The 143,149-nt window shown below is 42.0% G+C and overlaps 8 protein-coding genes across 8 annotated transcripts; 6 read left to right on the top strand and 2 right to left on the bottom strand.

Annotated features, from left to right (window-relative positions):
- Positions 1–2,127: 2,127 nt before the first annotated feature.
- On the bottom strand, positions 2,128–33,158 carry DHRS3 (dehydrogenase/reductase 3). Its single transcript, XM_058818749.1, has 7 exons — positions 32,930–33,158; positions 32,198–32,677; positions 10,195–10,338; positions 8,940–9,059; positions 7,338–7,576; positions 6,230–6,355; positions 2,128–4,982 (listed from the first exon to the last, which is right to left on the bottom strand). Exons 2-7 carry the CDS (start codon positions 32,468–32,470, stop codon positions 4,898–4,900), a joined length of 987 nt encoding a protein of 328 aa, XP_058674732.1. The 5' UTR covers positions 32,471–32,677; positions 32,930–33,158; the 3' UTR covers positions 2,128–4,897.
- An 8,026-nt stretch (positions 33,159–41,184) lies between these two features.
- On the top strand, positions 41,185–46,610 carry LOC131567312 (arylacetamide deacetylase-like 4). The gene is made up of 4 exons (XM_058818887.1): positions 41,185–41,352; positions 43,999–44,215; positions 44,936–44,999; positions 45,731–46,610. The coding sequence occupies exons 1-4, from the start codon at positions 41,185–41,187 to the stop codon at positions 46,500–46,502; spliced, it is 1,221 nt and encodes a 406-aa protein (XP_058674870.1). The 3' UTR covers positions 46,503–46,610.
- A 5,017-nt stretch (positions 46,611–51,627) lies between these two features.
- LOC131567294 (arylacetamide deacetylase-like 4) lies at positions 51,628–58,142 on the top strand. The gene is made up of 4 exons (XM_058818869.1): positions 51,628–51,837; positions 54,079–54,295; positions 55,205–55,268; positions 56,351–58,142. The coding sequence occupies exons 1-4, from the start codon at positions 51,682–51,684 to the stop codon at positions 57,126–57,128; spliced, it is 1,215 nt and encodes a 404-aa protein (XP_058674852.1). The 5' UTR covers positions 51,628–51,681; the 3' UTR covers positions 57,129–58,142.
- Positions 58,143–64,458: 6,316 nt separating this feature from the next.
- On the top strand, positions 64,459–70,046 carry LOC131567308 (arylacetamide deacetylase-like 4). Its single transcript, XM_058818882.1, has 4 exons — positions 64,459–64,667; positions 65,033–65,249; positions 68,163–68,226; positions 68,540–70,046. Exons 1-4 carry the CDS (start codon positions 64,485–64,487, stop codon positions 69,312–69,314), a joined length of 1,239 nt encoding a protein of 412 aa, XP_058674865.1. The 5' UTR covers positions 64,459–64,484; the 3' UTR covers positions 69,315–70,046.
- Positions 70,047–71,640: 1,594 nt separating this feature from the next.
- On the top strand, positions 71,641–76,207 carry LOC131567306 (arylacetamide deacetylase-like 3). Its single transcript, XM_058818879.1, has 4 exons — positions 71,641–71,817; positions 73,963–74,179; positions 74,557–74,620; positions 75,338–76,207. Exons 1-4 carry the CDS (start codon positions 71,641–71,643, stop codon positions 76,110–76,112), a joined length of 1,233 nt encoding a protein of 410 aa, XP_058674862.1. The 3' UTR covers positions 76,113–76,207.
- A 1,393-nt stretch (positions 76,208–77,600) lies between these two features.
- LOC131567077 (arylacetamide deacetylase-like 4) lies at positions 77,601–82,606 on the top strand. Its single transcript, XM_058818547.1, has 4 exons — positions 77,601–77,777; positions 78,826–79,042; positions 80,415–80,478; positions 81,832–82,606. Exons 1-4 carry the CDS (start codon positions 77,601–77,603, stop codon positions 82,604–82,606), a joined length of 1,233 nt encoding a protein of 410 aa, XP_058674530.1.
- Positions 82,607–84,375: 1,769 nt separating this feature from the next.
- Positions 84,376–88,249, top strand: LOC131567300 (arylacetamide deacetylase-like 4). Its single transcript, XM_058818873.1, has 4 exons — positions 84,376–84,537; positions 86,108–86,324; positions 86,499–86,562; positions 87,238–88,249. Exons 1-4 carry the CDS (start codon positions 84,376–84,378, stop codon positions 88,010–88,012), a joined length of 1,218 nt encoding a protein of 405 aa, XP_058674856.1. The 3' UTR covers positions 88,013–88,249.
- Positions 88,250–115,381: 27,132 nt separating this feature from the next.
- On the bottom strand, positions 115,382–128,742 carry LRRC38 (leucine rich repeat containing 38). The gene is given in 3 exon segments (XM_058818904.1): positions 115,382–115,635; positions 127,993–128,658; positions 128,661–128,742. Coding segments are annotated over 3 exon segments (1,002 nt in total).
- Positions 128,743–143,149: the final 14,407 nt, after the last annotated feature.

Here is a 143,149-nt window from a genome sequence, read left to right on the forward strand (position 1 = left end):
TATTTTGTATTCTCATATACTTTTCAGTCACTCTCCAATTACACTGCTTTCTTCCCTCATTTAAGGAGGTTATGCAGGAAAAAATCATTTTATGATGCATACAAAATCATCACACAATTTTTTTCTGTGCTAATATGTCACAATGCCCATAACAAAGATGAGCTATAAGGAACAACTAAGTCTGGACTCTTTGGGAAGGTGTGAAGATATAAATTGTCTCAGAGGTTTGTGCCTTCAGTGCAGGCAGGCTGGGTCAGTGTGAGTTTCTGCTCACAGGATCTGCTACAGGACAAAAGAGGGGGTGATGCTGAAAGCAAAATGACAGAATGGAGCAGAGGGACTCAATGCCTTGGATGGTCCAGGGGACAATCAGGTGCTGAGGTGACCTCAGGAGAACAGAGGTGATAAAGGGGCAGAAGGATCTGAATTTCCATCTTGCCCCAGGAATCACAGGATAGAAGAGAATGAGCTGCAGGGAGCAGGTGAAGTTCTGTTTCTCCTCCTGTCTCTGTCCAAGTCCCTGAATCTGTGGCTGCCACTACTCACAGCTCAGCATCTCCTTCAGAAAAGCATGAGGTCAAAGAGGATGCAGTTCCCTGGAGAATGAAAGTGCTGCTGGTGACTGACAGGTTTGCTCAGACTCCAAACACGCCAGGATCTGAGTGCTGGGGAGGTGAGAGCAGCAAACAGTGCAGAATATTCTCATTCCCAGGGCTGGTGGTTGGTAAAAATGCAAAATACTGCATTTGACATAATCCTGCTCTAGCCCAAACTTAGGAACCGGTACTGTCAAAAAAAGTGGCTGTCACCTAGATTAAATTGATTAAATCCAAGTGAAGAAATAAAAACAAAAGAGATGATCCAAGGCTCACCTTGCGTTCTTTTCTCAACAATTGCATTTCAGCTCGAGGAAGGCACTGGGCCACATTAATGTCTGCTACAAGCAGATGTGTTCTCTTGGAAATCCATGCACCCACTTTGCTGTGCCTGCATTAAGTCTGTTACTGGGTTTTTAGGAGCTTTGGCAAGTGCTATCTGTTAATATCTGAAGGTGGGAGTGTTCAGGGAGTTGTCGGAAAGGCTTGCAAGACTAGATCTGATCATACCCACCCACACTAATTAACACATTACATAAAAGTACAACAAGTTTCTCTTTGCAAACATCAGAATCACTTGCCCAGGCACTTTCTGTGCAGTTCTAGAAGAACTTGAGGGACAGACTCTATTGCTTTTTGACCTCAATGGAACAATGGGTGAGTGGGGAGGGTTCAGCTCCCACTTTCAGGGCACACTCCTTTTTGTCATGCTGCTAAAACCTGCCATGGGCAGGGACATGGCTGGAACAACATTTTTAAAGTTCACCAAGGGTGCATGAGGGTGCACTTTTTTCTCATCAAAAACCACAAAAAGAAATATTCAACATGAGGGATCAGATTCCTATACAAAGGACTCCTCCTCTCCCTGCCCTGCCTTGTTAATTCTGAAAATCACTTATAAACAGTAGCACTTGAAACTACCTTGAGCTGAAAAATCCTCCCATTTAAATTTGACCCTTTTTTTGGTGAAGGGAACATGTCCCAAACCAGCTCATGTTTCTCTATCATTCAAATTTTAAACCAGCAATAATCTCCTGTATAAGAGCCATAGTGACTCTTCTACTTCTTCAGAGTTTGCCATAAGTAAAACTAATTTCCTATGAAACTCCTGTGCTCCTGCAGCTTCACCTGGATTCCTCCAGCAAGATAAGAGCCATAGTGAGGACTCTTTTTACTTTTTCAGAGTTTGCAGCAAGTAAAATTAATTTCCTATGAAACTCCTGTGAGCTGCTCCTGCAGCTTCACCTGGATTCCTCCAGCAGGATAATAAATGAATGCCCCAATCTCCATTTACTCCAGACTCTAGGATGACATCTGGCTTCAAGATGGTGGCACAGAAAAGTGCAGTGATGACACAGGAAAACAGAAGGCAAAAAATAATTGTGCAGTGGAGAGCAGGAGGCAGCAGAGAGAGCAGGCAAAGTCAAAATTAAAGTAAATCAAAGGGCGGAAATTCCTCGGAGAAGGCCTTAGGCTTCAACAAAGCTTGTCCACATTTGCAGCACTTCAAGATTACCCAACCCTACCCTTATGTGGGAAGGTCCCAGCAGACCCCAGCAGGCATTCCAGAGGAGCCTTTCTATTAAAAAAAAACTTTTCAGAGTCTCCATGCACGTTTGCAGATCGATGGAGCCCATCCTGTCTGCAACACTCACCAGGGAAGGATCTCTCTTACCCAACTCCTCCCTGCTATCTGAAAAGCAAAGTTAATGTTTTCCTCATCATTTTCTGCTTGCTGCAAGCCTCTCCCCCACTGTGACTGCTATTTGACCTGCTGTCTGCTCTGGGACCCCGAGGGAAGGCACAGGGAGCTCTGTGTGTGTGTGTGAGAGCAGAGAGGGTGAGCCTCAGCTCCTCCTGGCTTGTTTGTATTCATCAGAAAGAAAGAAATCATCAGCAAACATCACAAAGAAATCAACAGTGTGTAAGGCAACCCTGGAGATAGGCAACATCTTTTTGTGCTGCAGGGAAAGAGCAGAAGGGACAGGATTTGAGGTGGATATGGATTCCAGTGTGTTTTTAGCTCATTTCTGCATTAGGAAGTTATCAATGAACAGAATTCTCAGCACAAAGGTTTAAGGGGACCTTAAACCTTTCAAGGGGACGCTGCTCTTTCAGCACAGGTGACTGCACTTGCAGCTACAAGCCTGGCACTCCCAGCTGGGATTAATGAGAAACTGGAAAGGATCGGAGAGCACAAGGGGAAGTTGGTATCACCATATCAACCTCTCCTGATAAACCTGGTACCTTCAGTATTCCAGGCAGATCCTGGAAGGAACCCTGAAGGGTTCTCCCCTCATGGCACTTGACTTTTCACTGAGATGGGCTTCTCAAAAAAACTGACAAAAAATAAAGCTGGAAGCCTCTATTAGGGTGGATCTCAAAATCCCAGAGACTGAAGCTCCTTTTCATCCTCTCCAGATATCCAGGAATTTCAGATATCCAGAGGCATCACAGTGCTCCAGGTTACAGCTCTGCACTGACTCAGGCAGGAGAGCCCCTCCAAACACTCGCCCAGGCAGAGGGACCCCAACACTTCTGGCAGCACCTTCCTCTGGGAGAGCTCCAGAAAGGAGAAATCCACTGGTCTGCAGCAAGGTCACACCTGATTTTAACCCTCGCACCTTTGCATCTCAGTTGCAGGTCTCCATTCCATGTGGCAGAACCAAAGGAGTGTTTTAAGCACAGCTCACAGCTTTTCTGCTGTACCTCAGAAGTCTTTTAGATTATAAGTTTTAGTATATGGGTTTTTTCCTCATCCAAATTTTTGTATAGAAGCTCCTGGTCTATGAACAAATACTGCTTTGACTTTCTATGAAATGTTGCATTTGAATTTGCTGAGTTTTGACAGGCATTTAGGTAGTCAGACTTGCAATTTTGAGGTAGGGAAACACCAGAAATATCTGCTTTGCAGGTCCGGGTGCTCCTTCAGATGATCCATTTTGCCCCAGGCCATACAGGACATCTACAGAAAAGCTTGAAATTCGAGTCAGGAGCCCTAAATGCACTCCTTTAATCACACATCCACCCTTGAGACACTTCATTCAGGTGTTTCCAGCTGGACTTGCTACTTCCTGTATTGCAATTATTTTAATTTCTCTGTTAGCACTGCTCCAATGTGCTGCTTACTGCATTTTGCACAGGAATGCAGTGCTGCCATTCCTAGGCTGTCAAAGAGAATATTTCACTACAAAAATAAATAATGTCTAGCTGCTTCTGGCACCTCAGTCCAAGCATATTTATCATTTTGGCTGATCAGTGCCTGACTCAATGTTCCTAAAGCACAATGGGTTTATTCCCAGATGAATTCAAAATGCATTTAATCAGGTCTTTGCTAAATGTGCTCCCAAATTTCACATCTCATGAGCACAACAGGACTGTGTCTTAGAGCATTATTCCACTTCACTGTGCGGACTGATATAATGGATTTTCCTCTGCATGGATTGTGTCAGTGAATGTATGTTTGTACAAGCAGGCTCTAGTTTTAGTTTCTAGATTTAGTTCATCCCCAATGTGCTGCTGCCTACATGTGTGGCAGTCTGGGATTAAGACTAAAAATATATTTATATTTTATCAGAAATGAACAACAAAAAAAAATCAGAAGGACAATTTCACATATGAATTCAGTGACAGAAAGAATCTCCCACTATTTAAACTCTCAGCTCTGCTGCCTGAGCCTTCCTGTCCAGCCTCCAGAGGGGAAGCACAACAGCTTTTTTGGGCCCAGAAAGAGAAGTCCTGGGTGGCCTTTAGCAGAGAAAACATTGCCTCATGGTTTGCTCCTTCCCCAGCGTGTGCTGGGAACAGCTTCATCATGGGATGGGAAGTGAAGAAAGAGAAGGAAGCGCCCTTGAAACGTCCATATCTTTTAGTTCTTCCAAGTAATTCTGAAGTTCCCCATTCAAAAAGCTGAAATGAAACCAGTGGCAGCTCCTCTGGAGAGAGGGCACAGAGTGTGTTTGGGATGGATGTGCTGCCTCTCCCCTGAGACAGCCCACAGACACTTGAGAAACAAAAATCACATCTTAAAACTATGAGTAGATTTAACAATTGAACTCTAAAGAATTAAACACCATAGAAACATTTCACACTTTCTGTTTTTTCCTTTCCAAGGGTCCATAGTCCACTCACTCAATCCTGTGCAAAGGTCATGTTACTATGGATATGACCTGCAAGAAATGTGTTGCCTCAGAGCAGCACAAGTCACATGAACAGGCTGAAAGCCAAGAGCTGCTGATTCCCAGTCCTGGAGGATTTTCATGCTTGTGCTGGGCTCACTGCAGAGCAGTCCTGGTGCCAGCCTATGTTCGTCCTTTAAAAGTGTTCATGCAGGTGTAGCTCCCAGAAAACTTGTGGATTTCTTCAAGTGCTGCCTGGGGGAGAATGCTGGTGTGGAAGCAGAAAGAAAATCAGCAGATGAGACAAATCCCTTAATCTGTTCTAATGAGAGATGTGTAAATATGGATTTATGGATATAAATATACAAATGTTCAAAAAACAGCTAGTGAGAGACACAGACAAAACTGGCATCAGTTTCCTGCTGTGAGGAGGTTACAGGGAGAAAGTTCCATCCAGTCACTCTTTCTCTACAGAAATATTTATCCAAAAAAGTCTGTAAAAGCTGTGACTTGGAAGATACCATTATGTTTTATTCCTTCTAAATATAATATATGTACTATATTATCTAAATATATAGTATATAACATATATATATACACTATATATCTAAATATATCTGAATGTAATATATATATTATATAATATAGATTATATATTATAAACTCTGATATATACAGATTTAACCTGAATTCTCTGGTTAACCTGCCATCTGGTAGTGCAAGGCATGTGGCCTCCTTATCCTAAGGTATGGATAGATATCTGATTTCCTGACAGCTACTCTAATGGAAAATAACTTATTAATTCTTACAATAAAATGGAACAGCCCCTTTTTCTTGTTGACAGAAATTCTGGGAACTTTTACTCCAAATTTTACATTCAGAGCAAAGCATTTACTGTGAATTATTTTTTCTTGTTTGAAATGCAATACTGAAATTATTTTCCACAGAAGTCTTATGGCCTTGTTTCAGTTCCTGACTGCAGCTGCTTTTCCAAAGGTTTTAGTGCAAACTGTCATGGAAACACAAAGGTGAATGTTCTTTCTCTGTGGTTATTCCAGGATATGAAGTTATAATTTTTTTCCTTAGGAACCTTAAAATTTCAGTCCTGATCATACACAAAAACATTGATTTAATAGTTTCACTGATGCAACATAGGCAATTCTTTCTAAATGCAGATGGGATGTCAAGGCCTTAAGGTTCAGAAATCCTGCAAAATAAAAAGCCTGGAGTCCAACAAGTGACTTAATAAATCCCAATCAACTACCTGTGTTAGTCAATTATTATGAAATTCCCTGGACAAAAATCCAGTTTACACCTCAGGAATCCAAATTTTGGGAACGAAACAGGTTTCCTAAGGGGTTATACAAAGAGAAAACATCTCCAAAGGGAATTTCAAAGTGTCTTCCTTTTGCTTCCATGGCTGAGATGAGAGAGCAGTTCCAGCCAGCCTGAGCTCTGCCTCAGGGAACAGACACAGAGCCAACCTTCCCTGTGCTGGGCAAAGGAAATACTCACCTTTTTAGGATAACAAGGACATGCATTGTCCATGGCAGGAGCAGGAAGGCTTGGTTCATCTGAACAGCTTCTACTGTCCTCCTGGCCACTGTCTCTGGCTTGAGAGGAGGGAAGAGACTAGGGAACCTGAACAGAGAAAATAAAATAATTACAGGTGAACCAAGCTCCTTCTTTAAGGTGTCACTGTCCAAGTCCTGCTACTCTAAGTTATTGCTGGTAACTGGCCTTTAAACATCCTCAGGACAGGCTATGTCTCTAAAAGAGGCAGAAAATTCCAGTTCCAACCCAAAAGCCCCAAAGCAGAAAGCCCAGTTCCAACCAGTTCTACTGGGTTAGCTAAACAGTTAAGAATGTACATGTTGGTGCCCTCAGGGAGAAGTGGCAGAGAGTAATCAGAGCCCTGATTCAGGGTTTTTCCTAATTTGAATGCAAACCAATACCAAATGCTGCCTTTTCAGTGATGGCGTTTTTCCTTTTACTCTCTGTTCCTCTCTGCTTGATTCTAATCCTTGACAGGTGAAAGACAAATATTTTCCTCCATTGCTTTTAACACCAAACATAAAGCTTTTCCCAGCTCCTGCAATAGCTTGACACTGCAGATTTTCTTGACTAAGAGAGCACAATCTGTATTAGAGGTTATTTTACTCATTGTAAAAGATTCATTTGGACAGCCACTACTTGTTCTCTTGGACAGGGGTAAAAAGGAGGTACTGATATTCTCACTTCTGTAAGTGGCTGTCATTCCTTTCACTGGGAAATGTTTAAGTATTCCAGTGAATAAAGAAGGAACTTGTACTGTTAATTCTAAAGTAATTTGTAGACTGGTCCTTTTGCATAACCATTGCAGATGGCTTCCCCTCTGGTATGGCCTAAAAATGCAAGGAAAAGCAGCTTCCAGTTCTCTCAGCAGCAGCCAGGGTGGTGCAGGAATATCCCAGCACACTGAGTGAACCAGTCTGATGGCTCCCAGGTGGCCTAAAGTGACCCTCTGTTCCCAGGCAGCCAAATGAGACATCAAATTCTCTTAACTAAATGAAGCATTAATTAGGAGTGTATTCTGATGATTCATTTAAAATGAGCTGCTTTCTTCCAGCTCCCCTGGACTGACCTGATTCTCATGCCCTGGAACATCTCTGTGCTGGTGTGGAAGGGCAGGACTGTGGTGGCATTCACTCCAGGACAGTCCAGCAGCCCCAGGGTCAGGCTCTCCATGAAAGCAAAGGATGAGGCCTTGGAGGTGCAATAGTCAATGGCACCAGGGATGGCTGACAAGGCCAGGACAGAGTTCAGGCAAACAATGTGCCCATTCTGGAGCTCCAGCATCCTTGGCAGGAATGCTTTGGTGGTCTGAAGAATAAGAGAGTTAAAAGAAGAAAAGAAAAAAAAATTGCTTAGCAGTGATACAACAAAACCAGCACAGACTGAAAAAAATAAGGTGACACAGACACAACAAGCCCAAGTGTTCCTGTTCATTATGTAAGGGAAGGAGTGGCAGAGGACCTTGATTTGTCATTTTCTGAGGTTCTAAGTGAGCAAAGTTTGTGTAGAAACACAATAAAAGTGTTTCCTAACACATATATAAGCAGTACCCATAGATAAAGGCCATGAACAGTGCCTTCTATACTTAAGAACTTTTACAGGATAAAGTGTGATGAAATCACAAGAAGCTCTTTTTAATTTCTATTGTCTGATTCCAAATGGACTGAGTTTCACAGCTCCCTTCCCTGTAGTCCCACACTCCTCTGATGGTCCCTTCTCATCACCATAGAGGAAACTCCTCTGTGAGCTCAGGCTTTGACAAAGACATCAAATGTGTGACTGGAAATCACAGAATGGGAATAAAGAGCATTAAAAACTGAGTACTAAAAAAATTATGGTAATTTTTGACCTCTTTCCTCTGGCCTTTGCCCCTCACATTGTTTTTTCTCTCTTGTTTTCAACACAGACTGGTTTTACCAAGCATCCCTTAGAAAGACCTACTGGCTGTAATCTGTCACTCTCCTCCCCAACTATTTCCAGACTGCAAGGCAAGATGTATTCCATTACCATCTGTATGGCAGTTGTCTTTTGTCAAGTGGGCAGTTTTTCTTTATCTCTTCCACAATCACTCCTCTCTCTGGGGAGACATCTGCTGATAACAGCCATTGAATGTCACTGCATGGCTGATAAGAACTGCAGCATCCCATTGGGAGATGTGAGCCCAGAGGGAGGAGCCAAGCATTCCTACCTGGATATAATCTGGAGATTCTGGAACACCAGCACAGCTTCTCCACTGGATTTCCCAGAGGAACAGCAGCTGCCTCTGCCCCTGGATCTTCAGAGGCAGAGACTGCACCTTTCTCCAGGATCCCTGCTCCAGCAGAGCCAGCCCTGACACTGCAGGAGGGCTGAGCCACAATTCCAATGGGACTGCTGCCCACAGCCTGACCCACAGGGTGTCAGGTTGGGTTCTGACTCTGCCAGTGTTGTTTTGTTTTACTGCATTGTTTATTTTATCCGTTTATTTTCTTCCCTGTTAAAGAACTGTTACTCCCTGCTCCCATATTTTTTGCCTGAGAGCCCCTTAATTTAAAATTTATAGCAATTCAGAGGGGTGGGGAGGGTTTACATTCTCCACTTCAGGGGAGGCTCCTGCCTTCCTTAGCAGACTCCTGTCTTTCCAAACTGAGACATCAACTCTGGCTACATGGGACACAAGAGCTTCTCTCACCCAGAACTGTCCCAGGGTGTTTATGTGCTGGGATTTCAGCAGTGCATCGTCGTCGCTGTCCATCAGGCTCTTCCCATGAACCACAGCAGCATTGTTCACCAGGATGGTGATGTCACCCACCTGCAAAGAAAAGGCTTGTGATAAAAGGTATCTCTCCCCACAAATCAGAGAGCTGAATAGCCATTATTGCCCAAATACATAATTATTTTCACAGTTTTTGACACTCTTGCCTATGGGCTTTGTAATCCTTTGTATCACCTCATATAGCTAGCTGGACTTTGTACAATCTTATATGCATGGTCACCCTTCTTTTTTCCCAATATTTTTTTTTTCTCATCAAATACTGAATCACAGAATTGTTAAGTTGGAAAAGACCTTTGAGATGATCAAGTCCAGCCATCAACCCAGCTCCACCTCTGTGTTCAGCACTAACCCACGTCTCCAAGGTGCCACATCCACATGCTTTTTGAACACTTCCAGGGATGGTGCCTCCACTATTGCCTTATATAATATAAAATATATAATAAAATTATATATTATATATTATATATTATATATTATATATTATATATTATATATTATATATTATATATTATATATGAGTCTTCTGTTCCTGAGTCTCCTTTTCTGTAGAGGGGGCTGTTCTTTAACACTGAAATGTGTGAAGTGATCCATGAAACCTCCAGAGTAAACTATGCCAAAGGGCAGAATTTATAATCTGTGGATTATACTCTACTATATATATATATATAAATAAAATATATAATTATACATATATATATAAAATAAATAATTATATAGATATATATAAATATGAGTTTCCTCCTCCTGAGCCTCTACAATACATATATATATTATATATAATGAGTCTCCTCCTCCTGAGTCTCCTTTTCTTCAGAGTGAAGCCCCCAGCTCCTTCAGCTCCCTCCTGTCACTATAAGACATGAAATAACACAATGTTATTGTGTTCTTTTATTATTACACGCTGCTCTTTTAAGGTAAAAAGAGAGCTTTTAATTTCTGACTCCAGCATTTATAGATTTTTAAAAGTGACAGTGGATTGGAGGATGACAGTGCCACCTCTCCAATGACACTGGACAAAAACCAACAGTCCATCAAATTTCTTCTCCTCTATAAAAGAATGCAAAAAAATAAGTTATTTGCATAAAGTGTGTAAGGAAGTTTGTTACAAGAATGTAAACATCAGATAACTTAAAAAATCAAGGTGACCCTCCCAGGCATATTTTTCCCAGACCTTTTCCCTCACGGCCTTGGCTTGCTGGTAGACCTCCTCACGGTTCCCCACGTCACAGACGAAGTAGTGGCACTCTGTCCCCATCATCCTGATCTCCTCTGTGGTCTCCTTCAGGCATTTCTCAGTCCGACCCCACAGGATGATCTGTAGCAAGAAATTTTTGTTGGAGTCCAACTGCTTCTGTTTCATATCTAAAATAATTAAAACATGCTTCTGACTTCAACGGTTTGATGGAAACCTTTGATGTGTTTTCACTGCCAGGGCTGTTGTTTTGCTTCATTTAAGAAAAGCAATGACTTTCTGTTACATGGGGAGTATCAAGTGGGACCTGTCTTCCACTGCTGTTTACAGATTCTTTACAAGCAACACAAGCTGAAACAAAAACTCAAATCTGAAGCCTAATGTGACTGGAATATGGAACGTTTGGAAATTTTTCTGCATCGTGTCATTTCAAATCTCTCCTTGTTTTTGCTGTACACATGTACAGAATGACAAATTTATCCTAAAACCACAGACCTTCCTGAATATCTGGTGTGTTGTCTACTTCTTGTTTTATGTATGGAGACAAAATCTGCTCTGTAGTAAAATGTATTTTTTCAGCCTAGTAATCACTCGCAATTCTGGTTGCAGGCTGGTGTCTCAGGTGCATTTCAAACAAGTGTTCATCCTACAACAGACTTCTAAAGTGAGAAATTTCAAGCATGAATTTATTTTGCAGCTCCTGTATACAGGATTTCACTTGCCACTGCCTTTTAACACAATAAAAATTAAACACTGCTTCTTGCACAAAGCAAATTCGGAATATTTATAGAACAAACATTCAAATAATGGAGCACAGATCTGATTTACAATGAGACATAACCAGACAACCCTATCTGCATTTCTACACCATCAGTGAGGTCAGAAATAGAAATAACCTGAAAAGTCACCAGGTTCATTAACTCTTATCATGGGGCTTTGTCCAGCACAATTCTTTTTAGTCCTTCAAACATTAATCCGCAGCTAAGCAGATGTAGTCACAATATTTTTTCTGGGTACACAACCTTATTTGCTATTTCTTTCAAGGCAACTGGAAGGAATATAATTTCATCTCTGTTGTTTAGGACATCTATGAATGAATTGATCTCTGGTTTTTGCTCTTCAAGTAAGCCTTCTCAGCACTTATCATGTTATAAATGGTGAGTCACTGCAAAAAATAAATCACTGAATGGAGCTTGTTACTGCAATCAGCTGACTGTTCTGTGAGCTCTAAGAGCAAGATCCAAAAGAGAGACAAGAGATGGTTGCTACATTGAAAATGCAAAATTATGGTGCTATCTCCAAGCACGTGTAATCCAGAATTACAGTTCCTTCTCACACTACTGTGTACTGAGTCTGTATGAATCTGACCAGTATATTGATTTTTTTAATGGTTAAAAATAAGCACACTTACACTTCAAAGATTAAAGAATGTTTGAGTTTTCCCACAGTTGAAAGAACAGAAAGGAAAAAGTCTGAATTGCATCACTGCTTATAGCTCAATCCCTGCAATTAACTTAATAACAGCAAAATCAACATAAAAAAAAATTATGTGTGCAGAATTCTTACCCCACAACAAATCTCTGGCAGAGAGCTTTAACATGATTATTTTTTAAGAACTAGCTAAGCTTATCTCATAACTGGTACTAAAACTAATCTCTGCAGGGTCAAAGAGCTCTTTAGTGTACCCCAGCAAGGCTAAAATGCAGAAGTACCCAAATCCTCAACCACTTCCTAAACAAGTTACATTTACAATTAATCCCATTTCCATGTCATTGGCACATCTGTGAACACAAACACGCCCAGACTGATAAGATTTATATCCTCAAATTCTCCAGAGCACTAACAAATCTGGTTAACCAGAAACTTCAGAGCGTGTATAAATATGCCAGAACCATTTCATGGGAAAACTTATCTCAGGGGAAGTAATTTTCAAGGAAAAAGCTGTGATCACACTTAAAAACTGTAAGAAAGCATATGGCTGAAATTGCAGCTTGTGCACTGGCCTGGCTTCTAAAGTCTCAGCGTATCACCCTTGGCCATCAGGGCTTGGCATCTCCTCAAAGCCTGTAAAACTGATGGCTATTTACTCACTTCTGATCCCAGGGCTAGACCAAGGAATATTTTTCATGTGTACACTGCAGCCTTGAAGGGAAATCAAGAACATGTGAGAAATTTCACAAGCTCTCAGGAAGTATTTACAAAATACTGCTCAGCTGCGAGCACATGCACACTTTGCTCTCCCTTTCACAACCCACATGGAAAGGGGGAGGAAAAACCTCTGTGGAAAGGGGAGATAAAAAAGCCACAAAATGTCAACTGCAAACATCAAGTTTGATGCCCACAGAGTTTTGCATCCGGGTGAACTTCACCCTCTTTGCAGGGTTGGATTAGTCAATGTACGCACTAAAAAATGAAGTGACTTGCTGAAGAGGGATGGAAGGTAGGACAGGAAGAGGAGAGAAACAGAAATAAGGTGTCAGACAAGGAGAGTGTAAGGCAGGAAACTCTGCTCACATATCTGATACTCCAGTGCTTCTGCTATTGCTAAATAAAAAGTAGATCCCTCACTCTTCACTTCAATCTGTCTCAAAGCCTCCTATTCCCAGGAGCTACCACTGGTGCATTGAATGTCAGGAAATATACATGGAAGAACAGTTAAGCAAAGGATGACCTGTCAAAGGAACATCTGTCTGTGATGCAACTCTTGGATATACTATTTTTTTATGCCCCAACAGTTTCATTGAGACCTTTAATATCCTATAGGCAAGTCTTGCAAGGTGACCCCGTTAAATCTGGAGAAGACAGAATCTGCTGCTTATCCTGCTGACAACATTAATTTCAACACTGACTTCTTTCCATGAGAAGTTTTCATGTCTTTGATACTGTCCACATTCAGGTGAAGGCTTCAGCCTGTGTAAGAGAAAGGCAGTAAATAAAAGACCATTCTTTTGTGAGAGGTCCCTGATGGCCCAGTGGGAAGTGAGGGCTCCTGCCGTCATTTCTGCTACTTTTTACAGATGGATAAAACTCAGAACTCAATACAACGTGCTTTTGGTCCAAATTCAAGCTTGACTGCTCCTATGAGATCATATGAGACTTTAAATTTCTCTCTTACATCTGGCCAGACTGAATTGGCACAGGTTTCCCCCCAGCCTCCCAGGACATCAGATCTTACAGCGAGACAAGTCTGGAGCTGCTGCATTTGTCTCACAGTTGAGGCTTCTGTTGCTGCTGAACATCTTTAGGAAAGGCTTGTTTTACAGTCTTGTTGCACAGGCAACACAGCAGTTTTCTGATGTTTCTGATGTTTTCTGGGTCCTTACTCTACTACTGCCTCCTGAGATTTGCTACAAACTCCTCAATTCTCTGTGATCCTACATTCACCCTCTTCTGCAAAATGTGAATTAGTGATGATCACCCAATGCTCCTGAACAAACCCTTCTGCTCTCCTACTGCCTCCTGAGATTCACTACAAATTCCTCAGGTCTCCGCCCTCTTGCAGTCACCCTCTTCTGCAAAATGTGTCATTACTGATGACCATCCAATGCTCCTGAACAAATCCTTCTACTCCCTGCTGAGCCACTGTGGGCCTGGGGCTGTTTGCTGCTGCCCCATGAGCTCCAGTTACCCAAATATTGGCTCTTCACTTCCCTTGGGATGCAACCCTTGGGATAAAGAAATATTATTCAATAAACATAAAAATGTAAACATCAAGAAAGGCACCACTTCATTTCACCCTGCCCCAGCTGGGATTCCAGGGCTCTGCACTCATGAGGAGCCCCAGACAGAGCTGTGGTTTCAGAAATGGTCCATTTTATTGGGAAGCACAGTTTTTCAAATGTAGACATGGGGCTCAGAGTCTGGGCTGTCTCCTCTTTGCTTTCTAACTGTAAGTCTAAATTGGCAATAAGTGTGTCCCAAATGGAAGCTGAGAATGACTCCAACAGACACAGAAGTTCCTGTCTGGACAGAGGAAAATGAGAAGGAATAAGGAGAGGCACTTTGTTCATAATTTCCCAGCCTGTCAGGATGCTGCACAGCCACCCATTCACCAGAACTTAGCGGTGGACAGAGGAATATTTAACTTGCATTTTGGATAAATTCTTGGACAGACAGTTTCCCATCCTGGAAAGAATCCAGCCCTTATTTCTCCCTCCTCTCCATCTCTCACCATCCTCCCCTGCCTGCCTGCTCCTGCTGCACCAGACACCCTCTCCTCTCACAGAGTTACTGACCAGAAAATTGGTGAGGGCAGGTGCCCAGGGAGGTGGATAATCCTGCTCCAGGGCTTCCTGCCTGTGCTTACCTCGGTGTGACCCTGGGCTGGCAGCAGCCAGGGAGGCAGGTAGGGTGGGAAAGCTATCCCTGACATCCAGGTGGGATGAGAAAGCCACCCCTGACACTGCAGGTAGGATGGGAAAGCCATCCCTGACACTGCAGGCAGAATCTCACCACTGGACACAGGGAAGAAGAGATTTATGATGATGAAGGAACTCCACGTGCCCTCCTCCCCTTGATGAGCTTCAAAGTAGGCAAGGGCTGTGACATCACGCTTGGTGCAGATTTTCCCAGGATTTATTAATGGATTTTTGCAAAACAAACCTTATCTGTTGATCTGGAGTCACAGAACTCCTTATCTGACCTTAGGAAAATCCCTTCAGCTGGAGGGGCAGGCACTGCATCCTCTGCTCCCAGAGGATTAACTCTGGATCGTTTAACTCTGGATTTAATCTGCTAATGAGGCCTGTCCTGAGGTCAGAGGGGAGTCAGAGGGAAGGGTTTTTTGCTGCTGTTGCACTAAGGCAAGGCTGTCTGCAGGGCCAAAGCCTGACTTTCACCATAGCACAAGAAGAGTTATGCTCCTGACCACCACAAAATCAGATAAAGCCACTGATTTATATAAACTGGTCTAGACTGAGGCTGCTATCAACCACAACATAAACATGTGATCAATGCCTCCAGAGACTGAGGGATATTACTAATGCAGGACACAAGGTTAGAGCTAACTTTACATCATTCACAAGGCTAGTTAAGTTGTTCAGTCTGATTTTACTGCTAGCACAATTCAAGAACTGCAGCAATGGAATGCTGCCCTTTTACATCATCAATTATTTTGGCACTGTATCATCAGCAAACCCGCTGTGCTAGAATTTCTGCCTCCAGTGAGCTGGAGCAGTACTGGAAAGTTGTCCTACCACTACTGGATTGTATTTGAGTAAAGAAGTGTTCACTCTTGGTCTATTACATCACAAGGTGGGCTGTGATTAGCAGATATAACTTCCATTCTCAAAGTTTCTCCATTTTATGACCCATGAAGCAATTCTCTGATACAATCAGAAGACACTGAAAGATTAAAGTGTTGCAGAGAGACACAAATGCCCTTCCTGCCTGATCTCATTATTGCTGCCTCCACAAATCAAGCACAGCTCCCAGCCCCAGATCAGCAGCGATAGGAAGTAGTTGGTAGGTCAACACATTTCATTCCCCCTTTCAACCTCCTTGCCAGTGCAGGGGAACAAAAGTTGCTCTGTGTGAGCTGGTATCTGTAATTGCACAGACCTTTGTTCAAACACAGAAAGCCTTTCTGCTGCCCAACACTCAAGAGTTCCTGCATACTTTTAGGAAGTACAAAGTGTAGATAATCCACTGAAGTATGCCAGCCTTATCCCCCTATATTCACAACTGCCTGGTACTACTAACACACAGTCTTGTCCTCGGGAAAAAAAAAATGCATTCCAGTGTGTCCCATAATCCTGGCAGAGTTTTGCACATCGTGAGAAAGGGAAGCTAAATCCCACAGCCTCAAAAGCTCCAGGTCTTTAGCCTGTCAATGGCTAAAGAAGAGTTTTCTCCTCCACCCCTTCCCCTCTCCTGGCCCCAGGCAAAGGCAGACAAGTTCTTTCAGGAGCTCTCCACGGGAGAGGCAGCTCAAGGCTGATTACTGGAAGAGGGAAAGGTGTGGCCCTGCAGTGTGAAAAGCCAATCTTTGCTTTAGAAAAGGAAAAAAAAAAAAAAAAAAAGAACCTTGTGATGCCTGAAGTAGGTCAAAATACTTAACCCAGCCCCTTAGTGACACTTCTGTAAAGGTAAGCAAACAAAGCAGGCCAGTGGAGAATTTCTCTGGGTTCCCACAGTGAATATCAAAGCTGCAAAGGACAGGTATGAGAAAAGTTGCATGTTAACGTGGAGAATCGAGAGAGCAAGCCTCTGTATCTATTTTACATGCAAGCTTTTCAAGATTACTATTTAGCAGTTGTAAAGCCTGTAAGAATTGAATTTAAATTTAATCCTGCCACCCTGGTAAACACAAACCACAGAGTTTATAATAAACTGGTTTAAGTCCAGGAGTAACATATAGTAATGAGATTAACAGGTAGGGCTAAAGAGACTTCAGAAGGCGACTGAAGGAGTGAATTCCAATCATTTTAGTCTGGAGTCTGAACTTTTATTAGTTTATATGTTGACTTAGCACTCAATGGGATTAACATTATTCACCTAAACAACAGTCAATTCCAGATGTACCCCTTTTTCCCTCTTAAAAAAATCACAGAGGAGTATGTCAACACCTGCCTGCTGTTCAACAGGGGCCTTCCCTGGAAAGAAAACGTGTGATTTTCTGTGTGCACACAGGCATTTAAGAGCAGAGCAGCTCCCTGTGAAGAAGGGAACAAATGCCCACTGTTCTCACAGTCAGGACTATGTAAGGACAGGTGGCCCCATGCTGACATTTTTTTATTTTTTTCTCCAATTGCTTTAGTCTGCAGCACTCCAGACTGCCTTGGGAGCAGCTCTTCGCAGCTCTGCTCTGAGCACAGGAGGAAGGGCAAGGGTGAGGGTTGTTTGCAAGGAGAGGTCAGGCAGGAGTCAGCCTTTACAATTCCATTAACGCTGGGACAGGGTCAAACCGAGTGCAACGCTCCAACAAAATGCACCAAGTGGCCACAAGCTGTCACCCTGGAAGGTCCCTGCAAGCATCTGTGGGGTAAAGAAAGGACAGGCTTGTAATGGGGAATGGTTTGCCACCCCATGAGTGAGAACAGGCTGCTGCTGCTGCAGGGAGCCAAAGCACACAAATGTTAAAAATAGGCTGGAAACTGTTGTAAAATGGTTGATAGATCCATAGTTAAGTGTGTACTGTTAGTTTGGTTGTTATATTGTAAAAGGGGTTAAAAGGGTAGCTGTAAGAAATAGGGTACTCAAAGTAGCATAGAGGACACAGACTCAAGCTATGTCAGGGAAGGTACAGGTTGGATATCAGGAGGAAATTTTTCACTGAAAGAATAATAAAGTAATGGAATGCTCTTCCCAGGGCCATTCTCACTGCTTTGCCATCTGTTGCAAAAGATGGCAAAGCAGGGCCATCCTTCCCAGAGAGGTGGCAGAATCACCATCCCTGGATGTGTTTAAATAAAGACTGGACATGGCACTTGGTGCTACAGTCTGGTTGAGGTGTTAGGGCATGGGTTGGACTCGATGATCTTAGAGGTCTCTTCCAACCTCATTATTCTCTGATTCTGTGAGAACACACCTCAGTAAAGTGCACCACGAGCCAGCCTGGACAGAACTGCAATGGCCAATCAAGCACCTTCAACCTTCATGCAAATGAAGGATCAAACAGAAACCAATCCAAAAGGACACAAAACAGGATAAAAAGGGGCATCTGACCCACTGAAATTGTGCTGTTCCCTGGGACATCACTGCTCCATCCTCAGCAGGAACACTGCCCAGCCCAGTCCCCCTTGCTTTAGGCCTTTCTTTTATCGTAATAAATGCTGAAATCACTTCAGTACCCGGAGCCTGCTCCTGTTTTTATCACAAAGAAATATCCTGCAGAAAGATTCTCTGGCTGCAGAGCAGGAAGAAGTGGAGGATCTGGGGGTGGGGAGAGGGGTTAGGAAAGTTCTGTGTTTGAGGTAAGGCTCTGGAGACACCCACCAATAGAAATATAATGCTCCACCCTGCAAAAATAACCAGTGTGCTGCTGCCGCCTCCGTCTGCTTGGCATGGCATCCCTGTAATCCAGATTCCTATAAAAATGTCAGGAAATTGTGGGGAGGGGAAATATGCAGGTGCAGAAAGCCCTTTTGTCCTGCAAGCACAGCAGACAAGATGAAGGGATAGAAAGTCAGTAAATAACATTTCAAAGGGGAAAAAGAAATTACTGTGATGGTCTGACAGGATATTTCAGCATCACTGAAGTTTAGCTGTGTGCACATTTTCCAAAATGCTGCATTATTATTTTTTACTTACTGCATAAAACTATCTGGGTAAAGAACCTGTGACAGGTTAAATATTCATGTTAGATATCTACTACAATACAAAGCTATGTCTGCATTGAACAGTAACTCTTCTTGGAAAGCTAAAAAATCCAAAAGTTAGATTACAAGGTAATGTTAGGAGAAAAGGACATGTGGAGTTAAAAAGTGGCTCCAACACAGTATTATTTCACCTGACTAGGCAAAACTGCCCATAAATTGAAAAACCTGACAATATAAATGTATGTAAAAGAAGAATTAAAGAGCTACAAACTGGGTGCCAGTCAAAGTGGATTCTTCTGTAGAGTTTGCCTTTCTATTTCTGAGATAAATTCTGGAGCAGAGCAGCCTAACCTTGAAATGCTGGGTGGTTTTAACTTCCAGTCCCCAGGGACAGCACTGACTCCTAGGCTGGACCCTGCATGGTTTAAAAATGGCTTAAAAATTATTTATGCTGCATTACCAGTTTAAAGACTTGTCAGCTTTAATTCAGAACACCTTCAGTTCTGTTCCAAGCTCAATCATGATGAGCAATTCACCAGCACTTCACTTATTTTGGGGAATATATTAAAAAATTCTCTATAAAAAAAAAAAATAGATTTATCAATTTGATGCTATCCTCAAAACATCACTGAGAAGAAAAACTAGGGAAGGGTTTAAATTTGTTAAGCTGGGAGAAGGCTTGCAACAAAAATAGCCAGAGAAACCTAAGGGTGAATAATGTTCCCAATGCTGTCATTATAAACTGCCCTCCAGAAAGGGCTAAAATATGCTCCAGATCATCCATGTGCATAATAGGATGCAGCTCTTGACTGAAAAAATAACTTCTCCCGTGAGGTTACTGGAGAAGTATTGGAGTTAAAATAGCCTGCCTGAAATTTGTGTATAAACACCAGACAAGCTCCCCTACAAGCCTTTCTCTGCCTCTAGAAAAAGAGAACTGCTACCATTTTCAAACCACATAAAAGCTGTCAAAAGGTGCCTTTCTTATAAGAATTTTAGTTGAAGAAATAAAGGGCACTGCTCAGAAGAAAGCTTCAATATTGAAATGCTTAACTGGTTGCCTATCTTTTCATGTGCTTTTCAAAATGTTATCTTTTAATGGTGGCTGTTGCTATGCAACAGAGCAGAATCTCTAAAATCTATTCATGAGTTGTACAAATGGCAGTTTTCAGGACATATTTAACTCTCTCAGTCTATTAAGTCAAAGAAGGAGGATGGGAATCAGAGGACTGGAAGGTCCCAGAGCACAACCCCCACCCAGGGGTACAGCATGGCTTAAAAAGGATCTTTCACTGATTATACAATTTTTTTTTCAATACACTGTTAAGATATAGAAGCTACTTTGCTTTCAAAAATGTGAGAAACAGCACAGTTCTGTTCAATAAAATGATATCTAAATGTAAAACCAAAAGTTATATACATGTTCATTACTTTTAGCCAGATCAAAGCAATTCAAATTCAGGCTCTGCCACAATGGTTATTTAAATAACCTATTTGCCAAATGTTATTTAAACAAGAGGTGCTGGTCAGGCAGTCACAAACCCAGCTTTAGCATACTCCTAACTTACAGCTGCCTGGAAGTTCCCATCTTCTGGATGTGACTGCTTTTCAGGCAATGCAAAATGAAGTTAATTCACTTCAATGTGAACACAAAATCAATTAAGTTATCACAGAATGAGACAAACCTCACTTTCCAATAAAATAAACTGTATAAAGTAACCTGGGCAGTAAGAGAGATTTAGCTGAGGGGCAGAAATGGAATATTGAGGCCCAACAATTCTCAGTGTGTTCAAAGGCAGCCACAAGCCCAGCTCTTTGCCTGAAGGGTTCCCTCCCTGCCAGCAGCCTCAGAGCATTGGGGATCTGGAAACTGCTCCAAGAAAGTGTGAGAAATTTAGCCCTAAAAAAACAGGCCTATTTTTGGTTGACTCACATTCACTTTTTGCTTCCACTGAAATACAAGTGACAAACCCAGCCAAAGTAATGGCCTGAAGGACAGCAACCCCCACGTGCAGCAGTGATGGATTGTCAGTGCTGGAACTGCACTTAGAAACCTGGAATCTGAAACAAATAACACTACTTGGCCTAAATCTGAGGCTCAAATACAAACCAAAAGTGTTCTAACTGTTTTTACTGATTCCAGTGGCTAAAGAAACCATTCTTACTTCATCCCAAATATATCAACTCCCTCTAAGATGGATCTTTCTTCAGTCTATAACCAGCATTCTGATTAGTTGGTGCATTTACAGTTTCAACAACCTGAAAAGAAAATGTGTAGTTTCTAATTTATTTTATAGGCATAATTTACTTTCAATGGTTAAGAATTTTTTATTTCTTACCGTCCCTTTCAAGTCAGTGAGGAAGAGAAACTAAAATCTCTTTATAAATGTAAGATGCTATACTCAAAACATCCTTATTGTCCTTTTCAAGCCAATGAGGAAGAGAAACTAAAATCCCTTTATAAATGTAAGATGCTCTTGTGCATTTCTGCTTTTGCACAAATGCTGGACTGAGATGGGGCAGTGTCAGTGGTCAAAGGCATCAGGAAAGCTCAGTGAGAGCTGTAAATAAGCTCTTTTTTCAGTCTATAACCAGCATTCTGATTATTTAGTGCATTTACAATTTCAACAACAACCTGAAAATGTGTCATCTACAATTTATTTTATAAACATAATTTACTTTCAGTGGTTAAGAATTGTCTATTTCTTATTATTCCTTTCAAGTCAGTGAGGAAGAGAAGCTAAAATCCCTTTATGAATGTAAGGTGCTCCTGTAAATGTCTGGTTTTGCAGAAATGCTGCCTGAGCTGGGGCAGTGTCAGCGGTCAAAGGCATCAGCAGAGCTCAGTGAGAGCTGTAAACAAGTGCAGTGATGTCAGGAGGAGCTGGCTGACCCAGGGCTGAACTCTGGCTCTGAGGGACACACAGAGTGCCAGATCCCTTTCCCACACGTGTGCACACACACTCCCCTCCCCTTCCATCAGAAAAGGTGTCACAGAACAATCTGCCACAGTTGCACATCACCATCCATGGAAATAAACCCTGGGACCCCTTTTGATGGCTGAGACACTGCTTTTGAAGAGACAAACCCTCTTCCATAAGCACATCAAATATAAACACAGTGGTCTCTGAGGGGCCTGGGTTCCAATCCAAGCAGAAAAAGCCACAGCATTGCACAACCAGCACATCCCAAACCCAAAATCAAACAGCTCAGCTCAGCCAGGCAGGAGTCCTGCATTTCCCAGGGGCCTTGGAAATATTCTGACATAATTCCTGACAGCTCCCTGTGGCCAGAGCCAGCCCTGAACTGCGAGCATTTGGGAAAGAAGCACTTTGTACCAGCTGGGTGCCTTTAATATCCCACTTGGAGCATGACCTCGTCTCCTTAAGGCTCTGTCCTCTCTGGGAAGGTTTTTTCAGGAGTTGGGTACAGGGAATTGGAGGTTGTAGTCAACATCAAACCAAGCTGCTGAAAGGGGATGTCAGGATTTTCCATTGCCTCTCCAGCAAGCTTTGCCCAGGGAAGTGCTGATCAGAGACAAGCTGTCTGTGTTTACTGCCAGCAAGGAGACAGAAGTGACAGATCGAAGACAAACGCTAATTTAATGTTCATGCAGAAAATATCTGACTGCCCACTGTTCTTGCTGATCCATTTTGCTCAGTGTTTGTCTTCCCCCAATTTAAGTTTGCTATATTTGAGATTTTTCTTGAGGTCCAGTAAAAAGATTACCCAAGAATTTCTGCTTTCAGGTAAAATGGTGCAAGTTTGTCATGTCAGCTCTTCAGACACAGAGAAAATCTTGGGTTTACCTGGTGATTCAAAGGGCAAATAAAACAAATCCCAATTATAAGTACATAAAGGATCATGGTTTTTTAAGTGGTGACTTCTGTCTTCTAGATGTAGGCCTGGCCATAAAGGAGACATTTGCTTCTCAGTGAAGATTCTAAGAAACACTGAAATAAGATCTTCAGTGCCTGAAAAATGACTTTCTGCTACTCACACGAGTTCAGACAGCAGAATTCTAGTCCAGGACTTACTGGGAAATAGGACCTACCAAAATGACAAAGAGTACCCATGGGTACACCTGTACTGCTGAAGAGAAGGGAATATGACTGAGTGAAAACTCAATTTGCACCTATTTTAAATGGCTTTTTCGCTGAGATAAGGGGAGAAATCTATTATTAGCCAAGTCACACCAACCGCTACCCCACCTTTATACAGACTCTTTCTAATTTGTAGCTAAAACTGTGGCATACTACAGGATAATCACTGACATGGTCTTTCCAGGCACAATTTATATTAAAAAAAATCATATATATATATATAAAACCTCAAAATATGTATAATTTTATGTTGGTGAAGTGCACTCAAAAGTACAGCTGTCACTGGTTACACACTGAGAGCCAGGTTTACCTCACAGGCACACACCTAAAGCACAACTGATTCAGCACGGCTGTATTTGTATTTTTAAACATGATTTTATTGCCATAAATGGAGCACTGACACGTTTGCTCAGGCAGTGTAAGACAACAGAAATCCCTATGTTAACCAAAACAAATAAGCTCTGCAGCACTGCAGTCAGTAAATTGTAATTAAGAAGGTGGCAACATAAGGGCAGCTGTCCACAAAATCCCATTGTAATTATGCATAGTTTATGGCTAAACTAATGGGATGAACAATTTAAATTAATTACAAACTCTGCCAAGGTAGCCATCTATTCCCAAGTCTATTAATTAGAATCAATTTAATCCCCACTGGGATAAAGGTCAAACAACATGTATTTGACCCTTTTCTCCTGGCGTCAGTGTTATCAGCCAATGGATCTGGCAGTGCCTGGGTCTGACTTGTTCAGCTCCTCAGGATGTTGACAGGATGCTTTGAAGAACAGAGTCTGGGCCCAGCTAAAAGAATCTTTAATAATTTCTGCTTTATATTCCTGATAAGCATGGGTTTTAAACGGCCAGAGCTTATTCTCAGCTCTGAAGCTGTTGTTCTGTGTCTTGAAGGGTTTTTCTTTTCAGTCTCCCTTTCCTGCAGAAAAGCTTGGAGCAGCAATTGTGTCAGATTTGTGTCTTCATTTGGGACAGGAATCCAAGTGAAAGTGAACACTTATTTGTTACTGGATTTTAAAACAAATACTCATACTCAATACTTAAACCCAAATAATCATTAGCTGACATTTTCAAACTGCCCAGAGGGAAAGATACCAAATTTCTAGACCCTTGTCCAATTTTATGGGTAGGTAATCAAGATAACTGTTATTTTTTTCTTCTCCCCATCACTCTTGCAGAATGAATTAACTGGCTTCTTCTGTGAACTTCATCATTATCATCCATTTGTCCTAATTCTTCCATTTTTTTGGGTTTTTTAATTTGCCTTTATACTTTGATTCCTCTCAGGTTACTGTCAGGCCAAGTTCCTGCCTTGCTCTGGCAGTTTGATGTAAAACCAGAGAGTTCTTGATGTGCCAACTTTGAATGTTGCTGATCTCTTTTAGAAATGGAATTCAGAGTGTATTTAGAGTTTCCTAAGTTCCTCCTTTGCAATTTTACTATCCACTGCACAGTATCACTCTAATAAAGCAGGTTGCCACAGCAATCTTAAGAATAATAAAATCTTTGATTCCTTTAAAAGGTTTTAGTCAAATGCTTAGGACTGTATACATGGATTATGGTCACTATTAAAGCAAATTGCTGTGCCTGGCTAATTAAATCAGACATTAGCTCAACAGCATGTTTGATTCTTTTATAATGCAGTAAAAACTACCTACAGATTCTACAAGTCTGAGACTTTTTCTGGCCTGTGCCAGAGCCATGACATAAATGCAACATAAATACTCAGCAACACTTTTACAAGTCACTGTAGGTGATGAAACTACACAAATAAAATAGGGATGAATCACTTGAGGCCAGTGGCCTGAAACATCATGGACCAAAACCTTCCTGTTAGCCCTGAAATGCAGAAAATCTGCCTTTTTCCTTCCTACAAATGAGACTGAGAATGATGGAATCAGACTATGGCTGAGGCTATGAGTGTTCTCTGGTCCAACCCCCTGCTCAAGATCAACCTCATCTGCTGCTCTGACCAGGTCAGCTCAATTTGAATTTCACTGCTTCCTCCTCCAGCTGAGTCTCTGTTTTCACTTTCAAGGTATTCACTTTCACTTTACCCATACTCCCTTCACCTTTAGTTAGCATTAGGTCTACTGCAGCCTTTACTTCCTAGCATTAATTTTTAAAACAATCTGTTTTCTACCACACTCCCGGCACCTCTCTAAACATTCTTCAAAACTCTTTACTGCTGCTTTTCAAACCCCACCTTAAAACTTCCATTGCTGTGATGCCTCTTCCAAAACTTTAAACTGGCTCAACAAGTGCTGCTGCAGTCTCTGGCTTTCATCAGCAGAGAGCTCTGTGTTGGTACTCATTGTCACCTTTTGGTTTTTATCTCCACTGTCACATTTATTTATTTTATCCCTGCCAACCCTGAGGTCAGCATCATCTTTTGCCGTTGCTCTTATAAAGCACATTTAGCATCTTTATGCTAAACAGTCTTTGGTGTGAAGTCAGTTTTTGAGGCACTGCAATGGCATTAATATAAAACCTCATCTTTAAAAGTTTAAGATTTTTTACAGCATTGGCACAGTCCTTGTATTTAGTGGGAAGCCTCATTTAACTGCCTTGGTGCCAGACCTTCAGCATGTTAAAAAGTGCTGGATCTTGGTGTGCCAACTCAGCATGGTCTCAATTGGGACAGCATTTTCTCATTACATCACTGCATCTTGATGAGAGATGACAAGACTGCAACTCTGCAAGCACCACTTCTTGTTAACATCATTTATTCTCCTTACAACGCACCCAGCAACAAAAGACAGGTATGTTCCAAATTATAACTTAAAACAGCTCCAGCCCAAGCTGCTTCACAGACACCAAAGATCTGAGAGCTGATAAATCCTGGTGGTGCCTGTCAGGCAGAGACACTTATTCAGCATGTTATCCCAAGTGCTGGCCTTGGCAGCAGCCCCCAGCACAGGCTCCATGCCACGGCAGCCTGGCACTCCAAAAAGGGCTCTTCTGCCCATCCTTAAATCCGACCAACAACGCTGGGAGCTGCCAACAGGAAGCCATTAAATAAAGCTGCTGTCAGGATGTAATCTTTGGAGAAATAAAGCCTTTCTGGAGACTATAAAGCCACCCAATCAGATATATGCTGTCATACTTTACCAAAAGTTTCAAATTAATGTATTATTTCACATGACATGGAAAAACATTCACTCCCCAGCTCTTCTCATGTACTTCTGGTTGCTGATAAGTTGTGACATGCTCTCCTAGTTCACTGTAAGATTAAGAGCCTAAACTTAAGGAAGATTAAAGTAACCATCATTTAACATATCCCTGAAGCTGCTGCATTCCTGTGGTGGTTTCTTTCCAACCACACACACAACAGGAGAGATTAATCACTTACAACCTCATATTTGCACTACAGGTAAATATTCTCATTACACTAAAATATCTACAGCATAGAAAATTTCCTTTTAGATTACATTAGTGCATTTTCCTCCTAGATTCCATTATCCTTTTCACACAATGTCAGATTGTCTTTTCCAAATGGTCACTTTTTTGAATTTTTGAAATGACTGCACAGAAATCCATTAGACCATTCAGAATAGGGACAGGTGCTCACCTGGCAACAGTTTCTTAGCACTGAAGAAAAGAAATCCAAATATATATATATATATATATATATATATATATATATATATATATATATATTTTACACTGTCTTTTAAAACCAGGCTACCTTAAATGTAGTGCAGCACACTGACATATTGCACTGGGTGGTGTACATCAGAACTGTGTCCATTTCTTTTATAAACCTAATTTTAAAGGCTTTCTAATTTCATTATGTTAAGTCATGATGCCTGTTAAAAACAAGTACATGTGATTAATCAGTTTCTGAGGAAAATCAGGTTCTCTCAGCTCTGAAAGTGTGTCATTTTAAAGCAGCTCTTTTCTTCTATCAGGACTAATATTCTCTGGGGTGGCCAGATCAGGTCTAGTCATGTTCTGAGCTGAGAAGGAATGAATGTGTAAGAAATCAGTTATTACTTGCAGAACAAAAGTGTCTCCTTGACAACTGGCCCAGCACATGGGATTTTAAAGCTGACAGAAGCAGAAGGGCTTCCTAGGGTTCCTGCAGGGATCTCCTCTGTTCCAAACCTGGAACCCTTTCTTTTGGGAAGTACAGGGCTCCTGCAGGGATCTCTCACGCCTTCCCCACTCCCCAGGACACATTCAGGAATTATAAACCTTTGTACATGACAAAAGAAAGGGTTCCAGGCTTAGAACAGGGTTCCTGCAGAGATCTCATCCCTTCCCCACTCCCCAACAGAGTCAGGAATTATAAACCTTTGTACATTACAAAAGGAAGGGTCCCAGGTTTGGATGAAGTCTGGGGCACATTCCCATCCCAGTGCACCAGGAATTTGATGCCAGGTAAGAGATACTATCCAATGAAATTTTGCAAAACTCTTCTACAGGCTCTGAAAGTGCAACCAGAGATGAATGTTTGAGAGTGACTGATATTTTAAGACATTTTGGATTAAGAACTCTTACTGAATCCATGGGAGACACTCATATCTTTTGTCCTGAGCCTCAAAAAATGTCACAGCTCTGAAACAGCAGCAGTGCCTTTTGCCCTCACATCAGGAGATTAGTATTAATTTAATATCCAGCTCTAGTCACACAGCATTGGTATGTGCCATAAAGAAGCTTTTAGAAAGTGTATATATATTAATTCATACAAATCAGGACAATAATATATGAGCCATTCACTTAAGAGTTGGACTCGTTAATCCTTGTGGGGACTCTTCCAACTCAAGAGTATTCTGTGAAATCTGTGAACTAATAAGTCAATGTGATTCATAAAGACCAAAATGAAATATTCATAGAGCTACAGATGCAATTTGTGTGGGAGGAGCATGCCATTGATAAACTCATCTCAAAACTTGCCAAATTTTCCATTACTGGGAATACAAGGCTAAATTCTAAGACCTGATAACATTTTTTTTTACATAACCTCTCACTAATACTCTCAGCCTAAACACAAAATAGCCTCAAATCTTACTCAGCTAAACCCCTCCAATTATACAAGGCTTTCAAACACTTTTAATTCCTGTGAGGTTTTCAGTTCTGTTGGGGAAAGTGGAACACTGAGGGAAACCCCAGGTTCCAGCAGCAGTGTGGGCTTGCACAGCTCCCATCCATCCCTTTCTTGGTGCTACTTCATCCCTCAACTTCTTCCCATCCCAGCTGACACTGAACTTAAAGAGGACAACAAGAAATCTTCCCAAATGCAGACACTGAGGTCTGACTTTGAAAAATGCTGTGAAAATACCAATGGAGAGAACAGCTGAGATCTCAGGGCTGTTGGGTTTTTCTGGAAAGGCCGAAGAAACTCTTCCAAGGTCACTGTCAGATAAACAAGAATACTAAATTACATACTGAAGCTGGGGAATCTGTTTCAGTCCTATTATTAACATCTTTTATTAGGTTTTGTTGACATTTAACAATGCAGAATGCCTAAGAACTGAGCATCCCTGTCCCATTCAATCACATCTCAAATTAGATAACCTGTGAACAAAGTAAATTAAAATTATGAGGAAAATTTTTAGAGATCAAAGTTTCCTAAAAGAAAACTTAACAAAGATAAAGACATAGGAATCAAACTTCTTCACTAGAGACTATCAAAATCAGGGCTGGCAAATTCCTGGCAAAGGCACTATAATGAAAGTTCTGTAGGAAAAGCAAATGGCTTTAAGGAAACCAGGCACAGTTTCCCACTCTGCTGAGCAGTGAATGAACCCATTCAGCCCCTACACCCCCTGACTGCTCACATCTGCAGAGGGCTGTTCTCCAACACAAGAAATACTGTTCAAAGGGGCCAGTCTTTCCAATATTAACTGGATTATACAGTACAGTCTTTGCAAAACACCATTAGGCTTTGGAAGTGGATTTTTATTTCATAGGCATTAAATCATAAACTCATAAAAGTCTCTCCTTCTCCCATTTCATTAACACAGACATTCTCTGCCATTTTGGCTCACCAGAGTATCAACAGCTACAAGCCTTGACAGAGCTACCAGTGTGAGGCAGAGGTGATACTACATTGACCAAATACTTTTAAGGTACAGTCAAATTCTCAAGAGTTAAAGCAAACAACAGTGAGGATTTTGAATTTTGCAAGCAGGCAAGAAGGGACTGAAAGCAGAAAGTTGATTTCTCCAGCAATTCAGCCACAGCAAAGCAGCTTCTCAGGCAGCACTTATGAATCTGGACACATCTCTGGGAAGTTGGATAACAACACTTGAACGTTTCCGGAGAAAAGTCAGTGCTGTTCATCCCTCATCATAACACTAACATGTCCTGGATCATCTGTAAGCACTTCATCCCTACACACAGCTCATTTACATGCTCTTGGCTTTTTCCAGAAGTGCTCCAGGAAGCATTTCAATACACAGCACCTCCCAGGACCAAGTAGTTCTTGAAAAGTACTTGAAATTACAAACGGAGTATGGATCCTTTGACCTCTCAGGGTACACTTGAACAGGAATTATCTGATGATTAAAGTCTCCCACTGCCTAAAAATTGCTGGCAGTCTTAATTGAAAAAAAACCAGAACATACACTTCTGAAACTGCAAATAGAACTGGCACTGCTTTGTGCCTTTATTGGTGATTTCTTTGGAAAGGCCAATGAACAACTCTGAGAAAAGAAATATCACTTGAGAAGGAAATGTCTCAGACATTTCTTCAAGTCACATTTGAGGCACAATGGCAGAGCAATGGGGGTAAAGAATGGGAATCAGGATGGATTTACAAGATCATGTCCAAGAGACTTCCATTCCATTAGACTGAGAATTTTACTCTCCATGCTCATCAATCAAGACATTGTATTTCCATTTGCATAAACCCTTCTGGGATTTATTTCTTGTCCTCTTCACAGCTTTAAATGCAAGATCAAATTTTACAGTAGAGGAGTTGCAGATGTGACAATTCATAATCTTGTGAAACACAACATTTGCCACCTTGCTTGAAAACTGCTCCGCTACATCTCACTTGTGAGCCCCTGAAACTGAGTGTAAGATGAAATCCCATCCAGTCTAATTACCAGAGAAGTTTCATGCCTCACAGTCCCAACTAACTTATCTTTCTGAAGATTCTAATCTCAAAAATATGGTTATATATCGCCGCCTACCTCCAAAAGCCCGCCACTATGTCTGTGTGCGCAGGCGCCGGGAGCGCTTGGTCAGGACACACTGCTCACCCTCCACCAGAACCTGAGCCCTGGCACTGCTGCCAAGCTCCTGCATGGCATGCTGGGCTGGGCCCAGAACTCCATGCCTCTGCTGGAAGCCTTTTTCTGAACTTGGAATGTGGTGACTGCGCCATCTGATAATCAGAATCTGCTCTAAGTTAGTAATTATGATCAATAATTCGAGCTTTGCATATTAGTGTAAGGCAGTTTTTGTAAAAAGAGAAAAACAGTCAGTTTTCATAAGCCTTATCAAAAGATGACTTGCTAGACACTCCAAGGCTTTTTCATTTCTTTTTGGTTGTCAAATGCAAAGTGTAAAATTGAAGAGGAGTGCCAAGCAGAAGGTTGCACATGGTACATGGCGACTGCACAAAATCCACAAATTTAGGGTTGAGCACAGAAGCAGGAAAGAAATGAAATCTCATAGCAAAGGGAATGGAAAGTACCACATGTAGGTAAAATTAGCATTAAAACTACTAAGGAGATGAAGCCAACTTTGGTGTTCTCACCACAGGCTGGCAGGCAGTGCCACTACCAGGGGGATCAGAACTTGCTGAGGGCCATATGACTGACTGCACACAATGATATAACTGAAAAGAAAATCTAATTCAAACTGAGTCAAAGACTTAAACACCTTGATGACGCACATGGAAACATCCCAAAAGGCAAAACACCCCAAAGTTCTAACCAGTAACTAGCAACACAGAGCATTTCAGAACATATGACTACAGAAGTTCCCAATAATTACTCTCATATATTCTGTATTCTTTCCTTGTACAATATGTAGAGATTCTGTAGATAGGATGCACAGCTAGAATACAGTCTGTGTCTGTTTACAGTAATTCCATCCTCAGCTCTCTCTCAAACAGCCCTGGCTCCTTTTGGCCCCTGTCCCTTGGCTCCTCAGGGCCATTGTTCAGCTCTCAGCTCAACTGCAGCAAAAAAGCTCTTAAATGCTCTGTAGAAATGGTTGCACTTTAATGCCAGCACTCAGCATAGCAACCAGCCGCTCTAAATAAATAAATAATGAAGCCTGGTATTCCAACAGATAATATAAATACACCTTCAGCAAATTTCTTGGGTCCAAAGGTCAATCAACTTGTTTGCTCTGACTCCCAGAATGTGTAAATCTCAACATGATGTTTAAACACAAACACAGACAAACATCAAAGTTCAATGCTGACATATTTTACACCTCAGAGTTACATGCCAGAATAGCTCTGTACCACACAGAGAAAACTGTAATGCATGTGTAAGGAAGTGATAAAACCCTATCCTGAACTAAATCCAAATGTTTTTCTTTAAATAGCCTCTCATTCTGTATTTTTCCTCTTCTTTCTTCTCTATTTATTCTCATTCATTCTCTCACACAGAGAAGTATTTATGCAGCTAATTTCACCAGTCCTCCCCTTAATTACCAATAAAAGGGGAGATGAAACTTTCCATCCTGAGACTCATTTCAGGATGTGTGTGTTTCTGCATCCCTGACTGATTCACACATAGGAACATATCTGTATTTACAGAACCACAACATTTCAAGGTAAACCACCAGTTCTGAGCAAGAGAATGGACCCACCAGCTACACTGGCACTTCTGGGCTGCTGTGCAGAGCAGCCACTCTCAGCCTCTCTCCTCAAGGAAATGTGCAAATAATCCCACAGCTTCCACTCAAGCTGTGCTCTTCTTGCCGGCTTCTCATTCATTTTCCCCTTGAACAGCTCTGGGCTGTCCAAAAATGAAACACAAGGGACTTCAGGAAGCACAAGGAATTAATTTCACGAATGGAAACCCAGCAGGGTGAAAGGGAACACTTCTCCCCAGTGTCCCAGAGCCACCTGCCCTTCTCCTCTGGGGTGATATGACCTGATAGAGGGGGGCTCATTGTGCATGATCCCCATGCCCCTCTCCTTTGGGGTGATATGATCCTGAGAGAGGAGGGCTCACTGTACATGATCCCTCTCCTTTGGGGTGATGTGATCCTGACAGAGGAGGGCTCACTGTACAGGATCCCCATGCTCCTCTCATTTGGGGTGATATCCTGACAGAGGAGGGCTCACTGTACATGATCCCCATGCCCAGCAGTGCCAGGAAGCAGCAATGGAAGTGAGCTCCGTGCCCAGAATCGCTCAGGTCTCCTTCCCCTGCCACAGCAAACCTGGGCTGAGGCAAAACCCTCTCCTTTGTCAGCACAGGGTGATTTTCTCACAACCGCGTTTTCACCGATGGGATGGGGAAAGGCAGGACGCGGTGAGGGAGGAGTGGGCAACTTCTGAAATGAAACCGATGTAATAACTCAGAGAGCTGCTCTCACCTTTCCAGGCGATCCCACCCGGAGGTGGGGCAGCAGGGCTCGCTGGCAGAGCAGCAGGTGGGCGCTTCCCATCCCATCCCCATCCCCATCCCCACTCACCTTCCTGGCTCCTCTCCGGGCGAACTCCCGGGCCAGGTGCCGGCCGATGCCGCGGCCCCCGCCGGTCACCAGCACGTTCTCCCGGGACAGGTCTCGCAGCTTGGGCGGCAGCAGCAGGCACACGGCGGCTTTCACCACCAAATACACCATCTGCACGGGGAACAGCAGCAGGGCGCCCAGCCACTTCCACATCATCCTCTTCTGCCAGGCAAAGTTCTCTTCCAAGCCTCCACAGAACCAAGGTGACAGAGAAAGAAAAGCGATAGCCTTCATGCACCCCCAGATGGGTGACAATTCTTCAGCCCCCGTTCCAAAACTTGGGGGCAAGAGGTTCTTGGACTGGAAAAATCCTTTCCTCCCCCGAAAAAATAAATGGGGGTAGGAGTAAAGTAGTGCAGAAGACCAAGTCACTCCCCTGTTTCTTGATCGGTGTCCTCTGGGATTGTCACACGCAGGTAAAGCAGCTTCCTTGCTTTTTAACTGGAAAGATTTTTTTCAAAATTAAAACAGAGGAAAAAAAAAAAAAAAAAAAGTAGAATTAAAAGTAACCATACATCCCTCCGCTGCAAAAACCCACATGAAAATTCAATATCCAAACGAAAGGTTTTTATATGTAGAAAAATAAAATAAAGCAGCCTATGTCTCCAAATTTCAGCCTGCAGTGCCTTCCAGGCAGCTCATTTCTATTCTTAGACTCAGGAAATTGCTTAAATAAGATAGAATTGCCAGGACCTTCTTTTTAAGAAAGCCTCAATTCAGGGTGAGGTTGTTGTTCTTGTTTTAGTATCTATAAATATCTATAGACGTTCTGTCCTGAGCCGGTTGCAAAGGCTGAGCCGGTCACTGCCTCTCTCTGCCCCCTCTCCCGGTTTTTTCACTTGGAGCGTGGATCACAGAGCAGGAATTACGCCGTGCACTACTTCAGCTCCGGCTCTTACTCATTTCTGCCTATTGCCGTCTCTGCCGCTCAGGGCCGCGGCGCTGGGGAGGTTTTATACCCCATTAATCCTGATTGACAGTTAAAGTGTCGGGCCGATTTCACTACTGTTCCTGGGAGTGGCTGCTGCTCTGCCCTCCCCCGCCGGCCGCCGCCGCGCCACCGGCTCGCTGCGCCTGGGCCGCCGCTGCCAGCGCGGCCGCCGGGGCCACCTGCGGGCACAAAGGGGCTATCTGCGGGGCAGCAGGGCCACCTGCGGGCACAAAGGGGCTATCTGCGGGGCAGCAGGGCCACCTGCGGGCACAAAGGGGCTATCTGCGGGGCAGCAGGGCCACCTGCGGGCACAAAGGGGCTATCTGCGGGGCAGCAGGGCCACCTGCGGGCACAAAGGGGCTATCTGCGGGGCAGCAGGGCCACCTGCGGGCACAAAGGGGCTATCTGCGGACACCAGGGGCGAGCTGCGGGCACCCTGGGCCGTCTGTGGGCCGGCAGGACCACCTGCGGGCACCGTGGGCCATCTGTGGGCTAGCAGGGCCACCTGCGGGCACTATGGGCCACCTGCGGGCACCCCCGGCTTGCTGCGGGCCAGCAGGGCCACCTGCGGGCACCATGGGCTATCTGCGGGCCGGCAGGGCCACCTGCGGGCACCATGGGCTATCTGCGGGCACTATGGGCTCTCTGTGGGCCGGCAGGGCCACCTGTGGGCACTCTGGGCTTGCTGTGGGCACCCTGAGCTTTCTGTGGGCCACCAGAGCCACCTGCGGGCACTATGGGCCATCTGTTGGCACCCCAGGCCACCTGCAGGCACCCTGGGCCAGCTAAGGGCCAGCAGGGTCAGCTGTGGGCACCCTGAGCTTTCAGTGCACCCTGGGCTTGCTGTGGGCCAGCAGGGCCACCTATGGGTACACTGGGATTGCTGAGGGCACCCTGGGCCAGCTGTGGGCACCCTGGGCCAGCTGTGGGCACCCCAGGCCAGCTGTGGGCACCCTGGGCTTGCTGTGGGCACCCTGGGCTTGCTGTGGCCACTCTGGGCCACCTGTGGGCACCATGGGCTTGCTGTGGGGTAGCAGGCTCAGCTGCGGGCACTGTGGGATTGCTGCGGCCAGCAGGGTCAGCTGTGGGCACCCTGGGCCAGCTGGAGGCACCCTGGGTTGCCTGTGGGACCCTAGGCATGCTGTGAGCACCCTGGCTTTGCTGCAGGCACGCTGGGCATCCTGCAGGTGCCAAAGTCAAACAGCTTTAAATACTACACCCTGGGCCAGCTGCGGGCATGGGGGGCAAACTGCTGGGCACACTGGGCTTGCTGTGGGCGTGCTGGGCTCATGCCATGCTGGGCTTGCTCCATGTTGCCCTGGGCTCTGTGCAGGAACCAAAGTGCTCTGTCACCAGGTCATGCAGCCCCTGCCTCCTCTGTCACAAAGGTGCCCAGGTCTGACCTGAGCCCAGGGAAAAGCAGGTCCAGGAAGAACCAGGGCTAAGGCTGAGTTCAAGGCAGCCGTCTCTGCCAGGGGGCTGCTTGCCCAAGATCAGCTGGTGTGTGCAGGGCAAAGCTCCTTGCAGCCCTAGATTTCCAGCTGAACCCAGCCTAGCTGATAACCATTAATATCTAGTACCACTGACCAGTGTTTTTCTGATGCCTCATGGATTTTCCATGCTGGAAGATGCTTGCATTGCTGAAAACTGGAGATTCAGCAGTGCAAAAGGCAGACTCTGAATGACAGGGAGACTCACCCTGCAAAAACAGGGTGATTTTTCCCAAGACTTTTTTGTCTGGTGATAAGGGCATAGCCAGAAGGTCTCCACAGCCCTTCAAACTCTGAAAAGAGGGAAAAGGGCAGAGTGTATTACAGCAGGGCCCTGGCTGTTTGCACTGTCAAGCATTAGACAGGTAAATTATGATTTTGGTTGTAAGATGAAGCTTTTCTGAGGAGGCTGTAACTGCACATTCATTTCAGAATTAATTAACTTGAAATGCAAAGCACTGAGAATATCAAAAGATCTCAAGGATATCAAACCTCACAGTGTTATCTTCACAGCTGGGCGGAAAGAAATTTGGGTTTTTATCTGCAGGTATCACTGGGATTCATCAAAATGAATGCAGTGCACAAGTTCACTCAGGTCTGGAGCCAGATGAACTATCCTGGGAAGCCATCTAGAGGTAAACACTGGAATTAAGGGAAAACTGCACCTCAAAACACTCTCGAACTTCTTCACATCTCTAGTTCCTAAAACACCACCTCAATGGACATTTGAATCTAAGCATCTGTGTGAGACAGAGGTGAGTTTGGACGCCAAATCCCTTAAAAAATGAACTCACTTTTCTTCTTTGGAATCAAACAGGTGTTTTAAAAGCAGGCATTCAAAGTGGCCGTGTGGGAAGAGAGTGTTCAGGGTTTTTTTGCTGGCAAAAGAAGGGCAGCCAAGTTTCTGGTGCCCCCCACATTCAACAGCTCTATCACACAGAGATTTTTTGATAAAAAATATGAAAAATACCTAAATCCTTGAATTTCACCTCTGTTAAAAGTTCCACAAAAGTTTTAAGGGGAGGAAAAAATGAAATGAAATTGAGAAGAGAAACTTGCACAATTTTTACCTTTAACTGGCAGGTTAGCTCATATGAAACAAGCCATATGACTGTCACTGCATAATCAGAGTGTCAGGAGAGGGTTTTGAGGAGAAGATGAAGCATCCTAAGTGGAAACTGTCTGCACATTCTGTCAGAACCAGTGAGTGTTCCTAACTCAGCTGCATCTGAACCAGCCAGAGAATTTCCATGGCCTGCTGGCAGCATTTAGCACCTTGGTGTGTTTTTACAGCAATACCTCCAGAAATGCAGCTCGGGGAGGCACCTGGCATTACAATTTTCCTCTCATTCCAACAGCTCTGGAGGGGAGAGAGAAATTACCCAGAGAAGCCAGTGTCTGGCTGAGACAGGAATGACTCAGTGTCTGGACTGGAAACAAATATAACAACTTTCTGCTCCGGAAATAAGGAGCAGCGTTGAAAATGAAAGGATATGAACTCTATTGAGGTATATTTGGGTTTTTTTGATTCCTGAGTTCAGTCTCTTCATGCTTAAAGCACCACAGACACATTTAAAACAGAAAACTCATCAATATTGCAGAGTTAACTTGTTTAGATTTAAAAGAAAATTCATTATTAATGTAAAACATTTGCAACTCCTTTGAAGCCAGAGGGAATGGAATAATCTTGAGAGCATTTATTTAATGTCTATTTCATATCTATTTCATGTTTATGTCATGTCTATTTCCAGCTTGAATAATAATTAAATATGTGTTTGAAGAGATTTTTTTATTCATTACAATTTTGACCTATGTACAAAGTTGCTACCAAATTTGGATTGGGAGTTAAAAAGTGGTTCTAGATATATAACATTTTCCTTACCTGTGCTTCAAATTTCATTGAAGTATTTTCCTTCCTTAGTTTTATCTTGAAGCAGTGAAAATTAGCAGATGCTACATTGTACAAACCTACAAAAACAAGAAGCAAAAGCAGATTTATAGTAAAACTGAAGTTTGTGCATCGTGCATGTAGTAAATAAAAACGATATGCAAGTTATTTTAAAATTTATGTAATTCAACCAAAAAGTCAAATAGCTTTAAAAACTATACATACTATAGAACTTCAGAGGTATTGTCTCTTTTAATTGCAGTTTTATTCTGAAAAGGGGAAAAAAAAGGAATATTCCAAAATTTCACCTGATTTTTGTACAGCAACCACTGCACTCTTTCTTGGCAAGAGGTCTTTTTCCAAACTGTCACCTTTACAAAACCAACATGAACTTTTATTCACAAAGTCCATCTCTGTTAGTGAGACTCTCTAAAACACACTTTCATATAGGGCTGATTGTCCAAGATGTTTTCAATAGTGCTGGTACAAACAGACACTCAGCACACACCTTGGTGAGGGTAACAAAGATCTGTCCCATCACAGCCATTCTCTCTAATTATCAGCCCCAAGTTGTCCCAAAGTGAATCCCATCTGTGTTTTCACTCAGAAGTCCTAAACCAGTGCCCTGAAATGTTCCATAAGTTATTTCTGTGCAATTGCATCATCTTCAGAATTCATTTTGCATTTCCAGCAGTTGTTTCCTACACAGATACTCACAACAAAGCATAAACTGAAAAAACAACCAACACAACAACCTTTTTAAAGCCATTTTCATGGCACTTTTAACTGTGTTTATTCCAGTTTACAAGAGCAAGAAGGTGGTCAGGCTCACAGTGGGATTCTTTGGGTGGTCCTGTGCAGGGCCAGGAGTTGAACTTTGATGATCCTTATGGATGTGTTCCAGCTTGAGATACTCTGTGATCCTATGTGATGTATTTCAGTGGTAACTCAAGCCAGTTTTGGCTTCCATTTGTTGGCTTAGATTTCTGGGTTTGTTCTAGTGTAGCTTTTGAACTGTACTTAGTGTAGATTTATTGAGATATTCTCAATAAGAGTCACAGAAACCAATTTTTTCTGACTTGTGGTGGCTTGAAGGAAAAACCAGCAGTGAAAAGCACATTTACCTCCAAAACAAGTAGATACACTCTCTATCACATCACAAAGCTCCATTTTTGCAGAATGATTTTCCCTGATCTGTGAAGAGGCTCAGGCAGTGTCTGAAAGTCACAGTTCATGTTACACCTGTATTTATGGGCACAACTGTGTTCATAGAGCCTTTGCAGCCTTGGAAGGCTGTTTGTACAAATGAGGTTGATAAATGGCAAGAACTTTAGAAAGGAAAATGAACTGGAAATTAAAACTATGCTTGAGGCACATCTGAAAGCCAATTGGGGTAAAAATTCTGTGTTTTCAACTTAAAAAGCCCCACTCAGATATATGCAGTACAAACCTGAGAGCACAGAGCAGCAGTTCCACACTGCAGTGTCAAGTAATTCCATTTTTTTTTTACATCAGTGCAGGGTTCTTAATCATACATAATCTATCATGATCACAGAATAAACCTTAAACCTCCTTTAAAAAAGGAAAACCTTTTGCCAAGCTGATCTGGTTTTTGTTAGATGAAGTACTGCTGTCAGATTTGGATAAATCAAGAGCTAAATTTTTGTGCTTCTTGGTTTCATTCTTCCCTCGTGTTCACATTTTCCATTTGAAATGTGTCCCAGTGGTTCTGTGATTTCACACTGTCCTTCTATATGCTATTAAGAGTCTGATACTGTTGCCTTCTGAGTTCTGCCATGGACTGAGCTCAGAGAAACTGGGTTTCTGGTTAACATCCAGCCTGACAGCAAAGACTGAATCAGGCCTTTTGCAAAAAGCTGCATTTTGATGTCTTAGGGCTTTCCCAGGGTCTTACAACAAAGCAGTGTCATGAGTAAAGATATAAAAATGTCTCATGAGTAAGTCTAAATTCTAGGTAGCATCTCTTTCTAGATTCAAGTGTAAAAATAATTGTCTTTATAAGCAGAAGTTTACACAGTGCTCTAGGGGCTCTCTAGAATTCAAAGGGATGCAGTCTCACCTATGTGGGGCTTGTTCCACCTGCTGAGTTGTTTTCATACATGTTAGAATTTGTCATTTGTTGTAACTTTGCTTGGTTTTCCTCACCTATCTGTGATGAGAAGCCAGATCTCTCAACATCTTAGGCTGCTTCAAGAGAGAACAATGCAAAAATACCTCATGTAAACAGGAATTTCCTTTCCTTGTTTGGAAAGGAAAGATCATGTTTGTTAACCTGACTGACTCATCTTACCTTCTCTTTGGTGCCTTTACTGACTTTTAGGCCAGTGAATATTTACCCATTCCTTCTGACTAACTCCTCAGTCCTGACAAAACTTCTAAGACATAAAAAGAACTGGAGAAACAGAAGAATTATGTCTTTAAGGCTCTTAAAATTAGAGAAAAGTCCTGAAATCCTACTAAACCAACATGACGTCAATTTTGACACAAACTGAACAGCAAGCTAATGCCTGTAACAAGTTTGCACTGGAAACTTGTGAACTAGCTTAAAAAGGAAATCTCAGGATAAAATATTCCCTGAATTCCTTCTAACAATGTCTTTTTAAAAGAATTCCTTACATGCAGCTGTAACTTATTTTCAGAGGGAGAGGTTCACTAATACATACTGAGGTGAAACAATTCAGGGCCTTTGACTGTCTGAAATTTCTTCAAACTTGACAGTTTTACAAAGGATATCAAAAAGAAGAGGAATGTTAGGAAGAGAATGGTGCTGTCAAAGGCAAACAGTTTTGACTGGGAGGCTAGGATAGGTCAGGTGTATGAAGTGATGTGGGGAAATAAGATCACACTAAAATCAATAAAGCCCAACCTAGATATTATCTCACAGAATATAAAAGTAGCCTTAATTTTGCTTTAATTTATGTTGTTTTGTTTTTTAAAAATTACTCAAGTTAGTGTACCCCCACAGGTCTGGACGGAGTAGACTTGGGAGAGGCTCAGCAATGGAAGAAGTCATTTATTCCCCAGCTCAGTCAGTTCATTTGCATCAGAAGTGGAAAGATGACTGTCATGACAAGGTGCAGGTCTGCCAAGTTAAGCTGAATTCTGTGTGATTACTTAAATGGATTTAATGATTTTCTTATCCTTAACTCTATCTATCTATCTATCTATCTATCTATCTATCTATCTATCTATCTATCTATCTTTCTTAATTTTAAACCACTTAATTCAATCATCTGTACTTGCTGAACTCCACTGAAGTTAAGGACTAGACCTTTTATCTTAAGAATCCTGTCTGGTCACTCATCATCCTGTATTTTATCTCTTATGACTCACTTGTTTACTCATTCCACACAGCTAAATATTTTTTTAACCCACTGACTAGTTCACATTGAAGTTTCTTGCTCTTTGCTGTAACACATATTTTGTATAAATGGGATTTTTCTAAATAGATATATTTTGCCAGTTTTTTTAAAGTGTGCAAGAAAACATAGAAAGGACTCACCTTTTTCAGTGAAGATGTCTCTGAGGGAATACACCACAGGTTGGTTAGCCAAATGCAGAATCCTGTGGCTCATAAAAAGGAGTACTTCTCTCTATGGCCATGATTACAAGCTTTTGTAAGGGTTTTTAAATGAAGTATTGGGGAGATTAGTGGGGATAAAGAAATATTTCAGTGTTCAGAGGATAAGCACAGGTTGTGTTGCTTATGTCACGCTGAGCTAATGCTTGTTTGCTTTTTAATGTTACCCAAACAAGTTTTGTCCAGACACATGGTAGACAGAAATACACAAGGTTACACTTGATGACTCATTCCTGCACTGCCATCACCTCCTTTGGTTGGATACCATATGCTCTGATCACACCTGAATTACAACCAGGGATAACAGAGTCATCTTGGAAAACACAGCAAAATATGGAGTTGTAAAGAGATCAAAACCTTTCCTTTAGAAAGAATCAGCACAGAGGCTTAGGGCCAAAATTCTCCAAGTCAAGGAGAAGTTTCCCTGTGCTAGCACAGCACCACTGGTGAGCCCAGAGCCCCTTGCTGCACACTCAGGCTGGCAAATAACTGAGAGATCCATGTGGATCTCCAAAAGCAAAATTCCTTGAGACTGAGTTCAGAATGCCTGTTCTGACTGTTCTGGCCAGCTGTCTGCCTCAGCAAGTGAGCAGGGGAAAAGAGCAGCACTAAGCAAAAAGCCTTGGGATCATCCTTCAGACCTATTCCAAGAGCAGAACCTCTGCAATTCCTGACCATGGAGACTGGAGCATGGCCACTCTTCCATAGGCTGTGAGACACTCACTGGTACACTTGAAAAACATCCCAGAGAGCTTTTCAGGCCCATAAAGAAGATAAAAAATAAACCCATTTATACAAAAGAAAGGTGCTTCCTGGAAGTGACTGTGCTTTGTATGAGCTTGAATCATGCCAAGTGCACTTGTCACAGCCGGATGTTTGCAGGCTTCCATTATCTGCCAGCCCTGCCTAAAGGAGCAGGGCAGGGGGAATTCTGTATGCAAATGACATGCAAATGACCTCTCTGTGGAATCAGTCTGGAGGATATAAATACTGACACAATCATTTCAACCAGTGTCTAATTATTCCCATCAAAGAACAATGGAATCCTATTATATTCTGGTTTTATTAGCAGGAATTTTAGTTGCTTTTGTATTGCTGGTTTTAATTGCAACTGATCATTTCTTCAAGGAGCAGATTCCTTCTGATGTAGACCAGCCAGCAAAGCTCCGCCTCTATCACTGTTTGTACACTCTGATGGAAATTCTGGTGAGTCTATCATGCTCTGGGATACTGGGATTTTCAGAAAAGAGCTGAGTATGAATCTAAATACTGCAACTACATGTCATGGGAAGCACACAGTAACACAGATTTAAAGGCCAAAGGTTGATTTGGTTTCTGTTACCATGTATAAAGCAGCCAGGGTGAGGTGAGGTCTTTCAATACTGATATATCCATTCTTATGCTGCAATTGTGTATTTCCATAATGAAATGACTGGTCCTGTGGATGACAGGAGGGCTGTTCATAACTTACATGAATAATAAGAACCCAAATTGCTATGTCTAAGTGCACTCTGATATCTGTAAGGCAATTTCCTACATTCTGAGCTATTTGCAGTAATTTTCTCACCCTTGTTTCTGTTCTTATTCTTCAGTGACTGAATTACGGAATTATAGTTAAATACCATATAATCAGGTAGGTTGGAAGACACCTCCAGAAGTCATCTAATTGAACCTCCTGCCAAAGCAGGTTTAGGCCTGTTATCACTTATTATCTAAGTACCTGTAAGCCAGACTCACTGTGCTGTGGGCTTTGCCATCACAGAAAGAAACAGCTTTCACCCAAAAAGCTTTCAAAGTAGGCAACAGCAATATGTAGGAGCAGCCTAAGCCCTGTCATGTCTGGCACGTAACATGTCAAAAGAAAGCCTGCAGGAAAATCAGAGTGGTTTCTTTGATGTTTGTATGAAGCTCACCTCAATTCTCTAATCCCCAGTTATACAGAAAGAACACAGGAACTTGGCCCCACATCCTGAGAGGTGATTTTACAGAAAGAACACAGGAACTTGGCCCCACATCCTGAGAGGTGATTTTACAGAAAGAACACAGGAACTTGGCCCCACATCCTGAGAGGTGGTTTGGGCCATTACAATCTATTAAAGACTCAAGGGGGTTGCTTGAACTTACACAGCAGCATTCACCAAATCCAGTGGTTGTCCCTGATTCTCCTGTGGTACTTTTCTGTCTTGTCTGCCATGAAAGAAGAGGCTGCTGTCCTCTCATCCTGCTCTTTGTGTTGTGTTATATATAAACTTAATATAATACTATGACAGTAATACTATAATAGGACAATGTTATTAAATTCTCTAATTAGTGAGTGAACAGATTCTTTCAGGTGATACTTGTAACCCATTTATACAGCTTTTAAGTGTCTGTTATGGAATAAGTGCATATGCTCTCTTCATGGATAACACATTCCCTAAATTTCAGCATCCTTTTTCTGAATAGGTTTTAAGATGCATTTCACCATCTGCTATGCACTGAATCAATCCACTCACCTATTTTTCTTTCAAAAGCCTTTAGGCATCTGCTGGTACTTTGGGTGCATTCCCGGTTTATGTTTTTGCTCAGAGGAGCAGCCCACACAGTGAGGACTTCACAGATTTCTGTTTAAGTGCATAATGCTTTGTGTATGACAGGGGTGCAATTAACTTATCCTGCTCATCCTAATGAATGCTGTCCTTCCTGTGCCATAGAGCTGTGCCACTGCTGTGCCTGTGCTGTATGCTCCTGTAAAATCCTCTTTTTCCACAATACAAGACAGGCTTCTCCTCTCTTCTTCCACCCTACTTGTAATTTCTCAGAAAAGCAGCAGATAAGTGTGTACCCTCAACCAGAAGGTACATAAATGATGCTCCTGCTGCCCCTGTCCACATCCCCTGCCATGAAGAGATCAATGACCTTGTAAAGTGGAAGAGATGAGAGGAAGCCTCCTGGCTTTTGTTTTAAACTCCTCAGACAGATCTATGTTCAGACTAACTGTGCATATTGCACTGGAATTTGAAGCTTTGATGATAATTACTGTGGGTTGAAAAGCACACTTCAGAGTGACTGACAGAACTTATCCTGCTCATCCTGATCAGTGCTGCTCTTCCTGTGCCATAGAGCTGTGCCACTGCTGTGCCTGTGCTGTATGCTCCTGTAAAATCCTCTTTTTCAACAACACAAGACAGGCCGTTCCTCTCTTCTTCCACCCTACTTGCAAAGAAAGCTGCAGCACCAGATAAGTGTGTACCCTCAACTAGAAGTTACATAAAAGATGCTCCTGCTGCATCTGTCCACATCCTCTGCCATGAAGAGATCAATGACCATGTAAAGTGGAAGAGATGAGAGGAAACCTCCTGGCCTTTTTTTTAAACTCACCTAACCTTAAATATTTTAACTGAGGCATCTGGAGTACAGTTTATCATGGAGATGAACAGACACTTTCAGAGCATTATTTAACACACCCAAAATTGGAACCATCCCCAAAAAATACCTCTTTCTATCCACTCATTAGGAAAGGAGCCTCAGGCCTCCCAGCTTCCACACCTGAGCAAATGCCTGTTCTTACTTGTGGTAAATCCAGATCCCAGGAACTAGAAGGTATTTATATGATACATTTAATGGAACAAGTATTACAACATTCTTCCCACAATAACAAAGATGTAAATTTTCATCTTCGTAACCAAAATCCCAAAGACAGTTATTTGTGGGAATCCTAAAACCTAGCAAATAACCAACCCAATTATGCTAAAGACAGTGTAGGAAAAAGTAGCTTGTGGCCTTTACAAAGTGGAAAGACTTGTATTCCCTTTAGTAAGGGAATACATTTTTCATGTTTTATCTATCATTTTTCCTGTTTTATCTATCTAGGCAAAGAATTTAAACCACTTGGGTATCATCAAGGAGCACACACTTATCAGGCTGATCACAGGGGGACTCCCAGCATGGCAGGATTCCCAGCTCTTCATTAAAGATCTGCATTTTGATGGGGTACCCATGAGGATTTACCTCCCAAGAGAACCATCTGCCAGCAAACGGAGAGGAGTTATCTTCATCCATGGAGGATGTGGCATTTTTGGAAGCATCAGTAAGGAACTGAAAGAGAAATTTGACTATTTAGCTTTTTAACTGCCTGTTTTTAAAAACTCCTGACCCTCAGAAGTGATTGAAGCTTAGTTTGAGAGACTGGAGATAGAAAGCACTTAGTGCTTATTTTTAATTTTTTAAACTCTCTAATCTGCACGTATGTAATATTAAATTATTTTTTAATGGGATACAGCACTCTTTATCATAGAACCATTGAGATCATAAAATGGTTTGGGTGGAACTGACCTTAAATACAATCTTCTTCCACCTCCTGCCATGGGCAGGGACATCTTTCTCTATCCCAGGTTGCTCCAAGCCCTGTCCAACCCAGCCTTGGACACTTTCAGGGGTGCGACAGCCACAGCTTCTCCAGGCAACCTGTGCCAGGGCCTCACCACCCTCATAATAAAAATGTGTTCCTTACATGGAAACAAATTCTATCCTCTCTCACTTTAAAACCACTGCCCATTTTCTAATAGTAAAAATCATAATAATTCCTTATTTTCCACACAAGTCAATGATCTGTCTAAATGTATGAATTCTACAGCAAGTCCTGATGACCAAAAGTCTAGATTATTTTTATCCCAAAGAAAATCTGGGTACTCACTAAATAGGCAAGGGGCTGACAAGATATTGTAGTAATATGTCATAAAAATATAAGGGACAATATTGACTGAAGTTTTCTAAGATGTTAATTACATCAACAACATTTGTGCTTCAGGGAGTTATGAAAGAATTTGCCGGTACATAGCCAGAAAATCTGATTCAGTGGTTGTGTCTCTTGGGTAAGTGAAATTCAACCAGTGCTAATCCCTGAATTAGAGAACTCTGCTGCTTTCCCCCTGCCTCTCACACACTCCTGAACTTACGTTTCTTTGAATATAAGATAAGAAACTGAGCTCTAGTGCTATCTTCCCCACACTGCTGTTATGTGGGAGCAAGCACGTGGCATGGAATGGCAATGGAAATACCTGAGCAAGGATTAGAGTTACAGGTTTGGTCATTGTACATGACCATCACCACAGAAATCATTACCTTTGTTTGATAATAAGAAATTATAACCCAAATATCAGATTTTAGTATTTTAATATATATTTAATATATTAAAATATAGCAGATATTTTAATATTTAATATTTGTATTTAAAATCACCTGGGATTTTATAGAGTAAATAATGAGTCTAAAATTTAGTATTTTTTAAAACCAGCATGGACCACTGTTTCCTACAAAGATGTTTTGATTATGGAAAATACATGATGGTATAAAGAAACCTTAATTTCCAACAAATTTTTCCATGAAAAACTTTACTATTAAGGGATTTTATTAAGTTGGGATGAATTGGTTTTGAGAAGGAAAGGAAGGAAAAGTTGTTCTGGTTTGCTTCAGCGTGTAAAAACTTTAACCTAGATATAATTAATGCTGTACTTAATATTGGTTTGGGGGAGTTCTTACATGGGATGTGTTTCAGATGAGACACTTAGAATGTGTAACACCAGCTGCTTTTTCTACCCCTCAGGTATCATTTAGCCCCCGAGTACAGGTATCCAGCCCAGACTCTGGAATGCCTCAGTGCCACCGTGCACTTCCTGAAGACTGCAGACACCTACGGGGTGGACCCCGCTCGGATTATTGTTTGTGGGGACAGTGTAGGGGGCACATTTGCTACCAGTGTTTGCCAAGAGCTTGTGCACAGGACAGATATCCCCAAGATTCGTGCCCAGGTGCTGATCTATCCATTTCTCCAAGCCCTGAACTTCAATCTGCCATCTGATCAGAAAAATGCTGCCGTTCCCTTCCTGTTCCGGGAGCGCGCAGTCCATTTTATTCTCAAATACCTGAATAAGGATTGCTCCCTGAAGGAACCAATTCTGGCTGGTTCTCATGTTCCTGGGAGTATAAATTTGAAATATAGCAAATGGATAAGTCCAGATCTTATTCCAGATGAGTTTAAACTGGGCTATAAACCACCACTGCCCACTGTGTTTTTGCCTCAAGTCCATGAAGAGGTGCAAGAGCTGTTTGAACCCCGGGTGTCCCCTCTGCTGGCAGAGGATGCTGTTGTTTGTGGTCTCCCTGACACCTGTATTGTCACCTGTGAGCATGATGTGCTCAGGGATGATGGGCTGTTGTACAAGAAACGCTTAGAGGACAACAATGTACACGTGACCTGGCACCACGTGGAAAATGGCTTTCATGCTGCAGTGGGATTTTTTGGATATGGTATTTTCTCTTTCCCATCATCAAATACTATAATTAATCATGCTGTAGACTTTATCAAAGGCTATTAAATAATTTTCTGGCATACAGTGCACTGGTATTTAGGAAGAGTGTGATTCAATTAAATTATTCAGTTAAATTATTCAATTAAATTATTCAATTAAGTATTTACTACCTATTTGCCCATTAGAATCAAGGCAAGAACTGATGACATTAGCATGGTCTGCTGAATTCTGATTTTTACTTGCTATTACTTAAGAACATGATGTTTAGAGGTTTTTTTGTAAGCTTGCTTTGATGCTCTCTTCTTGCATTGTAAGAATTTGTGTTCTCTTCATATGTCAAAGAATAAAAACTCACAACAAAAAACACTCTAAATGTGTAAGTTAAAAACCCATACAGTGTGTGAATAATTAGCTATGTGCACATGCATGCACACCCAAAATCAGTGTGGCAATACCTCTGGAGAGTGGAGATGTCTTCCCTACTTTAGGAATGAGTAGTAACCACCATCAGAGTGTCTGTACAGACAAACAATAGATTTGCATTTATGTTTAAAATCTGAAGGAAGGAATTGGGTGTACTTACAAACCTGATTTTAAAGGGAAAAGGGGACAGGCAGGTTGGTACAGTCCATATGGTGCATGAGATGGGTACCAGGAGGTACCTGAGACTGCAGCAGAGATGAAGTGAGGGAGAACTGCTCAAAAATAACTGAATGTGCTCTAAATTATATTCTATAAAGTTCCTTTCAGAGCAGCTGATTGTATTCAGCTTACCTGGCTTTTGGGGAGAAAGGATGTAATCAGCATGGAACCTGCCAAATAATTTCTGTGGATATCCAAAGGCAAAGAAAAACCTGAGGTCAATTGTTATCTTGCTGTAATTGTTGCATTGCTTATTAGGAGAGATCCACGCTTGCTAAACACAGATGCCAAAAATAATTGCCAATGCATAGCAAAATAGCTGGGCATACAATGCCTAGGAATTGTAAAATGTTGAATTGTTGTGCAACCACCTTGCCTTTATAAATCCATGCACACATGACTGTGGAAAGAGGTTAGTACATGTCTACTCCCTGCCAGGCAAACTGTGAGTAGGAAGAAGACTGTGGGCTTAATGTTCCATGTTGTCACCATGTTAAAGAATGCTGGTGACAGGTGAGCTGATTCACATCTCTGCAGCAACAAGTCACTACTCGAAGGTTCTCATTCTCCAGTCCCTCTCAGCAAAATGAATTTATATTTCTTCATGCTCTGTTGACACAACAGAGAGTTTATTTCTTTCATTTTTCCCGTTCCAGGCAATTTGCTCTTCAAGCAAAGAAATGCTTCCAAGGGTAAATAATGTGATAGTTCCAAATGTTCCACTCTTTCAGGATTTCAGGATCTGCTTTGGTTATGAAGACAAAGGTTGGGTCACCAGCTCACACATTAGTAGCTGAAGCTGGCCTAACAGATTGTATCTGCTGTAAAAGTGTTGCAAGAAGTTTAATGATATTGGCGAAGTTAGAGAAGGTTGGCAAGTGCCAGAACTAAGGAGGTCTGTACAGTTCCACCTTGTATTTTGTAAGTTATGAGATGGTCACAGATGATCTCATGCTATTTTACACACAGTTCAGGGCAGCATTACACTCCTTGCCAGTTCAGCTACTCAGTACTTTTCTCTCCTTTATCAGTCTCTGGAATTACGCCTCATTTATAGGTCAGTGTCCAAACTTGACACTGATCTACTCCTGAGATTCTTCCATGGTCCTTTATCCATTGGTCTTCAATTTACTACAAATAATAACAAATATAGCTTTGTAATATGTCAGCAGCATTATTAGTTCTCTTGATCATGCACTTCTCTTTAATGATGGGCTATAACCATTGAGTGCAGATGGGTACAGCAGATGCTGAAATAATGTATTCTTTCTTTCATCATGACTCCCAGATTTTCTAAACCTTAAGAAATCACATGATCTAACTGTCTCCATGGAACTTCCTGTACTTTATTTTAATTAGTTTAATTAATTACAGATCAGCTATGTGTCTTGTATTGCTAAGATAGAATGTTTGAAGACATAGTCCCCTGTCTTGGTTTGGAAAGACAGGTGTCTGCTAAGGAAGGCAGGAGCATCCCCTGAAATGGAAAATGTAAACCCCCTCTGAATTGCTATGAATTTTAAATTAAGAGGCTCTCAGGCAAAAATATGGGAGCAGGAATAACAGGTCTCTAATACGGAAGAAAATAAAAGGATAAAATGAACAATGCAGTAAACTAAACCAACACTGATAGAGTCAGAACCCAGCCTGACACCCTGTGGGTCAGGCTGTTGGCAGCAGTCCCATTGGAATTGTGGCTCAGCCCTCCTGCAGTGTCAGGGCTGGCTCTGCTGGAGCAGGGATCCTGCAGAAAGGTGCAGTCTCTTCCTCTGAAGATCCAGGGGCAGAGGCAGCTGCTGTTCCTCTGGGAAATCCAGTGGAGAAGCTGTGCTGGTGTTCCAGAATCTCCAGATTATATCCAGGAAGGAATGCTTGGCTCCTCCCTCTGGGCTCACATCTCCCAGTGGGATGCTGCAGTTCTTATCAGCCATGCAGGGACATTCAATGGCTGTTATCAGCAGATGTCTTATCAGTCATGCAGTGACATTCAATAGCTGTTATCAGCAGATGTCTGCCTGGAGGGAGGAGTGATTGTGGAAGAGATAAGGAAAACTGCCCACTGAACAGAAGACAACTGCCATACAGATGGCAAATTGAATACAATTTGCTTGTCAATCCAGGAGTTTTGGACACCAAAGTCATTCCTCAAAGAATTATGCAGCCAGAGACTGAGGACTGGCAAGCCCAGCTCCCTTTCAGGCTTCCAGCACCAGAGGGTTCTCATGCTCTGCAGAACCCAAAAGGAGCTTCTTGGGTCACAGAGCACTTTCTCTGGAATGTTTCCCAGTATCCCAGTGCAGACTTCCATTTACAGTGAGTTCCGTTGCCAGCTAATTAAGCACCATGATCCAGAGGCAGGGAATATTTTACATCTGCTACACCTGGCTCAGTGTTTCTCCTTGCATGTGCAGCCATATCACAGAAAAAGAACAGGGAATGATGAGATTTCAGGCCTGGACATTAGGCTTTTCACTGGAAATTAATAAGAAAGGGAGTCCCTGGTAGGAGAAAATAGAGCTTGGCCTGGTCTATCCCCTGCTTTATCTCACAGGAGCAGAGACAATGTCAAAAAATTATCAGAAGCTAGAGAGAGCATTTATTTGAAAGATTATGTAGGGAATGGTTTCCTCAAGCTTGTGAATTGCTGAGACTAAGGTTACACAGCATTAAGTACTACTCTGTACCAGGAATGCCCAAAGGGAAAAAGCACATTATTATTTCAAAAACCAGCTAGTTTGTTTCTTTGACAGCTTCCAGCACATCAGGTCTTTGTGTGGAGCCCCTGTGGGTGCTGTGAAGTCCAGACCTTGTTAAGGTGCCCTAATGATTCCAAGATCTACCAGCTGTGGGTGAATTGGCACCAAAAAAATTTAGAACACAGAAGAACCATGGGTGGCAAGAACTGCAGTACAAAGGATCTGTCACAGGTGTCAAGCGCATTCTTAGATCCCCAGAAGGGCCAAATCTGGTGGTATACTCAGACCACACCTCACCCACTGGGACAGCAGAGTTTAGCATAGGCCAATTAATGCCTAGCACTATCAAACGTTGAAGAAGGGAGCTGCAGTTGTGTTTTGCGCAACAACATTTCCCAATGCTCTTGCCTGAGTTGCAAGAAAGCTGAACGCTTTGTGCATTGCCATTTCCCAAGAGTGTCCCACTTGCCAGGCAATGTGCCTTTTACCTAAATCCCTTATCAACATGGACATCAAATGCCATTACCCAGAAGGATAAAAAAAAGGGATGTGATTTTACACTTACCATATGAATAACCTTCTGGCAAGGGAGGGAAAGGCACAGGGACATTGGGAAATGAAAATCCACAAAGATTTGTTGGATAAAATGAAGAAACAGTTTGGAAGAAACACAGAGAGCAGAACATGGAATCAGCTGCTTCTCAGAAAGTGTAACACCAGACTCAAAAATGAACTCCAACCTGCTTATTCTAAACAGTTTCTGAAGTCAGGGATCAAGTCTGAGCCATTTCCTTTGCAGGTCATGGACTATGTATGATAAAGCCCTGGGGTTCTCTGTCTTTAGTTTCATTTTAGTCTACAATTCAAGGTCAGCTCATCCCTTATATTATTTTATTAGTATTTAAGAAAAAAAAATTACAGACTTATTTTACCCACACTGTGATTTTTCAGAATGAGAATGTGCTGCCTTCACAGGCTAAGCAGGCTGCTAAAAACACTGTTCCCAAAGGTGACATCACATGAGCTGTCCTTTACAGATATTTTTTGCTTCAAGTTAAATCTTTTCACTAATTATTTGTGTATGGGAAAATATGTTAGCTCCAGAGGAAGATCCTAGAGCTCACCACAGAAAAGAATGAGCTGCTGATGTCTAGTCAGTGCTACTAGCCCTGACACCATGAAGTTCAAGTCTAGTTTTCAGCTGTTGGAATCATATTCCTACCTGGAATGACATCTGTGCATAGTATCTTCCTGGAAGACAGAGACTGCAGCACTGCCAAGAGGCAGAAAAAAACCCAAACAAAAATCTGCTGCTGCAGGAGAAGAGCCATTGAGGAGGATGAGGCAAGAACAGCTGTCAGACGAGGCTGCAGCTGCCTCTGGGTCCACTGGACTCAAAGATGCAATGTCAGCAGAATCCAAAATCTGCCACACAGGTGATGAAACATGTTTGTGACACTGAGCCTTGATTTCAATAAAAGTCTGAAAAAGTGAGGCATGGAGGCATGACGACGCAAGAATCTGGGCAGCTCAGAAGATGATTACCAAGAAATGCTGTGCAGGAACTCACAAATAATAAAGACTTGCCTGTAACCAAAAACCAGAGAGACAGAACAAGTTTTTATCTTCCCATAAACTGCCACTACACAGTTTTGCTGTGATGGGCACAGCCTTGTTCCTGCAAATGTGAAAACCCTTGTGCAAGCCTCTCCCACAACTAATTGTTACTGTCTAATTGTAGGTTGGTTACCACATGTTTTTATCTTCCTATTGGCATTTTTAAAACTGGATTATAACCATGATGAGAACAACTAATCCTATGCCTTTACCTGCAGAAGTCTTAAAGTCTGAAAAAGGGGGAGGAGGCCACAGCTGGTTCCTTCTCAGGCTCCTACCAACACAGCAAGATGGAACTTCTCTTGGCCATTTTTCTTGCTGTTTTGACTGGTATTGTGGCAATTGCTTTCTATTATGAACACCCCAAAGCAGAAATTCCTCATGGAATCAGTGAGCGCCGAAAGCTTTATGTTCTTCATTACTTAATGAACTTTGGGCTTGGTCTGGTAAGTAAACCTTAATTAAAGCTTGAGTTTTGAATTCTATTTCTGTTAGAGGGATAATGGTTTGGTGATGTTTTTTAAAATCAATGTTTAAATAAGTTGCAAATATGCAATTGGACTGATTAAGTGATGTAAGCAGATTCCTTCAGCTGTGCTGGGCATAACAGACTCCCCTCTTTGCTATACAGCACCAAAGGCAGTATTTGTGAAAGCTAAAATTGGGCAGACTGTGCAATTCCCAGTTTTTTCCTGAAGGTCTGTGTTTTAGCTTTTCATGCCTGCTGCCTCAAGGCACTGCTGGAAGGCTTAGAAGGTAACTTGCCCTGTGTATGTGGAATTTCTGCTCTGTATAACGCCGTGCCTGCTTACAGAGTGAGCAGCTAAATGATGTCTGTGATCTCAGCTCTTCTCTGCAACTCTGTCATTCTCCTCCTGAGGCATCTGAAGAGAGCTGCCACATTCATCATCATTTACCTTTCAATATGCCTGAACAACTTTCTTCTTTGAGACAGTACACATAATATCTAAAGTGGCTTTCTGTGTCATTGCTTTTGGCACATTTTTGATCCAAAGCTATTTCCTCGCTTTTCATCCTTGTTTCTTTTCAAAACTAAAACATGACATGCACTTGTCTTTCTGCTTCATCAATCATCCTGAATTAACTGTCGCCCCAGTCATTTAGAAAACCCTTCTGTGATACCTAGACTAAGCTTCTTTTAGTTGTTTAAACTATGAAAAAAACCTGTTCAGTCTTTTTGGCTCGTGCGTGACATTTCACTTCAATTCCATGTTCTAATGTTGTTAATTCTTCCGTTCTTTACCTGCCCCATTGCTTGGTAAGTTTTGTTTGAAGTCAGTGAGCTCGCAAGAAGGTGACTCACACCATGTCTCTGGCGCCACACCCAGGCCTCCACACTGCATTTAACTGTAATTTTTAACTTCTGATCTTACAATTTTGCATCCTTTCTGCTGGCCAGTGAGAGGCCAAGCACAAGCACTGTCAGACACTGCCTGAAAGGAGCAGAGAGATAAGGACATTAATGGAGGGTTAAAGCAAAGTTTAAATGCGAGTAGAGTTCAGGTCATGTAGCAACTCCTGCTATGGCTGTTGGGCAAATTACTTGTGCCAAATTCTTTCAAGGGCTGACAAGCCATGAAGTCAAAACTGCATGGAAAATTAAAGTGTACAAGTATATCCCGTGTTCAGCTGGGACAAAAGGCAACACCAAAACACTGTGGTTGATAAGGTCTCCCAGGACTCCTTTTTTTCAGTATTTTCAAGACAAAGATGATCTCTTTATATTCCATGCAGATATAGCTAATTGCAGGTTTAACCTTTACTGTTACAAAATTTTTAGTGTGAGGAAAGAAAGTACCAGAGGGAAATTGAAGAATAAATAAGTAAAGTTGTTTTCCCACAGATAAGGACCAGGAGTTCTACAGAAGGAATCTATATCAGACTATAACTTTGCCACAAGACAATCCTTCCTGTGTATGGGATCAGCTCTGCAGATGACCTAAAATAGGATACCTACACCAAATTTAACTGAGCCACATGAGGTCTGTGAAATATGAGGTGAAAACCACAAGGGCAGGTTTTTAGGATCTAAGCAGTGCAGACCTTTATATGTATAATTCTCATTTAAATGCATATGCATGAATAATGGCAGCACAACAAACCCATTAGAGATGTCTGCTGTGGAAGTAGTGCAAAATTGAATCCAGTATAGTGGAAATACAGTGATACTATCTCATATTTTTCATTTTGAGCAGGAATAGATTAGAGCAGGCTACAAGTGAAACAGCTTATAGCCATGCAGATGCAATGGAGTAGATGAGCCCACAGTGACATAAGAACCTGAGGCTGAGTGTTTAAGTAAGAATCAGTGAGCTGTGAGATGTTCAAGCCTGGGTTCAAAGCTGTTCTTGGTCAGAAGGACAGAGATGTGGTAGATTGTATGGATCTTTTTTCCCCTCCAAGTCTGGGAAACAAAAGTCTTGGCTATGTTTCTTCATCCAAAGGTAAAGTTTAAAATACTGTAACTACTGTCTCTGTATTTTGTTCAGGCACATGGTTACTGAAACGCCTGACAAGGTGAAGTATTTGACACCCTTTATCTACTATTGATAATTTGATGTTTTCCTACTGAATTGACCATGGAGTTTAAAATTTTTCATTATCAATCTCCAGGTTAGATAGAAACTTACACTAATTTGGTCTCTTGTGGTTTCTTTTATTACCAGGCAACATTTTTGGACAAAGTAGGTGTAATCTCAGAGGTCCATCTCCTCAGGGTTATAATGGAGACAATACCACCATTAAAGGATAGTCGTCTTCTTATCAAGGACTTAAGGTTTGAAAGGGTTAAAGTGAGAATTTACCAGCTAAAAACATCAAACAAAAACCTAAGAAGGGGAATTCTTTATTTTCATGGAGGAGTTGGCCGGTTTGGAAGTATCCGTAAGTAACATTAATATGAGCTATAACTGCGTGCATCATCCAGAGTGGGTCAGGAAAGGCACCACAGGCATCATCTGGTCCCACCTCTCTCCTCCAGCAGGGCCATCCCACAGCACAGGGCACAGGATTGTGTCCAGACAGCTCTGGAATATCCCCTGTGAGGGGCACTGCACAACCACACACCACAGAGTTCCTGATCTGATTTGCTATATCTTAAATTATAAGAGTTAGTAGGTTTAACATTGTAAATTTAAAAAAAAATCAGGACAGCAGAATCAATCTACTTACATGCAATAGGCATCATGTTAAATTGTCTTTATATAGATTGCATATCTAGAATGGTCTCTGATAGTTTTTAATATCTATTTTCTTCCTCTTTATGCTTAGGATAAAAGTTGAAAATCTCCTTAGAATTTTATTTCTTACCTAAAGCAGCCAGTTTTTGTTCACAAGTGTGTGCAAGCTTGTATATGTGTATTGTGCTGTATGTCTTTATAGTGGAAAAACAAGGAAAAAAACACATTTTGGAATGTGAATGGGAAAGAGATGAGATGGTGCCTCATGCACAAGAAATATTCTTGTACTGGATTTAGCAGACTTTTTGTTGTTTTTTTTTTTAAACTATTTTGCCCCTTCAAAATCACTTTAAAAGTGGCAGCGGTGGTGCTGTCTGTAACTTTTCAAAGAGGGAACCAAGACACTGCATTCGTTTAAATTCCAAGTTTCTTACTGGCCAGAAGATTCTCACAGCTGTAAGGAGAGGGTGAGCAATGCCCAGATCTGACCATGCCACATGCTACACATGCTCTGTAGCATTAGCCATGCAAGAGAGAGAATAATTTCAGAATATTTTCATTCCATTTATTTTTAAAGCAAGTAACAATTCCAGTGAACTTTTCTGTTTCACAGGGGCCTACGAAAGAAAGTGCCGCTATTTCTGCAGGAAGACCAATTCCGTGGTGGTGTCTGTTGGGTAAGGGGACCCAGCCCAGATTCCGACCCTAGGTTTGCAAGCCTTTGCTGCAGTCAAGCTCCTTCTGAAGTACAATCAGTACCTATCCTTAATGATCCCATGCCTTTCACCAGCACTAATTCCTTTCAGGAAGAATTAGTCAACTAATCCCCAACTGTTTATTTCCAAATGAAATCCATTACAGTGATTTTATAATTTGTAGCGAGCACTAAGTCATAAGGATGTTTTTGTTTTCTAGAGCCCTATTCAAACCACCTTAGGCTCTTTCTCTTGAAAGTACAGTTGACCAGAACACCAAATAATTCCTTTTAGAAGTTCTGAAAAATACAAGAACCTCATGAGTTTAACATAAGAGGTTACAAGCCAAGCTTGACATATCCACTCTCAAAAGGAATTTATACACTTGACTCCATTGTCTTAAATTTTTCAGTAAATTATACTCACAGGCATGATGCATTTGCATGAAGAAATGGAACAAGGAAATCCACATTTAACTTGTAGTCAACCTGAGATGACCATTAAAAATATTTCTCTGATTAGCTGTAATACTTTTTTAAAAGAAACAATGTCTAAAAGTCCAGGCAAAGAGTTGATTACAATTGCACTAATTGCTATTTGTATCCTAAAATACTTGAAGAACCAATAACTCATTGATTCTGTTTAAAGAATTCAGCTTCCAGAACACTGAAAACCTTTCAGATTTTCATTATCAATTTTCTATGCTCATATTTCCTATGCTCATATTCTCTAACAATTTGTTGTTAAATGTTAATTTTCTGACTGGAATTAATGATAACTGATTGACACACCTGCCTTGCCAGCTAATTCCAAAAGAACTCTCATGTGCCTTCAGTCACAAGATAGGTAAAGTATTTTGCAAAGGTAGAACAGTGTACTAACTCTCTCAAACATGAACAGTAGCAAATAATACATCAAAAGCATTAATTTGGGGGGAATTCTATTGCTGCAATTATAATCACAGAGTATTTTCCTATCTTTTGAGAGAAATAAATGAATGACAAGATTCCATTGGGCCCATTCACTAGAAATGGCTGTGCTAAAACATTTTCACTCTTATTTAGGTATCGTTTAGCTCCTGAGCACCCATTTCCAGCCCAGTTTGAGGACTGTCTCACTGCTGCCATCCACTTTCTGAGGACTGCACAAGACCATGGAGTTGACCCTTCCCGTGTTGTCATCTGTGGGGACAGCAGTGGAGGGACACTCACTGCTGCTGTTGCCCAAGCACTGGTGAACAGAAGAGACCTCCCAAAGCTGAGAGCACAAATCCTAATATATCCTTTCCTGCAGTGTGTGGACTTAAATTTGCCTTCTTATCAGCAGAACAAAGGAGTCCCCATTTTGCTAAAGGAACGAACCCTTGTTCTTGGATTGAAGTACGTTAATGTGGACTTGGGCATCATTGAAGAAGTATTTAAAGGCTGCCATGTTTCAGAAGATAGGAGACTGAAATATCAGAAGTGGGTGAGTCCTGACTACATCCCTCACGAGTTTAAAACAAGAGGTTACAAACCAAGTCCAATATATCTACCCTCAAAAGAAGTCTGTGAAGTCTCTGAGCCCATGTTTGACCCTGTTTTTTCACCACTGTTGGCTGAAGACAATGTGATTGCTCAGCTTCCCGAGACTTTCATTTTGACCTGTGAATTTGATGTGCTCAGAGATGATGGACTGCTGTACAAGAAAAGATTAGAGGACCATGGAATAAAAGTGACCTGGTGCCATCTGCAGGAGGGGTTCCATGGAACAGTGTTCTTAGCACTTTTTGGTAAGGTGGTAGGATTCCGCTCTGGAGCTAAAGGCCTGCAAAAGATTGTAAGTTTTCTAAGACTGTTGTAAAATTCCATTTCTTGCTTTCTTTTCCTGATTCCTTTCTCTTTTTGCTTACAAACTTATTTTTTTAAATCCTCAATTTTCCTTTCCTTAAATCATCACCTTAAATTTCTGCATTGCATCTGTGTTCTTTCTACCCACTAATCTGATTGCATGATGGCCTTTGCCTAATTTTCTCTCAGGAGAGGCAAAATCAGGTGAATTTACATTTCTTTCCTCTGCCAGCTCTTCAGTTCTCTCTTGTAGCCATTAAAGATCTCATCCTTATAGTTTGGGGTTTGCAATGTGGTCTGGTTCAGTGAAGTTCTGGTACTATCAGAACACAAACCACATTTGAAAACAAGCTGGGGCAGGTAATAGGGTGTGGATCTACAGGATCAGTATATAAAGAGTATGGTTGAAGACTTAAGAAAGCCTGTATCTGGTGACAGCTCCATTTGAGACAAGCTTAAAAAGAACTGAATGTAGCAGGATAAATGTAAACATAGACACAAATGAAAGAAGGGGAAGAGAAGGAGAGGAAGAGAGGGAAACAGCAGGCCTGGAACTACAGATGTTATAACAAGTATTGGTTAAATAAAACAACGTCTATTAAAAAAAATGCATATACATTTTATATATAGATAATAGATACATGGGAATGTAAAGTATTATCAGTTCCTTTACAAAGTGTAGGCCAGCACTGCCTGATGCAGGAAGGACTCTCCCTTTGAGAGACAGTGTCAAGTGCCATTGGGGAAAAAGGAGAATGATTGAGAAAATTAAAAAAAAAAAAAAATCAAAGTTCAGCAAAGTTCAGGTCAGTCTTAAAGTTTGTTTACAAGAGCAAGGAAACCAACACAAAATAAAATGGCATTACAAAACCGTAAAGCTATTTTCTCAGAAATGACCTCAAGTCTTGCCAGAAATGTCAGTAAATGTTTTACTTACACCATTCTGAGGTGAATGTATAATTGTAGAACAGTGTCATTGTTTCAGGTTTTGTTATAAACTTATGTCCTGAATTAAAATAACTTATGATGCCACTAGACTCGATTATCTCAAATTCTTCAGTAAAATCTACTTGGAGGCAGGATGCATTTCCATGAAGAATCAAAACCAGGGTGAGGATTCAGTTTTACTGACAGCCAAAATTTCTGACTGTCTTTGGTTAAATTAACACCTGGAACACTACCCCCACTGAAATTACCACCATTCTTGTCAGGGAAATTTCTAGCTCTATAATTTTCCAAGAATATTCTCTGTATCTGATATTACTCTGTGTGTTTTCTGCCCCCCACTGGATCATTTGAACTATAACCAAAAGCAAGGCTGCTGCAGACAGTTATGTAAGACACATGATCCAACAGAATACACCCTACAACCAAGGGAAGGGCTTTCCTGCAATGCTCTGCATGGCTATTTACACTCAGCATATGAGCAAAGAAAGCCTGCCAGAACAATATGAATTACATTTAGTTACACTCACACAGTAGTCAGGAAAAAGGGGAAATTTTATAGGGATATTCCCTATGGCATCTCTGAATGAATACAATGCAAGCAAGCATAAAGCTCAGAAAATCTCCAGTGTTTTCCTGATTTCCAGGCACACACTAACACTGTTGAATGCTGTTGTGCTGTTGAATGCCTGTTTTCCTGCTTTCCACATGAGCAACCCATGCCACGAATGCTCACATGACACCAGTGGCAGTTTGTCCATAAAGTGATAGAGCACTACATTCCTGACATTAAAATACTCAATGAGTCAGACTGACACAAAGGCTGACAGCTGTCAAACCTCTCATGGGTATTACACCCCAAAGACCATCTGATGAAGATATTACAGATTTATTTTTTTTAAAACCCAGAGAGCTCCTGAGTTATTGATGAGTTTTTGCCTATGAAGAACTTAGGAAAATACAACGTTGACAAGTAAGTTTCCTTAGCTAGGGCAGTTCCTTCCCATCTTGACAAAACCCACTAATTCATTCCTCAAGGGAGGAGGGTGAGGTGACTGAGGTGGTAATTCCCTCCTGAGTTTGCACCCTGAGTGAAGTGACAGCCCAAGCTGCCCTCCACACAGGAACAGGGTGGGGACAAGGCTGGTCCATCCAGAGCTATTAACCCCAGAGAAGGTGGGCATGAGCCACATTTCTTTAACTGGTCTCTAGAATTTGCCCATGAGCACTGTAACACAAATAAAAGGATCCAGGAGTAGATTGGAACACTGTCAAAACCTGAAAACCTGTGAGAAACCTGAAAACCAGTGAGAAACCTGAAAAGCAGTGAGATGCTGGGAAGCTCAGCGCAGCTGGGAGGGCCTGACACTTTGAGCTGCTCTGTGTGACAGGAAGATGTTGAAGGAAATGAAGGAAGGGAAAGCAAACTGCCCTGCATCATTCCATCACCAGATGTCAGCACCAGCTGAGTCTGTAATAACCTGGAAAACCTCTCTGTGCTCTGGCACACAATGTGAGTACCTGAAACACATTACCAAAGGTCAAACTGTGGTTTGATTTCAATATTTTACTGAACTTGTTCTTATGCCTTCATAGCCTAAAGCTTTCTGTTTAATAACAGAGCACATATTAAGACATAACAACTTTAGATTACCCATTCTAACCAATCAAGTTTGGAGTGGTGAATTACAGAAATTTACAACTTCAATTATCCTCTGCTTTGTTGTCTTCACATCACCTCTTTATACCCCACTAGTTACAACTCAGATACTGCAGCATTTTTAAAATAAACAGGAAATTAGAAAACATTCCAAGTTGATTAGCTCTATTATTTATAAATAATGTTATTTAACACTATTCTCTGCCTATGATACCCATTCTCTGCATTGCTCAGGCAGAATCCTGCAAACTCTGGCTGTTTTTATTGCTGTCTTCCTTGTCTCAGTTATTCCCTGTGTTTGCTGATTCCTGTGAGACTGCAGACACTGCTAACCTGAATATCTGGGATACTGAGACTCAGACAAACCTGGCCATGGGAAAAGAAGGGCAGTTGAAGTTGTTATATTTACCTTCAAGCAACTTCTGATTTAATAAGATTCATTTTGATGTGATGACCTGCCATGAAATCCCAAGTGGATGCTCCAGAGCAGCTTTTTGGAATCCATATGTATGGAGCAGAATTCATTCACTCTGAGGAACAGAACTGCACAGTAACAGAGACACCGACATCCAACAATCCATCCACATTTCCCAGTGCCGCTCCACAAAAACCCTCCAGTTAAATAAGCATTTCAAAACTGCATGTGCTCTGAACTGCACAACACAAGATCTGAATTTCCATCACTGAATGCCAATACATAACATTTGTTGTTTTTTTTTTTTTTTTTTTTAATACAGTACAGCTTTTTACTCCAGAATTTGTTTAGCAGCTGTTTAGCCTAGGAGGTATTTGGAAGGGACAGACTTCAAAGAAGAGAAGGCAGAAAGAAAAGGCTAAAATAAAGATTTATGCCAAGTGCAACGTGGCTTTCTGTTGTAAGAGCAAAGCATACAGGAACTAACTACTTATTTGGGTGGGGAGATGGAGATAACAAGAAGGGAGGACACTGAAAGGTAGGTAGGAGGCAGCCGAAGCAAATACACAGCACCTCTAAAAACCACTATGGTACAACATGTACTAAGCTGTAATTTCTTAATGCTTCTTATTGTCACTGTGAAGGGCATATTAAATCTATCTCACAGATCAGAAGACCCAGGCTTACAGGTATGAAAAGCTCTGAGTGCCTTCAGTCAGTTGTTTGCATAATGTGAAATGAAGAAATGTGAACTGAAGTATGGCAAGTTCCTCCCATGCTCGAAGTGATAAAAACAAAGTCAGTTAAAGTACTCTACAGATTCTAATTGCTCTGCTAAATTACCTAGAGGAAATAAGAATAATTTTTAAAAGCAAGGCAAATTATATATACCAGAATGTTTCACTTTGAAATGAACATTAAAAAAATAAAGAACTCTATTAGAAGCTATTATTTCTGGGTTTAAATTTTCTTTGTGATATGTTATTTTTTCCTGTTTTCTGCTTCCTGGTTATACCTGCTGGAATCAATACTCAGTCATCACAGCTGACTACTTTACAATGCTTCAGTTACTCATCATAGGATTTCCTGTGTTACACAGAGAAACTCTGCAATAGTCAAATGACTGCAGGTTAGCAGTGCTGGAAACAGCCTGCAACACAAGTGAAATATGTTGTAATGTTTTAGAAAGACTTCACAAGAAAATCAATAACTCAGGACAATCACAGAATTCACTGGCACAACTCCCCTGAGTATTCCTGCCTTGCAGGGTGTTGGGTTTGTCAGCTCCTGCCTCTTCCACTAATACTTAAGGGGAAGTTGATGAGTTTTACACATTCTCAGCCTACAAAGCTATGTGTGAAGCTTTAGAAAATCCACAAAGCTGAATCTTGGGAAAACCTGCAAAGACCACATTTCTTTGGGTAGGTATCATTATTGTACTTCCCCTTCCCATCATTATTATAACTATTAGAAATATGCTGAAAAATCAAGAAGAGAATGGATTTTAGAATGCATAAATGCAGGCTTGCTGATGAGAAAATGGGAAGCATTTACCCAACTATTCTCAATTCTGTACTCATCAAACTCCAGCAACACCAAGTTCAATGAATAAAGAATCATTTTATGAGCTCTGAGGAGCTGTTTTATAACAATAAAGAACCACATGAGGCTCATAACTCTCATTACAATGTCAAACTCCACACTGTGATCATTTTCTCTGGTTTAGTGGAATCTCATCAACCTTTAGTTAGGGCAAGTGTGTTCTCATCAATAGGTAAAGACTTTGTGGAAGTTGGGGTTTGGGGATGAGTTTGCTGAAAAACAAAAATATGGCTCTAGCAAAACACATCAAACATCCACCATTTAAAGAACAACCTCTCTACTGCCAGATAGAGAAGAAGCCTTTTTATTTGTGAAGATACAAGGCCCTCATTTAATGCAGTGGATTAAAATGAAATAAAATTCTTTCGATATTTACCACCTCAAAAACAACTGGGAAAAAAACCCACTGAAAACCTCACTGACTGTTTTGTAACAACTTGAGAATCTGACACTGACCATAGATTTCCTACCCATCCTGTGGGTACAGGAATGGCTGGCCAGACTGGAAATAGATGAAATATATGGAATATAAAGCACCAAGTGTGATCACACACTTGTCAACATAAACGTTCCCAGAAGGACCAAGCCGCTCTCAGACCATGGGATTTGCTTGATTCTGGAAAAAACTTGGACATTGAGTTAAAAGGACAAGGAGGTACAAACAGCACAGAGCTAGAACATGCTGTAAGTTCACATGCTGAGTATACTCTAATATTATAATATATTAAGAGATTAAAACATTAGGATATTATTTTGAAACATTGGTTCACCAACATTTCTTTAACAACAGAAAGGCTGTAATGCAGAACTGAAAGATTTTTGTTCAGATTGTCATAACTGTACAAGAGATTCTGTAAATAACTGCCAGGGCCTAACAACAAAAAGCAAATGAACAAAAAACTCCAAACTGTCCCTTTGTAAATTTATTTTTAAATAAAAAGACAGTAAAGCAATATTTCCTCCTACTCTATCAGGTCCATCAAGGTTTCGAAACAGAGGTGGCATGTGTGAGGTGTTTTGGTTTTGATTAAAGCTGATTAATTACTGACTCACTGAATAGGAGAAGAAATCTTGTGTCAAAACAGTGTCAGCAAGAGCTCATAGAGGTAACAGCAGACAGACATGTGCTCTTTGGTATAAGGCTTTCATAATCTGATCACTTAAATAGCAGGTGTTTAATTGCCTTTTGTCACCTTTACAAGTTTCATTTACTGCCACTGAAGTACTAAGTACCTTTAAGAATTCTTTTATTCTTGATTAAAGGTTCTTTAGAAAGCACAGAAATTGCTTCCTCTGAGGATTCAAATATAAGAAATCATCAAGCATGCTGAAATACAAGATTCAGAGGTGATATCCATGTGAGAATTTATTTCAGGATATTCTGACTGATGGCACAGACATCAGAAATAAGCACTTAGGTAAACTGTGCTGTTCTTACAGGAATATATGGCAAAACAAAGCCCAATCCCCAGAGGCTGTGCCATAATATCACACTACAGGGAAACATTTCTAGAACTAATGACCACAAACACCACTGGGCTGCCCCAGCTGTGCTGCAGAGCCCTGTGGAGAACATCTGATGAGCTCAGGACAAGCTAAGCACTGGCCATGGGCATCTGGCTTTGGCTTCAATACTCTGCAGTCTAACATTTTAACTACTTGTATCCTAAATTTGTGCTATGTAGAAGGAAAAGGCTCCAGATCAGCCAATCTCAGCGCAGAAAAGGCTCTAATGATCTCCCTATTTCACAAACCTTGGCACAAATTTATGATGTTGCTTCATCCCACACATCCTTACCTTCACAAGCCAATGTTGTGCAAATCAGCTGTCAGTGTTGCTTTGATTTAAATATTGTGCTAATGAAACTAAAGACTAATTCAGTTTTCAGACTGGAATTCCACTTTAAAAGCCAAGGCACAAAATGTTTGGCAGCTGTAAATTATAAATTGTGCAGAAAACATAATTCTAATAAGAAAAACACAAACCAGAAAAATTACTTCACCAAACAAGTGCCACCAACTGTTACCAATTCCTCACCAATACATATGTATTCATAGTGCCTCTACACTGAACTGCAAACAAGAATTACAGTGAATATGAAACTCTGAGGATTAATTGCTAAAAAGCTTTTACCAGCAGCAACAGTGGCTTCAATCCACAAACAAACTCTCAAGTGTCTGGAGAGACCTTTGTGTACATTCAGGCTTGCACTGATTTTAAACACAGAGCAAATATACTCTTATTTAAACAAAAATTAAACCATGAGTGTGTCATTCCCCTATGAAAAAGGTTTTTTTTAAACTTTTTGTATTTGTATTTGAGTATTTTTCTTCTCAGAGAAGTGTATATATGCTTTGATGACAAATCCAGGTAGCCCCACATCACTAAAATTTAACAATGTCCATCCAAAATGAATCCACTACAAACCAAAAAGACCATCTCCAAATCAAGGCCCCTCTGAATAATAATTTCTCCTTATTAGTGAAAAGCTCATCATATTAATCACTTCCATACAATTTGAATCCTACCTTTTGAAAAGGGTATAAAGAAAGTACCCAAGTGTTGTGAATAATATCATTAGCAAAAGAAGGGTGGAGAAAATTGCATTACATTGCATTGCAACATTAATAAACATTTAATTTCTGCATATGAAGTGAGCACTCAGTCTTCTGTGAAGACACCTTAGATGCATTTGAAAACAGGGCTTAACCCAGTTTTATAGCATTCACTCCTGTTCTGAGGTGAAATGGCATCTGTTTATACAACTTTGGCAATTATAGGAATGTTTTTTATTTCTCCTGTTTTAGTACCAGCACTGTTTTGGGGAGTTGTATTATATGATTTTTTCAACACAGAACTGCCACCTGGAATTGAGCAACCTCTAAAGCTTCGTGTTTTCCACTCCTTGATGATCACGACCATGGTCGCGGTAAGTTGAATTTCTTAACCTGGGGATTTCACTTTTGCTTAGGTAGGATATTTGGGAGCAGGAGGAAAATGCCTTACTTAAGGGTTAAAAAAAAAAACAAAAAACAACCAATTCATGCTCCTGAAGCCTGTAAGCATTGATATATGAATTCAAAACATGGTAAATTAACTCATAAAATTAATATGGCTAATCTTAAAAGCTTCTTTAGATTTTTCAGTCAAACTGCAGCCACTTTATGCTGTTTTATATGAAATTTTAAACAAATACCCAGATGTACCCTGTACATATTGAACCGCATGTACATAGAATAATGTACTGTTCAGAGCATGTTACTCCTCTTCTTCCAAATTCTTTCTTTTCAACAGGGAAAGATTTTGGAGAAGCTGGGGATCTGCAATGATTTAACCATACTGCGAGCAGCGGTCAATGGGATTCCTCCATGGAGAGATTCCAAACTGCTTATCAAAGATCTCACAGTAGATGAGGTACCCTTGAGGATTTATCAGCCCAAAAGCCCACCCACTGGCAAAAGAAGAGGAATTCTCTATTTTCATGGAGGCGCTGGCACATTTGGGAGCATTAGTAAGAAATGGGCAAGTTTTATTTTTCAAGTCAAATCCAAACCTTTACATTTTTGCCTTCAGGCATGTGTCAGTCAATGTCTGCCCTGTCCTCCTCAGTGTCATCAGTCTTTGCTCAGCACAAACTGGAAAGTATTTGTGGAATGAATAGTATTGTGTTAAAAAGCATCCCATCTCTGTTTCCTTTGGGGAAGAGATCCAGAAACCAGTGCTTAGCTGAGAGAAGAGTGTTATGAATGAACAGCATTAGTATTAAATTAGTTGGAGGTGGAAAATGGACAGAGGGCATTTGTGTGCTTTGAGTTTGTGGCACAATAAAACACCCATCTGAAGAGTTCCCTCCCTCACCCTGCTCTCAGCTCTCAGTGAGGGATGCTGCTCTACTAAGACTACCCTATCTTACATAAAATATGTAATATGGGTCCAAGGAAAGATTTAAATAAATTTTAAAAAATCTGTGAATAAACTTCCATTCATGCAAACAAGGAATCCAAATGAAGGAAAATATAAATAACGAAGGAGCAATTTGGGGAAGTTTGATTTTTGTGGTGACATGGCACAGGATACTTGATTTCTTTTCCAGAAAGGGAGACAGCCCTTGTCTCAGCAGCTGGGAGTTCAGCTCCCTGAACTCTGGATCTCCTTCTGAGCTGCTAAGGCTCCAAGTGCCTTCTCTGCAAGCCAATGCACCTAACATTGAAATTTGAACTTCATTCCAGGGGTCAGGCAGTGCAATTTGAGGGGTTTGAATCCCTTACTGTTTCAAAGGGTAGGTCTGCACCATACTGGGCAGACTTGAATTTCCTGGCATCCTTCAGCCCCGTGCAGGAATCACAACATAACTCCTGTGCCATGGGTTCCCCTTTGCACAGATAACCCACCCTGCTGTACTCAGGGCACAGGAGCCTGGGGGGAATGCCAGGCTCGTGTCTAGAGCTAGTCTGGGTGGCAGTGTGGACTGCAGGCTTGGCAGGCTCTCTGTGATCTCAGTGGCAGGTGAATTCCTCTCACTGGAAGGATAAAAAACACCACAAGTTGCACAGTGAGTCCCTGTTCACGTGACATGGCTTGATGTAACAGCCATAGCTGTACACAGAGAGTGGGACCTGACCTTTGGCTTCAATTCCTTTTGGTGTTTGATAACAGGAAAACAACAATGATGACAAGCTTTCAGAAGGCCTTTGGGAATCCCCAGCCGAGCAAGCCTGAAGTCTGCAACCAGCAAATTAGCAGATGCTACACTGAAAAGAATCAGTGGACAGATAACTACGGCTTATTCCTCAAATGCATGTCATACTTCTTAAATCCTAGAATTGCTGAAGTGTTTGGGTGGAAGGGACCTTAAGTATCATTCCAGGTCCCCACCATGGGCAGGGACACCTTCTGCTATCCCAGGCTGCTCCAAGCCCTGTCCTACCTGGCCTTGAACATTTCCAGGGATGGGGCAGCCACAGCTGCTCTGGGCATCCTGTGCCAGGGCCTCATCAGCCTCACAGCAAAGAATTTCTTCCTAATATCTAATCTAAACTCTTTAACAGTTTAATCAATTTAAATTTTTAAAGTCAGCAAATACATGAATAAAGGAGACTGAGTGGCTAAAACCCACTTTGATTTCTAGAAGATTCTCCTAAAGAGGCTACACACCCACGACACAAGAGGGAAGATCTTTCATTTGGATGACAGCTGATTGAAAGAGAGAAAAATGATGAGTTATGGGAAGTTCCTGTGAGATTCCCATAAGGAGATCTGTACTGGGAGCAGTGCTAATCAATTTATTCAATCAATTCATTCAAACAGGGTGATGTGGTATTAAACCCTCTGAGGGTCATAAATGGATGGCTGAAAAACTGCAGAATATTTTTATGACAGCAGAGGATCAGACAATGACAGGAGAAATGGCGTGTAGAGAAGTCAAACAGATGAACAGAGCATTCTGACCTTATAAATGAAGCAATGGGCTCCAAGCAGGAGCAGGAAGGAGCTCTTGGTAGTTATGGTAGGAAGTTACCTGAAATTGTTGACATATTGCACAGTAGCTGTCAAAAAGCAAACAAAATGCTAGAAATTATTAGTAGGAAAGGAAAGACAAAACAGGAAACTTTTTTATGCCACGGTAATAAATCCATGGTATATCTAAATACAGTATAGTGCTTATAGTTCTGTTTCCCACTCCTCAAAAATGATAAAGAAGTACTGGAAGGACTTGGAGAGGCTACCTAGGTGAGAAAAGTGCTTCTGGGCAGAGAATATGTGAATGAACTATGACTCTTCAGGCTGCAAAAGGTGCATAAAGACAGATACATGAAGTGACTACAAAATCATGAGAAGCAAGGGAAGTTAAACAGGGAAGGATTTATCCACCATTTCTTACAGTACAAGAATTCCACCATGTGGAAGCAGTGAGTGCCAGGTACAAAAGGAGCAACTAGAAATGGCTCCTCACATCTTTGTAAGCAAGTGAGAGAGCTCCTCCTTGCACAAAGCTGTCATGGTTAAGGTTAGAATCATGGGCTTAACAAGTGGTTTGGGTAATTCACAGAAGAAATACTTATCAAGGGTATTGGGTCTCAAAGGAGCACGCTCAGCCTCACATTCCCGTATGCTCCTTATTCCTGTTTGTCCTCAGCTTACACTCTCTCTCCTTTTGTTGACCACCAAGTGAGATGTGAGACCATACCAGACAGATTTCTGGATTTCCACAGTATCACCATCCTTACATGCTTGTGTGATGCCCTGAGAGCCACTGGCCAACAGAAAATGGATTAATGTGTAAAGACCACATTCCATAGCACGAGTTCCTTATCAGTCTCATCTTGCAGTGCCTTCCACGTAGCACATGTTCAGGGATCTGTATTTTCATTTCAAAAGGATATTTGATTTTCAAATCATAATTTCTGCTGAACTTTCTCTCTAGGAGCCTTTGAAAGAGTATGCCGATATATGGCCAAAAAATGCAACTCAGTGGTTGTGTCTGTTGGGTAAGTGCAATTTTGCCATAGAAGTATTTATGGGAATACAGCTCTCAGTTGAAACTCTTCTGAAAAATATGCTGAAAATATTTACTGTTTTAGATCATATCCCTATTTTTCACTTAAACCTTTCATTTAATTTAGAAATGTGCTTGTAGGCAAAGTATTCTAAAATAGCTGTAGCATCATTAGTTTGGCCTTCCAATCTATATTAGTTAAACCCAAATATAATCTTTAAAATTAAAAAAAAAGTCTGTATAACTACCACAGCAACTGCAAACAACAGAAATTGAATGTTTGTAACCCCACTTTGACATTTCAGGTACCGTCTGGCTCCTGAACATCCCTACCCAGGGCAATATTTTGACTGTCTCAATGCCACCTTATACTTCATGAGGAATTTGGAAGAGTACCACGTGGATCCTGGTCTCATCATCATTAGTGGTGACAGCTGTGGGGCTAATTTTGCCACAGTTATTTGCCAAATACTGCTGAATGACAGAGATCTGCCAAAAGTACGTGCTCAGGTGCTGCTTTACCCAGGACTCCAGGGGCTGGATTTCCACTTGCCCTCCTACCAGCAGAATGCTTTTGCCCCCATGTTGTCCCGGAAGATGATAATCTACTTCTGTTTTCGTTACCTTAACAAAAAACCCACATTTTGGAAAGAGGTTCTACAAAACAGCCATGTTCCTGATAGTATGAGACACCAGTATAAGAAATGGGTAAGTGCTGACCTTATTCCTGATGAATTTAAGGTTAGAGGCTATGTACCAACCAAACCTGCATCATATAAACCTGAAGTCCATGAAGCTATCAAAGAAATTTTAGCAATGACATTTTCCCCACTATTAGCTGAAGATTCCATTATTTGCCAGCTCCCTGAGTCCTTGATTGTGACCTGTGAGTTTGATGTCTTGAGGGATGATGGTCTGTTATACAAGAGGAGACTAGAGGAAAATGGTGTTCGAGTGACCTGGTATCATTGTGAGAATGGCTTCCATGGAATTTTAGCCTTTTTTGGCTATGGGATTTTTTCCTTTTTATCTGCAAATAAGATAATGGACAGTATTGTGAATTATGTAAACAGTTTATAGAAGTATTTTTTAGAAGAAAGATACAAGTCATGCAGTATGTCTATGAATTTATACTTGGCAAGGGATATAAACACCTTTCATTTATGGTTTGGATTTTGACTGCATTTTGTAGTTTCTGATTTCTGCTTCTGTAGTGACTCTCAAACAAATGTTAAGATTATTTGAATTTTCTAGTTCAAATAATAATAATAAACACTCTAGAAAATATTCTGTAAAAACATACCAATAAGACTGACATGAAAAAGGCAAGGCATCCTGTTTGACTAAAACTACAGCAATTCCAGTTTCACTAAAACTACAGCAATTCCAGTATCTTTGCATGGCTGGCACACACTGAAGGCAAGAGACAAGAATCTCCATGAAGATACTTCAACAGCCCAGAAATGCAGAAGATAACAACTGAGGTCTGCTTTGGCCCTTGTGACAGACAGAGGTGGTGATGGTATCAGATGGAGAACTCAGCTACTATGAAGTCTTACAGCAGACACTGAAATTGCAGCCAAGAATTTAATTTCCAGGTTTAGTTTCTACAAAAACTACACTGCTCCAGAAATAGGGAAGTCAAAAGGAAGGCTCTTGTCTGGAGCAGGAATCCTAAACTGCCACTAGCATGAGTCTGATTTTGTTTGGGATCTGAGAAATGATGTTTCATTTTGGAACTTCATTCTCAAACTGGAATCTCTGAACTTCAATGAGTGTGTGGATGTCAGAGAAGTGCAGAGATGAGACTTTTCCATAATCCTTTTTTTCTTTCAAGATTATCTTATGCTCAAGGCTACCTGTTCTGCTGTGTTGAAAAAAATTTGAAAATCATGTAAAGAAGGCAGAGAAGCACAATTTTATCTATATTATCACTGTAATGTTATGGTGATTCTGTGATGCTTTCAACAACAACAAAATAAAAAACCTGCACTGCAAATATTTCTGTAATAAGAGTGAGAGTTCCATTTGCTAAACACATGAGTGAGAGTTACATTTGTTTAACACATACTGACTGACGAACAAAACCGAGACCCCCCTCCTGTGGTGAAAGGAAAAACAACACAGACAGGCAGAGACCACAATGCTGCTGCTTTTACCTGGTCACATCTGTGCTGTGGTCAGTAATTAATCTACCAAACAACTGGACATAACCACACAACTGTGAAAACACAACACAAACTGAAATTCCTCAAACACCACTGGATGGACTATTTTTTTTTTCAAATTTGGGCTGTTATTGATGTTTGAAACAAGGTTTCCTTCTACTTCAGAATATTTTATTTATTTTATGATGACCATGTGCCCTATTAAAAACAATCAACTTCCCACTAGAGAAACAATATGAAATTAAAATTTTATAAAGTTTTGTGACTAAAATAACATGGTACTTTCCCCCATCACTTATAATTTGACTTTACAACAACAAATAAAAAAAAACACCCAAGTCTCCACATTGCTACCTAATAAGTTTAGATTTTTTACTTTTCTTTTCTTTTCCCATGAATTTGCAATTTAAATGTTCTGACAAACTAGTTGTTTGAAGAGCTGCAGGCTTAGATTCACGATTAATTTATTTGCATCATTTAAAATACACCTCCTCCACATTAGCACAATTCTACTCCTCAGCAAGAGCAAGATAAAGCAGTTTGATTCAGAACTCTTTAATCACTGGTTATCTTAAGTCGTTCTCAGCTGTATTTGTTGCATGTAGAGTTACTGAAAGTTACCTGCTACAGGGTCACCTAATTATGAAGCTAAAGTCAACCTCCTGTGGCTTTTTAAAAGAATATTCTTCTGTTAGAAGAAAGCACAAATACTAAAAATAACTGAGATTTGGGTAATGACAGAATTTTCTAATGCATCTTTCCAAAGAGCACTGGTGACAATCCCTTTGGCCCCTTTGAGGGACAATCATCACATGCAGGTTCCCACTCATGAGGAAACTCTCCAGATGGGTGTTTTATAGTGCCACAAACTCAAAACACACAAATGCCCTCTGTCCATTTTCCACCTTCAACTAATTTAATACTAATGCAGTTCATTCATAACTCTTCTCCCAGCTAAGCACTGGTTTCTTGCAAAAATTCCAAAATGCTGCTGGCATAGATCTACTGACAAATCAAGGACTTTGACCAACTTATCTTTTGTGAGATAACAGGAATGGGGGGGAAAGAAAGTGAGAGAGGGAAAGATACCTGCTAATGTATTTGTGAACGGGAGGAGAAAGGTTTTTACTGGAGCAAACAAAGAATCAGGAAGATTAACAAAGAATCAGGAAGTAACAAGACAAATATATATTGGAAAGTCAAATCAAAGACATCTCAGATCCCTGCAGTTCAGCATAATGGCAGCTGTACTCACAGTGCTGGTGTTATTCTTAGCTGGTTTTCTTGCTGCATTTATATTGTTGGTCATAGGGGCAATTAATTTTGATTTTTCCAACTCAGAAATTCCTCCTGGAGTGACTCAGCCTGCAAAGCTCCGGATCATTCATATAATTTTAATATGCACAGCTGTGGTGGTAAGTGAACCTGGGGTGATTTTTGGGGGAAGAACAGAGAACCTGTAGACTTTAAACTTACTTCTGTGCTAGAAGCCTGCATGGAATTATGTTCTGGAGAGCAGAGCAGGGCATTGCTGTCATGCTGCATGTTTTATTGAGCTGAGTGTTGCTGAAGAAACTTTTGCCAGACTTCTGACACTGCACTGCTCTAATCCAGTCCTGCCCAGCTCTATCTGAGGTGGTACCTAAATGCTGCCCTAACACAAGTGTGTGAAAGTCTCACTGTGCTTCTGCCCTGACTCCAGCTGACCTAGCAATCATTTGATTTACAATGTTTATCCATGTTGGATCATTTGTATTTCCGTTCTTGGCTCACACTATACCAGATGTCTCTGGACTGTGCTTTCAAGCTTTTCGTGGGCATGGGGATGAGAATTCTGTATTTATTTTGAATATGAAGTGAGAAGCTGAACATTTCAGAATTGGCCTTGGGAAGGAAAAGTTTCTGCCACACAAGTGACAAAATTAGGTAACGTTGCTCAAGAGGAGCTGAAGGAATTCTTCTGCCCAAAGCACATTTATATAACTCCTGCAGCAACTAAGCAGGATTATATGATGGGAATGAGGGGCTCTGACCAGCCCAGCTTCTCCAGGTGAAGCAGCTTGTAAAGTGTGTGGGAAGGTAATCAGTCTCCAAGAGCAGCACTCAACATCTGGTGAGCTCTGCTGACAGAGGAGCTCACTGAATCACAGGTATTTCTGTGTAATGATAGGTGATGCTCTGATGAGACATGGCATCAGACAGGAGGTAACAGAGGTTGTGCATATATTTACTAAATTAATGTAATGGAATATCTGCAAAGAGATACAAGCTATTTAAAATTTAAAAAGGAAAACAAAGAGGAAAAATTTCTCTGTCATAAATATTCTAGATTATGGTCAATCATAGTAAAGAATTCTAGATATATATATTCTAATGTTTTGGCTGCGCAGAAGTTGTAATTAGAAAGAGATTATATCACTTAAGCAGCTGGAAAAGCCAGTTCTCTTTTAATCATCAATCCACTGCCCACCATAAACCAGCCTTGTATGCTGCAATGTAAGCAACAGAGGGTGAAAGAAAACAAACAAGTTGAGTGTAAAAGTTAAAATATCCTTGGTATTGTTCCATTCCTGCTTGGAAAATAGCAAATACAAAAGAATAGATCATTTTATCATACAACTAGAGACACTAAGACTAGTTTCTGTAAAAATTTAAAATCGATACATTGCAAAATGTCTTAGTTTCTTCACGAAATCTTTCCTGAAGATCAGGCATGACGAATATTATAAATATCTTGAATTGCTGAAAACAAAAGGCCTTTTGTAGATAAATATATTGAGAGTTATGACACTACTGACAATCCATGCAAATCTGGCTGGCTAATAAGAAATATTCATAACAGAATCTTGAGTAATATGAACTTGATCCAAATATTCCTAAGGACCAAAGTACCGACTGGCATGGCTGAACAATGCATTTCAAAACAGAGGAGATACTCTTTTTTAATGCAAAGTTCTGTTGGAGCACTAGCTCTGATTTGTATTCATTTTCTGGTACCTGGCATGAGTATCCCTGTGGCACAGAGAATGAACAGAAGTTCATTCCTACTAAATATGTCAGGATCTTTTTGTCAGTGCATGGCACACATCAGTGAGACTTAGGAAATGATCAAAAAGCAATTATCAAACATATTCTTAACTTAGTCAACTCTACTTTGGGCAAGTGTCTGTACCATGAAAATCAGCACCAGAATAATCATCTTTTGCTATGTTTTTACATCATTTGGGGGGGAAGGATAGAATAACCAGTGAAAACCAAACCTGCTTTCAATGTTAGGTAAAGGACCTGCTGAGGAAGCAGAGGATCCTATCTCACCACTCTGTTAATGTTGCATTGTTTGGGGTTCTGCTCTTTGTCCATGTAACTCTCTCATAACCCCTCCTGATGCTGCTGTTACTTGTTCAGTTTTCTCCTATACCTGTACAACTCATCCATTAGTTTATTACTGCTCTAAAAACACATGACTTAGGCACTGTGACTTCACTGTCCACACAATTCCTTTCCTTTGGAAAACACAGGGTTTCCTGAGTGAGCTCTCTGTTCTCTTTGCCTTTGAACAGGGAAAGATTCTGGAAAACTTTGGCATCTGCACTCAGGTGAGCTTTGTGAGGTACATGCAAGGAAGAAAAAGTCTGGGGGCAGACCCAAAGCTCTTCATCAAGGATCTGTGGTTTGACAAAGTGCCTGTAAGGATTTACCAGCCTAAGGCTCCATCTGCCAGCCAAAGGAGAGGAGTTATGTTTTTTCATGGAGGAGGATGGGTATTTGGAAGTCTTGGTAAGATATCTACCAGAAATATTTCAGTTAAAGAAATACATACTTCGTAAAAAGTAAAGTTGGTTGTTTCTTGATCTGTAGCACTTGCAAACTTTGAATATACCCACAGGTTCAATCTCATAATTCTTGTTGCCAGAAGAAGGCATCTGCCATGGATCATATGATTTTTCTTACAGGACAATGATATAAGGGGAAAAAATACTGGAATAGGAAGATGAGAAGGTACAAAAGAACTGAGGACCTTTGTAGGAAGCAGCAGGGAAAAGTAGAGAGCATTACCATCTTGCAATTCTTTGATTTCTCCAATAGATAACATCTCTTCTCTGGAGAGAAAATGCTCCCCAACCTAAACCCAAACCCCACCAAATCTCTTTCAGAGACCCACGAAGAGCTGTGCCGCTTTATTGCCAGAGAAAGTGAATCTGTGGTTGTATCTGTGGGGTGAGTCTTTGCTCATGCTGATTCTGAGAGATGATTTCCTATAGTGTAAATATCACCTCCTGTCCCCTCAGTCACAGCAACAATCTTAGTCAGAGAAATGTCTTTGTGGGACTTCTCAAGTCTGTGATTTACAACTTCATTTGCTGTTGCTTGGAGACAACCGAAGACTCACTTGGGCTGTTTTCACTGTCTGATTACATCACAAATTACACTTTGGGATATCTAGCTGGAAAATGAAGTTTTGAATGAATATTTTCAAGTTCCAAACTCAAAACTGATTGCAAACAGATTGTAAGCTATGTGATCTCCTTAACACTTATTCAAGGAAGGCCTGCTTGATGCTTAGAGAAGCAGAGTGTGAATGACAAGCTAATACACGATCTAAATACTGGCATAATGGTTCGGATTAATAGGATATGTAACAAAGATACAAATCAGAAGTCATTTATGTCCAACCCATGAAAAACTGAAGCAGAAAGTAACTAAATGATTGTCAATAAAACCTACATTTGTTGTTAAAGACCCAAGAGACATCATAAACAGATTATATCATAACAAAATAATCTGCACCACCTCATCTTATTGATGGTAATGCTATGGAGAGGAGACAAGTAAAACTATGCAGAAATCAGGGTGTTCCTGGTTGCAGGAACCAGGACTTTAGCAATACATTTAAAAGTCATATTTCCTTCTGTTACACTTGTCTGTGTGTCCCAGGTACCGTTTGGCCCCTGAGCACAAATACCCCGCTGCCTACGAAGACTGTCTGAGCGCCAGCCAGCACTTCCTGCAGCACCTGCAGCACTACGGCGTGGATCCTGCCCGCGTCACTGTCTGCGGGGACAGTGCTGGGGGCAACCTGGCAGCTGCTGTCAGCCAGACCCTGGCAGGCAGGTCAGACCTGCCCAGGCTCCGTGCTCAGATCCTCATCTACCCAGGCCTGCAGGCCCTGGACTTCAATTTACCGTCCTACCAACAGAACCGGGGAGTCCCTCTGCTCTTCCGGGAACGAGCTGCTTTCTACATGTTGCAGTATCTGAATGGAAGTGCAACAAAACTGGAGGAGGTCTTGAATGGTTCCCATATTCCTCCAGATATGAAATTAAAGTATCAAAAGTGGGTGAGTCCAGACAACATCCCCGAGCAATTTAAGGTCAGAGGCTACAAACCACGTGTGCTACTTGACTGCTCAACTGAAGTTTATGAGACAGTGAAGAGATTCTGTGAGCCCACGCTGTGCCCACTGCTGGCTGAAGACACAATTATCCAGCAGCTGCCGGAATCTTTCATCCTGACCTGCGAGTACGACGTGCTGAGGGACGATGGCTTGTTGTACAAGAAGAGGCTGGAGGACAATGGGGTTCCAGTGACCTGGTACCACCTGGAGGATGGATTCCACGGGATCATAAACTCATTTAATAGTGGCTGGTTGTCATTTCCAGCTAGAAAAAGGGGTCTTGACAGCATTGTGAATTTTCTAAGAAGCTTATAGCAACATTTTTCTTTGTTTCTGTAAGAACTGCCAAATTTCTGGTCTTTTATGCTTCTAAATTCCATATAAGATGTTCATATATGACAATTTTTTAATAGGCATTTATGCCAGTGTGATCACCATAAAAGACATTTCAAGAATAATTTCTTTTAGTGCTGTTTGAAGTAGTCCATGTGCAGTCTGCCTATTTTAATCATCTGTTTGGACTAGACACTTGTCCAGTACAAAAGCTGCTCTCTCAGTACATATAAAAGATGCAGTAAAATCTTTTAAGCCAACATCTGGTCTGACCTGTTTTATTCAATTACAGTCAATGATTTCATACTTCCTAGAAGTGTGTGTTTTGGCAAAGGAGAAAGACACTGACACTACAGTGCTATAATGCACAGCCTGTACTCTCTGCTACTCGTAGCACCTGAGTTTAACAGGCCAAATTTGAAGAAGATGTCTGTTGGCTATGTAATCAGTATTTTATACTCAAAAAAATGAAGTCACATTAGTTAACTTGACTTTTAGAAATGTAACTGTTCCCAACAGAAATACTCTATTGACAGCTTTGTTTAAATTACAATGGGAAAATTGCTTTAAGTGTTTTCTTGTGTTTATCAAACATACAAAAATCACCAGCTGAAAAACTTGTTCTTGTGTATGCTGAAAAACTTGTGCTTGAATAGATTCCTAGAATCACATAATGGTTTGGGTAGGAAGGAACGTTAATCCCATCTCATTCCAAAGGGACACCTGGTCTAGCCAAGGCTGCTTCAAGCCCCAAATAATCTAACAACAAAATAGGAGTGATGCATTCACTTTTGCAGAGCCTGTTACTTACCTTTTGGCCCCCAACCCTCCCTTCTTCCCATTTTCTTTTCTAGAAGTCCCTGTTAAAGCTATGTATTCCAAACCATGTAAAGCATGCCCACGATGCAGGAAGCAAATGTCCTGGCTGCAGATCAGCTGCAAGGGATATTTTAATCTCCACATTCACTGCCTCTCTGTCATAATTTTAATATGCACAGCTGTGGTGGTAAGTGAACCTGGGGTGATTTTTGGGGGAAGAACAGAGAACCTGTAGACTTTAAACTTACTTCTGTGCTAGAAGCCTGCATGGAATTATGTTCTGGAGAGCAGAGCAGGGCATTGCTGTCATGCTGCATGTTTTATTGAGCTGAGTCATAGACTAGAACTTCAATCAGGAATCAGCTGCAGCCTCTGAGCACTCACTGTTATCATCCGCAATCCAATAGTTCCGTATTTAATACCAGACCCTTTATCAGTCCCACAATTACCATAAAGATAAACAGGAAATTAAACACATTGACTCTTCTCCAATGTGATACCTGCTGGCACATTGCAAAACGTTTCCAAGGACTTTAAAGTGGGCAACACCTGAGAGATCTCTTGCAACTGGGACTGCTCCAGGCCTTGCTGTTACCTGAAAAAGCCAATTCAAAGATAGGTGTGAAGACACATCACCTCTGGATACCTGAAATGGCATTTTTTTATCTAGTGCCAGTGATACTGCTGGTGATTCTTGTTGCCTCATTCATATCAGCAATCATAAGAACAATTCAAACTGAGTATGCCAATTGCAGCATCCCTCCTGGAGTGAACAATCCTGGAAAACTTCGACTTATTGTTGCTGTTTTGATTGTTACATCTACTCTGGTGAGTAACTCTGCTGCAACTTCTGTGAGAAAGTTGTTAGATGTTAATTTCATTCTACGTGAATGAAATTAGTTGTTAGATGTTGTTAGATGTTAATTTCACTCTACATGTAAATATCAGAATCCTGCCAGAGCTCTATCAAGGCTTAAAGGATGGCTTTTCTCTTCTGGGGGGCTGACTTGAGAGCAGAGTGTTTGGAAAATCATTTCTATTAGACCTCAGTCAGATTTTCCCTATTACATAAGGATTAAGTCAACCATTAGAGCCCAAGCTTTATCAGCTGAGCTTCCCTAATTAAATTTGAAATTAAATATTTATAAAAAGTGAGATTGCTTTGATTTCCACTTTAGCTAAGCACACATGATGTTTTTAGGCCATTCTTGGGGCTTTCCAGCAACATGGGAGGCTGGGCAATGGAAGCAGCAGTAACGGGAGACTGGATGCTTTAAAAGGAGACAAAAAACCATCCCAGAAACCTTAGAGGGATGAGAGACACTTGGGAGCACTGGCAAGGCCTCCCTCAGCAGGAGCCCCTTCACCAATTCCCATCACTCATTCTCCAGGAGCCCCATCACCAATTCCCCTCACCAGGTGTCCCTTCAATGAGTGTCCCTCACCAGTTGCCCTTCTCCAGGTGCCCCCTCACCAGCTACCCCTCACCATTTGCCCCTCACCAGTTGTCACTCTCCAACTGCCCTTCTCCCAGTGCCCCTCACCAGCTGCTCCTTATACCGTTCTCCCTTCTCTTGGTGCCCCTCACCAGCTGCTTCTCACACCATTCTACCTTCTCCTGGTGCCCCTCACCATTTGCCCCTCACCATTTGCCGCTCTCCAATTGCCCTTCTCCTGGTGCCCCTCACCAGGTGCCCCTCATCAGCCGCCCCTCACCAGTTGCGACTTTCCAACTGCCCTTCTCCAGGTGCCCCTCACCAGCTGCCCCTCACACGGTTCTCCCTTCTCCTGGTGCCCCCTCACCGGCTGCCCCCTCAGGGCTGTCCGTGTGCAGTCTCCCCTCATCTCACCCTGGCTGTCCTCCTTCTCCCAACAGGGCAGGATTTTTGAGAAGATAGAGCTATGCAGCAGCCTGGCCATCAAGCGCCTCGTGTTCTCCGGCCGGCGGCCGGCCCCGGCCCCGGGGGTGCGGCAGGAGGAGGCGCGGTTCGGGGGGGTGCCCGTGCGGCTGTACCGGCCCCGAGGGCCCTCCACGCACCCGCGGCCCGCCGTGCTGCTGTTCCACGGCGGCGGCTGGATCTGCTGCAGCCTCGGTACGGCCCCGGGCCCGGCTCCACTTTAGCATAAATTACTTAATTCTCTTTCATGAATTGGTATTCTATCCTCTTTAGTCTTTTTAGTGTATTTTTCCTCTGGTAGGGATTTTTTGTTAGCTGCTGCTTCGGCTGATCTGCTGCAGCCTCGGTACGGCCTCAGCCCCGCTCTGCTGCCGGCCCACTGTCCCTGTTAGCCAGGCGGGCTTGCTTTGGCGTACACTGTGTGTTGGTGGCCAACAGAATTCCGGCCTCCACACGACGCTGATGCAAAACATTTTCATTTATTTATATACTTTCAGCAAGCAAAGAAATTGATGCCCGTTTGTTCTAAATTACTTAATTAACTTTCATGAATTGGTATTCTATCCTCTTTAGTCTTTTTAGTGAATTTTTCCTCTGGTAGGAATTTTCCAACATATTTTTGTTTGCTGCTGCTTCGGCTGGATCTGCTGCAGCCTCTGCTCTGCCGCCTCAGCACCCTGGCACTGTCCCTGTTAGCCAGGCGGGTGTTGCTTTAGCATAAATTACTTAATTCTCTTTCATGAATTGGTATTCTATCCTCTTTAGTCTTTTTAGTGTATTTTTCCTCTGGTAGGGATTTTCCAACATACTTTTGTTAGCTGCTGCTTCGGCTAGATCTGCTGCAGCCTTGGTACGGCCCGGGCCTGGCTCTGCCGCCAGCCCACTGTCCCTGTTAGCCAGGCGTTGCTTTAGCATAAATTAGTTAATTCTCTTTCATGAATTGGTATTCTATCCTCTTTAGTCTTTTTAGTGTATTTTTCCTCTGGTAGGGATTTTTCAACATATTTTTGTTAGCTGTTGCTTCGGCTAGATCTGCTGCAGCTCCCTGCCTGGGTATGGCCGGGGCCTGGCTCTGCTGCCTCAGGTATCTTTCCTCCAGTAGGGACTTTCCAACACACTTTTGTTCACTGCTTCTTTATATTCTGATTTCTAGGAAATGTCCTTGAAGTCCATAAATTCTGCCCTTCTTGTATCCAATTTCAGCAATACACACCCTCTCCCAGGCCTTGTTCTTTGAAGCGTATCAGGGTTAGTTTGGCAAAACTGTTAAAAGTTTCAGTGATTTTCCCAATCAAGTCAACAATGATAGTCTGTATAAAGAAAGTTAGCTACATGCTGCCTAAAAGTGATTTAAGACTAGCACACTGCTTATAATTAATATACGGGTTATGATTAATTAAAACAATAATTAAAAATGTATTAGAAAAGTTATATAACCTCCAGCTGCTGGAAGGCCAAACTCTGGCTGGGCTTTCCCATCCAGCCCTGCAAAGGGAGGCAGCAGGGGAGAGGGGTGAGGGGAGCTGGACCATTTATGGACAGTAAAACATCCTTTGGTGTGTTTCAGATTCCCATGAAAGGATCTGCCAGTACATAGCCAAGGAAAGCGGCGCGCTGGTGGTGTCTGTGGGGTGAGTTACAGCCAGCTGCCCCAGAGAAGCCTTTTTGCCTCTTGTTACCCCTCAGCACTGCAGGGATGTGCACCTGGTGGGAATGCTCCTCATCAGGACCTGGACACCATGATCCTCATGGGTCCCTCCCAACTCAGCATTTTCTGTGATTTTCTCAGCACCCCAGGTGTCCAGACAGAATTGCGAGGGGGCTGCTTGTTTTTCATTTCTCTCCCTGCTCCATCAGCTAACAGTGCAGACACAGCTCACAGTAAGGTCCATGTGTGTTCCAGCATAAAGCTATGCTGGCAGCACACAAAACCAAGGAATGCTTTCCAGATGAGAGTTCCAGTGTGTTGAGAAATGACTAATAAACTGACTCGGAAGGTGATGAACCATTTAAATAGGTGTAATTACCTTGTGAACTTCAAGGAGCTTTCTAACAGTGAGAATCAAATGCTAGTAAGTAATAATACTACTAATTAGTACTATCAATACCAGTAGTACTGAAAAATATAACTGTCCCAGTTATTTAAATAAAGAAAAAATAATTATAGAAATGAAATATCCTAAGTAACAGTGAGGTTAAATTGATTAAATTAGTTATTACACAAACCAGAAGCAGTCTACATTAGAAGAAAAAAATGAAGGTACATCACTTAATTTGTGATCAGAGCTGCTCTGGGAATATCCTAACCATGCTATGTTCTTGCAGCCCCATCCTATGGCTCTCACTTCTCTGTGATTACTCATTGGACAAATACATGTTTAGTAGATAAAAATACCTTCATGAGATTTTTTTTCTGAGGGAAAAATTAGTGCAACACAGGGAGAACCAGGATGCTGTAGAAATTTTGTATTTACACTTAGGACATTTCCTTCTGTTACTTTTGTGTGGTGGTACTTGCAGGGGTCTCAGGATGAGGGAAGAGATGAGAATCTTGACTTCATGTTTCAGAAGGCTGATTTATTATTTTATTTTTATTATTTATTATTTATTGTTTATTACTTATTACTTATTCTGTATTATTTTAGTATATATATATTATATTAAAAGAAAATTATATACTAAAACTATACTAAAAGAATAGAAGAGAGGATTTCATCAGAAGACTAGTAAGGAACAAAATAGAATGATAATAAAATCTTGTGACTGACCAGAGTCGGAGGCAGCTGGACTATGATTGGCCATTAATTAAAAACAACTACATGAGACCAATCAAAGATGCACCTGTTGCATTCCACAGCAGCAGATAATTATTGTTTACATTTTGTTTCTGAGGCCTCTCAGCTTCTTAGGAGAAAAGATCTTAGCAAAAGGATTTTTCGTGAACTATGTCCATGACCCTTTTGCTGTCTCTGTCTGTGTCCCAGGTACCGTTTGGCCCCTGAGCACAAATACCCCGCTGCCTACGAAGACTGTCTGAGCGCCAGCCAGCACTTCCTGCAGCACCTGCAGCACTACGGCGTGGATCCTGCCCGCGTCACTGTCTGCGGGGACAGTGCTGGGGGCAACCTGGCAGCTGCTGTCAGCCAGACCCTGGCAGGCAGGTCAGACCTGCCCAGGCTCCGTGCTCAGATCCTCATCTACCCAGGCCTGCAGGCCCTGGACTTCAATTTACCGTCCTACCAACAGAACCGGGGAGTCCCTCTGCTCTTCCGGGAACGAGCTGTTTACTATTCTTTGCAGTACGTACAAGGGGACACATCAAATCTGGAAGAGATCTTGGAAGGCTGTCATATTTCTCCAGACATGAGGCTGCAGTATCAAAAGTGGGTAAGTCCAGACATCATCCCTGAGGAATTTAAGGTCAGAGGCTACAAACCACACAAGCCCTCTGAGTTCAAGCCTGGACTTTTTGAGAAAGTGAAAAGACTCCGTGAGCCCACGCTGTGCCCACTGCTGGCTGAAGACACAATTATCCAGCAGCTGCCGGAATCTTTCATCCTGACCTGCGAGTACGACGTGCTGAGGGACGATGGCTTGTTGTACAAGAAGAGGCTGGAGGACAATGGGGTTCCAGTGACCTGGTACCACCTGGAGGATGGATTCCATGGAATCGTAAACCTGTTTGATTATTGTGGTTTGTCATTTCCATCTGGGAAAAGAGGATTGGACAGGGTTGTTGAATTTATAAAAGGCTTGTAAAAAGAACTCTTCCTCATTATGCTTCTCCCACTAATGACTCTGCTTAGGCTCTCACACTTCAGGTAGTGCTGCACTGCATGAATGTGACACCTTTTGATGTGTAAAATACTATTTCTAAGATCCATGAACTTCAAATTAACACAGATCTTTTTCTTGTGAGACTTCTGACAGTTCAATCTTTTGACAGTACAATTTTCCTATATGCTGTTTTTTTTTCAAATTGGCATCTCATTGATTCCTTGTCTTTAATTACTAAGTTATTTACTTCTATACAAATAATCTATGTGGAATGATTTGCATTAAATGTTGTTCACTACAGCCAGCTTATTTGTGATGTCCATTTGATAAGCTCCGAAGTATGACTTAATTTATCTAAAAAGTATAAACTGGGTAGATAGTGAGGGAAGGAAAACTCTCTCTGGACAAATAGGCAGAGATCAAGATCTCAGTGAGGAGATTAAGAAATATTCCATGGCTGCAAAAGTAGAAGTGCAAGGCCAGAGTTGATGGGGCACACCTAGCTGGAGGCAAGTAAGGGCTGCTCTGATTTTGAAACAAAGTCATTTTTAATTTTGGAAAGTCTCCAGCATGCCCACAGAGGGTAGGATATAGTGTTGAGATGAAATGCTGACATCAGGATTTAGAAAGGCAGGAGGGATAAGTGAACTGGGCTCCTGGTCTGTGTGTACTGGAAGGTACATCTTACAGAGAGAATATGAAGAAGGAAAATGTTTTCATGTTCTTCCAAGGAGTGTCCCCCAATATTAACTTTTGCAGAATCTGTACTGTGATTCTGTGCTAGAGTCTGTGAATTGGTGCTTACTGCATGGCTTGAGTTTTATTTACAGGATGAGACAGTGTTTTCCCTGCCATGATGCTTCATTACACCCTGCTGATGGAAGCAAGGAAGAACAGCAGTGAGCACACTCAGGATGGCCAGACTGAGGACATGAAAATCACAGAATTGCTAGGGTTGGGAATGATCTCTGGTGATTATCCCCCACCGGTGCAAGCCCCCACCACGGCAGGGTCACCTGGAGCAGGTGCTGCAGGAACACATCCAGGTGTGCTTCGAATGTCTCCAGAGAGCAAAAGTACCAGTAATGGGAGACTGGATGCTTTTAAAGGAGACAAAACCAGAAACCCCAGAAACCTTAGAGGGATGAGAGAAACCTGGGAGCACTGGCAAGGCCTCCCTCACCGGGAACCCCTTCGCCAACACCCTCCGTGGGTGCTATCCCAGTGCTCCATCATCCTCAACGTAAAGTTCTTCTGCATGCGGAGGTGAAACTTGCATTTTAGTATATGCCCATTGCTCCTTATCATAAGGAAAAAAAAGAGAAAACCTACAGTGCTGAGAAAACAGAACTATTTACAAAAACAAATGCTGACTTCCCTTAGATTTCCCTGCGCAAGGGCAGCCCTTACCGAGCACGGGCAGCCAGCCCTTGCTCTCACCTTCCCCGGGCAGAGCACGGCGGAGCTGCGGGCGAGCCGAGCCGGGGGCGCGGGGGCCGAGCCGGCCCGGGGCGGCGGGAGGCGGCGCCGGGCCCGTCCGTTCGCCGGTACCGCGCGCAGGGCAGGTCACGCCGGGCCTCCTTGAACCGAGATTACCCGGCCGGCGCCTCCGGCCGCTCCGCGCGGCTCCCCCCGGCCGCCCGCACCATGACCCCTGCGCCGGCTTTGCGGAGCGGCCGCACTCGGCCCGTGACGGGGCCGCGGCTCTGCCCAGCGCTGCCGGGGGAGCCCCGCAGGGCCGCGGCCGGGCCATGGCGCTGCTGCCCGCGCTGCTGCTGCTGCTCCTGCCCCTGGCGGCGCTGGCGGCGGCCGCGGTGCTGCTCGGCCTGCCCAGCTACAACATCCCGCCCGGGGTGAACCAGCCGGCCAAGCTGCGCCTGGTGCTGACCCTGCTGCTCGGCACCGCCGCGCTGGTGAGTGGCCGGCCGGGGGGCGAGGGGGCGTTCGGGGCGGCCCGCGGGCTGGGGGCGGCATTGGTTGCACGAACGCGGGGAGCCGGGGCAGGATCCGCGTGTCCCCGTTGTCCCCGTGGGATGCTGGCGGTGCTGCATCGTGAGGAGAGGATGTGGGGAGCCCACCCGGGTTCTGCCCCGGGGTATCCCCCGATCCGGACACTTCAAGGGCACCAGAGATCCGGGCGCCTTCACCCGATACGCCCCGGTCGAGGATGCTGTCCCGGTCACCCCCCGGTCAAGGATGCTGTCCCAAGTCTCCCCGCCAAGTCGAGGATGCTGTCCTGGGCACCCCCGATCGAGGATGCTCTCCCGGTCACCCCCCGGCCGGGGATGCTGTCCTGGGCACCCCTCGATCGAGGATGCTGCCCCGGGCACCCCCGGTCCGGCTGCCGCGGGCATACTGCCCGTGTCGCGGGCAAACGCCGTTCCCGGTTCAGCCGGGCCTGGGGCGGGTTAGCGGAGATTGCGAGCGGCTGATGGCAGCCTCGAATTCAGAGCTGGGCTGGGGCTTTGCGTGATAACTGCCCGCACCTTCAGGGGAAATCACCTTGCACAAAACGAGCTGCAGCCCTTCAGCTGCTCCTGCCGCGGCTGACATTTATGGCACACAATCCGGTTAGGGCTGCTTTATTTAATCCCTGGACTCTTTGGCAGCGTTGCATAAACAGCATTAGAGCCCTCCTCAGCTCTGCATCTTTTACTTGCTGTCTTTGAATTTCTTAAAATCTTCAGTTTTGTCATTTCTTTAGCCACAAACATCACCCCTGCTATCACACAGACTTTGTTTTCCTCCACACAGATTCTTAAACCATTTACATCCTCTTTAAATTAAATTTACTGACAAAGCTGCCCGGCAATCCTGAACCCCACTAGCAGGTGACAAGACAGACTCACTGGGCATTAAAAAGAGGGATCTTGTTCAGCCAGTGGCTGGTAACTGTTTGATTCCCAGCTTCTTGTTTCACTTACTACATCAGATTTATATTCTAGCTTGCAAGAGCATTGGGAAAGGAAGGAACTTCATTTTGCTCAGTTGCAAATAAAAAGCTGTAACTAACTCACACAATACAGCTCAGCAATTTAGATTTGCAAATTCCCTAAGTTTTATGGTCAAATTCCTGAATATTAGTTTCAGCAATGAAGAGCTGTTTCTACATAAGGCATTTTGATGTTTGTTGTTATCAAGTATAAATGAAACAAGAATGACCACAATATGTGCAGGACAATGCTGATGATTAAAATTTGTAGTCCAAGACACTGATCTTTATAAAATTTATAAAATTTGACTGATCTTTATAAAATTTATGATGTGACATTACAATGACATTGGATTGGAGTAGTGCAAGTAAATTTTTCTACAGACTGCAGGATGTGAGAACTTGGGAAAATTGTTTCATGTATAAATCAGAGTTCTGTGTTTCTTTAAAATTTCCTCCAAATGACTTTGATGTAAGTACAATGCAGAGTTTTTATACCCTGGCTAACTCCAGACTTTTAAAGATGCCTTAATGCCTTTTACCTTTAACAGGGAAGAATTTTGGAGAAGACTGGGCTTTGCAGCCAAATCACTTTTGGCCGATACGTGCGACAGGGGCGGAAACTAGGGTTGGATCCAAAGCTCTTTATCCAGGATCTGCAGTTTAATGAAGTACCTGTGAGAGTTTATCAGCCTAAAGCTACCTCGGATGGGCCAAGGAGAGGCATCCTCTTCTTCCATGGAGGAGGCTGGGTGTTTGGAAGCCTTGGTAAGAAACTTCCTGGAGGAACTGGGTGGTGTAGAAAGAATTTCCTCATCTTTTTAGAAGATTGAAATAAGATGTGATTTCAGCGTGTGATTTGAGATGAAGTCTGAAGCCTGTTTGGAGCAGACATTTCTTAGGCTGTCTCAAAGCTGACTAACAACAATATTTCTTTTGCAGATACCTATGAAAAGGTGTGTCGCTACCTATCCAGGGAGAGTGACTCAGTGGTTGTGTCTGTGCAGTAAGTGAACACTACCCAGTTCTGTATTTAGGAGATTATTTTTGCTGTGGGACCACAGCAGAGCTGTGCTGGTGTTGGAGATGTTCTTTTTTGGCACAGGAATTTCTATGGGATTTATTCAAGTTCATAAAGAGAAAAATAGTGATAAAGAATTTTTCACAGCCCTTAACTATTCATGCCCAGAGATACTCCGAAAAGATACAAATGGAAATATTTGGCACACAAAGTAAGACTATAAAAGCCAATTAAAAACTTAGGTGAAAAAAGTCTTCCTTGTGCTGAACATACAGTAATAAGATGCTCCAAGCAATTGGGAGCTATGGGAAAACAGAATAATGACACTAAAATCCTCCCATTTTACACATAGGAAGCAGAGGCACAAAATTATTAGATAATCTTGTCAGAAGTACAGAGGGAGTTTTCACCGTCACTAAGAACTGTTCAATTCCTTGTTCAAATCATTAATCAGAGACAATCCTACTTCAGTGAGTCCTTGTGACTGAACTCACCATTTACAGTTTATCTGCAATCCCAAACAGAGGAGCAGCTGTTTGGAGGCACTGAAGATCCTAACCTACAGCCAAGCCACCCCAAAATGGTAGGGCTGAAGAACAGCATATGAGACCATTTCCTGGTTACTGCTACTGACATTTCCTTCTTGTCTGTGTGTCCCAGGTACCGTTTGGCCCCTGAGCACAAATACCCCGCTGCCTACGAAGACTGTCTGAGCGCCAGCCAGCACTTCCTGCAGCACCTGCAGCACTACGGCGTGGATCCTGCCCGCGTCACTGTCTGCGGGGACAGTGCTGGGGGCAACCTGGCAGCTGCTGTCAGCCAGACCCTGGCAGGCAGGTCAGACCTGCCCAGGCTCCGTGCTCAGATCCTCATCTACCCAGGCCTGCAGGCCCTGGACTTCAATTTACCGTCCTACCAACAGAACCGGGGAGTCCCTCTGCTCTTCCGGGAACGAGCTGCTTTCTTTGCTTTGCTGTACCTCAATGGGGATGCTCTGCACATGCAAGAGGTCTTGGAAGGCTGTCATATTCCCCCAGACATGAGGCTGAAGTATAGGAAGTGGGTGAGTCCAGACAACATCCCCGAGCAATTTAAGGTCAGAGGCGTGAAACCGCTTAGGCCCACTGATTTTATAGCTGAAGTTTATGAGACAGTGAAGAGATTTTGTGAACCCAACCTGTGCCCACTGCTGGCTGAAGACTCTGTTGTTCACCAGCTGCCAGAATCTTTCATCCTGACCTGCGAGTACGACGTGCTGAGGGACGATGGCTTGTTGTACAAGAAGAGGCTGGAGGACAATGGGGTTCGAGTGACCTGGTACCACCTTGAGGATGGATTCCATGGGATCATCAGCCTCTATGATTATTGTGGCTTCTCATTTCCATCTGGGAAAAGAGGATTGGACAGGGTTGTTAACTTCTTAAAAAGCTTATAGTAAACATCTTAGATTCCGTGAGTCTGTTCATGCCTCAACCTAGGGAAATATCTTTTTAGGATATGAAATATCAGGTTATGGGTAGTGAATCAGGGGCAGCCATTAACAATGATAAACAAGGCTCATCAGAACCTCATTCCAGCTGCTAAGTGGAACATGGAATATGCAAACCTTACACAAGCTTGTACCGTGCTGCAAGCCCTTATCTTTAGCTCTGCTATAAAGAACAGTTCTTTGAATGGGTATCCTGGTTTGTTCCAGTTATTAAAAAAAATATCTGTGTGAAGAGAAGCTGTGTGTTAGCAGGCGTGTGTGGTGTGAGAATAAAACCCAGCTGACATTAGTGGGTTTTGAGCCACTGACAATAAAATAATAAATATGACGACAATTAGGAAATAATGATGCTGTGTCAAGCATGGTCTCTGTCACTGTGGCACAAAAAACAAATGGTTCCTTGGTCAACATCACCCTTGTTTCTCAGCACACAGGCAGGACTGGAGCCCCTTTCTGCCCCAGTTTTAGCACTGCACTACTGGGTAATGTTTCACCCACATAACTTAAAGGACAGTTCCATCAACCAGGGACAGGAGTGCTGGTGGCACAAAAAGATGGGCAGGATTGGTGGGAAATTGGGCCCAAATATTCAACGGTAGAGCTCTCATTGGAAACTGACTGGAGAAGAGGACAAAGGAAAGATCAGGAGAGAAAGAAGGGGAAGGTCAGGAAGGTGAGGGCAGGAACAGAGCAGGTTCCTGTGCTGTTGGGGTAGTACAGTAGCTGTCAGCTGGAATCCAGCCTCAGCTCACCAGAGTAATAAGAGGGAGAGGGACAAGCATCTTTCTTGGCCTTATTCATTCTGTATTATTAATTCATTCTGTTTATGACCTGCCTTTCCTCTCCTTAAGCAGGGCAGAAGCAATGCCTGAGCACAGGGTGCATTGAGGGGTTCACACTGGATATAATATTGGCCAGTTAAAAATGGCACTTAGGGCAGTCACTTGAGGCTGCTGTACCACTTAAACACAACTATACATCAATATGGACAATAATATTTACCAACATCATGCAGGAGAGACTTCACTAATCTTCCCAGAAATTAATACTTATTAATACTTGGTGGATCTTTAGTAATCTGGATATTGGTCTCATTGCTTGTGGAAACATGAGCATCTTTTCTAGCAGAGCTGCTAGATAGATTTCATGCCTTGCTTAAGAGGCTCAGCAAAATTTTGTCATTAGACTTTTAACTTTGTCAAAACATGCCAGTTAGGTTCAATATTAGAGCTGTTCAAGCAGATCCTCCTGACTCTGCTGAAATTGCTTCCTTTAGATTTTTTTTTTCCTGGAGCCAAATGCCAGACTGTGTTGCAGTCTGCAGCAGCAGAAATAGAACAAAGAGAGAGGGGTAAATGGTTCATTCATCCTTTTCATATGCTGTTTCCCATGGCAGGTGAAGATATTTAACCAAATTAACCAAAGCACAGATAATTTTTCAAGTGCAATACACTATGGAACCAATCCAAAATTTTACAGTGGCAGATTTTACCAGTTGACTTTTACCAGCAAGTAACATAGACTTCTTTCCAAAAAAGCTCTTGTGTAGATGAAGAAAGGAGCACTGGGACAGAGCTGCTGTGATTACTGGGCTGCCTCAGCAGTTCTGAGTGTTGAGTATCTCTCACATTTATAAACTCAGCAGCATCTCATACAGAACAGCCTCATCTTCTTGCCAGCTCACAGACCAAACACTAAGGACAACCATGATGGGGAAATTTGAGGTGAAGAACAGAAAATTCAAGTCTGGAGCTGTGGTGCCTGTATATTCCAGGCAGCGGTGAGCTGTCACTAATACTTAAATCCTATTTTATATATCCTTAAACAACTGTATGTGTAAAGGAAGGCACTGTAGCTCTGTGGCCATTCCAAGGCTGGATTCCAGTGGGAATCCTTCCTCAGGCAGGCACCCAGCACATACTGCTTGTGGATGTTTCCCAGTCTGTGCCTTGGGGGTGACCAGGGCACATGAAGAAAATCAGTGTATTGCTCCCACCTGGGACTGGGTATTGAGTCTTCAGGGCATTCCCTGGGTTCTAATAGCAGCTTGCTGGTAAAATAGGATTATTTTAATCAGCACACCTCCAATTCATATAAACAAGCTGCACTTTAATAAGGCCCGGATCTTCTACAACACTTTTCCCACAAGCATCATCTGCTAGAATGTCCCTTCCAACAAGCCTCTCCACCCCCAGGTATTGTTATCATTCTCTTTAGACAGGCAGCTGGAAGGTTGGATGTGCAATGCTGCTGCACAAAACCCTTAAGCAGCACAAAGCAATCAGCTTTTCATTTTCAGCCTTCTTAAATGTGTCTGCAAATCCATGATGCAAGTGTTGAAATCAGACTGATCAGATCTCATGACATACAGATGGAGTTGCTTAAGTTGAGTGGGAATCCACTTGAAATGCAAATGCCTTTATTTTCAGGGATTAAATGATAAGTAACACAAAGACTGACAAAGGTTTGTGATATCAGTGGCAAAAATGCAGAGTGACTCAAACCACACTGAGCCACCTGAATGCTGTGCACAGCAGCATCATGTGCATCTCATTTTGGGGCCTGCCACTGCAGCACTTTTCATCCATCACAAGGAAGCAAGAAGCCAAAATTTAGTGTCAGAGTGTGCTGAGAACTGCAATGGGCACGGCCACAACCTGTGCTGCCTCCCCTCCGCAGCTGGAGTGCAAATTGGCCTGGATTCCTCAGAAATCAGATTTCCCCATTCTTGGCATTTTTAATTCAATGGAATGGAACATGGTGCACTGGTCAATAAATAGATTTAGAGATAGGAACCTCCTTCTGTTTAAATTCTGGAAATGGATCTTGTGGTGACTTTTGGCTACTTTCTTACCCAGTCAGTACCTTATTTTTTGGATTGATAAAGTGCAAGTGTTATTCATAAAACAACAATCCTTATTCACCACAGGAAGCACTGAAGGAGAATGTCAATGAACAGATTTCTCTCCCCTATCCAATATCAGTTGAAAACAAGGAGAACTGTGGCATACAACTAGCAGGAGAATTCATGGACTATTATTATCTTTCTGAATTTTTAAGTAAAAGGTTACCTGTGCTTACTTTTCAAATATCTACCAGAGAGGCTCTGAAGAATCAGGACTCCTGATTGATAACATGACTCATCTGTCAGTGCCTAACAGTGATTTCCTCTTCCAGCCAGAGGGTGGACACATATGTCCTGAGAACAAAAAGATCCATTTTGTCCTTAATCTGCTGTCAAAAAAGTACAAACATTCCCTATGACAACTGTAGAGTAAAAACACCCAGATGAAAAATTTAATTAAATAATTTCTAACATTTAATCTTGTCTCAGATTATCCCACTCTCTATGGCCATCTTGAAGACCTGATGAAAAACTGTACTAGAAAGAAGTTGAGTGATGTCCAATGTCTGCGCCATTTCCTGTGAAATCCCAACAATTTCTGCTTTTGCCACTTTTCAGCTGAAACAACCAACGGAAACTCATGACCTCCCAACCAGGGATTCTTTCCCCAAAATGTTGTAGAATCCTGGACTTTGAAGAGGGGCAGAATATCTGCAAATTGTTGGGCAACTGGTGAGAGGCAGAGAAGCTGGGGATGCCCCTGTGTAAACTGCTTAGGGTGATCTTAAGCCCTGCTTAATATAGCTTGTTGCTTGTGGGAGCTGCTCTATGCAGAAGGGAGAATTAGGTTAGACAGGCACACGGCTTTAGACCAGTTAGAACAAGTTGCTGGCTTCCATCCTGACCTGCAGGTGGCTATTTCAGAAGGTATTTAATCACTGAAAACAATTTTTCATCTCTTGGTTTTTAGTCAATAAATAGTTGCAGCATAAAAAACAACCAAGCCAAAACACAAAACAAGTGGGATGGAACTTGAAAGGACATAAAACTCTTAATTGCTTTGCACTCTGTTGTTTTTTTTTTTTTTTTTAATTATTATTTTTGCACAGCTTGCTATGTGTTTCTTTGAAGCAAGAGGAGAAAAGAGCCTTGTGTTATTCCATATATATCTGAAGCATGTAAGAATAAAGCAAATGTAGGAACAGCTGCACGTCCAAGGACAAGGTGAAGCAAGGTTCCTCCCCATGCAGGAGGCAGCCAGACCTTGATTACCCTTGGCTTTACACAGGGAAGGCACTTAATGGCAGATAAGCTGCAAAGCAAACTGCATTAGCTGACCTTGCATTACCAGATTGCAAAGGAAATAGCTCTGGGAGCTCTTTCCACTGCTGGATAGGCCACCCTGAGACTTTGCTCCCATGTAGGAAGTGCTGCTAACAAATCCAAATTCTTATTGCTCCAAGATGCAACTTCTGCATTTAAATCCCATTTGGCCCAGAGCAGAGATCTGCAAAGCTCAGCTGCTCGTGGTCTGAGGCTCAGCAAGAAACCTGCAGCAAGTCTGAGGCTTACATTCAATATATCTGGAATTAATTCAATGCAATTCATTTTTGCTCAAGATTAGCAATATTATAATTATTTTTAGGCACAGATGAAGTCTTGGCATGGACAAAGCCCTGGCCATGGTCTGGATGGAGTTTTAGCTCTGCAATATTTTAGTTGCTGTGATTTAGATTTGTGCTTTCAAGGTTGTGTTTTCAAGGGAAGGACACTGACGACTCAGACGAGCAGAGCAACAGTGGCACCTATTGGCAAAGGGGCTGTGGCTGTGTGAGACACCCAAAATCATCAGGGGACAGCCCCTCTGCTGAATGCTGAGCCAGAAAGCAGCGTCCTTGATGAAATCTGTCAGAGATGCAAGAACCCTGGTAATTGGATAAGCATTGTATGGAGTTTTTTTAGGCTTCAAAGCCCCAGGGACATCAAAGGCAATTAGAAAAAAATTGAAAGCAAAATAGGTGAAAGTCACTGAATCACAGTTAGCTATTAGTGCTGTGCTATTAAACACATTCTCTTGAAAAAACGTCTCTAAGATAATCCATAAAGAGTGAATTACAATGGAATGAAAATTGGCGGACAGAGAAATTCTTGCATCCACAAGGAAGTCCTCCATATTTATTTTATTGCCAATATAATGATTAAAAATGTATTTTTCTGTTTGTTCCCATCTGCTGATGTTTTTGGTGACAGTACCAATCAGGCCTGCATTTCTATAGCACAACAGAGCCCAGATAATATTTAGAATACAGTTTAGAAAATTATACAAAGGTAGCCTTAATTCCACACAACTCTAATCAGTTTGCTTTAAAATCTGCTCATCAATTATTCATAAATATTAAATATTTATAACAAATGAAACATTTATGTTTATCATCTACAGTGCTTTTAAAAGCAAAGCTCATATATGGAAAAAATTACTGGCATGATATACAGGGAATTACTGAGATGCACAAGAACCACCTATGAAATTTGTATGAAAACATTAATTCCAAAACCTGAGAGCTCCCCAGCCACAAGTCTGATCTGTTTTTATTGAGCCATTTAGAATTGAATCTACAACCAGAAGCCCTTAGGGGAGCCCAAGGTAACCTGGTGAAATGTGTTCTGGTGCAGAGCCTCTTAAACAGGAGCATGCACTGCTCCACCAGACAGGTCAGTGGGATTAGTGATACCCAAAGCACCAAAATATCTCCTTTGATCTGTTTAACTCATCAGCTGTTCCCACCTGCAAATTTAGACTTTCCTCCAAAGCCCAGCCAGCTTTGTGGTGAGCCCAGCTCCAGCTGAACTCCTGGCAGGATGAGTGCAGGCCTGAGATCAGTGATGGTGCAACCACAACCAACCAGCCCAAAAAAACAAACCAAACCCTGAATGTATCTTTATCTCAAATATTCCACACAACAACATTTCACACAGAATATCTCTGATAATTAAGGTTTTCCCCTCTTTTTTTTTTTCCCTAAAAATATAGCTGACCTAAATAATTCCAGACAGAACTCCCCAAACCCCTTGAGCCATAGCTGAAAGCAATGCTGCAAACACATGGCTGCAGCAAGAATATCTCATTTATATTTCCTTTCTGACCATTTATATTTCCTTTCTGACCATTGTGAATGGGCCACAATCCCAGGTTCTGAGGTAAATATAAACATGATTGCTCCCAAGTTCTGCACTGCGTTTGGCAGAAGTCAGTGGAGGTAGGAATGGCAAATAAAACTGAAAGATTCCCTCACCCATAGCTTAGAGACACTAATTCTTGCTGAGGGAAACAGTGCTGTTTAATCAGGGACAAGAATGCTGTGCTAGAGGCCCCCAAAATAATAAACACCCTTGTTGTGTCTAACACATTTCCCAACTCACTCTAATCTTCAGAAATTACAAGGACTTTTATTCACAATAAACCCACTGAAATAGAGGTTCTTTTGCCTCTGCTTCAAGAACACATAAATCTGAAAGAATTAAGATGTTTGCAGCCACCACAGAAAAAAGTGAGAAAATGTGAAATTTCATCATTGCAATTCTGCAATAACTCAGAAATCCATTTATTAGTAAATAAAAAATTCAGCCAAGTCATGAAAATGTACAACAGAAATTCTGAGCTCTACTGTAATACATTCATTTTTCAGGAAAAGAAGATATTAATGAAGAAAGTAGCATAACCTTATAAAGAAAAGACCCAATTTGACACATAGACCAGGGGATAAAACCTCTTGAACTTGGAGATGTCTTAAATATGGATTAAATTTGGAACTTAAATATGTTTCTCTGAGACAAGTAAATGGTCATGTTTCTTCTGGCCCACTCTGATATTGTAATTTATTTGCTAACATACCAAAAACGCAGTTCCTGAGAATCATTATAATATGCAAAGGGCGATGTTTTGAGGATGTGTCAGATTTATCCAAGCTTGTTTTGAGAATTTTTTTTTTAGTCTCAGGGTCTTGTCTCAGGGTCACTCGTGTCTCAACAGCAAGAGACCACCAGGCTCTTCAATTTCCCTGTTATGAAAATGTTCCAGACAATCTTGATTGCAGGGGATCAGCCTTGTGTTTAAAATCTGTGACATTAAAGAGGCAGCATGGTGGCTGGAATTGAGGCACATCTCTCAGAGCCAGCAAATTTCTTGCCTCGAAGGAGACGAGTGTCAACCTGGATGAGCTGTGTAAACAAGTGCTTTGGTTTGAACAGACAGGTGTCTGCTAAGGAAGGCAGGAGCTTCTCTTGAAATGGAAAATGTAAACCCCCTCCCTCCCAATTATTATATTTTGTATAATAATTTTGAAATTATCTCAGGCAAAGATATGGGAATAGGAATAAGGGTTCTTTGCTAGGAAAATTAAAAATACAAATGCAATAGTACAAACAAAATACAACCAAAACCACTGGCAGAGTCAGAATAGGAACTGATCCCCTGTGTGTCAGGAGTGTCCCAGCCCCATCCATGGGGGCTCAGCCCTCCTGCAGTGCCAGCTGTGGCTCTGCTGCAGCAGGGATCCTGCACAAGGGGGGAGTTTTCCTCTGCAGCTCCAGGGCTGCTGCAGATGGGCCTGTGACAAATTCCCTCTACTCAAACTCTTGTGGCTTGTAAATCCTCACGCAAAGTTGGGAATTGTTTCCATGGGTTAAAATTGAAGGCGCTGGTGTTTTTGATGCTGTGCCAAGGTCTCTGAGCCCCCTGCCAGGGTCTGGAGTCCTCCAGGGCAGCCAGAGGGATGTCCTGGGTTCCAGAGGGATGTCCTGGGTTCCAACAGGTCCAGAGGGATGTCCTGGGTTCCAGAGGGATGTCCTGGGTTCCAACAGGTCCAGAGGGATGTCCTGGGTTCCAACAGGTCCAGAGGAATGTCCTGGGTTCCAGAGGGATGTCCTGGGTTCCAACAGGTCCAGAGGGATGTCCTGGGTTCCAGAGGGATGTCCTGGGTTCCAACAGGTCCAGAGGGATGTCCTGGGTTCCAACAGGTCCAGAGGAATGTCCTGGGTTCCAGAGGGATGTCCTGGGTTCCAACAGGTCCAGAGGGATGTCCTGGGTTCCAGAGGGATGTCCTGGGTTCCAACAGGTCCAGAGGAATGTCCTGGGTTCCAACAGGTCCAGAGGGATGTCCTGGGTTCCAGAGGGATGTCCTGGGTTCCAACAGGTCCAGAGGAATGTCCTGGGTTCCAACAGGTCCAGAGGGATGTCCTGAGTTCCAGAGGGATGTCCTGGGTTCCAACAGGTCCAGAGGAATGTCCTGGGTTCCAGAGGGATGTCCTGGGTTCCAACAGGTCCAGAGTGACCCAGGGGTGCTGTAGGCATGGAGGGGAGCAGCAGGTGGCAGGATTGGATCTGCTTTAGTGCTCCTGATCCTGCACTGACAGTGCCCATGCCCCTGGCTCAGCTCAGGCTCTGCAGAGGTCCTGGTGGGCCAGAGCCCCCTCTGATGTCAGGGAAATTATTTACCCTCTTAAGGAGAAGGAATTCCTACATATTCCTTCAAATCTATTCCTACATATTCCTTCCTGCCACATCTCCGCTCAGAGGATGCAGCTTCCCAATGTTTTGAAATCCCTGGGTGTGAAAGATGCCAATGTCACTATTTTTATTTCTATTAAGAGTAGAAATGAGGTCAAAGCAGGTTGGAAAGTAAGCTGGGCTTGATTTTATGCAACCAGCACGAAAGCAACTATTTTCTTTACAGATTAAATCACACAATTAGCCAGCCTGGAAACTAAGAGCTGTCTTGGTTAGATTTTGGTGGCAGATCCCTCTGTAGCATCCCCTAATGTTCCCTGGTCCATGGCTGACAGACAAGGCAACAGGAGGACTCACTGCCCTCCATTAATCCATTTTTTCTGGTTTTACTCAATGCCTTCACTACAGGATACATGGAAGACAACTCAAGGATGCAGTCAGCCCAAAATGCTGCATTTTAACATCAGCTTAATTGTCACACAATACCTGTGATTTACACACTGGCCACTTCCACCTTCCACACTCTATGATGTAATTTTTTTCCTGTTTTTTGCTAAATCCAAGCAATGCTGCCCTCAGTCCTCATGTGCTACACTCAATGCCCTCACTGCAGAATACATGGAAGACAACTCAAGGATGCAGCCAGCATTTAAAATGCTACATTTAACATCAAATGTTTGATTGTCACACAAATCCCTGTGATTTACACACTGGCCACTTCCACCTTCCACACTCTATAATGTAATTTTTTATTGTTTTTTGCTAAATTCAAGCAATGCTGCCCTCAGTCCTCATGTGCTACACTCAATGCCCTCACTGCAGAATATATGGAAGACAACCCAAGGATGCAGCCAGCATTTAAAATGCTACATTTAACATCAAATGTTTGATTGTCACACAAATCCCTGTGATTTACACACTGGCCACTTCCACCTTCCACACTCTATAATGTAATTTTTTATTGTTTTTTGCTAAATCCAAGCAATGCTGCCCTCAGTCCTCATGTGCTACACTCAATGCCCTCACTGCAGAATACATGGAAGACAACTCAAGGATGCAGCCAGCATTTAAAATGCTACATTTAACATCAAATGTTTGATTGTCACACAAATCCCTGTGATTTACACACTGGCCACTTCCACCTTCCACACTCTATAATGTAATTTTTTATTGTTTTTTGCTAAATCCAAGCAATGCTGCCCTCAGTCCTCATGTGCTACACTCAATGCCCTCACTGCAGAATACATGGAAGACAACCCAAGGATGCAGCCAGCCCAAAATGCTACATTTTAACATCAAATATTTGATTGTCACACGCATCCCATTCCACCTTCCACACTCTATAATGTAATTTTTTACTGTTTTTGCTAAATCCCAGCAATGCTGCCCTCAGTTCTGATGAGGGGACAAGCCTGCAGCCAGTCAGCAGGAGAGAAACAGCACAGGCATTTTCACTCCTATTTCCATATTTTAAACACTTGACTAAACTTTCTCCCTGTGCACAGAGCAGAGTGCTGTGGTTGATCATTCAGACAGCTCTGTCAGCCTGGGTTTCCATGAGCAGAGTCAGGCTGGGCTCTGCAGCCCTACCTGTTCCCTGATTAATGAGCCTTTGCTCTGGCTGGGCATTTCACAGAAAAGATTTATTTTCTATTTATAGGCTCTATTTGCAATGCCACCTCTGTGGCGTTGAAATTCATAATCAGCAAACTGCTACAGGGAAAAATATGTTCCAGTTAATATTAAATGAGCAATGTGGGGTTTGGTTTCTTTTCTTTTTTTTTTTTTTTGGGGGGGGGGGGTTGTTTATTTTTTTAAAGAATTGATCCATCATAAAGAAAATAAAAATAGCATCTCCCACTGAACCAGTGACAGATCCAAGGTATTAAAACTTTAAATCTGAACACAAAGCAGCCTCAATTCCCCAAATATCAACCCTGTTAATGGGAAAATGTCAAAAATGCCTGTGAGGTTTCAGATGGCCTTTAAAAAGCAGAACACTGGCACCAAAAAGCTGAAATAATGGACCAGCTTATTACCAAGCTGGAATAAATTTTTGTGGTTTTTTGAGGTGACTGTAACTTTGGCTTATGGTGCTGGTTTGACAGTCTTAGAAATCACAGGCATCTGCTTCTGCCTCGAGCTAAGACAGCAGGCGCAGAGGCAGGGAGAATTTATGCAGAGTGCTCTAATTTTATTCAGATTTGTTAGAATAAAAAAGTGTACTTAGCTTGAGATGGTGAGAAATAGCAGCTTTTAAATCATGGGTTTTACAGAGATTACTGCTGTGGAATCTAGAGGGTAGAATTTGCTGGCTTTGTCGTTAAAATAACATTTTTCTTTCCTTAAAACACATTGAGTCATAGCAAAACTTCCAGGCCTATTTTAAGGAGACCCACTATTGAAAATTACTGTCTTTTTTTAGAATTCTGTAGAAATTATGTCTTTATTTTTCCCTTATCCTTTGGAATTCCTGTGTCAGGAGTACAGCAGATGGCCTATAAAAGATAAATATTGACATGCAGATTTACTGTAGGACCAGCCAGGCTATGACTAAGCTGAAATACCTGAGCAAAGATTTCCTCTGAAACCAGCATTTGTCATTGTCTTTGTACTCTGCTGGAAGTGGCATCATAAAATACATAACACAGCAGGGCTATTTCCAGGGGAAAATCAGGAATTCTACATCATGGGATGAATTGCATACAATATGGTTCAAAGTGAATTGAAAACAGTGGAAATCTTTCAACTGGCTGTAAAACTTATGGTCAGGCTGTTACCACACTGTTCTTAGAACTGCAACTCCTGCAGATAAAAATAATTCTATTTTAGACCACGATGATTCCCAAGAAGTGTTTTCTTCTATTCAATTCCCCATTTGTGCTTCAAAATTTTGGGGAGCAGAGTTTTGCTATCACCCCACTTTTCCTATGTAGATTAAATTCCACTCTGCCCAATTCTCCCATCCCCACCTCGAAACCAAGACCTGCCATCAGCAGATTTTGGTGCAGATCTCTGTGTAGCACCACCCAGTGTTTTTCCTTTTATTCCAGAGGAAGAATCCCGTGGTTGAGAGCTGGATGCTCCTGTGCCCTCCTCTCCCCCTTCCTGTAAATCATCACAAGAATTTTAACCCAAAGTTTCCAACTGTGTTTGAGTATTCCCAAAAGGGATGGCTCTCCAGAGAGATCACTGATATGAGCTCAGCATCATGAAAACAGTGACTTTTAAAGAGTTTTTCCTTTGGTTTCAGAGGAAAAGGTCCTTGGTTGGAAGCTGGATGCTCCCTGTGCCCTCTTCTCCTCCTTCCTGTAAATCATCACAAGTTTTACCCAAAGTTTCCAACTGTAAGTATCCCCAAAAGGGATGGCTCTCCACACAGGTCACTGATATGAGTTCAGCATCATGAAAACAGTGACTTTTAAGGAGTTTTTCCTTTTATTTCAGAGGAAGAAGCCCTTGGTTGGAAGCTGGATGCTCCCTGTGCCCTCCTCTCCTCCCCCTTCCTGTAAACCATCACAAGGTTTCACCCAAAGTTACCAATTGCGTTTGAGTATCCCCAAAAGGGATGGCTCTCCAGAGAGGTCACTGATATGAGCTCAGCATCATGAAAACAGTGACTTTTAAGGATATTTTCCTTTGGTTTCAGAGGAAGAAGTCCTTGGTTGGAAGCTGGATGCTCCCTGTGCCCTCTTCTCCTCCTTCCTGTAAATCATCACAAGTTTTACCCAAAGTTTCCAACTGTAAGTATCCCCAAAAAGGATGGCTCTCCACACAGGTCACCGAAATAAGCTCAGCATCATGAAAACAGTGACTTTTAAGGAGTTTTTCCTTTTATTTCAGAGGAAGAAGCCCTTGGTTGGAACCTGGATGCTCCCTGTGCCCTCCTCTCCTCCCCCTCCTTGTAAATCATCACAAGGTTTCACCCAAAGTTACCAATTGTGTTTGAGTATCCCCAAAAGGGATGGCTCTCCAGAGAGATCACTGATATGAGCTCAGCATCATGAAAACAGTGACTTGTAAGGATTTTTTCCTTTGGTTTCAGAGGTAGAGGTCCTTGGTTGGAAGCTGGATGCTCCCTGTGCCCTCTTCTCCTCCTTCCTGTAAATCATCACAAGTTTTACCCAAAGTTACCAACTGTAAGTATCCCCAAAAGGGATGGCTCTCCACACAGGTCACCGAAATGAGCTCAGCATCATGAAAACAGTGACTTTTAAGGAGTTTTCTACCAAAAACCCTACAAGTCCCCACTCATTAACCAAGGGCTCAATTCCCTGCTGCCGAGCACAGTGCTCAACCCTTCTGGTGGGTTTTGCAGCAGGAACCACAAACCCAGCAGCTGAAATTAGAGAGTTTCTGTGCCTCCAGGCTGGCTCACAGCTGCCACAGCCTCATTCCTGGGCTCTGGAAACAGGAACAGTGCCCTCCTTGCCATCTTCCAGCCAGCAGAGCAGCATTTCCCACCTCAGCATCAGCCCCTCACCCTCCAAAGCTCACAGGTGACACCCTCAAAATCTGCTAGAGATGCAAAAAGATCTCTGAAATTTGTAATTTGTAAGAAGGAAATTTGCAATTTCTTCCTCTTTCACAGACAGGAAAAGGCAGTAACTGTCCATTTAAGGTACACACCTATCCATCCATTTAGGGTGCACACCTATCTATCCATTTAGGGTTACAACAAAGCTTTTGCCACCAGGAGTTGGATTTCAGAGACAATCACCTTTGGGCCTTACAGCAAAGTGCAAAATCCACGTTTTCAGGGGTTATTTGAACACTTGTGCCACCTGGGAAACCAATTCCAGAAACAAATGCTTTGGAAAGATAGCCTTTATGGAAAGGCAGCTGTGGATGCTCCACATCCACCCCCAGACATTGGGCAGGGAGATTAAACTGAGACAGGCTCCAGCCACCTACTTGTGGCAGCTGCTTTCATCATCACCCAAATATATTCATATCACAGGGAGGCAGAATACAGACAAACCTGCAGGTCTGCACTTAATAACCAAAGGGATCAGCTCCCAAACTCATCTGGGAGAAGTGCCTGAAGGATTCTGAAACAGTCACAGCCAGCAGATCAGATTGTATTCTGTGTGCATCCCAAAATAAAATCATGTGGATGCTCTACCTGGCCAAGAAAACGGAGATAATTAGAAAGGGAATCTTTTTTGTATTGATCTATTGATTAATATGTTCTGCCCTAGCTTAAAAATGTGCTAAGATGAGAAAATTGCAGGTGTTTGGGGGCTTTTTAACTTTTGCTGTTTAAAAACCTCACACAAACCAAAAGGCTTCTGCCTGAACTTCAGGGGCTTTTGGATTTTGTACCCACACTTACAGCAAGCAGATGTTTTTCAACCAATATTGAAGTTCTTCCTCAATTAGGGAGGAAGAAGGGAGGAGGAGAAAGAGGGAAATCTGAATTTGCCACACACCTGATTTTACCTGCCAGGGCAAGAGTGTTTGCCTGAGCAGAGGCAGCTGCTGGTATTATAATTAATTAAACCAAGAAAACCAATTAGAGCTTTACCTGTGTTATCATAACCAATAATTTTATTATCAAAATCTAGAAAAACAAAGTAATAATCATATTTATTTAGCAGATAATGAAATAAGACTTATTTCACTGTGAAAATAACTTGCTGTCCACAGGAGTGATAAAATTCCTGCTGTAAACTGAGGCCCTTTATGCCTATTCTTTTTGATTTTCTTGCTTGAGTCACCCCACAGGGAAAATTAAGAGGAAGGTATTTGGGGCAGGGACAGTTTATCTCTATGTTTTAACACCCCCTTGGGTGCTGATGGTCATTCAGCAGGTGGGTCAGTGCTATTTTGTGTTTTGCAGATATGCTCCTTTTATTGCAAATTCCACTTTCTGAGCCCGTAGAATGCCTGTTTCTCCTCTCAATTCTGCTTTTGTCTTGATTTTTTGTTTGAATTTTGTTGTCCTTTTAATCTGGGCAGAAATCCTGACCTTTGGCTGGAATGGAGAGACAGAGCTCCTGGAACCTGCTGAAGGGAGAAATGCTGGAGGGGAAGGACAACCTCAAGTTCATGATCCCTTTTGAGTGAGCATTTCACTGAATCATCCATCAGCAAGAAGAAAACCAACCTAAGAATTCCTGCTGATCAGTTTTTCCCTTTCATTTTAGAGAAACACAATGCCTGGTTGGATCTACCCAGCCAAACGCTTTCTGAATTGGGAATCTCCCAACTTTTTTTTTTTTTTTTTTTTTTTTTTTTATATTTTATTTAAAGAGCTCTTGGTATTCTTTTCCAGTAAGTCAGCATTACTGCAGTAAACACTGAGCCCTTCATAACCTTGCTGAGTGTGATCCCCTCTGAAAGTCACTCTGCAATCAAATGTCCTGGGATTTCATAATAGCAATTTGCCACACTGTCAGAAATAGGTTTCTCATGCTGCTGGCAGTGGTGTCATGTGAAGCTCACTGAGTGTCTGTGCCCTTCAGATGGGAGCCAGCCCTGAGACACTCAGGGCACAGGAAAGGGGGGAAAAGGCAAGAGGAAGGGAAAATTAACTCCTTAAAGTCCACAACATTAACTCCTGGCTGAGGAGGGGAGCAGAGAGATCCTGTCTGTGCTGTGGGTACCTCCTTAAACATCAGCAATGTTGCCTGGGTAGAGTAGTTGTATTTTTTTCCACTTTGCCTGAGATCTCTGAGTTTATTTTTTTTTCCAGTTTGCCTGAAAATCTCTGAAAAAATTTTCCAGTTTGCCTGAAATCTCTGCTCCTGTTTTCTCCCATTGCCTGAAATCTCTGCTCCTGTTTTCTCTCATTGCCTGAAATTTCTGCTCCTGTTTTCTCCCATTGCCTGAAATTTCTGCTCCTGTTTTCTCCCATTGCCTGAAATCTCTGCTCCTGTTTTCTCTCATTCTACAGAATGTGGCAATTACTGATTGGTACACCACAAGACACATTTTTCTTAATGCCCACAGGCTCTCAGCAGATCTTGGCTGATTATTCAGATTTTAAAAATATATTTCCATCTTTTTTGCCATTTCACAGATGTTTCTGTAAGTAATTTATTAAGCTTTTCCTCTTAAAAGTGTTGGAGATTTGGAATTCCCAATCAGATCTTTATTTAATGAAGCAATAGGTAACATTCTTTGTGAGGGGTACTCACACAGCTGAAACTCTGCTGTTCACAAAACTTTCTCCTGTGAAGTCACACACTCAGCAAACCTTTCAGTCATTTCTGTGGTTGTGCCACTTGAATCAGTGAAAAAAAAAAATATTGCAGCTTAGATTGACCAAAGCAACTTGTGTGATAGAAACATGAGTGAATTTTTAGTGACATGTGTCCCTTACTGATGTGATTGATCTTAAAGATTGTCCAGAAGCCAATTTTTATGGATTAAAGAGAGAAAAAATATTAATCTGGTCATTCTATAAATTCTAGCAATAAGCATAAAGTTCCAGTTTAAAACTGCAGGATTGCTCAGACTCTGGATTGGATGGATGGGGCCTGAAGAGGATCTGTCTTGGTGGACAAAGATTTAATCCCCATAGTAGTTCAAGATATTTCTGCGGAGCATGGGAGGGAAAGAAAGAGGAAAAAGGACTCACTAAACCAGCACAAATCCATTATACTGCTAATGGTCTCATGTCTCTGGTTATGTTTTTAAACACTTTTCTCCACAGGGACTCATATTGTACACAAGATCTGCCCTTCAGATCAAGAGGTAATGTTAAACTTAAGATTTAGGATCTTTAAACAAGCCAAAGGGGTTTGGGTGCCTCCAGTTTTCAGCACGTTCAGCTCCTGTTCCTTGGGATGTCTGCACACTCAGAATGTGTCATTACTTTAGAAAGTGTTTGCTTAAGTCTTTTGGTTGCTTTAAAAATTGATTTTTTTAGGTTGTCTGAGGCACTGATGCTTTGGGAGGACTCGCCTGTGACTGAATCAGCAATTTGAAATGATCAAATTCATGTCATGGCTCTGACACTCAGTGGGGATGGCTCGTTCAGTAATGAGGAGCACTTTTTGTTTAATTTCAACCTCTCCAGGCTTTCATCTGGAAAATTCTAATCTCCTAAGTGACTCTGAAAAAGAGACAATAAAGACTGTGTCAGCTAATGATTGCATCTCCTGGAACAGCTGCATAGCCCATCAAGGTGTGCCTTATTATTTACAGACCTTATTATTTATTATTATCATTACCTTATTTATTTACAGATGGAAAAATCATCACAGTTTGGTCCCTGCAAGTCCCAAGCTGTTCCCTTTCTTTTGGAAAGGGCACAGATGTGGTTTGAGGCTCTGAGATGGCAAGATGGGAAGATTTGAATACTGCAGCTTATATTAGGCAATCTGTTGAAATAGAATGAATTATTTGTTTCCATTTCTGTTGGTATTTAAATACACACAGCTATATTTTACCATTGACATAACTTCTGAAGGACTTTATTAGTAAAATTTAGTATTTTTATCACTATTTTTGGAAGTGTTGGAGGGCATAGAGTGGTGGAGAAATAACATGGAGGATAATACCTGGTCATATTCCATGGACAATCAGCCTGAAATGTAACTCCAGGGCCCTGTACAGAAATTATTCATACCCAGCTCCCACACAGGTGTTTCATTACTGCCTCTCTCAGGCCCAGGAAATCTGGTGTGTCACCACTTTGGTTGTTATAGAAATGGCTTCAGCTGCATTGTCCAGCTCTGCTGCTCCTGGGGTTAAATTTATCCCAAAGCCTGTGGCCAGCAGAGAGGGCTGGGCCTGTGTCAGCATCTCTTTAGAAATGCATTAACAAGTTGCTCCACATGTATAATTAATAGGGATGAAGGAACCCTAGACTGTCACAAAGTCTGTTCTCCATCCCAGCACTTCTCTTTTGCTTCTTGATACTTTCTTTCCTTTTTTATGTAATTTCTAGAATATTGTTATAATTCACTGTTTATCACTCTTGGAGCATCATATAAGCTATACAAGCATTAATACCTAATAAAACTATTTTGCTTCTTGGTGCATCTTTTATACAATGAGCTCCAAGTGTTTCAACAGAGCTTAATTAAAAATTAAGCCTCTGTCCAGCTGTGTCAGGCAGGTAAGTAGGATCATATCCATTTTACAGATGGTTAAACACACAATAGAGAGGTTAACTGCTGTGACTGTGGCTGCTCACTGTGTTACCTGCACTGCTGGCAGTGAGAGCCCAGACCTAAATAAACCATCAGCTCTTCATTGGGCAGCTGATGCACAAATCAGAGAAATGGTCTTTACAGTTTCACCAAAAATAGTTTTCTTTTAACAAATGAGAGACACATAAACTGTGGTCAACCAAAAAATTCAATTTCATGTAAATCAAACTCTTCTGGTAAACTTTATGCAGAGCTAAGATCAGGGAGAAATGTGACATTTTGAAACCACAAGTTGTTTCCTGAGGTGGCTCAGCTGGAAAAGATCGGTTTCACTGGTGACCTGGCTGGTACCTGCAGTGCTCTGACCCACAGTGCTGAGCTCAGGGCGAGCAGGGACAGCTTCTGCTCCAAGGTGCCATCCATGAACTGCATTTGACACGGTTCATATTCAATCCACAGGGATGCAGGAGGACAAGCAGCAGCTGAGCAGAGGATCTCTGCCTGTGGAGTCCTTTTCCAGCACCTGCAGCTCCCCAAACCCTGCTGGGGCACTGGGCAGGGCAGCTCTGCTCCTTCCTCCTTGGGCTGCTGCAGGAGAGAGGTTGAAGCCTGAGCTCCTGCTCCTTCCTGCTTTTGGGCCTTCAGGAGGCACATTCCAGGCTCAGTGCAGGGTCTGTGCTGTGCTGACAGCCCAGAGGGAGAGAGATCCCTCCCTGCCCAGCTCTGGCTGTGACCCGTGGGGGGCATCCCTGTGTGTGTGGAGCATCCCTCTGTGCATCCCTCTGTGTGGGGATCATCCCCCTGTGCAGTGTGCATTCCTCTGAGCATCCCTCTGTGCAGGGTTCAGCCCTCTGTGCAGGGAGCATTGCTCTGTGTGGGGAGCATCCCTCAGTGCAGTGAGCATCCCTCTGTACAAGGAGCATCCCCTTGTGTGGAGAGCATCCCTCTGTACAGTGTCCACCCCTCTGTGAATCCCTCTGTGCAGGGAGCATGCCTCTGTGGGGTGTGCATCCCTCTGTACAAGGAGCATGCCCTTGTGTGGGGTGTGCATCCCCCTGTGTGGGGAGCATCCCTCTGTGCAGTGTGCATCCCTCTGTGTGGTGTTCATCCCTCTGTGCAGTGTGCATCCCTCTGTGTGGTGTTCATCCCTCTGTGCAGTGTGCACCCCTCTGTGTGGTGTTCATCCCTCTGTGCATCCCCCTGTGTGGGGAGCATCCCTCTGTGCAGTGTGCACCCCTCTGGACACTGTGCATCCCTCTGAGCATCCCTGTGTGTGGGGAACATCCCTTTGAGCAGGGAGCATCCCTCTATGTGAAGAGCATCCCTCTGTGCATCCCTCTGCGTGGGGAGCACCCCTCTCCATGGGGAGCATCCCTCTGTGTGGGGAGCATCCCTGTGTGAAATGTGCATCCTTCTGGGCATCCCCCTGTGCAGTGTGCATCCCTCTGTGGGGTGTTCATCCCTCTGGACACTGTGCATCCCTCTGAGCATCCCTCAGTGCAGTGTGCATCCCTCTGGGCAGGGAGCATCCTCCTGTGTGGGGAGCATCCCCCTGTCCAGTATGCATCCCTCTGAGCATCTCTCTGTGCAGTGTGCATCCCTCCGTGTGGGGAGCATCCCAGTGTGCATCCCTCTGTGTGGGGAGCATCCCCCTGCACAGGGAGCATCCCTCTGAGCATCCCTCTGGACACTGTGCATCCCTCTGCGCATCCTCTCTATTCAGTGTGCATCCCCCTGTCCAGTGTGCATCCTTCTTTGCATCCCTCTGTGCATCCTTTCTGTGCATCTCTATGTGCACTGTGTGTGGAGTGTGCATCCCTCTGTGCATCCCTGGGTGCGCTGTGCACCCCTCTGGACACTGTGCATCCCTCTGAGGATCCCTCTGTGCAGGGAGCACCCCTCTGTGTGCAGTGAGCATCCCCCTGTCCAGTGTGCATCCCTCAGTGTAGTGTCCATCCCTCTGTGCTGTGTGCTGGGAGCTCAGAGAGAGGGCAGGGAGGCAGGAACACAAGTGCAGGGCTGTGGGAGGTGGGATTTGATGGAGTGATTAAGTCTGCAGTGCAGCTGGCAGACGCAGCATCTGCTGCTATTACAGCCCTGGTTGCGTTTCATTTCTTTCAAAATCCGATCTGCAAGCTTTAATATCTGATCCATTCGAAATCGCTTCGTTCGGAGGGTGCAGCAGGGGGGTCATCTGGGAAAGAACATGGAATTAAAGACACACAAGTCTTACACGTCACTTTAGGAGACAAAGCTTCTTAAACTTTTCCATTTAAGACTGGATGTCCCTAATTTTCTAGTGCTGCAGTGGAAGGCAGACCAAAATCCTGGAGCCTTGACAAAGGCACCTTTTTGCTAACAGAAGGCAGGTGCAGAGCAATTTCATAACCCAAAAATGATTTCCACTAATGAAAAGCTTAAAAATGTGCTAAGATGAGCAAATTGCAGGTGTTTGGGGGCTTTTTTAATTTTGCTGCTCAAAAACCTCACACAAACCAAAGCGCTTCTGCCTGAACTTCAGGGGCTTTTGGATTTTGTACCCACACTTACAGCAAGCAGATGTTTGTCAACCAATATTGAAGCTGTTCCTCAATTAGGGAGGAAGGGAGGAGGAGAAACAGGAAAATCTTTCTCACTCTGCCCTCACTGACACTTTCCCTTTCTGAGCCATCCTGTTAATAGAAAAATGGACAATTGCCATGAAAGTTAAAGAATGAAGTCTCAGGAGTTAATGATGGAAACAGAACAGGCAGGGAGAGAATTTCACCAGGAACTGCAAAGGAAAGCTTGGGGAGGTTGAGAAAGTGCTGGGGTTTCCCTGTTGTCTGTAGATGTGGGCCACAGGCTTCCCTGCATCCACATCCCTCAGGAGATCACTGGGCCACCCCTCTGTGATTCAGAGGGAAGCAGAAATGTTTAGGTTTGATTTTTGATCACCGTGCCACCCCTCTGTGATTCAGAGGGAAGCAGAAATGTTTGGGTTTGGTTTTTGATCACAGAAATGTTTAGGTTTGGTTTTTGATCACCATGCCACCCCTCTGTGATTCAGAGGGAAGCAGAAATGTTTAGGTTTGATTTTTGATCACTGTGCCACCCCTCTAGGATTCAGAGGGAAGCAGAAATGTTTGGGTTTGGTGCCTGTGCTCCGTCACACCCAGCTTTGGAGCCAGCAGCACCAGGAGCTTCCCTCACTCCCTGAGCTGGGTTCCAATGCTGCTGGAGCCTGGTGGGAGGAGATGAGTCACTGTTTGTTCTGTGAGGCTGCAAGGAGACACCTTGAAGCAGAAAATGGCTCTGGAGTGCCAGCTTGCTTCCCAGAGCAGATGGCTGGGCTAGGCTGAGGTTAAAGATGTTCATTATAAATCCATCATCAAACTAGGCCAGGGATGGACAGTGATTACAGCCAGTGACACCTTCTGTGCCACGCAGGGCTGCAGTGCAGTTTTGGGGAGTTGTTGAGATCCTTTCAAAGGACAGAGAGCCCTGGATCCTTTCACAGATTCTTTCACAGAGAGCCCTGGGTCCAGAGCACAGCTGGAAAAGCTGTATGGATCCTGCAGTCTCTAAAAAACACTGCCTACCATCTAAATAAAATTAGGATTCACCCCCCAGTGCAGACACCACAAACCCAGGTAACTCCCATGCACTCAGATCACCAGGACAAAAAGAGGTGGCTCTTTTTAACAGAGTTATTTTGCTTCTTTTTGTGTGAGAATGTGGAGAATAAACCCCCCCAGCCCAGGACTGCAGAGTTCCCACTTTCCCCATCAGGTAAACCAGGGTGGAACAGCAGTGAAGGGGATGGAGCTGCACCTCCCTTTACCAGATGGGATCCAAAATCATTTAACAGTGAAATCAGGATGGAAGCCAGCTGCAATTTCTTTTGTCACAACAAACTCAGGTCCAACAGAAAGTAGTTGCAATTAATATCTGATCCATTTTTGATCAGACTCTGATGCACTCACAGTCTCTCACCCCCCTCAGTTGTTCTGTGGTGGATAATCTGCATCCCAGACCCCAGACCTGAGGGAATCAGCCTGCATGATTTTCCTCAAAAACAATACCCTACTTCTCAGCCCGATGACTTCTGTTCCCTCAAGGAATAATAAAAATTAAATATTAAGTCTGTAGTCACTTCCCTGCCATGCAGTGTAATATTATTGAGTTTATGGCTCAAAACACATTCTGCTTTCATTTATAACCCTACATTGTGGGGTTTACATTAATTTGATTGTTTAAATAAGCCATTCTAGACTGGAAAATCCCTAAAGCAGCTTTTACTTCCAATTTTTGTTTTAAAGAGAACTTGTTTTTTTTGAGATGGGAACAATTTGCACTCACCACATGATACCACTCTCAGAAACATGATTTAGAATGGGGTTTTGAGGATTTCCTACCTCAAGCTGGAAAGAAATACCTGATAATGTATTTCTATACATGATACATTTCTATATTATTTCTATACATTTCACATATTTCTATGTATTTCTAACACTCTCCTGTCATCTTTTACTAAACTCCTGAGGTGAGAAAATATAATGACATTTAGGAATTGCCTTAGGAAGAAATCAGTGAAACTATTAACAGAACACTAATTTTTCCTGTGAAGACAGACACTCTCTTCTTCCCACAGTGGAAGGACAAGCCCAGTTTTTGCCATTTCCCTGTATTTTGTATTTCTCTGAATTTTAGCTGTCAGAGTGCAGTGGGTCACTCTCTGCTCCTTGGCTGAGGTAGAGAAGCACTGTGGTCCCCTGTGGAACCTTCCAGAGCCACCCTTTGACATATCCCAGTGCATTTCTATGCTGTAAAACCTTACCCATGAATGTTCATATCTGAGAGGAGCTGCCTCAGAAAGATGGTGGCTCACCAAGGATGAAATGCTGGGTTTGGACAGTTGCTTTAGGTGATCTTTATTTTAATTAAAAAATTTTAAAATAAAAATAATAAGTAAAATCATCAAAATAAAAAAGTAATTAAATAATAATAATCTAATAAAATAATAATAGAATTCTAATAAATTTATATAATAAAAGAATTCAAATATAAATAATAAAATAATAAAATATTATAATATAGATATTATTGAATATAATAAATAATATAGGCTATTTTATAATAATACATATAATATAATAAATATGTAATATAATAATAGAAAATAAAATAATAAAAATGTAAATAATAATATAATGAAAATATAATAATATAAATATTACTAAATGTATTAAATAATAATATATTCTGTTTTACAACAAGACATAGTAAAATATAATATAAAAAATATAAAAATATAATACTAGAAAATAAAATAAAAACATGAATAATAAAATAATAATTAAAATAGAAATAATAATTTAATATTAATTACAAAATAATAATAAAGTAGAAATAATAAAAATTAATTAAAATTAAATTAATAATTTAATATTAATTAAATTTAAATAATAATAATTTAATATTAATTAGAAATAATAATAAAGTAGGAATAATAAAAATTTTAAATAAAATTTTAATAATTTTGTGGATTAGGGCTTTTTAAAACCCGTGTGCACACTTCTAAAAGTCACACTGTCTCAATGACATCATGCAGATTTGCTTTTTTGCCCAGGTTTTGGATGCTCACACGTACCAAGCTCCAGCATTTCATCAAGGAGACGTGTCTGCAGGCAATGTGGCAGCTGCTCCCTGGCTCCTGGAGCTGCAAGGCTTTATTTGGGTCATGCAGAGCATCTTTGCTTCCCCTTGAAGCAGGTAAAATGTCTGCTTGCTTCTGACAAGTGAGAGAGAGCACCAGGAGAGTGGTGAAGCTATTTTAGAAGGGAAATTGTAAATGAAGAGCTTTGCACAGAACATTTCTAATCACCTGCAGGCAGTGCTGCTGGAGTGAGGGAAAGCTAAATTCAGCTCTCACTTGGCACCAGTGAAACTCCTCTGATCTAATGTGGGTCGCTGCAGCCTGAGCAGGGAGTGCAGCCTCACCACATCCCCATCACAGAAATGTCCCTGCACAGGAACTCCCCATGCCCCAAAACCTGGGGAGGGGATCTGTGGCATTCACATTGTCTGGAAAATGCCTTCGCCCAGGATTTTCCTCCTGGGAAGCTGAGAAGCCTCAGAGAAAAGGAAAACAATTCTTATCTCATTTGCTTCTCCTGTGTTGTGCTCACATGTGGAATGTGTTTGGAGATTGTTTACCCACAGGTGATTGTTTCATTGGTTTCATGTGAATTGTTTTGACTCAATGGCCAGTTGGGGCCAAGCTGTGTCAGGGCTCTGGAAAGAGTCACAAGTTTTCATTATTATCTTTTTAGCATTCTGCAAGCATCCTTTCTTTAGTACACTATAGTATTCTTTAATATAATATAGTATCATAAAATAATAAATTAGCCTTCTGAGAACATGGAGTCAGATGCATCATTCCTTCCTTCACCCTGCAAATACAATATGGATTAACTTTGTGTTACACCTTTGGGAACTAAATCTGCAAGCTCAGTACAGCCCTCAGGCCACCCTCTGTTGATCAAACTGGATTTCAAGGTTTTGTAGGGAATCATCATGGTGATCACCAGTTCTGGCAATATTCCAACAGGAGAGGGTTTTGCTCTCAAGATTCCGTAAAATTAGAAAAATCCCAGTTAGAACTAAATCCAAGTTCTGCCTCACTTATTAGCAATTAGAATTAAACAAAATCAATATTAATAGTTGGCAACTGCTAGTGCTTACAATGAACCAATATTACTAACTGGAGGTGTTCAATAGCTCTGAAATGTACATTACTTACAGGGAAAACCAGAATTTAAAAATACCATCAAAGTTTCTCATCCAGAAAAAACCCTACACTGCAAAATCCCTTTGGTGTGATGGAGTATCCAGAATAGCAGCTTCCCAAGTAAAGCTTTGCCAAGCCCTGCTCTCCAGCTTGTGCTGAGTTGTGTGGGCGTCAGCTTGGTGTGCTGACATCCCAAACAGAACCAGAGCTTGCAGGGCTTTGTGTTGGATTCAACAAAAAGCTACAAACCCTAAACAAATTTACATTTCCATCTGAGGCACCACAGCAGGGTGAGGTGAACCTGCAAATGAGAGCAGAGCCCAGCCGAAATTGCTGAGTTTGATCCATGACCTCTGTAAATTACTGGTGACACAAAGCCAGGAATTCATGACCAAGGGCAGATGTTTGCTGAAACATCCACTGGGGACTCCCTGGCAAGTTTGGTAGGGCAAATAATTTTGCTGAGGGGTTGTGAGTTTTGAGTCCATAAAAAGTGTGACCCAGTTTCCTTTTCCATGACTGAACAATTTGCACAGCTCTAAATATAAAACTGTTGGTAACAGATCTGTGTTTGTGGGAAAGGCTGAGGAGCTGCACTGGGCAAATTGTGCTCCCAACCACCCCTCAAAACCTCCCTTGGAAAAGGTGAATCAGGCACAGGTTTTGTCCTTTTTCATTCCCTTTTGTCCTTTTTCATTCCTTTTTGTCCTTTTTCATTCCCACGTACAAATAAACATCAAAACCCAGGTTGAAATTATAAATATATTTGTGTTGTTAATAATCATGGCACTACACAGTGAAAATCATGTAATTCCATTTTTTCTTGAGGGAATTGTATTAGAATAAGACAGCATTGATAGAGAATAGCCTCTCGCTGTCCTGCTTAATTCTGTCTGGGTGTTTTTTCAGAAGTAATAATCCTATAAACCAATGGCAAAGGAGTGCATTGAATGAACTGAGACTCTCTCCTGGCTGTGACCCCAGCGTGGAGCACACCCAGAGCAGCCCTGGCAGCCAAGGGGGAACTGCAGAGCTCCGGGGCAGCCCCACTGCAGCAGGACAGACGGACAGGGCAGATCCTAGGCACAGCCTCCAAGACAGACAGACAGGGCTGATCCCAGGGACAGACGGACAGGGCAGAACCCAGAGACAGCCCCCAGGACAGATGGACAGGGCTGATCCCAGGGACAGCCCCCAGGACAGACGGACAGGGCTGATCCCAGGGACAGCCCCCAGGACAGACAGACAGGCCAGATTCCCAGGACAGCTGGACAGGGATGATCTCCAGGACAAATGGATGCAGCTGATCCCCAGGACAGCCGGACAGAGCTGATCCCCAGGACAAACAGACAGAGATGAGCCCAGGGACAGCCCCCAGGACAGACAGACAGGGCTGATTCCCAGGACAGCCGGACAGGGATGATCTCCAGGACAAACAGACACAGCTGATCCCCAGGACAGACGGACAGGGCTGATCCCAGGCACAGCCCCCAGGACAGACGGACAGGGCTGATCCCAGGACAGACAGACAGGGCAGATCCCAGGACAGACGGACAGGGCAGACCCCAGCACGCCCCCAGGGCAGAGCTCTCCCCCTGCAGCCCCAAATCTCCTCAGAGGGATCAGCGTTGCTGTGCTGGTCAGGTCCTGGAGCTGAGGCACGGACAGACAGACAGACAGACAGACAGACAGACAGACTGTGGTTCTCTGAAGGTTTTCCAGCTGATCCCTGCTGGGGGGATCCCCAGGAGTGCTGATGGACCCTGGCACCCCCGAGCACACAGGGTGGCTCCCTCCTTCTGAGCAAGGCAGTATTTTGAACAAAGAGTGCTTTTCAAAAGAAATAATAGCATTTACAGTCATTAAATAAATGCTACTTTTTATCAGCTCTAATTATTTTATAATAGCACACAGTCCTTAGCTTGCTTATCACTATTGTTCATTACTTCAAGCCCTCACAGCTACTCTAGATAACAATTTAAATACACAGAGCTTTAAAAAAATATTTCCATTTCAAATGTTTTAAAAATATACTTATCCTAAAAAGCTGTCCAGCACTATTCCAAAAATCTCTTGTAATAAATGTATTTTTAAATTTTAACAAAAATATCTACCATCATATAGAAGAGCTCAAGTTTTGACAAATCTATAATACAGTCAGAAATAGGTTGGGCCAGATTTCACTTTTGTTTATAGAGTTGCCAATTTGGATCATGGTGTTCATCTCATTTGGGTTATTCCAGTATAACCAGGAGCAGAATATAGCCCTTAGTGCTTTAAAATAGCTAAATGGACTGGATGCTGCAACAGCTACTGGGGAGGGAAATCCTTTACTTCACTGCATCTAAAAATGCAAAAGGATATTAAATTTAGGATTTGTGCCATGACCAAAGAAGTGCCAGGCATCTGCAGTGGATGACTCAGATCCACAATCATATTCACTTACAGAAATAATTTTTTTCTTTTTTTTTTTTTGCTGAATGGTGCCTGCAATTGCTGTCATTAAATGGAGGGTGAATGTTTCTGGAGAACTTCTCTAGGGGGAAAATGCCAACTTTCTTCTTATGCTTTCCACAATTCTAGGAATCCTTTTAATTGCATTTTGTGTGAGTTTCAGTAGAATCTCACAGTACTTAGATCTAGGAAGGATACTATTTTGAATTGTTTCTGTATTTTCAACCTGAACCAGGTCCATTCATCCAGTCATTTCCAAGGTGTATCTAGAACGAGCTTCAAGCACTTCTGAAAATCTGCATTTCAACAGGACAATCTGGAAACTCATATTTTAAAATATTGGAACTTTTTTTTTTTTTTGGCTTTTCCCCTCTCTTTTCCTTCAATCTTCAAGCTTTAATGCAGTGTTTGGTTAAGGACCATGGAAACCAGCCTGGTGTGATTGCAGCACATGTGCAAGAGGAGGTGACAGTCCCAGGTCTGCCATTCCTGCCTGTGACCAGCAGAAGAGATCCTTACACATTGTGAGTTTAAATCATGTTTAAAGCTTTCACTCTACTTTTTTATCCTCATAGACTTTGGCTGATGATCTGGTAACTGATAAACCAAGGAAAATTAAGGATTTTGATTGAGTTCAGTCCTCAGAGTCGTCTTCATCTTCATCATCATCCTTGCTGGGAGCACACCTTTGGAAGCAGTGCACCAGGGTGGCCAGGAAGAAGCTGGAGAGGATGGCAGCAATGGACACAGCCACCCCAGAGAAGATGATGATGAAAAGGTCTGTCAAGGACAAACTGAATTTGCATTCACTGAAGCTGACCTCAGATAACTCATTCAGGAAGATCCTTCTGTTCTCCACGGGCAGGGAGCACTGGATTTCATGGAGACCTGCAAGGAGGAGGAAAGGGAGACAAATCAGCAGAGTATTGATTAATTCCTCTATTCTGGGTCAGAGATTGAATGGCTGGAGAAAAGTTTTAGGGTTAATTCCAGGTTTATGACATTGTACAATATTCAGGGGAAAATGGAACAAAACCTGTCACTATCCAAAAGCCATTACACAGCCCCTTTGAGCAGCTCCTGGAAATTAAGTTATTTCATCTGCAGCCTTCCAGGGATCAGGTGTATCCAGGACCATGTTTTGGAGGAATTAAAAAAGTGAATGTTGACACTTAGATGCATCTAAACCTGGAGATCTGATAGCAATTCCCAGCTACTCCATCTGAACACAAACTTTGCCTCCAAAACATGGTAAGAAGGATACTGAGGTTCCTTTCACACCCTTCTACATTACATTTTTTCCATGTAGTTCCAAACTAGAGTTGGTTTGGGGTTTTTTTTTTTTTTGTGGTCAAACAAGAGTTTGTGTTTAATGGATGCTTGTTTGTCTGTGACCTGCCTCCTGCTTTTCTCTCTGGCTGCCCTGAGGCCGTGCAGAATGACAGATATTGTTCCTCCCTGCATTACTGGAGAGTGCCAAGAGCTGGGCTCTTTGTAGTGAGAGCAATAATCCCCAGATTTAAGAAGTGATGAGAACACATTTGGGTCCTGGATGGTAAAAGCACACAGGTCACTGCATGTGCCCAGCTCCCTCTTCATGGAGGAACATCAGGAGAGGGATTCCAGGGCTGGAATGGAGTGAATTAAGGCAAGGCAGCTTTTGTCTCACTATTAAGGACATGAACGTGAAGGGGAAATGCAAGAATTGTGTGATAATGACAGGAGATCTGCTGCTGAGTTACCTGATCCCCTCCTCTCTCCTGATGATCCAGGGTGCTCTCTCTGGTTTGGGCTCTGCCTTGCTGTGCATGCACACAGAAGATGGCATTTCCATCCCCAGGTGTGCTACAGAGCCACAATGTCACTTTAAACAAGGAATGGTGACAAAGATTCCCTCTGCAATTGTAATCACAGCTTTCCTGTGGCTGCACAGCTGTGTATGTGTTATTTTACTGCTAAGCCTCGGGTTGGTGGTGCTGCCCTGGCTGATTGTCTGGATCCAGCCCAGCCCAGCTGTTGTGTTGATTTGAGAAGGAGTTTTAAGTTAATTCCACTGTGGAACCAATTATCACTCTGACCTACTTGCCCTTGTAATGACGATTATATTAAATTTTGATCCCTAAAAGCCATCCCGTGTCTGTCGTGTTTGCCTAAATTTCTGTGGCTTTCCTCCATTTGTTTTATTTCCCTCTTTCTCCTGCTGCTCTGACTGGGAACGTCCTGAGAGCTGCCCAGCACCAGCCTGGCCAGGGCTCAGTGGGTTTTGGTGTTCCTGAGCACTGGCCATGCACAGCAGATGGGCAACAAGCACAACTGTGGCCACATTTCACAGGGCAGGGAGGGAAGGGAATGTTGGTCAGTCCTGTTGGCTGGATGTTTCTCTTTGCTGAATCGTGACACTCAAAAACCCAGCACAGCCAAACAGAATCTTTTCTTTGGACTCCAAAGAGAATTTGGAACAGACAGTTCATTTGGAGCAGCCAGCAGCAAGAATAGCAGTTCTTCCTCTGGTGGTACAAGGAATTTCTCCTTCCGAAGCTGATGCAGTGCTTGTTGCACCAGAGCTGCCAACTCTTCACCTGAAAACACCATCACTGCAGGTAACACACCTGCTAAAGGTGAGAAATGGACAAACCATTTCATCTGCTTCCTTCATAGACACAGCCCTGGCTTTCCATCATTTACATTTAGGTTGTTCTTGTGACACAAATCCTGAGAACTGATGCTCTGCACCCTATCTGTCCTGTCCCATTGGTGCCACCAATAGATCCATCTCTGTTCTTCCCTTGGGCTGGAAGATTCCAGGGCATTAAACTCCCTCTGCATGGGCAATGAGCTAAATAATGGTTTCTAGAAGGGGATCAGTGTTGATTATGGAGTGTAGGTTTTGCCTTTGTGTGACTCTGTTGCATCTAGGCTGGCTCAATCAAACCCCTGTCCCCACACACAACTTCTAGAGGACAGGAGATGCCATTTAACTTTAGAGCTCTGCTTTCTCGTACTTTCACTTAAATGATATTAATTTTCATAATTTGTTTGTGGAGGTTTCCTGTATTTTATTTTTTAATATTTATTCTGTAGAATCTATTGTTTTAAAAGACCAGCCAGGATTCTTGTGAAGGGCATCTCATCCCTGTCCCCACACACCACTTCTAGAGGACAAGAGATGCCCTGTAACCTCAGGGCTCTGCTTTCTCACACTTTTACTTCAATGGTATTAATTTTTATAATTTGCTTGTGGGGGTTTCCTATATTTTTTTAAATTATTTATTCTGTAGAATTTATCCTTTTAAAAATCAGCCAGAATTCTTGTGAAGGGCATCTCAAAGCAGTTTGGTATTTAGTGCTTGGCTGCAGCAAGAGGGCCTTTGATGACAGTTATATATATCCACCTCATTGCTCCCACAACATATTCAAGGAGTTGCTTCTTCATACCAAACAAAACTGTAAATGCAATAACAAGTGTGAGTGTGCTATAAATACACAGCCTGGGTTATTTTGGTCAGGGCCATCCCATTATCTGTGATGATTCCAGCTGTCCCAAGGACAATGTCACACACCCTGTATCCTTCTGCTGTGCCATCAAAAGAAGATGCATTGCTCTGGTGCTGATTATTTGAAATACCAGGCAAGGCAGAGGTGTTGGATTTTACACAGGCCTATCTCAATTCTGGGAAAATAAAGATGAAAATACAGGTATTTTCATTATATATATATATTTCATAATATATACCCTGAGGAATAGATTGTCTAAGTAACATGGGAAGTGTGAAAATGCTGGAATTCCAGAACCACAATGTTAAAAGGAGAGATGGATTTTTAAAAATAAGGAAAAAGAAGTATGTTCATAAAGAAGTGATGCAGGTGGAGTTATTTCAATGAAATTCCCAAATAGGTTTCAGAACAATATGAACACCTTATATTAGAGGAGTGCAACTCCACCGAGTCCAGCACTTAAACCCTGCCAATAAATCACAGGCAATTAGGCTGCTGCTAGATGCTAAAAACCACTTTTCTGTTCAGGACTATGCCCAGGCTGAAATCTTTCCCTGTATAACTGAACCTCCTAGAAAATGGAAGCAGCCCAAAACCAGTCTGCATGCAAATAATGAACAATTTCCTTGAAATTACTGAAAAGAGACAAATGAGGCTTTAATGCCTCAAAGATATAACTGGACTGGTCTCACCATCTGAAAATCCCCACACAAACCCAGACACCCTGTTTAATCTGAAACTGGGTATTTGCAGCCATAATCCAGCCACGTTTCTCCCAGGTTCTTGTGCTCAGGAGTTTTTAAACCATGGAGTGTCACTGTCACATTTTCTGGAAAAATCCCCTTGCCCAGGATTTCTCTCCTGGGAAGCTGAGAAGCCTCAGAGGAAAAGGAAAACAATAATTACCTCATTTGCTTCTCCTGTGTTCTGCTGCTTTGGAATGTGTTTGGAGATTGTTTATCCAACAGGTGAATTGTTTTCACTTATTGGCCAATCAAGGTCAGGCTGTGTCAGACTCTGGGGAGTCACAAGTTTTTTTTAGTATGTTTTAGCCTTCTGTCTGTATCCTTTCTGTATTCCTTAGTATCGATATAATATAATATAATATAATATAATATAATATAATATAATATAATATAATATAATATAATATAATATAATATAATATAAATTTTATATATAGTATAATATATAGTATTATAGTAATAATATATTAGTAATAATATATAGTATATATACTATACTATAGTATATATAAAAATTATATTATACTATAGATAACATTATATAAATTATAATTTATATATTATATTATATTATATTATATTATATTATATTATATTATATTATATTATATTATATTATATTATATTATATTATTATAACAAAATAATAAATTAGCCTTCTGAGAACATGGAGTCAGATTCATCATTTCCTCTCTGTTTTGGGGGACCCTGCAAATACCACAATGAAGTGCACTGGCACTGCCTGCTCCTGCCTGTGCCAGGGGTTTTCCCTGGATATATTCCCTGGATATATTTCCCTGCTGCCCTACTGCACTCTGAGTTTGGGCTCATTCTCCTCCAGCTAAGGACAAGCATCAAGGGCATCACTTTCTCCAGGTCCACTTGACCCTGTTTTGAAAGTCTCCTGGTGCCTTTCTGTCTCTGCTTATTTCTAATCCCTATGCTAAATATATTTTAAACTGGAGAACTTCTGGAATTCATTATCATTTCAATGTTATGGTCTGTCTGTTAGCAGGCAGAGATTGCCCAGCTGTAATTTTGGATGCTGTGTTTAAAAAAAAAAAACAGGGAAAAAAGGAGAAAAAAAAGAAGAAGCTTCAATTCTTTTGGGGTATTTTAGAGTTCCCAAAAAGCAGGTGCCAGGACAAAGCACTTCCTACCATTCAGCAATGGACAGCAGGGTGAGAAAATGCAAAGGCACACTGAGACATGCACTGGGATGTGTGGAAATACATCCACAGAAATACCTGAAACCATAAATGTTTGAATGAGCTGCATGCACACATGCTCACTACTATGGATATAAATATAAGAGCTCTACAATAGGCTTTTTATTTTAGAGTAAAATTGGTATTTGCCCTTTTGGGTGGAATTTAGCTGTTCCCTCGTGTTGCTGAATGTAGTTGACACAGATTTGAAATGTTTAAATGTGGCATGTTGTTTCTTGTGTGGTATTTTGCTCCCAGCTATGGTTTGCCTTAGTGTCCCTAAACACTGTCACAAATGTATTAATAAGCAATGAGGGAGGCATTGCCTCTGAAGTGAGATGAGATTTCATTGAAAATAGCCTTGAGCCATCAGAACAGTAAAGCTTAAAAAACTTGAAGCCTAGATTTAGGTCCCTAAATAAAACTTTTATGGCCAAGTGCCCTAAAGATTTGCAGAACAGCTTTAGCAGTTTTTCTCAATGCCTAAATACAAAGTTCAACGTCAGGTGTTCACATCTGCAAATGCTGTCCTCACTTCTTCAAATCTGTGAAACATGGAAGCACTCCAAATAACCTTAGGATGGAAGAAACAGAGTGAAAAGCCAGTGGCAGTCAGATCATTTTACTGAAAATGTCTGGGAGATCAAATTATATATTTATATATGTATATATAGAAACAGATTTGATGCGCTTGTTAAGGAATATAATTTCTGTGAGGGGTTTCTGCTTGAGAGGGATAAAAGCTGCTGAATGTGTGAAATGTCTTAGGGCTTTGAGTTCCCTTGCAGACACACAGATCTTGTGTTCTGTCCTGGTGGTGTGGGAGCATTGCATGATGCTGGGGGAGAGCTGAGGCTGCCACGGACAGAACAGCCTGTCCTCCCCAGCTCACAGCTTCTATATTGGTACATGCACTGAAGGAGCCTTCTCTCCACTGCAGATGAACAAATAAGTGCTAATAAAGACTGATAAGTCAAGAGGATTTGTAAAACTCTCAGTTTCCTGGCTGTTGGTTCAAATGTTAAGCAGAACCTGTCCTTTCGTTTCATTATGACGCTTTGTTTTGAAGAAAATACTTAATATTTTCTATAAAGTCATTGAAGGCATAGATTAGTGGAATGAGAGATTGTTTAATTTGTAGAATAAGTTATGCAATAGATTGGAATGGGATCACAGAAAGAGCCAAGAAGGAAGAGATGGTAACCTCATGACATGGAATGTCAGAACAAGCTCAGAAAAATCCTTCCTTTCTCCTGGGTCTGGAAGGGTCTGGAGGGAAACTCCTGTGAGGGGCAGCTGAGGGAGCTGGGGGTGCTCAGCCTGGAGCAAAGGAGGCTCAGGGGGCCCTTGTGGCTCTGCACAGCCCCTGACAGGAGGGGACAGCCCCAGGTTGGGCTGTGCTCCAGGGAACAGGGACAGGAGGAGAGGGAACGGCCTCAGGCTGGGCCAGGGCAGGCTCAGGGTGGACACCAGGAGGGATTTCCCCATGTAAAAGTTGCTCAGGCCTTGGCAGGGGCTGCCCAGGGATGTTTGGAGGTTTGCCCATCCCTGCAGGTCTCCCAGGAAGGGCTGGAGGCGGCACTCAGGGCTGGGGACAAGGTGGGGACATTGGGCACAGGGGTCCTTCCCAACCTCAGTGATTATATTTTGTGATTCTCACTTCACTGATTCACTTCTGAATCTCTTTTTTAGGACTGAATTCAGTGTGAATTTCCTGCTTACAGCCTTACTGTCACCTGCTCTTTTCTTTTTCCTACCTCCTCTCCCTGCCATCCTTCTCCCCTGTTTTTTGCTTTATCTGGAAATTCGCCACTTCACCAGAATTTACTTCTCCATCCATCCCAAAGAGGTCTTGAAAACCACAGAAGCCTTTCAGGTAGCTAAACAGCATCTGTGTCACTAAAACCCTCTTGGAATACCTTAGAATTGTGTAGTCCTCACTCAGAGTTTCCAAAATGGAGCAAGAGTTGATCAAATGAGCCCTGAGCACCAGTCCTCACCTCAGCTTTGGCCACTTCACTTTCAGACATTCAGAGCATCGATTTTATTTATCACAGCACAAATCTATTTGAAATTCTGTCTCTGGCTACTTCTGAACCTGTTTTTCAAATCTTCCTGGAAATACAAATGCGCAAAGGCTACCCATAAAAATGCTCAGTCTAAACATTTGCTAAAAGTCTTTCTAATACTGTTTGTATAGAGAGCAGCAGAATTTTTAATTCTTGCTATGGGCAATAGGGAACTTTAATATCTAAACAAATTAATTAGTTCATCCCAGAAACTGTATACAAGTTCCCAAACATAAGGGGAAGAAAGGAAGTAAAAAGCAAAATGAGGGCAAGATGACAGAAAGGAGACACTACAGTCACACTCCAAGGAAGTTCTTGGCTAAGTTCTAATTAAAAGTATGTTAAAAATACTTTAGTCATTAGCAAACAAGGTCACAGCTGCCCAAAGCATGTTCACAGAAAATAAAGATCAGCAAGAGAAATGTCAACAAAGCCCTTCAATGTGGCCATTGCAGATTACTTGTATTGCTTTGTTACAGGCATTTATCTGAATCCAGTCCCTTCATCCTGATGGGATCCTCAGAGAGATTCAAGAAATGTCTTTTGCACTAATTTTAAACAAGAAGTTCAGCAAAAATTTATTCCATCAAAGCCCTTTGTGTTTAAACACTGAAATGGAAGGTTCATAACCCTCTGTTCTGTCATTTACACCAGTGACAATTTTCTGCTGGCTGAGCCCTGGGTTTCAAACAGCATTACTGAAAGGACTAGGTGAAAGATGAGGAAATAAAGAAAAGTGCAATTTTAGCCAAGATAAATGGGATGAACAACAAGCTCTGAGAGCAAAAGAAAGCCTGGCCAATGTGAGAAGTTGCTGAGTGTATTTTTGTAGACTAACTTAGGTCTTCTTTCTTTTTTCTGTGAGTTTTCATGGCCCCATGGAGTAAAACCTTCTATGAAAGTTTTCATACTGTTCTTTGTAGGGATAAAGATCTTACAGCAACTCCTCTATTAAAAAAATAAATCCCAAAATCTTAATATCCATACTCCTGCTGATAGGAAGACTTTAATATGTTCCGTGTGCCACCCTATGCCATTCAGGTGTAACAAATGCCTACACAACCAAACATCCTTCTACAGAAAATCTTTATAAATGTTGTACTTAACCATTGTGACCATCAGCAAACACTTTGTCTTCTCCAGGGAAAATAACTTTTCTATTTTTTCCACTTATCACCATTCCACTGCTCTTCACAGTTCCTTTGCCTTCTTTGTACTATGCTCATTCATTTGTTTTAAATCAATTACTAACCAAATCAGAGGTGGAAATTGGAGTTTTGTTTTGCAGCGTGAAGAAAATGCTGGATTTAATATCTCTTTATGCTAAAAAGTATGTGTTTGCTGTTTTGAAGTGCTAGGTTTAATCACAAAATTTATAGTGCTGTTTTTTAAACAAATTTAAAATTCTGCCTGCAAAATTTAGTTATTAAATTTAATTAATTTAATTAATTAATAAAATAAATTTAATTCTGCCTGCAAATTTACCAGGATGAGGGCATCATCTGGGGAGGGTATCCACTTAATTCCAGTTAAGCCTTTATTTAAAATTTAGGTTAGATGAATAAATGCTGAAATCTGTAAAATTATTGAAATCCCAGCTGTTTGTGTGCAGCAACAGGTTGGATGAGCAGAGGCAGCTCAGCTGGGCAGAGCCTTTCCAGCCTTTTCCAGGCAGGTCAGCAGAAGTCAGGACTTTACAAGCTATTTCTGGTCCTGTGCCAGCAGGAAAATGGAGCCTCCTGCAAAACTAATGAGCTGAAGCAAAGCTTTTGTTCTCATCACTGACTCCTCCAGAAACCTTAATTACAGAGGGACAGAGCTTCAGGATCAATTATCCAGATTTCAGCTCACAGAGACAAAACTCCCCTTTTAAAATCAACTTGGTGTTTCTTTTGTAGCAGCCAAGGGCAGCTTGGGCTGATGGGGAATATTTCAGCTGCTCAGGGACTCCCTCAGATAGACACATTCTACCACTTTAGGTGTCATTTTGTGAAAATATAATATAATATAATATAATATAATATAATATAATATAATATAATATAATATAATATAATATAATATAATATAATATAATATAATATAATATAATATAATATAATATAATATAATATATAAGGCTCTATTTATATGGCACTACACAGATATTTACTATATGTATTACTGTTGTATTTATTGTATTGATAGATATTTACTATTGTATTGATTAGTAGTGCTGTATTCACATTTTAATAGTATGGTAACTGTAGTTTTGTAGTTAAAATGTAACTTTTGTGGTTAAAATAACTCTGACTTTCCAAAAGTTGTTTTGCAAAGCATGCAAGTGTGGCCACATATTTCAAAAAGTCATTGAGGCAGTCTTTCCTTTTTGGGGTTGGTTTTGCAGTCACCTTTGTGAGGAATGTTTTGGGGCTTTATTAAAGGAGGCAGTTGTCACTGTCACATTTTCTGAAAAATCCCTTTGCCAGGATTTCATCTCCTGGGAAGCTGAGAAGCCTCAGAAAAGAATTAAAACAATAATTATCTGATTGCTTCTCCCTGTTTTGCTGCTTTGGAATGAGGTCTGGAGATCGTTTACCAACAGGTGCAGGTTTGATTGGTTTCAGGTGAATTGTTTTAACTTAATGACCAATCACCATCAGCTGTGTCAGACTCTGAGGAGCCAGTCAGGAGTTTTTATTATTCATTCTTGTTAAGTCTTCTGTCTATATCCTTTCTGTACTCTTTGGTATAGTTTTAGCATAGTGTAATAGAATGTAATAGAATGTAATGTAATATAACATATCAGCCTTCTGGGAACATGCAGTCAGATTCTCATCTCTCACCTCGTCCTGGGGACCCTCACAAACTCAGCAGACCCTGAGTGGTTTTGTGTAGCAGCTCACAAGGGAGCTCTGCTGCTTTTCTGCATCCCTGCACATGGCTGGGTGCTCACTCCAGGCAACAAATCCAAATCCTTGCAGGACAGCTCTGACCAAATCAACCACTCGAATATTTGCTCCTTCCCAAATCAAGTCCTAGTTAAAGTTTGGAAGATCTGGATAAGTAATTTTTCAGCCGTTTGGCCAAAACACAACCATGGATGAGGGAGAACCACTCTGAGCTGGGGAGGCACTGAAAATGGGAGAGCTGCAGGAAAGCTCACTCACTTGGGATGCCCAGACGTAAATTCAGATACACTCCAAAACACTGAGGGGGCAGCAGAGGAAGGGGAAGGACAGACTGAAACTGAGCAGATCTCAGTCAGGATCAAGGGGAACAGCCTGGAAGTTCAGTAAAAGCCTGTAAAAAGTGAGCTGCTGCATGAACACATACAAGTTAACATTAGAGACAGGCAAATACTTGATTCCAATTGGGCAAACTTAAACTAAAGCATCAGGAAAGGTGGGATAACAGGTTTGGTTTAGAAAGAATCCAGATCAAAGTTTCACTGGCACAGAGAGGGAAAAAAAGAACATTTTTTCCTCAAATCACTTCTTCTTTAAAACAGCTGACCTGCAGCTAAGAATATTCAGGGCAGTAGATGAGTGTACTAGAAAGACGCTCCCCAAGGTCACAAGCATGGGACCTTATTTAAGATAGAGGGTATTGGGCTTTTTTATTTGTTGCTTTTTATTCTTTATTTGTTGCTTTGTTATTATGTTATTTTTATGTAATATTATTGTATTTTTTTTTTGGTTTTAAGTTATTGGGTTTTTTAAAATGTGGTTTTTGTGTTATAGGAAAAAATATGGTTTTGTTGATGGTTATGTAAGAAAAGTTTAGTAAAAAGTTATTTTATAATTTTTTTCATTTAGGATTTTTTAATATTTTTATTTGTTTATATTATTACTATATTTGTTTATTTTCTTCTATTTATGTTTCATTTTGTTTGTATTAAGGAGGACTAGTGTTTCGTAAAGTTTTTATTGTTTTAGAAAAGGGTTAAAATCTTGGGATTTTTTTAGAATTTTTATGGTTATTGGGTATTTTTTTACTGTATTTTTTTTTGGTTGGCTGTGTTGTTAGTATATGATATTAAATTTTAAGGTGGTATAAATACAGGTATACTTGTACTTAAGTATAAGTTTATAATTCATATAAGCATATACTTTCACAAACATGGGAAGAACCTGTATAACTGAGCCTGGAGTGCCAGGACACAGGAGAACACCTTCAAACTTACAGGGAGTAGGTTTAGGATATATATTAGGTGGGATACGAGGAAAAAATCCTTCCCTGTGAGAGGAATAGAAGATTTGTCTTTACAAACCAGTTGTGGGGCTGCTGGTAGATAAAACCAGCACTGGGAGATAAAAGAAACAATGGGAAGGATTCCACTGATTGATGAATGAAAAAAGATATTTGCTTTTACAAATAAACTTTAGGTTTGCTGATAGATGAAATTAGACATTGAAAGATGAAAGGAGCAAACCTCTAAATTCCATAAGAATTAAAAATGAAAAGGGAGGGTTGTACATTAGAGGGGAATCTTTGGTATCAGGCATTCTGGGAAGTCTGAACCTCTCAAGTGCCTCAGAAATGGGGAAAGAGAGAAGGGAAATGTGGCTGGGAAATTGGGATAAAAAGGAGGGTGAGTCCCCCAAAAATTGGAGAGACCCCAGGGGATGCCCCATGGCCTCTCCCTTGATTGGAATAAAGCCAAAGGACTCCTCTGCCTCCTTTTTGGACACAAACCTCTGGTGTTTGTGAATTGATTTTCCTGACACCTGTGCGGGTGGGCAGGCCCTGGCAGAGCAGCTGTGGCTGCCCCGTCCCTGGAAGGGTTCCAGCCTTGGCTGGGTGGGTTTGGAGCACCCTGGGATTGTGGAAATTGTCCCCTCTGTGCCCTCCCAGAGCTCCCTGCTCCCAGCACTCTGCCTTGGGGAGCAGCTGGGGCTGCTCAGTGCAGGAGGTGATGCCCTGGTGCTTGTTGGGAGACATGGACTGTGAGATGATCTCCTGCTAAAGCTGGATTAGGAGAGGCTTTGGGCTCTGGTGGGACATGTGGAGCAAGAGTCTGGATTCCCCAGACATGGTAGTCTTAACACTTTTGTTTTTCCCCCCTGTGCCTTTCTAAAAATGACTGGTTCAAATAGCAGGGTTATATATATTGCATTTTGGGGAATTCTAAAGGCACTTGAATTTATTTCTCATATTGGAAGCAGTGCTTTTTTAATGAAAAGAGCCCAAATGGAGATGCTGAAGTGTTTCAAACACAGAGCCCAAATGCAGATGCTGAAGTGTTTTAAACACAGAGCATCACAACTAAATACTTCCAGGAAGGGGCTGATGATCACAGTTGCATAAAATGGGGATTTAACTCTTTTGTAGCAGCTCCATAACTGATCAGTAAAATGAGAGGAGAAACAGTTTTCCTAAGGAGCTGGCACAGAATATTTAGCTGCTGAAAGGGCTTATTGTAGAAAATATATTTACCAGAGAGAAAATGAAGTCTGGAAGAGAACCAGCTCTGGGCTGAATGGATTTGAAAAGCCTCTTTCACTGCCTAGGCAAGTTTAGACTGTAAATCAAAATTATAAGGGCTTAATTTTTAAATTTTAAATTTTATTTCTTAAGTGGGAGGAGGACCTGCTGCTAAAAGAAGCCAACATGAATTTCAGGGGCTCATTTGTTGAGAGCATGCAATGACAGCCTGAGCAAAGTGCAGGCACACAGACAATGGGAGCAGGAGCCCTCCTGCCCTGCCAGGCACACACAGACACTCTGAAATCCATGGAGCTTTACCTTTCTGCAGCTTGGATGCGTTGTCCTGGATCCAGCTGAAGAGGTTGGCAAAGTCACAGTCGCACACCCAGGGGTTGCCCTCCAAGCGGATGGTCCTCAGCGAGGGCAGAGCTTCCAGGGCTGCCACGTTCAGGCTCTGCAAGTTGTTGTCATTCAATTCTAGCACCTGCAGCTGGTCCAGGTTCTCAAAAGCAGCCTCGTCCACATCCACCAGGTTGTTGTTCCCAAGGCTCAGTTTGATCAGTTTCTCTGCTGATCTGAATATCCCAGCGTCGAGCTGGGTTAAATTATTGTAGCTCAAGTCTAAATACACCAGTTTGGTAGAACTGCTAAAAGTGCCCTCTTCTAAAGAGGTGAGCGAGTTATTCCTGAAGTCCAAATAGACCAGATCTCCATAAAATATAAAGAAATCAGCTGGTATTGCCTGAATGTTGTTATCAGCTATCAGAAGTTTCCGTACGTCCAATGGGAAGGGGTTGGGAACACTTGGAAGTCCTTGATCCCGGCAGTCTATGGTGTGGTAGTCCATACAGCTACAAACAGCAGGGCAGAGATGAGCCCCAGGCAGGAGAAGCAGGCAGGCAAAGGCAGCAAAAGGCAGGAGGCAGGAAGGGAAGCATGGCAACATCGTCAGGGATCTGGAGGCTGTGATGAGCAGCACTTCAGGAGAAAGACATTTTGCTGGGCTGCACAGGAGTGCCTGGTACTTGTGTGTGTGTGCCTGATTGTATCCAGGAGATCACATATCATCACAGATCCGATAGCAGCAGGCTGGAGGGGGAGGGAGGAGGGAGGGAGGGAGGCAAATGTGAGGATTTACACTGCCAGGATATTGTGATGCTGTACAGGGTGAGCAGAGCGATGATTGGGCGCAGGGAGGATCTTTCAAAGGACTCCCTTGCTTTTGTGAGCTAAAAAAAGCCCTGAGCCTGTTTGAATATTTGCTGTCTATTCCAGCAAAGGGGAAATCACACCTGATCCTGTGACTCTGTCAGCAACAGCTTCTGCTTAAAAAGCCCCTCAGGTAAAAATCCCCAATGAGAGATGAGATCACTCGCTGTGATTCTCAGCAGGAGCCTCCATCAAGGTGAGGGTGAAATTCAAGTGAGGTCAGGCAGCTCCTGGATGTCTGCTGAGATCACTTATTGTACAAAATGAGAGAAAATGAAGTCTGGAAGAAACTGAGGGCAGGTTTCCCTTTTATTTGTAAAACAGGGAGCAGAAGGGGGCAGCCCAAAAACAGGGAGCTCTGCTCTGTGCTGTTTCTGGGTTCCTCAGCTGTCAGAGCAAGCCTAACAGCTTGAATTTCCTGCTCACATTATCTAAATATGACTCAATATCTTTTAACCAAAAAGAATAACCTACAGCAGCAACAAGGTCTCCAAAGTGAGGGGATTTTCCTTCCTTTTAATGACCCAAAAATCCACTTTCTACTACAGCACCAGTGATGTCTGTTGGGCCACATGAAAGTGCAAAATGTGGATCAAATCTTTAGCTGGTTAAAATTGAATGGGTTTTCTTCGTTTTCAGGGGGTTGGAACATTTGACAGTCAGTCTGTCTGTCCTGTGGGACAGCAGAAATTATTTTGCAGCAAGGCAAATCTCTGTTTTCCTGACAAGCTCAAACCCACATCCACAAAGGCAAATCCTCAGCCTGCTGCACACTCAACTTGAGGGACTTTTCCCTTCTGTTTTAGTGACCCAAAAATCCACTTTCTACTACAGCACCAGTGATGTCTGTTGGGCCACATGGAAGTGCAAAATGTGGATCAAATCTTTAGCTGGTTAAAATTGAATGGGTTTTCTTCGTTTTCAGGGGGTTGGAACATTTGTCAGTCAGTCTGTCTGTCCTGTGGGACAGCAGAAATGATTCTGCAGCAAGGCAAATCTCTGTTTTCCTGACAAGCTCAAACCCACACCCACAAAGGCAAATCCTCAGCCAGGTACACACTCAATTTTTAACTCCATCCCTCCCTCTTCATGCAAGCAGGGTGTGCAAGCAGAGAGCCTGGGGTCACACCTGCATGCTGTGATGGAAGATTTTTCTAGATGATATTTGGGTATCCTGATGTGGAGAGCACAAAGTCAAACACTTTCAGCAAGCTCATTCTTAGGTCAAAGAGAGGCCGGAAATTTTAATTTAAGGTCATACTTTATAAATGGATTCTGAGTATTTTTCATCCAGAATAGGGGATAAAAATTTCCTTCTCAGACAGACATTCCTCCAAGATCCCTGAACCCAAAGCAGCGTCCCTCACCTCTCCTTTGGTGCGTACCTAAAACACTGAACAGGGAACAAAGAGGGAGCCACGCTGCTCTCAGCAGCAGCACTGGCAGAAAAAGATGAAATGGGCACAGATTGGAAACCATCTGAACACAAGGAAACTCTTCTCTGGCTGTGAGGGTGGCCAGGCTTCCCACACAGGCTGAATTTCACCACAAAACCCAGCTGGGGACAGCCCTGGGCAAACTTGCTCTGGCTCTGCTCGAGCAGGGCACTGCACAAATTGATTTCCAGAGGTCCCTTCCAACCCCAGCATTTCCCTGCTCTGCTCTTGGGAAAGGAATATCTCAAGGTTTCTGCCTTTGAGTGCCTCTCTCACATTTTGCAACACACCTTGTTTCTAATTCATGGGGTTTTCAGCTAAACCACCTTGAAACTGCCTCCAGATCCCTCCCATAAAGACACAACCTGCTCCATAATTTCATGTCTTATATTACTTTGAAAACGTCACCCAGAAAGAAATGGGCACAGCTGCCCCTATAAACCACCAGGGTAAAACCCAAATAAATTCCTGAGGTGATTATTTAAAGTATTTACCTTTAAATTACAGAGGAAGTGGCAGTTTGACAGGCTACCTCCAACTAGAAAAACCCAAATATGCCAAATAACTCTTGGGAGGGGTGAGGATTCATTGAATTGGCATCACCAAGTAACTGCAACTGGTGTTTTTCATGCAGAACTGATGATTTTTATATTGCAAACAATTGCTCCTCTGCAATCTACTGGTTTTCTGCCCTAATTTAACAAGGCCTTAGGTGAGAAATAAAGATGTTTTTAACATGGGAAAGCAGAATTGATTTGATGTCTTTTGCAATGTAGTTTTATATGGAGAGATCCAGCTCTTTATTAAGTGCAGGTATTTGTATTTATTCACAGGATTTCAGGGGCTCCTCCTCTGCAGACCCCCCCTTTTTCTTTTACCAACTGCACAGAATCAGGATGTGACATTTTCATTTCCAAGATGCCTCAGCCTTCACAGATGGGAGACTGCAGACAATAAGGCAGAATTTGTGAAAGTTCCAAGAACATGCTTGTGGCAGGGGTGGAAAAGGACTCTCAGCTTCCCTAAGAATTCCAGCAGCCCTTGCTAAAACTTCCACTCCTTTCTGCAGAGAGCTCTTCCTTTTGCTCAGCTGCTCACCTGCATCCCTCACTGGCACCCCTGGATCCAAGTGTGGTGATTGCTGTCCCCAGGATGAGGGAAGAGATGAAATTGGCTCCATGTTCTTAGAAGGCTGATTTGATTATATTATATTATATTATATTATATTATATTATATTATATTATATTATATTATATTATATTATATTATATTATATTATATTATATTTATTATATTATGTATTAATAATATCATACTATATCATACTATATTACATTATGCTATATTATACTATAGCATAATATTATAGATAGCATAATATATATGTACAATATATTATATTAATTATATTATATTATATTATATTATATTATATTATATTATATTATATTATTATATTATATTATATTATATTATCTGTACTAAAACTATACTAAAAGATTAGAAAGGCTTAACAAGAATGATAATAAAAGCTGGTGATTGACTCCTCAGAGTCTGACACAGCTGATGGTGATGGGTCATTAAATTAAATAATTCACATGGACCCAATCAAACAATCACTTACCACATTCTAAAGTAGCAGGTAATTATTATTATAATTCTTTATAATATTATAAAGAATTATATGTTATATTTCTTTTCTGAGGCTTCTCAGCTTCTCAGGAGAAAAAATCCTGGCAAAGGGATTTTTCAGAAAATATCACAGTGACATCCAGCCATGGGCTGATGCATTTCCATGCTGTCTTTGGTTTCTTCCTGACCCATCTTTTTCTGTGCAACATTTCCTGTTTAATTTTGTCTTTTTATCTTCTGCTTATTTCTGTTTCTCAGCTGTTTCCCTCACAGCACAGAAATCCTTTTGAATCTTTTTGAAGCTTCGTTCACTTGCCAAACATTTTGTGCAGTTTGGACAGGCAGGATGAAAGCACAGCTTTCTACCTAAAAAATATCAAAGTTTTATTTTTAAAAACGGTTTATTTGCAATCAATCAGTGACAGTAACCTAGGGTTTGGCTGTGATGTGCTGAGTGCACAGCACCCTCTTGTGCCCTCAATTCTGGGCATCCACAACTGCTCTGCTCCCCTCTGGTGAGCTGCTAACAAGTTTTACCATATTCCTACAGTTTGCCTGTCTCTCAGGTTCCTTTCCTCCTCTTCCTGTTAAAGGAACCCCAATCAAAAATAAAATACATGAATCAGGGTTCTTGTGGATTCAACTCACACTGTGGTAAAACACAAAATTGCACCAGTGAGTCTCAGAAATAAAGGGTTTTCGTAATCTGTGCTTCTTCAGTGCTCCCAAGCAAAGCCCCACAGCTTTTCCACCTTCTTTCACACTTCCAATACTACATTTTAGTTCATACAGGTTTGAAAAAGCACAAACTTCCCAATTGGCAACTGATGCCCAACAAAAACCCCAAATATTCTTCTTCCACAAAGGTGGGACCCCTCATTGATGAGATTTTGACTGTCAGCTGATTTATTTGTGATTCTGCCTTCCAGGCTCCCCCAAAGGGACAGAATGGTTTTGAAAACTGTAGATCAGGGTAACAATTCCAGTTCCAGTTCTAGCTGCAGAGGATTTTGTTTGGAATCCCTGTGTGGAGAACAAAGAAGGGAAACCAGTCTCTCTCCATATTTCCCAGTAGCAGGAGCTGGATAACCACAGCAGTAGGCAGGCTTTGGACTAAAAACAGTGATATGGGTTTCCATTCTTTAATTTTTTATTCAGGATACTACCAGGAGAAACCTTGACAATAAAGGCAGTGACAAGGCACCGGATCCTCAGTGTGCTTGCAGTACTGAAAGAAACTAAGAGAAAAAACATTTGCTCCTGACAGAGCTTCCATCTTCCAGAGCTCCCCTTAAAAGTGCTCAAAACTTCCCCAAATAATTTAAGTAATTTTTTTTTAATTTTTTTTTTTTTTTTTAATTTCCTGAAGGGCTTTTAGTCTGCTTTGGTAAGGGAATTTCACAAAGACATTCTCTGCGATGCCTTCTGTGGCTGTATTTATTAAAGTTATATGTGGTACAAGCTATTCACAATTAATTAAAATTAGGAATTAAAGGAATTAAAAACAGACTGGATCCTCTAAATCTTTGTTGTAATGCAGAGAAAACAACCCCAAGACAGTCATTGGTGCTCCCTTCACTTCTCCCTTCTGCATTGCTGCTGCCTGCACTCCATGGATTTAAATATGCAGAGAGCATGTTTGTGTCAGTGGGAATTCCAAGCATCAGCTGAGAGGCAGAAATAATGGAAATAATTATCACACCCTTCTCTTTACCATAAAAATACTTCAAAAAAATATAATTATGTCCTTTACCATAAAAATACTTCATAAAAAATAAAATTATGTTCTTAAAAGATCAGTAAGTAAAGGAGCTGAAAAGAAAGAGCAATCACTGTGCAGACACACGTGAAGGATTTAGGTCTCAGCCAGTAAATCCTTCCTTAAAAGAGACTTGCACTGAAAACTGCCCATCCTCATGCACATTTTTGAGCATCTAATTGAGCATATTTTTCCATGAAGGAAGTTATTATTCCAGGCTTATGCTTCATTGAGTTAAGGCACATGTCACAGCCAGGCTGCAGCACCAGGTGCACAGAGTGATGGCAAAGGGATTTATTTCCTCCTCATTATCAGACATATATATTTATTTCCTCCTCATTTTCAGACATCACAAGGTGGGCCTGAGGGATCAACAGCATCTCAATCAATTCAGCAAGCACTGAAACCAAGCAGCATCTCTGAACAGAAATCCCATTTTTATTCAGCTCTTTATCATTTTGGCTTCTGTGTTGCTTTTTTTTTTCTTGAGAAAAATTTTCCCCTGCTCTGAAATGATGGCAAAGGGATTTCCTCCTCATTCTCAGACATCACAAAGTGTCCTGGGCATCACTGCTTGAGCCTGAGTGACCAACATAATCTTAATCAATTCAGCAAGCACTGAAACCAAGTGCTCAGCAGCATCTCTGAACAGAAATCTCATTTTTATTCAGCTCTTTACAATTTTGGCTTCAGTATTGGGTTTTTTTCTCTTAAGAAAAATTTTTCCCTGCTCTGAAATGATGGCAAAAGGTTTTCCACCCCGTTATCAGATATCACAAGGTGTCCTGGGCACCACTGCTCGAGCCTGAGTGACCAACAATATCTAATCAATTCAGCAAGCACTGAAACCAAGTGCTCAGCAGCATCTCTGAACAAAAATCCCATTTTTATTCAGCTCTTTACCATTTTTGGCTTCTGTGTTGCTTTACTTTTTCTCTTGAGAAAAATTTTCCCCTGCTCTGCCTGGGCAGTTTTATGGATGCAGCCAAGGGAAACCTCTGGGCAGCTTTCCCTCTGATCCTACGTTTAAAAAGGACTGAAAAAGCAAAAGTCTTAACATTTATGAGATGATGGAAACTGTGAGCTGAAGCTTTGTGTTACACCTGCCCAGCCCCTCTCTGCTGCTGCTGCTGCTGCTGCTGCTGGGAGGGAAATTGCATCAAAATTCATCAACGTGGCAGCAGCAATGATTGAATTTGAAAACTTCAGACACTGCAGTTCAGCAGGCAAATGAGACCAGCCCAAACCCATCAAAAGATTTCCATCAGCTGCCCCAGACAGCCTGTCCTACACAGACATGTGGGCACTCCCTCAGTGCAAAGCATTTACAGTCACTAAATGCAGCCACAAGAGGGGAAATAGTGTGAATTATATTTCCTTTTCCCCTCAGGAATGAGTTTGTACCCAGCTGTTGTAGTCTACCCTGCTTGCCCTCTGTGTAGTTTATGAACTGGTCCAGAATTACAAGAGATTTAAGCAAATTAAAGGCAATTAAAAGCCCTAAAATACTGACAGAGATATGCTCATGTTTATCCACTGATACTGATGTATGCAATGAAATGAAATAAAAGGTGGTATCAGGATTCCACTCAAATCACAGAATCACAGCTGGAAAAGACCTTTGAGATTATATTTATTTGGTCAGATTCACCAGTGGGCCTATCAAGATCTGTAAAACCTCATGGAGATCAGAGATCCGAGGTTTTCTAAAAGCTCAAGAGTTTCCATAATAAAAATTATGTAAGAAATCCAACACAGGATTTCTTGAGGAAAATTTATGAAAGTCAGAGGCTTTAAAGCAGCAGCTGGAGCTGAACACAAATGCTCATATCTGAACTTGTTTCAACCTGCACCTTTTCCAACCTCTCACCTTCGAGTGAAGCTGAAGAGAGAAGGAAGTTTGAGCAAATTCTCAATGCCTCAAGACACCACAATGCTTAATCCAGCTCTGATGCAAGGCTCAATAATGAGACTGGATTTTTTAACCCATGATTGCCGTTATAAACACGGTCTATTTGATTCAAAATCCAGGAAATTATTAATTCTTGTGAATTATTTTCCTTATGATCCTTATCTCCAGCCCTGCTGGAGGAACAACTGCTGAACACCCCCAGAAATGAGCAGAGGGCAGAGCATCACAAAGGAGAATATTCCAGGGGAAAGGAGGCAAGGTCTCCTTTGCTGTAAGGAGGGAAAAACAGAAATTATCTTGAAATATCTGCAAACCAAGTTTGAATTTTCTCAGGAAAAAGTGTATAGGTTTAATTTAAATAAATTATTTTTCTCAGGAGGAAGTGTATAGGTTTAATTTGTCCTCTGTGCTTCCTCAAAAATCTTTTGGGGGAGTTTGCTCTGTTCTAAGGAGCAGCAAATGGATTTGCAGCAATTAAAGCTGTTGACTAATGTTTATAAAAATCCCACATGGAAACTGTCTGAGTTTAAAGCCCTTCCAGATCATGAGGTCTGCATGGTACACCAGAGACTGAAAAAAACCACAAAACCCCAAAAAACCTCAAACTAACCCCATAACAACTGAAAGAGCCCTAAAACAAACAAAAAAAGAACTTGAATTAATCTTCGATTAATGCTGTAACATTGATGGCCAAAAAGGGTGGTGCACTTGAGAGGATTTAATGCAAATTAGCACCAAAAATACACTCAGCAGTGAAAATTCCATTTACAAAGGCACTGATTTAATTGGAAGTGAAGGTCTTTTAGTGACTCCTCAGTCTGCTTTGGTAAGGGAATTTGACAAAGACATTCTGTGGAATGTCTTCTCTGGCTGTATTTATTAAAGTTATATATATATATATAATATATTTATTAACGTTATATATATATTAAAGTGGTACAAGCTACTCACAACAGGACTTAAAAACAGGCTGGGTCCTCTAAATCTTTGTTGTAATGCAGACAAAACAACCCCAAGACAGTCATTAGTGTTCCCTTCTCTTCTCCCTTCTGCATTGTTGCTGCCTGCACTCCGTGGATTTAAATATGCAGAAAGCATGTTTGTGTCAGTGGGAATTCCAAGCATCAGCTGAGAGGCAGAAATAATGGAAATAATTATCACAGCCTTCTCTGTTGCTCTTTACCATAAAAATGCTTCATGAAAAATATAATTATGTTCTTAGAAGATCAGGTTACTTACAAAATAGGACTTGAAAACTGTCCTTTAAAGTGCATCTCACACTCATTAAATTAAGTGCACCCTTCCCAGAAGTGCACAATTCTGTATTTTACAGGTTAATTCTGGACAATCAGATTTCTGCAAAAAAATTACTGCATCCATCTCTGCACTGGAACCACAGAGCACTCTGGGATACAAAGGGACAACCAGCTTGAGGCAAGATGAGGAAAATGAGATTTTGCACCATGTTCAAATGGAAGCAGCAGGATGAGGGTGTGCAAATGTGTGTTTGTGTGTATGTGGCCATGGGCCCTCACACTTGAACTTCAGAGCTCTTTCTGTGGACAGATTTGTCATCCTTTGCAATCCTGTATTGAAAAACTCAAATTCCCGCTCTAAAGTCAAGAATTCCCAGGTTCTTCTGTACCACATGAAGAACAGACCCAAACAAAACAGTGACAGAGATCCTTGAAACAATAGGATGAAATCCTGTGGTGCAAAGGACTTGTTTCTACCTTTGAAGTATAAATCAAATATAGAAAACACTCCCTGCACTACACTGCAAAAAATGTCTTCAAGACATCCAAAATCTCTTTATGGTTCTGTATAGAAGGTTTATACCATATATATGGTTATATGTACAGCTGAGGCATCCACAGCCCTGTTCATGGGAGGGGATCACCCTCGTTCACCTATCTTCACTCTAAGGGATCTTCCTGTCACTCTTGAGCTGAGAATGACACAGGAACAGGTGGGAGGCAGGATTGTAGAAAGAGTAAAAGAATGTTTTATTCAAGAGAACCATGTGGTTTTTATAGAATTATACAATAGATTCTATTTTATTGGATCGTTAACAAAAACACCTTTTGTGGTGGTCCCAGTTGTGGGTTTCTCTGGGTCTGGACTGAAGGCACTGAGACAGCAGTTCACGTTCACACTCAGGTGTTTATTGTTTCTTATCACTAAAACAGTCTCACTGCTGTGAGTTCTGCAGCTTTTCATTAGAAGGCACAAAATGGCCAACAATCTCTTGGTACAAGGGCTTTTAAGAATAAACTGTCCAATTAAGAGCTGACACCTGGATTATTTTCCCTTTTTAACCCAATAACTGATCCCACAGAGCTGCAATGGGGACTTTTCTGCTCAATTACAAAATGCCACCCAAACCCACGGAGAAGGAGGAAAGAGAAGCATGAAGAAGAAATCCAGGACAACACCCTGTGCCCTCCATCTTGCTGCCATCCACAACACACTAAAAACCCCAAAACCTCAATTTCTCACCAAGTGACACACCTATGCTACTCTCTGTAATCTATTTCACACCCTAGTGGATTGTAGTCTAGTCTGGAGTTTATGAAACTTTCTCCATGAATGAGGGTCAGAGTCAGTGCTGCCCTGGGGGTCAGGGCAGCCCAGAGCAGACACAGAAATATTCCCATTGCTCTGGGCTTCCACAATCTTTCTCTTACACCATCCTTGAGAAGAAGAGAGAGATAAAGTAGAAGAACACCACCTGCAGATGGTTTATACTCCACAAGTTATCACATCCTTACAACTCCCTAAAAATTCTCACAAGGCGCCGTGAGAAACATTTGCCGTTTCTCTCTCTCTGTCCCGTAGCATCCACATCTCTCCATTCCATCCTCTTAAAAGTTTCCCTGGCTGTGCAGAAGTTGAGTGTCCCTCAGGGGAGGCAGCAGGCTGACTTGATGCCTTGTGACATCTCCCTGGCCCTGTTAACAAGCGGGCTGGGATGTCAGGTGGGATCTCATCAGCGAGCGCAGCGGGGCCCGAGGAGCCGCGCCGAGCCCTCCGTGCTGCTCTGGAGCTCCTTTCCACAAACCAGCGCTAATTATTGCGCTGAGCGCTTTCCATAATTGCCTCAGAAACCACTCACTCACTGGCAACGCACTGGGGGGACTTCTCTGGTACTCGGTAATTCAAAAAAATAACCTCCCAAACCTTATTGCAGTCCCGCTTGGAGTGGTGCGAGCTGCTCTAGCGTCACCCTGATTTTTTAAGATTTTCTAAGCCTTCTGATGTTTATATTCTTGTAATGAACTTTCTCACACACTTTCTGTAAACAACTCATTGTTTTGCATTCTTTTAGGGAGGAGGAGAAATTTTATGGACTGTTGGTTTGTCCAGTGTCATTGAAAAGGCGGCACCGTCACCCTCCAATCCCCTGTCACTTTTGGAAAACTATAAATGTTGGAGTCAGAAAATAAAGTTCCCTTTTCTTCATCTTGAGAGCAGCAGTGTGTGCACTCGTTTTGTGTCCTATAATGACACTCTAACAGAGGGTTTCAGCCTCTGTGGTGGAACTACAGTGGTGTTAAAAACAGGAGCAGACTCCTGGTGCTGAAGTGATTTCAGAATTTATTATAATAAAAGAGAGGCCTAAAGCAAGGGGTACTGAAGTGATAATAATCCAGGTGTCAGCTCTTAATTGGACAGTTTAGTCTGAAAAGCCCTTGTACCAAGAGATTGTTGGGCATTTTGTGCCTTCTAATGAAAAACTCACAGCAGTGAGACTGTTTTAGTGATAAGAAATAATAAACACCTGAGTGTGAACATGAACTGCTGTCTCAGTGCCTTCAGTCCAGCCCCACAGAAACCCACAACTGGGACCACCACAAGCAGGGGTAGCTCAGTGCCCTGTGCCTGTTTATGGTTGTAATTTATGTCTGGATAAATCCTTCATCCATCTGTTCATCCTGCCTTCTACAGCTCTGGGGTCTGCCTCATTTCAGAGACCCTAAAGCTGAGTGACATCACCAAAAAATGGAAAACCCCAGTTAAACCCCATTAACTCCACTAATGTTCCTCCCTGGGGAGCATAATGAAGTTAATGGGCACTCTGCAGTGTTGTATATGGTTCTACATATTTTTTTTCTTTTTTTTTTCTTTAGTAGCATCAAAAATAAATCCATCTTACAAGAAAGGAATAAGTAAAATCACTTAAATTTGAAGGGAACACAGAAGAGAAAGTAAGTTTGCTTCAGGCTCTTGTAAATTTTTCAGGAAGTTAATGGCACAAAAAAAGAAATATGGTAAAAATATTGTCCACGTGGTAACATGTGGAATGCACTGTCCATTTTCTCAGGCAGTGCTACAAGCAAAAAGACATTTTTAGTGAATGTGGAGTGGCTGCAGACTAAAAATAGAGAAACCAAAAATGTCTAACAAAATGCATTCAATAAAAAAAAAATTGAAAATTACTTTTTTTTGGTATTGTTATTTTTGGGTCCATAAAGGTAGGACCTTTCTTTCACCAAAATTATATAAGAAGTCACATATTATCCAGAAGATCAACTTTCCTCTGGTTACTGTCAGGTATTACAGGGCATAATTTTCCATGGAGGAAGCATTTCCTATGCTATTCCATGGGATGATCAGAGGAACAGAGTTAATAAGAAGTGTTTAATGTCTGGTTTTTGAGTAAGATTAATCAGTCACTTGTGATGCTAAAAAAAATTTAATCCAATAAAGGATTAAAGTTAATGCAAATATTCAAGAAAACCTCAATGATTTTTAGTTTGTTTTAGACTTGTCACTTTTTAAAAAATCCAGTTTACTGCAGAAAGGTGGCACCAGGTGTCACTCAGAGCAGACACCTTATTGCTCCTTTCCAGAGCCCTTCTGCTGCTGTGACACATCCTCATTCCCTGCTGGGACAGGGCCAAAGCAGGGCCAGCACTGAACCAAGAATTCCTGGGGAGCTCTTGGGAAGATTAGTGTGCACACAAATCTTCTATATTCTTCTATATTCTTCTATATTCTTCTATATTCTTCTATATTCTTCTATATTCTTCTATATTCTTCTATATTCAAATCTTCCATATTCTGTTCTATACAGTAATGAGGTACAAGTCAAACTCCATGGATGCACATTCTGAGATTTAAAAAATCCATCTCAAAACCAGAGTTTTACTTTAGTTTACACTTAGAGTGTGATACCTTGGGGCCTCAGTTTCCCTTTTTTTTAACAGGAGAAGGGGTAAAACTGCTCTCAGATTTATGGGCTATAACACAGGATATTTAGATCTAAGTCACCCATTTTAAGAGTAATCTTGTTTGCTGTGAAATATATTGAATTATCAGTAGTGCTTTCAGGCAGTTAAAACTGTTAATATTCTTTGTACTTGGTGTTCAGCTGCCTACGCCTACAAATCCATGAATCATGGTCCTCTAATTCAGTTTCCTGCAGTGAAAGCAAGATATTATTAACATTCAAATAAAGAAAAACCCTCTTAATTCACTACTTGTATTTAATGAACTGATTTATAGAATCGGGACAGTGTTGGCACTGGAGGGAGAATCTGCAATATTTATTTCCACTCCTATCTGCTGTATAACCTTGGGAAAGTCACCAGAGTGCTCAGCACCTCAGTTTGCTCCCCATTTCATATGGAAAATAACCCAGAGCAGCAACGGGATGGAGCTTTAAAGTTAAATGATATTCACTGCAAAAGCTTTCAGCATTTCCATGTTAAAAGGCCCTGGCTTTTAAATATTTATTTTTTTAACAGCACAATAGTGCCTTGATCTGAAGATGATGTGTGGATGGCTTGGGGCTATTAAAGTGCTGAGCAGACCTCCAAGAGTGCAGCTCTCTCCTTCTCCTTTGTGTCCCTGGATTAGTTTATGCAAGATGGGTCTTGCAAATACAGAGCAGAGCATAAAACATTCATCCCCTAATTTAAGGCACGAATTAACTTACCACTTAGATAGGAAAATCCTGCATTTAAACTGCTTTCCCTTGTCTCCCTGGACTGACAGGCTGCTGTCACACAAAGTGATCCCAGGCAGGGCTTTGAGTGATGCAGAGATAAGGCTTATCTTTGTAAACTGATTTTAAGCCTTTTCCTCGAGGTCCACCTTCTCCTCACAGACTGGCACTACCCACTCTCAAGTCATCATTTCATTTTATCCAGACATAAATAATTTATAGTGTAGCCCAGACAAAAATCAAACTCTGAATCTGATCGTTGTTTTAACTATGATGAAGATTCACTAAATATTTTTTATGTCCTCTGTTGCTTTTTTCCCCCTTGTCATGATACTTAATGACTTAATTTTTCAGATAAACAGTGCAATATTATAAGCATTTAGCAGGAATGTTTGTAAAGCCATGCTCTTGGTCTAGTATTTCTCCTAGACAAAACATTTGCAGTGGCAGCTGAGACCTTTGTTAAACTCCCTGGTTTAGAATTTCATTTGAAATGAGAGATTGCAGTGCATGATTCAGCAGCATGTCAGTGCAAGGAGATGTGAATGAACCCAGATTTTGCAGAGCAGCTGAAACACCCATGATCTCTGGCCTGATTTCAGTGCTTGGGTTCATTCTCAGCTGAGGTGTTCTTTGCAAAGCAATAAAAATAATAAAGCTTAATAATCCTTAATAAATAACCCTCATTTAAATAATTTATAATTGTCAATTAAGTAATCCTTAATAAACTCTCAGGATTGCTGCTCCCTGTTGGTGTGGCTGCAGTCAGAAGGTGAGCTGGGGTCACCATCAGTGCCACTGCTTTCTGTGCTGAGATCTCTGTGAAAAATGTGTATTTTATGATTGGCTTTTCACAAATATTAAAATTAATATTATATGTGTTAGGTTAGAAAGTGATGCTGTATTAATTTTTTAAGTAGTGTGTTAAATATAGTTTTAGGTTATAACATAATAGAAACTATACTATGTAAGGTACTTTTTTTAAAGAAAGGACTTGCACTATATAGCAGCCACAGGACACCTGAATCTTTCAGAGAAAGAGAATTTATTGCTCCATTATCAGAAGAAATTAATTTTTTCCTGCCTCACTCAGCCCTGAAGATGCTGTCAGGATTCAGAGGAAGAAGCTGACACTGCCCAGACAGAATCCTGTGTTTGAATGGAATTTATGCATCATGGATGAGATGTATGAATATGCAACAGGCTGTTGCTTTTAAGGGTTAATCCTCTGTTAGTGTGGGTCCTTTTTCGGGCTTATTTTGCCCAGAAAGAGGTACCCAGACTGTCTGTAACTCTTTGTTCTTATTGCCTCATATTGTCCTAATCCAAATTTTCCAAATTTTTATTACTCTAATTATATTACTATTTTTATAACCATTTTATTACTATTAAACTTTCAAAATTTTAAAACCAAGTGATTGGTGTTTTTCACATCACTCTGCCTTGTTTCTCTCACCAAACCACACATTTCCATCCCCATGTGGCCGCACAGCTGGGGTGGAAAGGCATGCTGCTTCTGGAAGGTGTGGCAAAAATATTGCAAAAACGTGGCAAAAATACTGCAGCTCAAACCTTG

Source organism: Ammospiza caudacuta, chromosome 22, assembly GCF_027887145.1.
Source record: "Ammospiza caudacuta isolate bAmmCau1 chromosome 22, bAmmCau1.pri, whole genome shotgun sequence".
Taxonomy (NCBI): domain Eukaryota; kingdom Metazoa; phylum Chordata; class Aves; order Passeriformes; family Passerellidae; genus Ammospiza; species Ammospiza caudacuta.

Excerpts from the sequence above, each read along its gene's own strand:
- DHRS3 (XM_058818749.1), bottom strand. The coding sequence starts at position 32,470 with ATGAAGGCTATCGCTTTTCTTTCTCTGTCACCTTGGTTCTGTGGAGGC. Across the intron at positions 7,577-8,939 it reads ACACCCTGGGACAGTTCTGG|ACCACCAAAGCATTCCTGCC; the intron begins GTGAGAGAAGCT and ends CTTATTCTTCAG. Across the intron at positions 6,356-7,337 it reads TTCCAGGGCATGAGAATCAG|GTTCCCTAGTCTCTTCCCTC; the intron begins GTCAGTCCAGGG and ends TTCTCTGTTCAG.
- LOC131567312 (XM_058818887.1), top strand. The coding sequence starts at position 41,185 with ATGGAATCCTATTATATTCTGGTTTTATTAGCAGGAATTTTAGTTGCT. Across the intron at positions 44,216-44,935 it reads TGGCATTTTTGGAAGCATCA|GGAGTTATGAAAGAATTTGC; the intron begins GTAAGGAACTGA and ends TTTGTGCTTCAG. Across the intron at positions 45,000-45,730 it reads TCAGTGGTTGTGTCTCTTGG|GTATCATTTAGCCCCCGAGT; the intron begins GTAAGTGAAATT and ends TCTACCCCTCAG.
- LOC131567294 (XM_058818869.1), top strand. The coding sequence starts at position 51,682 with ATGGAACTTCTCTTGGCCATTTTTCTTGCTGTTTTGACTGGTATTGTG. Across the intron at positions 54,296-55,204 it reads TGGCCGGTTTGGAAGTATCC|GGGCCTACGAAAGAAAGTGC; the intron begins GTAAGTAACATT and ends TCTGTTTCACAG. Across the intron at positions 55,269-56,350 it reads TCCGTGGTGGTGTCTGTTGG|GTATCGTTTAGCTCCTGAGC; the intron begins GTAAGGGGACCC and ends ACTCTTATTTAG.
- LOC131567308 (XM_058818882.1), top strand. The coding sequence starts at position 64,485 with ATGGCATCTGTTTATACAACTTTGGCAATTATAGGAATGTTTTTTATT. Across the intron at positions 64,668-65,032 it reads TGATCACGACCATGGTCGCG|GGAAAGATTTTGGAGAAGCT; the intron begins GTAAGTTGAATT and ends TCTTTTCAACAG. Across the intron at positions 68,227-68,539 it reads TCAGTGGTTGTGTCTGTTGG|GTACCGTCTGGCTCCTGAAC; the intron begins GTAAGTGCAATT and ends TTGACATTTCAG.
- LOC131567306 (XM_058818879.1), top strand. The coding sequence starts at position 71,641 with ATGGCAGCTGTACTCACAGTGCTGGTGTTATTCTTAGCTGGTTTTCTT. Across the intron at positions 71,818-73,962 it reads TAATATGCACAGCTGTGGTG|GGAAAGATTCTGGAAAACTT; the intron begins GTAAGTGAACCT and ends GCCTTTGAACAG. Across the intron at positions 74,180-74,556 it reads ATGGGTATTTGGAAGTCTTG|AGACCCACGAAGAGCTGTGC; the intron begins GTAAGATATCTA and ends AATCTCTTTCAG.
- LOC131567077 (XM_058818547.1), top strand. The coding sequence starts at position 77,601 with ATGGCATTTTTTTATCTAGTGCCAGTGATACTGCTGGTGATTCTTGTT. Across the intron at positions 79,043-80,414 it reads CTGGATCTGCTGCAGCCTCG|ATTCCCATGAAAGGATCTGC; the intron begins GTACGGCCCCGG and ends GGTGTGTTTCAG. Across the intron at positions 80,479-81,831 it reads GCGCTGGTGGTGTCTGTGGG|GTACCGTTTGGCCCCTGAGC; the intron begins GTGAGTTACAGC and ends TCTGTGTCCCAG.
- LOC131567300 (XM_058818873.1), top strand. The coding sequence starts at position 84,376 with ATGGCGCTGCTGCCCGCGCTGCTGCTGCTGCTCCTGCCCCTGGCGGCG. Across the intron at positions 84,538-86,107 it reads TGCTCGGCACCGCCGCGCTG|GGAAGAATTTTGGAGAAGAC; the intron begins GTGAGTGGCCGG and ends TACCTTTAACAG. Across the intron at positions 86,325-86,498 it reads CTGGGTGTTTGGAAGCCTTG|ATACCTATGAAAAGGTGTGT; the intron begins GTAAGAAACTTC and ends TTTCTTTTGCAG.